Source organism: Neospora caninum, chromosome VIII (genome assembly GCF_000208865.1).
Source record: "Neospora caninum Liverpool complete genome, chromosome VIII".
Taxonomy (NCBI): Eukaryota; Apicomplexa; class Conoidasida; order Eucoccidiorida; family Sarcocystidae; genus Neospora; species Neospora caninum.
The window spans coordinates 3,069,643-3,206,724 of record NC_018395.1 but is presented as its reverse complement, the minus strand read 5'-3'; the positions used below and the strand labels follow the sequence as shown (position 1 = coordinate 3,206,724).

Sequence of the window (137,082 nt, the reverse complement as noted above, 5' to 3'; positions counted from 1 at the left end):
TAACTGGGTCAAAACGGGGGACCTTTGTGTAGGTGAAGTTGCCTGTCCCTCTGGAGACCTCGTTTCCGATCGGCAATTCGAGAGGTGGGATCAATTGCGGGGAGAGGGTCTGTGTTCCAAGTTCTTCCTTCGGGCTGCGTGCCTTCGCTGCGTCCGTGTTTTCATCCTCCTTCCCCCCCCCCCCCCCCCCCCCCGCGCGCGCGCGCGATTCTTCGGTTCCACGTTATGCGCGTGCTCCTGCTCAGAGTCGCGGCGGAACGGACTCCGAGTCGTACGGATCCCTTTCTCTCGGGCATCTGGACACAATCGAGCCGGCCATTGACGCAACGGTGCAAGAACTGGAAGACATCGACGACCGCTACGAAGAGGCGGCGTCGTCCTCGGGCGAGGAGGGCGAGGAGGGAGGTCTTTCGGAGTCGGAGGCGCGCATGAAGAATGTCGACTGGGACGTGGACGCGGAGGAGGCCCCAGACCGGTCGCCCGCGAGGGTCAGGCTCGCGCTCAGCGACGAAGAGAGCTGCGAGGAGAAGGCGCGAAAGGACGACTCGGCGCCTTCCTCCAGAGGGGTATCGCCGAGCCCTGAGCGCACCGAGAAGGCCGCTTCCAGTGCGGAGGCGGCGAAGAACGAAGTGCACCATGCGACGGGGAAGAAGGGCGAGGGGAAAGTGAAGGCGACGGTCCGGATTGTGGACGACGTAGTTCAAGTCGAAGACGTGGACCAGGCGTCGAGCCCAAGTCGCGTCAGCTTCGCCGGCGAGAAGAAAAAGGCTGCGGGCGAGGGCATGAAGAAGTCTGCGTTGAAGAAGAGAAGCGAAAGCCCCGAAGGCATCGAAGAGGCAGGCGCCGAGCTCGCTCGCGGCGTGTCCGTGGCGAAGCCCTCGCCGAAATCCGCGCTGAAGAACCCGAAGAAGAAAGTGTCAAAGAAAAAGATCGGGAAGTCAAAGCCCTCGACCGAAGTTTCGGAGAAAGTCGACAAGGCGGACGGCGAGGCCAGCGCGGCGTCGGAAGGCCTCGTCGACGAAGGCGAGGAAGACTTTGACGATTCCGAGGAGAAGGAACAGCTGAAGGAAGACAAAATGAAGATGGAGGGAAAGGTCGTGCGCTTGCGGAGCGAAAAGAAAGTGCTGCTCGAAAAGCTGAAGAAGGCAAAGGCTCTCGGTCTCGAGGCCGTCTCCAGACTGACGTTGTAAGTTGGCGAGAAGCCCCAGCGGGAGACAGGGCGGAGAGTTCGAGACGAAGAGTGGTCGCTGTTGCAGCGAGTTGGGTCTTCCGGTCCTAGATAGTAGTTGTTTGGTTTCCTTAACTTCCTCGTCCATCTGCCTTTACGGGCTCGCTTGCAGGCGGTAAAAGCGAAAAAAAACGATGCGTTGTTTACATTTGGTCCCTCGTCTTTTCTGCTCTTGCGTGGAATCGCGATTCGCGGGCCCGAACCGTCGCTCTCTCTCCATTCTCGCGTGTCACGGTCCTGTCCCTCTTGCCGCGCAGCCGCTTCAAGACGGAGCACGAGTCCGTGAAGAAACTGCAGCAGCGCGTCCAGGACCTCAACCTCCAAGCGCGGTACAGCTCGGCGATCCTCAACAAGTTGGGTCTCTCCGTTCTTTTCACCGCGAGCGTGCCGGCGGTCGAAAACCGCCCCAACATGAAGCTGCAAAGCTCTTCTGCGTCGTTGCCGGAGATCGACGACGACGAACAGCTGACTGACGCGCAAAAGAAGCTGTTCGAACGCACCACGCGATTCGCGGATTTCATCAAGGCCTTCCAAGAGCAAGGCATGCTGCCCGCGGATAAGATGGCGGCGGCCGGGAGAGGATTCTCAGGAGAACTCGCAGCTGACTACTTCGACTTCAGTTCCTCTTCGGACGCCTTCAAAGGCCTCATGTTCCCCGACATCGATCAAGTCAAGCCCCTCGCCTACGCGATGATCAACGACGTCCTTGCGTAAGTCGCGAAGCGGCAGTCGCCACCGCTGCTCGACAGCAATGCATGCACCTGAAACGGAGAACACCCCTCCGTACCTCTCAGGGGTCTCTCTATGTATCAAACATATGTATGTATATATGTGTATATATATGTATGTATATGTATATATATGTATATATATGTATATATATGTATATATATGTATGCATGTTTGTGGGGTTGGTGTGAGTCTTTTGCGCCAGTCAATCCGAGGTCTGCCTCGTTGGTCAGCCAGAATGCAGGCAGCGAGACGCAGGAGGGGTTCCCCCGTGGAGACCCTGGGCATATAGAGATCTGCGCATCTCGCGTCAGGAACGACAGTTGAAACGCTGCGTCACGAGGGATAGCTCCGGAGTCTTTGAGTGCGGCCTGCTCGAAACTTCTCGGCGGTTGTTTGTTTGGAAACCAAAGAAGAACGGGGAGGGGAAAACCGAAATACGACGCTGACTTGCCGTTGATCAGCACGTGCGAGCTTGCATCGGACTGCAGATGATGACTCGGTGGAAGCAATCGTGAGGGAGAAGCTGGTAACTCAAAACACACTTACGGGCCGACGTCAACGGGGCTCCTTGAACGGTCTGCCAGTATTGCCTCGAACTAAATCGGTCCCTGGAGTCGTATCCAGGGTGTGATAACACGTGTGCTGACGGCAAACACAAACTACAGAGTGGAACTAGAACTACGCAGACGAGCAGTCTCTCCCGCAGTGCTCATGCATGCAAGTTCTCGTTGTTCCCACTCTGCTTATCGGCCTTTTCTTGGGTTGTCTACTTTTTCCTGCTGGCTTGCCGCAGGCGTTTGATGGTCATGCAAGCCCAGGCCTCTCGAGGCCTCGTGGACGACGACACGGCGGTGGCTGAACACAGTCGACTTCTTGAGAACACTTTAAGCATCATGCGGGGGGAAGGGATTCCCACTGCGCGCAGCGTACGTCACCTCCGTTCTCCTCTTTCGTGGCTGTTTGCGGAAACGCCTCAAGGGTTCCACCACGTGGAGGATTCCACACTTTGTTATGCTTGAATATTTTTCGTGTCCATTGTCTGTTGTTCAGTCGATATTCGATCTGTTTACGTGCTTCTAGATGTGCGCGCTCTTCGGTCCTCCCATCCTCGTCCCTGTCTTGGACACTTGCGTAGACCCCAGCACTTGTCCACATACACTCATAGGGCGTGCAGATGCGTCGTCCTGCGCAGACAGATGCCTCGTGACTATGCCTTTTCACATCTCCGTGGAAACGCCCCCACAAGCCTGAAAAGCACTCAAACAGGTGCCTGGCTGGAATATGCCACGCGCTGCGTTTTTCTTCCGCCACGTCTGCGCTGTCTCGTTCCGGTGGTTCTTCAGACCCCCTCGGAACACGCCGAAGACAAACAGACACTGGAGCAGGTCGAGGAAGTTCTGGGGCTCGTCCCGAGCGCCAAGGTGCCCAGAGAGGACGGCGCGCCGGTCCTTGAGAGTAAAATCAGCGAGGCGGACGAAGTCGAGCTGCAGGTGAGAACCCGCGCTTCTCGCGCCCCGTGAGCCGGTGTTCAACGTCTTGACGAACGACAGCTGACAGTCCCCACGTAAACCTTTCTCTCGACGTTTTTGCGTCTTGCGTAAGAAAAGGCGTCACCGTCTCCCGGCGGGCATGCGCGTGCGCGCCCAACGCACATCTGCGAGGATGTGTGTCGCAGCTCCTGTCTCCGATGCTGGCCGCGCGGGGTGGGGGGGGGGGGTGGTCGTGGGAGGAGCGCGGACGGTAGCACACATGGTTTTGTTTTCGGTTGTTCCTGTCTTGGTAGACCAATGAGGAGAAAAGGCAGAGAATCGCGGAGAGTGTCCTGTCCTTGTTGACACCATGGGAGCAAAACATGCTCGCGATGCTGTACGAGCAGCAGGAGATGCGCCGGGCGCTCGGCGAGTTGAGAGACCACTTCTTCAACAAACTGAGGGAAATGCAGCTGCGATTCAAACGGGCCATGGTGAGACGCTTTTTCTTTTCTTTCCGCGCGTCATCTGTCCTAGGGAAGGACCCGCGTCGTCCCGACACCGAGGCGAGGGGCTGAGCGGTTGTTGAAGCGGCAAGTTGCACGCAGCGAGAGACACGCGCGTGAAACGCGCCTCGCAGGCAGATTGCCAGGCCGCTTCGAGAAGTGACACAGAATCTTCAGTACTTTGGTGGGGACGTCTAATAGGCAGCTGTTCTTTGTAAACACTTGAAGGAAGTGTCCACTAGTAATCCGCCGCTTGAAAGTCCTCACCGCCGCGCTGCCGCTGTATTCATGAAGTAGCTGTAAAACGCATGCCTAAGCGGGGAAAAGCGTTTCGCGGCAGGCCTTGACAGCGGGGCAGAGAAGTGCAGACCCTCGAGAGAGTTGTTCCTCGCGTCCGCTGCCTGTACAGCTGGAGAGGGTGGAGTTCTCGGACCACTGCGAACGCCTGCTGGGGGCGTTGATGGACTTCAAGGCGGAGCTCCAGCGTCGCCAGGAGAAGAAGACCGTCGAGGAAGACACGAACGCGAAATTCGGGAAGTTGATGAGCAAGATCGAAGAAATCTCGATCCAACTCTCTGAGCGGAACGTGGACTACCGCCTTCTCACCAGTAAGGGTCGTAGTGTGGAGTCGTATCTGCCATGGCGAAAACGCTTACGACGTCGAACCCCGCGAGAGGCAGTCGGCGGCAGAGCGGCACAGTCAGCAAGCGTCTATTTGGGAGGTTTCCCAGTGTGACCGACGCCCGTGAGAGGCGTGTGAAGCGTGTGGGCGATTAGGAGGTTTTTCGCCGAGAGGGAGAAGCGCGAAAGGGACCGCGCATGCAGACTTTTAGAGGTGTGATGATGCGAGAGACGCGCGTGTTTGCCTCTGGAATCCACACCGCTCCTCAGGCGAATACAAGGAGTTGATGAAGCGAAACGATTCCCTGAGGAATCTGGTGGACAAGCTGAAGGTGGAGAAAGCCACGCTGCTTTTGGCACCCCAGTCCCTCCCGCATTTCGAGGAAATTAACTCGTCGACTGCGGATTCGGTAATCTCGCCGAGTCTATCCTGTGGTCTCTCTTTCGCTCTCGGATGGCCTGCTCGGTTCAACGGGGTTTGTACATACGCTCATGTGTGTGTGAAGTCACCGATCACCGGCGGCGACGGGTGTCGGCTACTGAGCGCTTCGAGATGAGGATGTGCTGAGCCGGCTCACCGCCTGCGTTTTGCTTTTCAGTCGCTGCGCCACGCGTGTGTGGAATCCCGCACGGAAAACCTTGAAATGATCCGTCGGTTGGGCTTTTCCGCGCGCGCACGTCCTTCCTCTCTGATCTCATGCACGCGGGAGCTCCGGCGCGTGTGTGGCGGCCACTTGAGGTCCATTCTTGGCACGCTGTCTCTTCTTGTCCTCAAATAGACCCTGCGCTCCCTGGGCTACGACGTCTGCATTCTCCAACGCTACGGCTCTCGACTTTTGGTGGAGGTCGAGGAGGCTCGCGCGGCCGAAGCGGAGCTCCGCAAACTCAACGCCAAGCTGTACACCGAGCTCGCTGCGGCAAACGACTGCGTCAACGATCTCAAGACCCACATTAATCTCGCAAACACTGTGCACACGCGCACTGTCTCCGGTCTTAAGGTACGGCGTGGATACTCCCCACAGAGACGGTTTCCCATGTAAGCCTCCTCCGGCCTGCGGCGGCTTTTGCATTCGCGAACGGTAGTCTCAGCCCTCTCAGCCGTCACACACTGCTAGAACACGCACATCCGTCGGAGGAGTCAACGCCGCTTGAAAGACGTCGAGGCGCGCAGAATCCGTGCGGACTCCCCGCCACCACCGACGTAGGTCGTCAGGTACAGGTTTTTTTTTCATCTCTCTTGCCACATATCGATGGTTTCTACCTGCCGATTTAGAATGAGTCCGGACCCAGCACACTGTTGAGTGTCGGGATAAATTCAGGTGTTGAGGCGTGTGACTGCGCCTCCGATGTGGCAACAGAAGTCGGCTCTCTCTCTCTCTCTCTCTATATATATATATATATAAATAGGCTCTGCGTAGTAGTCAGGGTGTGCTGTCAGCAGCGCGGAGCTCCTAAAATCTGTGACGCCAGGACGTGGGCCGCCGCACGATCCACGTTCAGTTCTGAGCCGCTTTACAATGTGGAGAGACGACTGAGGCACCGGCAGCTGGGAGGGGGGACACTTGCCGCAAGCAGGACTCCCAGTTTAAACTCGTGTCTTGGCCACGATCCCCAGACCTAGGGTTCGGTGTTAGCGCGGCTTGGCGTGTGTGTCCGTTCGCTGCTCTTCAGACTCAGCTGGTCGATCTCCAAGACGAACTCACAGAGAAGAACGCGCACATCGACGAGCTTCAAGATGAGCTGGCGGCGCTTCGCGAGCGCGTGGCCGCGCTCGAGAGCGCCCAGCGGGGACCCGCGGAAGAGGCCGCGCAGCTTCAGTCCCAGCTTTCGTCGGGCTCCACCATCACCAAAGGTTCCAACTCGATGCAAGGCAAGGAGGCGGTGACATCCGACAAGGAAGAGGCGCGGTCGGCCAGCGACTCGGACGCGCACGGTCGAGACGAGAAGAAAAAGAAGGCGAAGAAAGGGGACGGAGCGAAGGCCAAAAGCAAGACGAAGGCAGCGGGCGGAAAGAAGACACGTAAGCCGGCAGCCCCAACGTCACTGCAGGTCGCGGCCGTGGGTCGCGCCGCGCCGGTCCTCGTGTGCGGCGCCCCTAGTTTCGCGTCCCGTCAGGGTTTCGCGTTCTTCCCCCGTTTCCCCCGCGAGTGGCAGCGTCTTCTCCCCGTCGCCGCAAAGTCCGTGACTCCTTTCTCCCGCTCCATTTCTCTCGCTCTGGGTCCTTGGCCCCTCGGCTTCTTCTCATTTCGCCCCATTCAGCCTTCCGCGTGTCTTCGCCGCGTGCGTGCCCCTTGCACAATTCCGTTCACATGCCCCGCGACCGTTCGCGCCGCGGAGCGTGGCCCCCGTGCCTCCGCGACTTTGCCTCCTGTCCACCTGCTCGCGTTCCGTTTTTTCCATGCGCTGTGTGGTTTCCCCGCCTCTTTCTGCCTCCCAGGAACCGCCAGCGCCTCACCCAGCCGCTCGGCGACCGCTGCACGGTCTGCCTCGAGTCGCCAAGCCTCTCCGGCCGCGCGCGGTCGAGTCGGCAACCCCGCGCCTGCTGCGCCGACGCCGGCGACTGCCAAGACCGCGAAGGCTCGCCCGGCAGGCACGCGGGCCGTGCCGGGGACGCTGACTGCCAAGAAGGCTGCGAGTCCGGCTTCGCCGTCGCATGTGGACAGGGACAGTGGGGCGAGGGCGGAGCCTGCGAAACCCAAGGCGGCGGAGAAACCTGCCGTGGCAGCCCCTGTGAGTGCGCCTTCGTCGCCGGCGAACGTGAAGGCGCCGCCAAGTCCGGCAGCGCCTGCGCCCGCCCCGCAAACCCAGGCGGCCGAGCCGGTTCCGCCCGCACCTGTCGTCACCGTCGCGAAGGCGCCTGCGTTCACGGGAGATCCCAGAGACAAAGGGTTTGGCAACATGGCCGCGGCGTTGGTGAGACGACGCCCCGCCGCTTCCTAAAGCCCGGCAAAAGTCGAAAAGACTCTGAAGAGGAAGTCGTGGGGATGCACCGAGGAACGGCCGCGACGCAGGGGCTGCGTCCTGGTCGAGGAGACCCAGACGGAGGGGACGAGGAGCCCCGGAAAACCACTGGATTGTCGTGTGCAGAGTTAACTCGTCAGTCCAACCAAATAAGGGGTGATGACCGGCCGAATGTACGGCGTTTTGTTTTTGGAGGAAATGGGGATCGAACCCTTGCGCGGAGCAAATTATAGGGATGCACTCTATCCTAGGTGCAGTGTACGTACACCGCGCGGAGAGGGAATGCGCCGATGGTTCCGGGGTGCAATATATCTTGCCGGTAACCAGGCGCGCGGGGGCGGTGACTTTTTTCCCGAATTTTTGCCGGCTAGTGTGTAGATACGCCGTTTCTCGCGGTTCTGGGGTTCGCTGGTACATGACGCAAAGTGTAAATCCCAAAGCGAGGTGTGAGGTGCTCGAAAGAAAAGGTCCCGTCCCCCGAAAAAAGGACGCGAAAGAGAAGTTTGGAAGAGGTCACAGTTTCTTTTTGCCTACCTGCTGAAACGTAACGCGGTGAGTACCAGCTCCGGCCGCGTCTCTCTACCTTTCCACAATGCAGCAGACCCACAGTGGCGAAGTGCGAGGGAAGAGCCGTCGGAGGGAAGGCACGCGTCGATCCCAGTGGAAGATCCAGTGCGCTGCCTCGGGCATTGAAGTCAACGCACACCCGAACTCCCTCAGCTGAGTGCATTGGGCAGTTCTCTGCTTGTTGCATGGTTCCTGTTTCGTCGCTGTAGTAGCGCACATCGCTGCCTGAACCATTCACCCTTTCTGACCTGTGTGTCGAGGTGCGTTTGCCTGTTTTTCGATGCGGCTTTTGGTCCCTCTCGGCCTTCTGTGTAGGGACTGAAATGCGGAAGCCGTGCGTCCTGTGTGATACGCTTGTATCAGGTATCAATAGTTTTTGCACTCGCTTTTTCTGCGACTTCCCTCTCTGCGTCGGCAGAGCACGGAAGACGGGCTGCATGTGTGTAGCCCTGGCTACGTTGGACTGTGTGTGCGATTTTCGTGTGTGATTGTCGTTCTGTCTCGCGTGCGGAACAACGCGGGCATCTAGGTGAAATGCCCATGTTTTCGTTCGCTGAATGCGGAATGGATGCGCCATTGTTGCTCCGTTGTCTTCGTCCACATCTGCCCGGACAGCGGTTCCCTTGAACGCGATCTGTCAGCAACAGATTCCTTTTCTTTTTAAGTTTTCGCGCCTCACCAGCTGGAAACGCGTCCTGACCCGCTGCAGGTGGTGTCAAACACTCATGCACCTGCCTGAAACCTGGTAGATGTGCATAGCGGAACAGCTCGACTTCTGCCATGAGAAATCGCATCCTGCGAAATCGGGCCTGCTCCTACTCGCAAAAAACTCAACGGCAGATTGCACTGGAACGATCCTGCGTACAGTCTGACATCTTACGAGTGATAACAGTAATCCATATATTCCCCCTCGAACGTAACCGGTGCGGAATACCCTAAATGTAGTAGAATATTGAAATCCAACACTTCCAGCTGCCAGAACGCGTACGCTCGTGAGCCTCACCCGAGGCGGGAAACCAGCTCACTGCGTTAAGCCGCCTTCGCCCCCTCGAGCAACTGCTTGCGCCTCTGTTGAGAACAGAGCGAGCCGGAGGAGTGTCGCGGTTGCCACATTTGCGGCAAAGTTTAGGGCACGCGATGCCACCAGAGAGAAGGACAGAGGCCCGCGTTTGTTGCTTGCTTCCGCTCCCGCGGCTGTTTCCCCCGCCACTCTTCGCCCGGCGTCTGCCGCAGTGAAAGGATGCAGAGTCGGGGTGTCTAAACAGAGGAAATGCAAAGACCGAGAAAACGCACATGAGAACCTCCCGTCCCCGGTGTCCCTTCGCAGCGCGATGCTGGACAGAGCATTTTTTCTCTTCCTCTCCGCTTGCTGTCCTTCCCTTTGCATCGCCTTGTCTCCGCCTCTTCTCCATCGCCAGCGGATCGTGTGTTCTTGGATTTTCAGATTTCCAGGCTCCTCGTCGAACCTGTCAGCCTCTCTGCTCAGAGACAACGGCGTCGTGAGTCTTCTGCGAACTATCGCCTAGCTGCAAACATCAACCCAACACACCAGAGAAACGGCCGCATGCAAAATGTCACGTTGCAGGAGACAGAATGTCTGCGGATTTCGGGCTGGGATCCACCCGCGATTCCCGAACGCGGCTCTCGACAGCGCAGAACCGCCCACTGTTCGGGTCGGGAGACGACGACAGAAAAGGGAGGCAGCCAAGAGGAAGAAACGCCGTCGTACGCGAAAGAAGTCGGGTCATGGCCTTTCCCCTTTTGCTCGCTTCTTCGACTCCGAGGCGCCGTCCCCACACACGCAGTGGCTGCTGCTACAGTGAGCCTCTCCCCTTGGCCTCGGCAAACAAGACGCATTCGCTCTGTGTCGAAACCGGTTTCATTTTCAGCACTTTTTGCCTCTGGCGAACCTTGTCGAGAAGAGCAAAGTGCGGGCGCAGCAAACGAGAGCCAGACGGTTCTTCTGCAACTCGCTGGAGAAGCGTCTCTCCCAGAGTCTGTCCATCCTGAGCAGAGAGATGAAGAAAAAGGTCAAAAGTCGGAAAGATGAATCGGCACTCGTCGCAAGTCCGTCTGTCCGGAGTCGCCCAACCACTTTCGTAGTCTCACTCCTGTCCATTTTCCTCTCCGTTTCTTTCCTACACCCCGCCTTGCGCTCGACGCCCCAGTACCTTGCCGCTGCTTCTCCAGTCCCTTCGTCCTCATTTTCTTCCACGCTTGTTCTGTTCAAACGCTAGTACATGGATATACATATACATATATATATATATATACATATATATACACATATATATAAACATATATATAAATAGCTAGAGAGACACACTCATCTTAGGTTCACCAGCAGAGGCTGGCGTTCGTAGGCGGTGTCTCCCAGACTCACGAGGAAGAGCTGCAGTTTCATTTTCTGGAAATCAGTCAAGCTGCCACTCCCTGCGCTCTGCGGTAGAGACACCGTGGAAAACAGCGCGTCAGGAAGACAGCAGTTTAACCACGGCGGCGCGCAGTCCGTTGCGTGCACACGGAGAATGCACACAATCAAAAACAAAGGGTTTAGTAGATACGCAGCCTTGTACGCGTGTGAACGCGTTCGCGCGGAGTGCGACGAAAGGGCCGCCAAGAAGATCAGTGCTGTGGCCGGAATGCTACGCTCCAGAGCTATTCCGAGGTGCGTGAACATGCAGACGTACCCCAAACAAATCTACTTCCAGGCAAACAAAAACACATGCACCGTGCAGCTGGCTGTTCATGTTACATCAGGTTTTTAGACCTCTCTGTGTGTTCAAATATAAATATATATATATATATATATATAAAGAGAACTTGCTTAACCCTCCACATGAGTGAAGACCCCTTTCGCTGAGGATGCTGGCCATAAGTAGGTTTCTTTGTGTATGAATGGTTCGTCGGCACGCGGTCGTGTTCTACTACAGACACAGTCGTTTTCTGCGCCTCGCGATGCGACAGCATGAAGACAGGTGCCTAGATACACACATACAGAGGTATTCACAGAGAGAGAGACGCAACCACAGAGATGGCAGCATGCGTGCACTGTGAGACGCCCAGCTCTCGGCTGCCTTTCCCTCGGTTTGCGTTACCTTGTGCGCACTCGCGCTGCTGCGCTGGAGTCTTTGAAGAGCGCTCTCCTTTTGTTCTTCTGTATGCAGAAGCTGCTCAACTTCTTCTGCCCACAGCGAACTGACCGTCACGGCGACGCGTCGGAGGATACTCCGCCCTACGTCCTGTTCAAACACGGAGAACATGCACGCCATATTACCTTTTATCTGCCTTGTTCTGTGCTGTTGGAATTTAGCGTCCTCGACACAGAAAACACTGTTCAACACAAGCGTCGAGCGTTTCGTAGATACAGCTACGTAGGCATTTACATAGCTTTGAATGTGCGCTTTATACAAGCTCGAATCCATGAAAGGCACACAAACAACCAATGGCTACAGACCAGCAATGGTAAGCACGCTACTTGTCCGTTGTGCATACCATCCGGCGACCCATGTGATGATGCGGGCGGATATCGTCACATGTTGAAGTGTATTAATTCATATATGTCTACACATATTTATATATATAGATATAGATATTTGTCGATATATGTATACACGAGGCGCCTGTCCCCAGCTGCGGCCTGAACGTACACATACATCCCCACAGTGGTCCCTCGTTGTGTCCTTGAATGTGTGGGCACACAGTCCGACGTGGATGCCCGAATATGCGCATATGCATACAGATCTATCGACATATCTGCCTGTCTACATCGCATATAATATGTATATATATACATATATATGTTGCATATCTTAGATTGGATCATGGGCGTGGTTTGAAGGGGACAGGCCGTCTTCGCATCGCGTGCGGAATGTGCCGAAGAGCGCACGCCGCGTGTCAGGTTCCCCCTCAGCTTCACCGAAGGCAAATCTTACACCAGGCACCACGGCGTCGACCGATGCACGGAAGAGGAGGAGAGGCTGCAGCACCCGATCCACATAAGGCGACGCACTCCGTGGCGCCTGAAGAAACAGAGTGACACAGGAGGCAAGAAACCGGAAGAATGGCGAGACGCAGTCGAGGAGCCCAGACCGAGCAGAGAAGACGGCGGGTTTAGGGACTTCAACCAGTACGCGTGGCGGAGGACACGTACATGTGTGGATCTACATGAATGCAAACACATGTACACCCATTTTGTCAAGTGCTACATACACACTCAGTGCCCGTTCCCCCCAACAGGGTACACACATTCATACAAATATATATATATATATATATATATATATATATATATGAGGGGACGTGCGAATGCTCAGTGCATCCATCACTCGATAGGGAAGATCCCAGACGCCAGACGACACCGTTGTGGCAAACTGTTCACCGTGGAGTACCATCTGAGCGGATCAGGCAAGAGGGCGGTTTCCCCTTGGCGCGAGCGGTGATGCACGTTTTGCAGGCGCAGTCCGGTTTCGACACCGAGCAGGCTTACTCGGCCCAAGGCGTCGCCTGAAGTCCTCCGCACCTGGAGAGGCGTAGGCTGAACTCACTTGTTTCTGCGTCATTCGGTACGCCGCCGGAATGCTTCGAAGAGGTAGGAGACTGCCTTTGCAGATCATCTGCACGTGCGACAAAATCTGTTGTTCCTGCAAACCGCGACACAGTGTCCGTGAAGCACCAGGCAGCGCCTCCACACTCAAGAATGAGAATGCGACAGAGCCGCAGAAAAAAATCCCAGCTTGAAGAGACACAGTTCGAGAAGCAAATGATGGCTACATACATTACACTGTAGGTGAAGATCTTAGACACTTGTGCATGCGTGCACACGATACAGAACCAAGCAGGCGATTGCATGTGCCTAGGGGAAAGACGTCAACGCATGTCCGCACACTCGTTTCCGCACACCTCTCCGTAGAGAGATACAGAGAGAAGGTCGGCCGCGCAGTCGCGACATGCGGAAGACCGCGAAACCTACAGATCGTCGTCCATTTACTCTGGCGATGCATGCGGAGAACCCTTGCCTTTGCTTCCCAGGAAGGCTCATGCGTCTCCTCGCATGCAGAGATTTGTTTCGCTCTCACCAGTCGCGCACGTGCAGTCGACAGTGTGTCAACCCCACACTGGAAAATGTCCCACAGCGTGGCCATCAGGGCGTTGCCTTCTTCAATCTTCCCTCGCTCTTCCTCTTTGCGCCGCGGACAGGCGACCAACCGCGACGCAGTCGCCTCTTCAGCACGAACGCAGAGACAGCACTGCCCCACAGGCAGCGAAGCCTCGACGCCTCGGTGTACCTCCCATAGGGCGGCCTGAGCACACGAAAAGACCAAAAAATGCAAGGGAAGAAGAGATTGCACGAAGTCGCGTGCGGTGCTTGGAAAACGACAAATTCACTATCTCTCTCTCTATCTCTCTCTCTATCTCTCTCTCTATCTCTCTATCTATCTCTCTATCTATCTCTCTCTCTCTCTCTCTATCTATCTATCTATCTATCTATCTATCTATCTATCTATCTATCTATCTATCTATCTATATCTATATCTATCTATATCTATCTATCTATTTATCTATCTATGCCGCTGTGTCTCGCCGTTTCTCGACCAGTTTCTACGCACTGTGATCTAGTTTGGGCGGTGGGTCCGGAGTAGAGAGAAAGCACGGTTTCCGCAAAGCATGGCTGCGTCGAACACCTCTGTTAGTCGCCACGCACTCGACCTTCAGGTAAGACTGCCACCATGCAGCCCCAGCAGAGACCGCCTCCCCGCATCGCGCAAGAGCCGCGGATCTACCACCAGAGCGTCTCGACCACCGGCGGGCAGTGGCGCTGGGTAGCAGCTGAATTGAGTTTTTCTCTCGCACCTGAAACACGGGGCCGAGCCGCAGCTCCAGATTCGCCGGCGCCTCCTGCGTTTCAGGGAGGGGAGGAAAATCGAGACGCACGCGCCGAGGCGAGACAGGAGCCGGACCCACGGAGGACGAAGCGGATGAAGACAGCGAGGACTCCGAGCAAGCGAGAACTAGCGTCGGAGGCTCCGGCGACGGACGAATCGATTGCCATAACGCCAGCACATCAGCGATGAGCAGCAGAGCGCGCGTCCATACCGCCGACGAGGGCGCAGAACCTCCGCGGGAGACTTCCAAACCCTCAGGCGTTGCCGATCCTGAACAGACAGAGCAGGCGCCGAAGGCAAAAGTCACCCCCTCGGAGCAGCGGGCGTCCGAAGGAACGAACGCACGGAAAGCTCCACATAAATACATATTCATACATATACAATAGGAGATAACCGCGACTGTAGAGGCGCACCAACGATCTCCTTGTAAACATATACATATAGATAGATAGATAGTACATGCGATGCCGTAGAGATACAGAGAGGTACATGCGTACACCCACAAACACACACACACACAGATGCAGAGAGGTAGAGGCGGAGCAGGAAACGCCGCAGGAGTTACAGATGTGAGCGCGAAGATGCGGATTCCAGTGGAAGGAGCATACTCTATGATTCGGTATGTGGACTGCGTCGACCGTTTCTGTGGCGGACGCCGTGCGGCGAAGGGGAGTGTGGGTGGCCCCTAGGCTTCACACGAGCGTGCTACTGCGCGTTCGCTTGTGCGTCTTCTCGACGCAGCGACAGAAACGCGCACGGCTTGTTTCTGTGTAACCGCCGGAACGACGAAGCTGCTGCGTTCTTTAACAGGTCCGAACCGAGAACAGAGGCATACGCCTGTGCATGCTGACCTGCTGAGAGGCCGGAATGGGTGGTTTGCTGGCCTGGCGTGGCGCTGCCGTCGCCTCGTGCGATGGAAGGCAGTCCGCGCGCAAACGCCGAAAGCGAAGCCACGAAGAAGGCGAGCGACTGCGGCAAAAACTGCGAAGCAAAGAGACGCGATGCGCGCTGCATGTCCACGAGAGACGCAAACTGAAGCGCCGACGCATCCTCAGGCGAGGCAGGAGACCCCGCACAGGCTCCCGACGGCAGCGCCGATGGACCCGAGGACAGCCGCGAACCGTCGTCGGCGAGAGCGGGCGGAGACTGGCAGGCAGGGGGACGATCCACGTTGAATCGGCAACGGAGGAGACGCAGGAGCAGCACGGTGGAGGGAAACCAGAAAACCTGAGACGGGAAAACGCAGGTCCAGAAGAAGGCAACGGGGTAGGTAGAGAAGAACCGTTCTCGATGAAAGCTAATGCGTTCAGTTTTGCATTCTGTGAAACGTCCGTCGGTCGCCTTCCGAAATGTGTCAGAGACGATTCGACTGCGGAACGGTTTGCCTGCCGCGATGTGGCCCTGTGATTCCACACGCGCGGGCCCCCACCGGCAAAACTCGCTGATTTCCATCGCCTGTGTGCATCAGTCTCAAAACAGCCCTTTTCCACCCGTCTTCCTCTACTCGAACCCCTGGTTAGGTGTGACGGTTTTCTCTTTCCCTTAGGTTTCCTCGACTCGCGTGATCCCCACGGATCTCCCACGTTCCCACAACCACATGTACGCGTGCGTCGCTGTTCTTCCGCGCGCCGTCTCCGTGTTCCCCTCGCATCTTGTTTGCGGGACGGAGCGGCGAGGGCCCGCCGGCCGTCGGTGACAAAGAAGCGCCCTCGATGCATGCGGGCGAGACGACAGTCGCCGGATACCTGGTCTCGGTAGGGAATCTTTTTGTAGCCGGCGAGGCCGCCTCGCGGGTCGGCGTCGCCTGCTTTGCGCTTCTCGTCGGCTCGTTGATCTTCGCGAAGCTGGCTCTGGAGGAGTTCGAGGTGCTGGCCTTCGAAGATTGTCGCCCAGAGAAGGAGAGACGACCGCCTGGCTGAAAAGGCCTTGACAGCGGGCAACCGCTGGAACCTCGCGCGCTCGCAAGGGGCCATCAGTGCCTCCAGAGACGAGAAGAAACTGAGGGACAGGAGCGGGGCAAAAACGCGGGAAGGCGCGATGTGGAACGCGAGTTGACAGCCACAGACGAGGGAAGGAAGTCTCGGTCGACACCTTTTCAAGAGAGGCAGAAACAAAAATGTGAACGGTTCCTCCACAGCCAACGAAGCCGAGTTCTCTGAGGAACGCGGGGCGCACCAGAGCCGAACGGTAACGAGGCGCACGCTGGACCACAGACAGGGAGGATTTCACTGACTCTCGAGACACGAACACGCCTGGGGAACAAACCCAGGACACCACGGTACAGGCAGGACATGACCACGGCGCTGGAGTGCAAGCAAAGCCGAAACATACCGAGTCGTATGCATGCATTCAGATCTGCACTAGAGCTGCATATCCACACGTACCAAACGCGTGGCGAAACCGTTTGTGGTTCACACGCGCCTTACTCGAGCGTATCGACGTAGACTGAGAGGCACACGTCCTTGAACGCGGGTTTGAAGAGGCGGCTGAAAGTTGTCTCAATGGCCTACGCAGGAAAGGCAGAGAACGTGGGGATGTGTGGGAGAGGCCAACGGTGCAGGGAAGGACGGCCTAGAGACACGAACGGCGGCAGGCCGAGGAGCGAAACGCCAGAAAAAGCAGACGCCACCTGGCGATATACCCAAGGAGAATGGCACCCAGAGAAAGCAAAGCCCGAGTGGTGGCGAAACCAAAAGAGCTCCTGATGACCTGTCCCCATGCCCGCCCGGCTCGTCGTCAGCGAGGCTCTGTGCTGGGGTCGCATATCTGCTGCGCTCTCCCCACCCCTCCCTGCTTCGACTGTCTCTGCCTTTTCTCTGGGTTCACTTCCGACCTGTCGCCTTCACCAGACGCGTCTCTCTCTGGCTGGGCCTGGCTGCTGGCCGTTTCCACTGTAACCTCGAACTATTCTGCCTCTCGCTGCGCGCTGCCATTTCCGCCTCCCGCACGTGCGCCTCTCTCTCTCTCTGTTGCCCCCGTCGGTGGACCCTGTGTGCGCCTACCTGGAGAACGTGGACTGCGAGGACATCGGAAAGCAGCCACAGCTTGTCCGGCTTTGTCCGTGTCGCGTCGGCCTCTTGGTCCTTCGCTCTGTCTCCGTTTGTTTCCTCGCTCTCGGATGCTTCCCCGGCTTCTTCAGGCTCCCGCGTCTCGCAGCAACAGCAGCAGGCTGTCTCCCTGGCGTTCTCTCCGCAGTATGGAGCGAGGTCGTCTCCTTTGCGGCGAGCTTCCAGCTGGGCCTTGGGGGCTTTCGTCGCAGGCGGGCCAGATCGGACTCGCGGAGGAAACGCCGAGTCGACGAGCGCCGCGCAAGGCCGCTGCGCGTGCCTGCGATGCGTGAGCCTCCCGGCCAGCCAGAGAAAGACATCGGGCGGCGCCACGAGGGTCGCGGCGAGCGCCCGGAGGAACGCTCGATACGCCTGAGACAAGACACAGGAGCCACATCGGGAGGCCAACCACGAAAGGTAGGGCAGCGAAAACGGCACTGCAGGGAACAAATGAAGGAAGGAAACAGAGGCCGGGACAGCCGTGCATGCACAAAAGCCAGCAAGCGCCCAGCGGGGTCAGCAAGGGGACCGCGATCGTGAGGCGAAGGGTGAATGGAATGGGGACATGTCGAGGAGAGAGGCCGGAAACGGAGCGAGCAGACGAATCCGCAGCGCAGACAAGCCGGTGCTTGAAATCCGACGCCCACGAGAAGGAACCCATCACACGCGAGTCCGTATCCCTCGTTCGGCTCCTCACTTGCGCTTCCCGCCTGCCTGGGGCTGCGTCGGCAACTGGGCGGCGGTCGCCAGAAGGGCCGCGGAGCTGCTGCGACGCCGCGAGAGCGTCGGCGACCAAGGCGTCGACGAAGAACTGGCGAAACAGATCTTCAACTGAAGTCAGCAGTGAACCCAGACAAACACGAAGGCGCCGACCCTTGTCGAACAATGTAGACACGCGCGCCGGGGTGCATGCAGGAACTGTCATCTCGTGCACCAAGGCAGCTGTGTGAAAACGGCACAGATCCGCCGACAAGCGTCCCCACATGTATACGTGTTTTTGCATATATATATATATATATATATATATATATATATATATGTACCCATGCATTCGACAGATACATGCCGGTGTAAACATGTCTCTTTCGCCCTGATGCTAAGGGTCTGGGTAAGCATCCTGAGTGCGTCAGGGTAACTCGGAACGCCACTTTGCGAGGTTCGGCGCCTCGCGCTTCTTCAGTCGACAAAGCAGATGCACAGCGCTGCGGACTCACCGCCTGCGTCAGGCACGAACGCGAAAAGATCAAAGAGGCAACACAGCCACGAAGCCAGCCGGGGACAAACAGCCTCCCCCCTTCTTTGTCGCCAGGGCCACGCTCATGACTGGGTTTCTGGCGAAGGCAGGAGTCGCAAAGAGACGCAACGGCGCCCGAGAATCTCCACTTTTCCATTTGAAGTTCTTTCTGCCGCTCCGTGAGTGGATATCTTGTGCTTCTGCTCCTCTTGTCTCACCTTGTTCCCTCGCTGCCGTTGTCGAATCGACTCCTGTCCCCTCCAGGAGAGGTCTGACGAGGTGCTCGAGAGCGAGGCACCATTCTTCTTCAATGTGGGATTGACCGTGCAACAGAGCGGCGACCCTTGCCGACCGTGCGTCTTCCGCCTGCGCACCGCTCCCCGTCGCGTTTCCGGATCCGCCTGGGGGAAACGAAACACCGCGAGGGCTTCCACAGGCCTCTTCCGACTTGCTGAGAAGCTTTCGCGCCTCAATCGCCGACAGGCAAAGCGACCGGAGCAAATCGCGGAGTTCCCGCAGAAGGCGCGCATGCATGGCAGTCCGCAGCCGCTGCACGGCCCTCGCGAGGTCGGCGAGGCCGACAGGCAGCGCAAAGGACGGACCTGCATCGCCTTCCGCGGAGTCGCTTCTCTCGCCTGGCGCCTCGGGCGGATCGCAAAAGTCTTCGCTGCCCAGGGCTGCGGGCTCGAGAGCCTCAGACGGCCCGCGCCCTCCAGAAGGCAACGAGGCCAGCGGCGCGTCAGCCGACGAACTCGGTGCTGGGGACTCGGCGGACCGCAGCAGATGGCGCATGCGCGATTCGACCGCCTCCAGGCAGATCCACGTTTCGCCTTCTCCGGGGCAGCTCAAACCTTCAGGCGAGGCTGCCGAATCCTGCGACGGTGAATCCTTGCGCGTCTCGTTGAAGAAGGGCAAAGCGCCGAGAAGGCACTCCTCGAGTCTTTTCAGTTCTCGAGCGGCCGTTTCGAGACCTACGAAACGCCTCAGCAGGCCGTCGCGCATAGGGAGAAGCGGCAGCGGCTGTTCCCGCCGCCACGCGCTCAGACACGCGTCGCCGTCAAAGAAAGAGTTCGCGCCTTCTTCGCCCGACGCCTGCGCCGCCTGTGCCGCCTGCGTCGCCACGCGCGCCCGCTCGGACGCCGCGAGAGCAAGGTCTCCTGCGGCAGCCTCGCCTTCCCCGTGGGTGTCTCCGGAACTGAGGCTCGGCGCCTCCTCCAGAGTCTGCCTCAGGCGTTCGACCGAATCGAAGAAACGGCCTCGAGCTGCCGCGATCTCCCGTCGCTTGCCCGCCTCTGCTGTCTCCTCTTTGCCGGCGTCTCGCGACGCGGCACGCGCCCTTGTCTCCGAGGCAGCCAAGGCCGGGAGCGCGTCGGACGCCGAGGGCGACTCCGCGGTCCCTCCACTGTGGAGCGCCTTCGAAAAACCACCATTTGGGCAGCTAGAGGAACCGAGAAGCGAACGCAAGTCCGCTGCGGTGACACGGAAACTGCGGTACGCCTGACTAACGAGTCGCAGATGTCTTCTTCTGCTGAGCGCCCGCTGCTTCTGCTGGAGAAGAAACTGGAGCGAGGCCCGCTGGGCGTTGAGTTGGGCGAAAAGCGTCTGGGCGCGAAGCTTGTACTCGGAGAGGGGGGTCAGTAGCGGGCGGAGCTCGCCGTCGGCGTCTTCCAACTCAGAGGCAATCGAGGATATCTCCGCGTAGTTCGTCTGAAGGTACGTCAGAAGCTGCTCTTGCAGCGACGAACACGAGGATGCCAGCGAGGAATGCAGCGCCTGAAGAGAGCAATGTCTGATCGCACAACCACAGGAAGCACAGAAAGCCCATCCCAGCTTGGATTATTCCTGGCGATGTCGCTCTCTCTGGCCAGACGCAGTCCCCATTTCGGTGGACGGCTTATCTCCGGATACAGCGGAGCAGCGATCCTGAAACCCGCCGCGCCCTGCCCAAAGTCACCTCAGGTGTGAAGAAAGACAACGAAACAACGGCCCCCGAGAGAGACGACGAAGGCCCTGCCTGTCTCGTGAAAAAGAGTAAAGACAGCACTGGCAGCGCCGAGAGAACAGAGGCGACACTCGCGACGAATCGGCTGCATACTTGCGTCTCTCGAGAACGTAGGCAAGGGGATTGGCCGCGTGGGGCTGGTCCGTCAACGGAAGGCCATTGGCGGGAGTTGCCTTGTTTGTGCTTCGCGTCTCTGCACCATTTTCCGTTCTTCCACTGCTACCTTGAACTCCTGGTCTCTCGCTGTCGTGTGTCTCCTCTGGAAATGCAAGTGTTTGCTTCTTCTCTTGCGGCCCTCGCTCAACACCGGAGAACGGCGCAGGCTCGACTTCGTTTATTCGCGCCATGGCCACTCTCGTGTCACCGAGTTACAGGAGTAGCCGCTCAGGGAATCGCCATCTACGCGTTTCTGTCGATTCCGCAAAGGCGTGTTTCAGCGGTGCGGCCGACTTTGAAAGCGACACGGAGACGCCAGAAGAGGTCGGGCGGCTCACACGCAAAAAAAACACCCGAAAACAACGCGGCCGTTTCATGAGAGAAACGGCGAGAAAGTCGTAGAGCAGGTGAGGTGTCTCCCTCCCTGCATATTTACGTGGCAAACAACGAAAGCGGGAGTCGCAACTTGTCAGTCTCCACTCTTCGGCCTCGTCGCAAAAGGTGTTTACAGTCAGGAGCGACTCGCGGCGGGTCACCAGCTGGCGAAGCCGAGCGCTCCAGTCACACTACACCCCGAGGAAGGAAACGGCGGGAAAGAGCGACAAAAACTCGGTGTACAAGCAGAGGAGGCAGGCGCTGGGGACGGGAGTGACGGCGGGATGGAGGGCTGGACAGAGGAAAACCACGGACGCATGCAAAAAAGACGCGGAGAAGGGTCGGAGTTGTACAAGAGCAGAGCGCCGGAAACAGACCGTGGCGACAAATGAGAGTGGACAGCTTGTGGTGGCAAAAATGGGGTGCTTCTGAGCCGAGACAAACGCCAGGAACAGAGTTTCAGGCGACGTTGGGAGTGTGCGTGCGTGGTCCTCTTCTTGGACCGTTTTTTCCCCGCGTCTTCTCCGGTGGCCAGCAGCCACCAAGCGGATTCGTGGTGTGGACCGGCTCGGGAAGAGGCCGATGTGTATCAAAATTCGACACCGGTGAGACGACTTGTCACACAAAGCGAAAGCGGGGCCGGTCTTGGAAGCAAGCAAGACAAAAACGCACCGAGGAAACCAAGACAGTCCCTGTGCAAGGGTGTGCGTCAAAGGAGCAGCGACCGGAGACGACAGTTCTACAGCAAAGTGGAGACGAGGAGCTGGAGACGACGACTAGCGAAGACGCTGAGAGGAGGAAAACGAGGAAAACAAACACAAGGCAAGGAGGGAAGGATGGCCGAAGAGAAAAAGAAGGGAAAGGTGTAGCTAGACATTCCGCGAGGCGCAACCGGCGGAGTCAGTCCCTCTCTGGAAGACGAGAGGAGGCAGCCTCCTCCGAGAAGTGTGTCGCGAAAAGAGTTGGACTCCCCCTGGTTGGATGTGGCTGAACGAGGCAAGATGAGAAACCCGAAAAGCTAAAAAGCCGCTTCCAGTACTTGAAGGCATCTGCTCGATTTGGTAAGCTCATCGATTCCAGGCAGTTCCGGGAATTTCCTGCATGTGCAGGTACTGCTGTGCATGCGCACACCGTTGCTATTCACACACGCTGCTGATGCTGCCGCTCCTTCACTTAGTCAAAGTTGTGACTGGTCCGGAACGCCAGTTTGCTGGAAAGAAGAACCCGTCCCCTACAGCGCTTCATCAGCTATAAAAAGGTTGCCGAAGCAACAAGCCATCGCCCACCGGCAACGGCGTCGCGCGGTGGACGAGCGCTATAGGGTTGTCTTAGCAGCTGCAGCGTGACTACCACAAAGACATGCCGCCCATCGCCTCAGTGGCAACAGTTTCTGTCCCGAAAAGCAACCAACTTGCATTCTTTTGAGCTGCGCTGTAGGGCTGCTTCACCACTGACTTGGACGTTTCATTGGATTCCCGTCGTTCCGTGGCGTCGTAGACCAGTCGACTGCCCAGAGCCGCAGAGGCTCAGATCTTTGTGGGCGACAACTTTGGAAGAGCTTTCTGTTAGGCGGTACGAGACGGATGAATGAGTGCTTTCGTCTGAGAAGAATGCGCTTCCTTATGAAAGTCGTTGCGTACTGTGGAGCGCCGCTCTTAACCGTGTGCCTACTCTTGCGGATAGTAAAATAGTCGAGTATCTTGTGTATAGATATACCGACAAGTTGTCGACACGGGGAACGGACGGCGAAACGCAGGCAACGTTCTCACTAGGGAATAAGTGGCAAGCACGTCCCGGCCGAAAGCTTTTCTATAAGCGCTCGTATGAACCAGGAGCCCGCCACTCCCACAGACCAACCAAGAAACAAGTCTCCCCCGCGGGCTGAATATCCAGAGGAGAACATCAGCAGGGTTGTCTGCACAGCAGAAATTCTGTGGGCATGTAAACAGTGGCTTACCAGCAATGACAAGCCTCGTAACCGTCTTGCGCAGTAAGTTGAAACTGAATGTGTCGTCTCGCCGTATGGACAGATTTTCTTTGGGTTATCGCTGGCCGCCACTTTCGTTTCAACAGGCACGCCAGGCTTCCTGCCCATCCAGAGGAGTAGCATCCTTTATGAGGTTGTCGACAACAACCTGGTGCTGAGACCAGCAAGGGGAGGATGTCGGTTCTGTGGTCATCGTTCGTCAGAAAAAAGTGCCAAGCAGGCCCAATCACACACAAGAGCTCAGCGCCCGATCTCGGACCTCTCCTGCCAGGGGCCGCGCTGAAGAGGCAAACAAGCGCTTCTGCTGCTGCGTGGAGTTTCCTGTAGCGAGACAGCGTCCTGCCGCTTGCTGTAACACGAAACCTTCCACAATGGAGGCTCAACACATCCGCGACTCCGATCGTGTGAGACGCAGTTTGCTTCTCGAGACCAGCTAACCGCCAGCAGTTGCAGCCAGCAAAATCGCCTGGCAACGGCCTCTTCGCTCCCATCACCCGGAGCTGAATGTGCACTTTCCCCCATTCGATAGGAATTTCCCGGCTTATTACCTTGCCGGTACGCTGAATCGCAACAACGTTACGGGAATAGTCAACTGGACGGGAACAATGGTCAACAAGAGGGGAACAAGGCAGTGAAAACTCCAGTTGAACGCGAGAAGCTCAGAGCTGCAACGTTTTTTCTGGATCGCAGTTCATGGACGCAAATATGGTCCCTGACTTGGTGCTTTCTCTCAGCACAGGACACACGCTATGTGGCACTTTCTTTCAATACACTGCTCGGAGGCGAAGCACCGGTTCCAAGCCTACAGGCCATCGCTCCCTTATTGCTCAGGTACTTTTGACCAATCTGAACTGTCGATCGATGAAGCCAGAGGCACTCGGTGGACCTCCAAAAGGGTAACAAGGGGGGCGCCAAGCAGGTGAAGTGACACTGTGTGTCTTCCTCGATCATTTCCACGGAGTTCCCCAAGAAAAAGCAATTTCAAAGGCGCAGGCATACTGTCCCAAACGAGATGGGACTGCAACCGGTGACCCCTGGCCTGTTCCCTGCTTCCGTTTGTGACGATTCTTTTGGCCCACACATCTGCTTCTGATCTGTCGCTAGTGGTTAGACGGATTCTGTCCGTGTTTACGAGTTTGTCGTGCCCGTGAATTTCGAGAAGGCAAGCTTGCCAAAGCCCCCGAAACCGTACCAGGACTGCTGTAGACTGTTTCTGCGCCCGCGACTCCTCGAGCGGATTGGGTGGCTGTCAAGCTGGCGCGTCACGGCGGGGGGAAAGAGTTTCCCTCCACACGTGAGTCGCCTCGCCGCTGCGAAGTAAAACTGGACGAAAACGAAGGACTCTTCCTCGATTACAAAATCTCGACTCAGATTTTCGGTACCCCTCTTCTAACCGGACACCCGCAGGAAAGCACCCGGTCGCGCAGCCGGCCGGGGCAACAGCATGTGACTCTCGCTGAGCGGCGCAGCTCTGCGCGCACACTCCCCGTGGGAGGCCGTTGAAACGATTCTTTTGAGCGTGGCGGTTCGCAGGAGAAAGACGCGAACCTTGTGTTACATTGCGTCCTTGCTTTTGCAGAAAAAAAAACCGGCGAATGCCACGTCCTGCGGAAGAACTTGAAAGCTTTCCGCCCCTGTCCGGCGCGGAGCCCCGACTACGTGGGCCCCCCCAAAACAGATTGGGACAAGAGGCTGAAGCCGACGAGAGAAAGGCAGAGAGACTCTTCCGAGATAGTTGTTTTCACGAATTTCGTTCGTATACGCGGTTCCACAGCCCAGTCCAGCTCTCTCAAATGAGGAAAACAGCCAAGCCCGCGAGTCCCGGTGTCCTGAGCCATGCCACACTCCTTGCCGCCCACAGTGCTTGTGTACAGAAACCCAGAGTGCGTCGAGGCGGTTCGCGCGCACGGGCGAAACCCCCTCCGGACACCCCAACCGGACGACGTGTGTCGCGTGTCCTGTCACGCTTGCTCAAGTCCGACACTTCTCGCCTGCGGGTGAACGGCCGCTCATGCTGAAGGTCTCCGATTTCATCTCTTGTACTCAGTGAGAGAGGCCGCGCTACAAGAAAAACAACACGTGATGGCCTGGCACCCATCTCCGTGAAGTCTCGCAGCCGGTCTCGACAGCCACACTCGGACCCAGCCCTGTACACGGAACATGAGGTACAGTGTGCATGTACGATTGTCTGATGTGGTATGCTTTGCTCCGCCTGCGTTCAACTGCTTATCCACGAGGATTCGAACGAGATTCCGTGAAACTGAAACAGTCTAACGTTTTTCAGTGTGCTGCGGTCGGAATGGCCGTTGCACTATTCGCAGCTGGACCAAAGTATATATTGGCCAGGGAAAAGTTGACACGTGCCTCGCATCTCCTCTTTTCCTCGTCCAGGACGGCAGGCCGGGAAATTTCCTTCTTCGCAAAGCGCTTTTTGCCGAATTTGCCGTCCGATATCTCGCCTCGCTTTTGAGACAGGCAGCTTTCAGGTGAATTTCCCCAACCACTGGTCATCCTCGACGCCTGCTCCTTGACCCACGTGCGCGCTTTACACGCTGAGACACGCGATCTTCCAGAGTGTGACGATGGAGAACCAGCACCGGCGAATTCCTTCCTTTGCCTTCCCTTTCCCTGGGACAATCACGCAGAAGTATAGGGCTGCTGCAGCGTTTTAACGCCTAGGACGTGCTCGAATTTGCGCAAGCGGGATGGGTCTCCCGCTGGTACCGTTATAGGCCGGGAAGAACGCTGGAACTTCAAGCGGTCGCAGTTGCGTCTGTGTGCACACCAAACCATAAGTCGGATCAGAGCCCGCCTTTCCTTCGTGGCGTCCAATATTTGTCAAGAGTCCATGCATTCTCTGCAGTCTCGGATTCAAGACAAAGAGCGCCGTCCCTCTCTCGCCTTCAATGGCAGGGAAGGGCGCGTTTGTTTTCGCGTGTGTCTTTCCTTCGAAGCCGAAGAGAGCGAGGTCTGACGAACTTTTCTCTGTCAGAAACTCGGGTGAGGAAAACCCCTCTCCAGGAACTGGCACGCGTTGTGAAACTGCGTGCATCAGGATGAAGGTTTGTCCTCTCATGCCTTCTCCCCGTCAAGGGGAACAGAATTTGCACAGGATCTCAGGGCCGCCGGATATCTCCGCTCTTCCCTTTGCGGGAGACTCTTGCCGAGCCGTTCCTTCTCCACTTCGCTGCAGCCAGTCGGCTACTCCCGCAGCAGCAGCGACCGGCAAGGAGATTGACGCTGACTGCAGCTGGAGGAACCCGCGCTCTGCAAACGCCTCGTGCGTCGACGAAGGGAAGGCGAAGAGAAGGAGAGTCGCGTCACCGCGCGCCAAAGAGGACGAAAGGGACGGCCCGACTGGGGAAGAAACAGCCAACGAGGGACGGCACGCAAAGACCGACCAGGGAAAGGCGTCTGCTGCTCAAGACCGGGTCAACCGACGCAGACACGGAAGCACCAGTCCTGCGCGGACACGAAGCGCGTCTCGTGCTTTGGCAGCGAAGAAACACGAATCGGCTGAGGACCCGAGGTGTGCAAAGACGCACGTTGATGGCCGGGGCCTTTCTCCACCTTCTCGAGTCCCCCGTCGCTCTCCTCACTCAGAAGAAAGGAGGCTCTCGCCTCCCAAGAGTAGAGGTCCACACGGAGCACGAGACGCTGCATCTTCGATCTCGGGCACGGTCGAGGGATGTGCGCTTCCAGCTGCGGTGCGACGTCCTCCCTCTTCACCGTCTTCGCCTTCTCTCCCTCCCTGTGATACCATCGCCCAACCGCCCCTTTTGTCCTGCGGCGGACTGACGCTTAGCGCCGCCGCCTCTCCCCGCCTTTCTTGCTCGACGGGACCGGACGAACAAGCGAGGGCTGCGGGCCCTCGGCGAGCGCTTCGCTGCGAGCCCCGCTGCCGCCGGCCGTGTCCTTCTTCTGTGTCCCCGCCGTCTCCATCTTCTCCCGACCCCAGTTCAAGATCCACACGCCTACGGCAGTCGACGCAGAAAGTGTGCGCGGGCTCGCGCCTCCACAGGCGCCACGCAGGCAGCCCTGAGACTGTCACACATCCACTGCCGGCGTCCTCGCACGCGGACGATGCACCAAGGCGGCCGTTCGGTGCTGTGCGCCCTCAAGTGTTGTCGCGGCGCATCTCAGCTTTGGGCACAGACTCAGAGACACCTGGCGAGCTCCCCTCTGCTGGGCGATGTGCCCATGAGGAGACCGGGAATCCCACAAACAGGCCGGCGTCGGAAAGGGCGCCGGGGAAGCCTGGTGCCTCGACGCGCCCTTCCTCTGCTCCTGCGTCTCTCGGGACGGGGCCAGGACACAGTCCTGCTGGGCTGTCTTGCTCTTCAACTCCGTCCTCGCCATGTACACAGTCGTCCTCGGACGGGTGCACAGTTGTCGTCGCACGACTCGGCACATTCCCAGGAGAGGACGGCGACGCCTCCACGTCTTGCGCGCCGACGGACGCGGTGGCGATGCATGCGGCGAAGCCTGAATCTGCACCATCTGCCTCGGCGTGGATCTCTCCTCGCCTGCGAGCCGCTGCGTCATTGGCGGCGTCCCGGTCTTCCCCTTTGTCTTCCTTGGCCTCAGTCGCTCCTGCCGAGTCGCCGCGTTCAGCGGCCAAGCTCCCCGACTCTGCGCAGGCGGACGGAAAGATACCGCCGGCCGGCGTCGGCGCTCGCACGCGCTCCTCCCGTCTCCAGCCAGCCGTCGCCTCCGGGTCCTGCATCCGACCTCGCGACGCCAAGTCGGATGCGACGTGGCCTTCACAGCGCCCGAGCGGGACACCGGCGACCGCCTCGGCCGCCTCTGCGGCGCATGCGCCTTCGTCGGCTGCTGACGAAGCAGTCAAGACAAACAACGGTCGCTGGTTACGGGCTGCGTGCCGGCGCCCGTCCGTCGCCTCGGCCGCATCCGCGCCCTCGGCGGGTTCTTCGCCCCCGCCGTGTCGTCTTCCGGAGAAGATTTTGCGTCAAGCGCTGCTGCGCTGTGCGATCTTCTTCTCCTCGCTCGAACTCCTCCCGTGCTGCTGCGCCCTCCCCCTCCATCCGCTCGTGCACCCTGTCGAGGTGACGAACTTGTCGCGCCTGCGCAGCCTGATTGAACTGAGCAGCGCCAGTGGGTGCCAGTCGCTTCCCCCGGGGAAGACGCGCAGCGAGCGAAAACGGACTTCAGCCGCGCCCTCCAAGTTTTCCGCATCGCCCGCGTCCCGCATGCCTCGATCGTCTGCTGTGCCGCAGCCTTCGCGGCCTCCCCACGACCCCGCCGGGCTGGACAGAAGCTGGCCTTCTCTGCCTTTGGGTGAGGCGACGCCGCACGCGCCATCGCAGCCGGATGTTCACTCCCCCCCGTCTGCTCCTGTCTCTCCGTCTCTGCTCCGTTCGTGCGCAGCCTCTGACATCTCGGCGCCTTCTCAATCGTCTCCTGTTTCTCCGTCGCTTCTGCGTGGCTGTTCGCCGCCCGGCGCCACTTTGCTTGGAGCGGACTCTCTGCCCCTCGCATCGTCCACTGGGTTGCCTTCTTCGTTGTGTCCCTCCCCACCCTCCCCTGCGTCGGTCGGCGTCCCGCCTTCTTCGTCTTCCTGTTCGTCTCTCTCGCGTCCTGGCCCGTCGGCGGCATCTGCCCTGGGGCCCAGCGCTGCTGGCGCGGCTTCGCGTCCCTCGGCGGCCCCCACGGCGGAGCCGGAGGCCGAGCCTGACTGCATGCACGCAGCAGAAGGAACCGAACAGGACGCGCGGCGCTCCTCTGCGAGAGCCACGCATCTCCGCCGCGAACAGGCGGGAGAGACGGTCCGTAACGCAGGAGACTCAGAAGGAAAGAGAAGCAGCCTGTCCCCTGCGTCGGCGTCTCGCGCGGACGCTGGACCGGCCGTTCCGGCAGAGAAGGGGACAGCAGAGGGAGATCCGGGAGGCAAAGGGACAGTCGAAACCGTCCCGGCCGTTGGCGGGAGTCGACCGCAGTTGCGAGAATCGGAAATCTCGGAGTTCCCAGGGACAGGAAAAGAAGAAGTGCAAAATCAAGCGAAGAATGGAGAGGCCGCAAGCGAGAGTGCGCTCACGATCCGCCGAGAGGGGCTGCGAGGGCGTGATGGGCGCCAAGGGACAGCGGCGGACGGTGCCCAGCGCCCGGGAGAGACGCCCAGGAGACGCGGGACGGGCTCGGACGAGGGGAGCGGGAGACAGGCGGCAGGAACGGAGAGACTGTGCGCAGGGCAAGCTCTCCTGAAAACGGAAAACGGAGGCGCACGCAGCGTGTGCGGCTCCAAACAAGGCGGAGAACGGAGCAAGCTGTCGCCTCTGACCCTGGACGAGGACGCGCCTGAGAGAGACTCGCAGGAGAAACGCGAGTCCAACCAGGAGATCAACGGTGCGGGTCCGGGATGTTCGCGGCCAGTCCACGAAAAGCTGGAGGACCCGAAAGCAGCGGCGGAGGCAAAGCGGAGAGTCTCCGAGACCGCGCTGAGCAGCGGAGCGCAGGCGCCGTGTGAAGGGGAACGTGTCCGTGCGTGCCCCACAAAGGACGAGACTCTTGAGGCGCGCGAAAAAGGCGAGGTGGGGGAACACACCGCGGGCTTCTTGAAAGAGGCGAAGAGTGAGGCCTCGAAGATGGGTGGCGTCGGCTGGCCTGTTTTCCACGGCGGCGAGACGCAACGACCCGAGACGAACCTGGCTGAAACTGCCCGCTTCAGTAGGGATGCGAACGCCGCTGAGAGGAAGAAAGAGGAGGGTTTGTCGCCGGCGGCTGAGACGCAGAGAACAAGGAACCCGGAGGCCGGGGCAAACGGCAGCACTGGCACCGAGCAGCCGATGCCAGGCAAAACAGAGAGGAACGCGGAATGTGCGCTGCGGTCTGTGAAGTCTGAAAAGGCGGGCACGAGCGGCGACGCGCAGCCGACCGGGAGAGCGTGTCCAGCGAGGAACGCAGCGCCACTGAGCGAACCGGCTGTTGCCTTTCCGCGCACCGAAACGGTAGCGGAGCTGGAGAAGGAGGACGGGAAGGGGCGAAGGCAGGGCGAAGCACTTGGAGACTGTCCAGCTGGCTTGACAAGAGCAACTGCGCCGCGCAGCCGTCGGCAGCGCGTTCTGACTCTGCGATCAAAGACCCCGAAGGAGAAGCCTGAGGTGCCAGACTCGAAGCGCAGTAGGACCGGCAAACTGGAGAAAGAGACAGTCCTTTCCGCGCCGTCGATCTCCAATGCCATCGACCTTTTCGACGACGGGAGCGGCGTCGGGAGGCAGCGCACGCTTCATTGGCTGCGCCGCTGCCTGCGCAACGAGATGATCGCTCCGGGCGTCGAGGGCTTCTTTATCTATCTGAGACGCTTTTCGTCATCTGCGGCCTCGCCGACCTCGCCGGCCGCGCCGTCTTCGTCGTCTTTCCACTTTGTGGCAGGAGCGCGACTGGAGATGATCCAGGACGGTGACGCTTCGCTCTCCTGGCTGTTCCTGCCTCGGGGGCTAAGCAAGGAATCGGAAGAAGAACTGCTGCTCCCGTTCTTTGTCTACGTTATCTGCATCTATCTTCTGTCGATGCCGTATCGCGTTCGCCAAGGCGCCGACATCCTCAGCCCCCTGCTCCGCCCGCTCCATGCTGCGCAGTGGCGACGGACGCTGAAACGCGGAGGCGAGGCGGAGCCCCTGGGCGCGGCCCGAAGCGTGGAGAGGAGCGGGGCGAGCGCAACCGCCGATGCAGAGGGACGCGAAACGCCGGGGAAAAGAAGGACCGCCTCGCCGACAGAGGCTGAGCCCGCCGCGAAACCGGGCGAATCAGAAGCCGCAAACAAGCGGCAGAGAGAGCAGACACGTCAAGAAGAAACCCTAGGAGAGCACGGAGGGAAAGGCTCGAGGGAGGACGAAGCGGCGGCGCGGAACGCGTTTCTCGCTTCGCTTCCTGAGGGGACATGTCTCCCGCTTGCCGTGTACGAAACCATTGAGGAGCAGGATGCAGCTCTGGCGAGTCGCGAGGCTCGGATGGCGCCCCGCCTCAACAGAGAGGGAAGCAGTGTCCCTCCCAGAGACAGTGCCCCCGTCGCCAGTCGCACGGATTCTCCGTTTCTGTCTTCTTCCCCTGCTACCTTGGCTCTTTCTCTTCCCTCTGCCTCGCGCGCGGCTCACCTGGGGCACGATAGGGCCCTGCCGTCCCCTGTCTCCGCTTCTGTCTCTTCCTCAGCGTCTCGCTTCTGCACTGCCGGGTCCCTCCCCCCCTCGCCGACTTTGCCTCCCGGCCCTGCGCCTCTGGCGCCCGCGTGCGCGCCGCACGAGCAAGACGTCTCCGCCGCTGCGCGCTCGGTTGTTCCGGAGGTTCGCCCGCCGAATCTCTACTGCCGCCTGATGATTGATTGCGGAGACTTGCTGCTCTGTCCCCGTCCCCTTCTGCGTCTGCTTCTTGACAAAATGCCCTTTGCTCGTGGGGCACACCCGCACCGCGAGCCGGACAATTCCGAGCCGCCGGAAGTCGTTCGCGCGCAGCAGGAGGTGGCCCTGTACGCATGCAATCTGTTGCCTGCGCGGGCGGTAACGCGGCGAATCCGCGACCTCCGCGTGGCGGCGGCGGCGCTGTGTATCAACATCAAAAAGGCGAAGTGCGTCGGAAGAAGGCCGAAACGGTTGCCTTCCTCTTCCGCTTCGCGAGCACGAAAGAGCAGGGGATCGAGAGGCGGAGGAACCCGCCGGAAGGGGTACCTGCGGGCGGGGGAAAGCGAAGACGACGAGGACGCAAACGTCGTCGAGGAAACCGCGCAGGTTCTGTCGGCCTCAGTGCGCGACGGGGGCGTCTTTCACAGTGACGTTGTCGCATGCCAGCAGTGCTGCTGCCAAATGCAACAGGCTTGGCCGCTACGGTTCTTCATCTTCCACGCCTTAGAACTCGTTCTGAACATCCTCCCGCAGCTGCTCGCGCCGTTGCCCGCCAACCACAACGCACCTCATTCGGCACCCCGCACTGCTTCAACGCCCTCGTCCCCGTCAGCTGCTGAGCCGTTTGCTTCCGCCTTCGCGTCCTATGCTTCGGCTTCCACCTGGCCGTCGTCTGCGCCTTCTTCCGCGCCTTCTTCCTCGCCTTCGTCCGCATCTTCTGCCTGTCTTCACCTGCCTTTCTATCCGTCGCACCGTCTCCAAGAGGAGCTAAACCGTCTCCTAGGGTCGCGAAGGACGGGATTACAGTCTCCCTTCCCTTCTTCAGGAGGGCTGCGCAGAGGCAAAGACACAGGGAAGCCAGATGGAACGCAAGTGGAGACGTGCGGGGCTTCGACAGGCCGTGCGCACTCCTATTCTGCGCACCATCAACTGCAGCAACAGTTGAACGAAAGGCTGTGGGCGGGTGCAAAAGTCGAGACATTTGCCTCACCCTTTTTTGACTAGAGACGTGACTTACGGATGGCGAAAGGGTGCCTCAGGAAACGCGTGTCCGTACAGCTATTCGCACATACATTGAATGATAGTGATACCGAGATACATATTGAGATAGAGAGCGAGATAGAGCGCGAGACAGATAGTGAGGTGGGTCGTGAGATAGTTCCATACCGATATAGAGAGCGAGATAGATAGTGAGGTAGATAGTGAGGTAATTCGATAGCGAGATAGATAGTGAGAAAGATAGGTAGATGGTGTTTTCGGTGTAACTTAGATAGTGAGGTAATTCGATAGCGAGATAGATAGTGAGAAAAATAGGTAGATGGTATTTTCGATGTAACTTGTGGTCTCGGTAGCCTGTTGTATTGCAAACCGAGATTCGTGTGAACAGGTGGATCGTGGTGGGAAGCTGTCTTCGCCCGCTGTTGCGTCAGCATGCGCACAGAAGTGCAGGCATGTGCGAGTCATGTATAGACATATCTTCTACTTACGTTTAAATGGTTCTAGTAACCCTGGTCCGTCGTCTGCATGGGACGCAGGCACTGAGGAGCGGGACGGGGGGAATGGAAGATGCACAGAAAAGGAAAAGCGGCGCACTCACGCCCCGTCGTCCATTGGCAGAGCGCACTGCGCGAGAGCTGGACAGAAGTGAGGCATGTAACCGGGAGCAGACGAAACCGAGGGAAGACAGATTTTGTGTGGGGATTGGACGCAGGGGAAGCTCGAGGAGGACGGTCTCCGGTGTCTGTTCGCGTCCCGCGCGTCTCACGGCGGTTGCGACCTGTAGGAGACTTGCGTGCTGCTAGAGGCGGCCGGATTCGTGTGGCGAGTGTCGGGCAGTCCACAGCGCGGAGACAGAAAGAAGGCGCCGCTCGCTCTGTCTTTTTCTGGCAACAAAGCAGGAGGCGAGGGCACACCGTGAGACAAATGTGCAAAGCATCTTCTCGGCAGTGGAGAGGGCGACCGACAGACTTTGTAAAACACACATGTCTCTGAGTAACCCCGTCGCTGGTTCTACGGAAATCAAACCCAGAGTAAACACATGCAACGGCCCTCGCCGCTGGGCGTCCACGCGTGCGTCCCTAAACAATGTGTCGCGTCTCCGCCACGTCCACTTCGCCGTCTCCGCGTTTCTCGCAAAACGGCAGACGCTTTTTTTGTTGGCGGGACACCCGGTCGATCGCGTTTTCCGCGGGCGTTTCCCACCTCAAAACGACTGCCTCCGGCAATCGCCGTGTGCCAAGACATTTCCGTCCGTGTCCTTCTGCGTGCTCGAGGCGCTGCACACGGAGCCGACAGAATCTTCTGCCTTACCCGCTTCGGGGTTTCCAGGCGACCTTCATTTTCTTGGTCAAATTCAGATCTGTCTTGGAGTATTGCAAAGTACAGATTCTCGGAACGCCAACGGCGGGTTTGCCCACTTCAAGAAGACGACAGCATCTCTGTGCATGCGGCTGCTTCCGCCTCTGCTCGCACCCTTCTGAGATCGAGGCCTGACTCGTTAATCCTACACTGTGGGCGAAACCGCTACGTCGCAGCTACATTGATATTTACATACGTACATATATATATATATATATATGTATACATATGTATTAATATATGTTATATATATATATATATATATATATATGTATATCAAACCGTATGTACAAGCTGTGGACAGCTGTCCGTGTCTTGAACAGCGTCGCCAGCGGCTTTCCATCTGTTCTTTCCTTGCATGCTACGGTTGGCGGGAGCATCTAGAGGTTTGCTCCGCACACTCCGAGGCTTGGAAACACAGATTAGCATTAGGCGTGACCACACCCAGCCTACGGCAAAGCGAAGTCTCCCAGACAAAAATCAGCGAGGCCACAACGACCGAAGCCTTGACAAGGAGCAAGGACAGAAGTGCACCTAGAAAGGGACACGGAGTCCCGGATTCGTGAGTTCGGCTACACGTCCCCGTTCAATCCATGCCCTCCATGCACGCTCGGCATCGAGAGTTTCGTCTTGCGCGTTTTCTTGTTCTCTCCAGCTCGCCGCCTCGTCCTCTTCGTGTTTGGTGTCTTGCGAAGGGCGCGGCGGCAGGAGCATCACGACGCGGGAAAATCTCTGCCGGCATACACGTATGAATGGACTGCGCTCCACACCACAGAGACGAACACACGAAAGGCCTTCCTCGTTCTCTCCCTCGTCCCGGCTTTCTCCCTCGTTCTCTCCCTCGTCCCGGCTTTCTCCCTCGTTCTCTCCCTCGTCCCGGCTTTCTCCCTCGTTCCGGCTCTCGCCTCTCGCTGCTTTGGTCGCCTCGCCATTTTGAAAGCGCGTGCCCCGTCTCGCTTCGTCTCTGACGGAAGTTGGTCCATCTGCTCTCGCGAGTCCTCGGTCTTTCCGTCTGTTCAGTCTATCCCCACTGCTCTGGGAAGGAAGCTTGTCTTTTGTCGTGTCTGCGCGAGTCCCGTCGTCGGCCTCGTCACGCCTGGCCGCATCTGCTTGGCCCTGGTCATCTCGGATTCGCAGCGCCGCTCCCGCGTTTCCCGCGTCGGATTCAGATTCTTTTTTTTTCGCGGAACCTGCACGGGCCGCGCGCCGTGTTGACGCTTCGCGTTTCCCGTGGTGCACGCTGCAGCATGCAGAGCAACAGGACGTGGGAAGAAACTCAAGCACGAAAACCAAGGCTCGCTTCAGGCGCGGCCGCACAGACGCCGGAGCGGTGCCGGCCAAAGAGACAGAGCCCCCAGCCTCCGACGAAGGCTCAACTGCAGGAAGTGAGCTCGACGAGACCGTAACGAGCAGCGAGAGAAAGAACGCCCACGTGTTGACTGTTGTGAAGGTGAGCGAGGCAAGCGGGAACGTCGAAGGCTCCAGAAAAACCGTGGAGACGAGACGGGCAGGAGCGGACTCACACGCGAGAGGCTGACACCGGGGCAGGCTGTGTCCCTCCTGCGCAGTCGAAGCCGATCCGCTCGCCGTCAGGCCTCCAGGAGGCCCGCGCTCCGAAGACAAGGGCAGCCAAGAGGCGGCCGAGGACACGCGAGGCGGCGACGCCAGAAGCGCGGAGGGCGAGAGGAAGAAGAAGCAGGAAGGCCGCGAAGAAGGCTCGAGGAGCGGCAGACAACAAAGGAGACTCAGCAGTTGTGCGCCAGGGCCCGTTTTGTGAGGCGGCCGAGAGTTTCCGCGAGAGGCGCCGAGATTCGTGGAGGATGACGCCCAAGAGACGGACGCGTTGAAGAGGCCGGACGAGCCGCCTCCCACATGTTGATCCGCTGTGGAAACATACTTGACGTGGAGACGAGACAGAATCCGCAGCGCGGCAGAGGAGAGCGAGATGTCCTTTTCGCAAAAGGCAGGAGGGGGGAGATTTGCGTGCCTCCCCTCAGGGTTTCGAGTTATCTGGTGTTCCGTTCTAGGAGCCTGCAGCGCAGTGTTCGTCCCAGGCAGCCCCCGTCGCCGGCCGGCAGCACAGGTCTCCGAGAACGCCGAAACATCCGTCGACTGGTCGGCGAGAACCCGCGAGGACGGAGCGCAAGTGGGGTCGACGTTGGCAGGCAGAGACGAAGAGGAATCAGAAGAGAAAGGAGGGGAGGGAATCAAAGAGGAGACAGACGAGTCCGAAGCCGATGTGGCGTGGGAAGCAGCAGGCGATGAAGATGAACGAGAGGCAAGGAAAGAAGACGCGCAGGAGGGGGACTCTCTGGCGGCCGACGAAGAAGGCGAGACAGACCGGGGCAACCGCGAGGCTGATGAAGACGAAGAAGGGAGCGACGAACTCGCACGGAAACTGCAGCCTCGCCCTCGGCCCGTGTACGGTTCTCTCTCTCGCCCCCGCCCACAGTGCGGAGGGAGGATGAAACGCTCTAACGGGGGGTGGTCAACGAGGAGGTTCTGTGCGCAGAAAAGGATGGCATCTTCTTCCCCAGCTTTCCCTGCTTGTTCCGCCTCCCCGCTCGCCCGCGGGTCTCGTCTCTCCTGTCCCGTGCCTTCTGCCGTGCCTCCCCCGTGGTTTCTCTCGCTGCTTTTCGATCGGCCGTCGCCCACTTCACCTCGCTCTGGGAGTCGCCTCAGTTCTCGCCGACTCAGGTAGGCAAAGGCCATCCGGAAACTCAACGTCGCCGCACACTCCGTTGAGAACCACGGTTGCTCCGGCCGCCGAGCAGGCGCATAGCCCGACGAAGGACAGGAGGAACGACGTGCCCCGTACGACACAGGAACGCATGCGAGGCAAAGCGGGACGAGGATGACTGTGGTGTACGGCTCTCCACAGGGGATTGCCGGCAGAACGAGCTCCGGGATTTTCGCCCGCTTTCGCTGTCTCCAGTCTCCCTTCTGCGTCGCCCTTTGCATTTGTCGCTTCCTCCCACCCACGGGCTGTGTGTCCGTTTCCTCTCGAAGGCTCTCTTCGCACAAAGGCGCGTCACGCACGTGCCCGCGGCTCTCGTCGTGCTCGTCGTCGCTGCTTGCTGCGTCTCTCAACGGAGACGGCAGGTCGTCCCCGGAGGATTCGCTGACAGGCCTGGCAGGCGTACAGATCCCCTCACCGGGGTGCGGCGAGACAGGCGTCGTGTTGGAGACTGCGGGAACAGAAGAGAGCGTCGGAAACGTCCAGAGCTCGGAGACTTCGAACGCGGGATAGTACACGCACTGCCGGTGGCCCTGCGACACGGAAGACCCGGATTCGTCACTCAGATGGCCAGCGCCTGTTTTGTCTGTGTTCTGCGGAATGCGTCGGGGAGCAGAAAAGACCCCGCCTTCCCCATCGTTCGCCATTCCTCGCCGGTGGTTCGAACGGCGGTCATCGCAGACTAAAAGCACCTGCCGCACACGAGAGAAAACGCGACAGCCGACAAGAGAGGCGAGAGAGGCCAGAGCGCACGCAAAAAGGCGCGCGGAGGCGTTGGCGAAATGCCAAGAAAAACTCGGGCTGATCGCGACTGGGAAACGACGCGCTTACTCGTTCGTGACGGCCCGGGAAGCCCACCACCTGTATGGCTGATTGCCTCGCTGGCGGGGCCGCGTGCGTCTTGACGGTTCTCTTCTTTTTGAGAACCGACACCGCGGGATGTGTGCACAAAGTGGATCAGCCGCGACCCGCACAGATTGCTCGTGGAAGCATGTGTGTCCGGCCAGCAGTCGACGAGCCGTTTGCCTCCTACGGGTCCCTTCGTTACCAACATTCGACTGGAGCTTGCGCGTCTCCTTCGGAAGGCGCATTTCGCGAGTGTCTGTGGGAGTTGCTTGTGTGTGCTTGGTCTGGTTCTCTACAAGCTTCCTTTCTGAGGGGCTGCCCTTTATGTTTCGCGAGAGCTATCCGAGGCGTCCCCGAGAGCCGCGTAGGCGCCAATCAAGTCTCGCAGGTTCGCTTCTGCCTCCCGAAAGGACTCCGCGGGCCCCGGCATGGCTCTTCGCCGACGCCCAGACGAGAACGGCGATAGGCAAGGTGAAGAGAAAGCGGAGGGGGAAGACCGGCCTGGCCTCAAACCCCTGCTGGCCCGTGTTGGACGAGAACAACGGCGCTGAGCGGCAGATGCGAGGACGGCTCCGCGCCGACGATGTGGAAGCGTCTGAGGGGTGCTGTCGCTCCTTCTTTCTACAGCCGATGAAGTCCCAGCTCTCCCCTTCTGCATGGTTTTCACGAGCAAAGAACGGAGTACCGCAGACTGGCCACTACCGGCGGCGGCGGGATTTTGGCGGATGCGGCGTAGCCAGTCGAGACGTCGACTTCCGCAGCCGGTTTCCTAGCTTTTCAAGAGAAACGCGAGCTCCAGGGTACGCACATTTACGCGTAACGGCGCGCCTGCGGCGGACGGCCACGCGCTCTCACTCCACAGAAATACAGTGTCTTGACGCTCCCTCCATCGCGTTTTCCCAGTTCAACAAGACGCGTGGCCGCCTGATGCGAAAACAAGCTATCGCGGAGGGAAGGGAATGCGGATATTTCGCCTACCAATACCGAAAACGAGTACTCAGATCGCAACCACCTCAAACGCGAACGCACCACGGATTTTCACGCGGCTTCGGGCCCCTGCGCAAAACTCGATTCGGCCCGGTCCTATACGGAGCGGCACGGGCACTGAATGGTGCCCCCAAAAACGCGGAAAACGAACGTTGGTGAATGCAACAAGCCGAACAGAGACGGGCAATACGTTCTGCCTCGAATGCTGCAAGGTGTCTGTCGGTAGTTTGCGCCTTGATTCTGGCTACCAACCGGCCGACGCCAAACACGGAGACGCGACAGGACGAGAACGCATGCAACCGACTGTCCCGACGCACAAACAACAGCGTTCGAAGCGGGAAGTGAGGTGTTTCTGCTTTTGTTCCCACGAAATGTTTTTTTCTCGATCCAGTTACATTGCCTGTGTGTTCGTGAAAAGGTTTACAATCTTCTGGGAGAGGGATTCACCAGTCCAGCTGCTGGCTTCGACACAGCTCGCCGGGGAGGGAGAGAGTCGTGGACACAGCTATCGAGTTCGTTTTTTCTTGATGTTGAGAAAAGAGGAGCTATGCTGCCCAGTTCCCTTTCCCATTCTGGACGGCCTGTATCACGTTAGGTCGTAGCTTGCTCTTCTTCCGTTCTTTTTCTCTCACCTACTTTCCTATGAAAGGCGACCTCAGCAGTGTGGTCTGTGAACGTTGTTGCTGGAAATGGGCGAGAGCCGCGTTGCGAACCCCTGTCTGGTCATCCGGAGCTAAGACTCTGAATAGATAGATTTATCCTTCTCGTGTGCTCGTCACCACGAGTCCCGGCTTCTTCTGGTTCCTAACGGCGCGTCAAGGTTTTTCGAAGGTACTAGATCCACAACGCTTCCGCTGGCCAAACGCCGCGGTTCGTTTTCTTTGTCGACGGTGTTTTCCCTAGAGACGCTTGCACCAGCGGCCGTTACGATTTCTCGCTCTGTCGTGTTGTACGTTCATCGTGGCGTCTCTTCAGCTTTCCCGGGGGCGAACAGCGGTGGAAACGGCGCCAGGAGCGTGAGGCGTTCGCGTCGGCAAACCGAAAAAGAGTTCCACTTCTTTTCAAACGTTGCGCACGGTGGTTCTCGGCCATATCCACACACAGAGGACGGACAGTGAGATGCAGCGCGCAAGCCAGGGACCGCTTTCGGGAAATTCGGTCGGCGGCTCGTGAGGCGTTTTTTTGCTCCGTCGCGCTGGCAGCTGATATGGATTCCAGCAGGCGCCATGCCTGGTGAGCAGCGGTCGGCGAGGGAACCTACGAGCAACCCTTTGGAGCGAAGATGACAAAGGAGAAAGACAACCATTACGTCACTCTCGGTAAGGGTCAAGTTTATGCCCGCGGTTGCGCAGAAACCAGACCAGAGGCGTTTCACAGGCGCCGCCGCAAACCGCTGCTTAACCCGCGACACGAAAATGGCATGGTGGCCTGCTAGGTGGACAGACACTGCGTGCTCGAGGACGCGACGCGTTCCAGTTGTGGCAAACTGTGCAGGATGTGTGTGTGTCGGCTGCAGGCGTCTCTCGAACCGCGCCCGCCAGCACCATCAGGGCGGCGTACCTTCGCCTGGCCAAGCAGTATCATCCTGACCTTAACGTCAGCGCTTCCAGCACTGACAAGTTCAAGCGGATTCAGGAGGCGTATGCAGTTCTGCGCGATGCGGAGAAGCGCGCCGACTACGACGCCTCTCTCCCGCGACCGGCCGCAGGTACAGAGGGGTACTCTGCCGGACGGAGACACGCCTTCCGCGGCCCCGAGTGGCGAGGCGAGCGGGAGTTCGACGAGCATTTCAGAGCGCAAGTGGAACGGATCCAACGAGAAAGGGAACAGGCGCTAAAGGATATGGAAGTAAGACGCACCCCGGACGACGGCTGGACGCAGGAAGGCAGCCGCAGCAACCGTTGGTTGTGCAGAGGAACCGGGCAGACGGCGTCGGCGTTTCGCATGCAGATGGGCTCTCCTGTCAAGGATAGCGTGTGGAACGTGCACCGACTTGGGGGGGGGGGGCCATGTGGAGCGGCCGAGGTCCGTTTTCGCGGTCTCCGCCGAGATGGACGCCAACGCTCGATACCCCCGCAACACAAAAGGAACACCCGCCGCGTGTGCGCGGTATATCTTCCACGTGACGAGGGTGAGAGCGGAGATGCTGACAGGGCTCGCCACGTCGTCTCGTGTGCCCGCCGGTGCCTGGCGGTGTTTCCGACCGCGGGCTGGTCGTTCCTTCGGTTTCCCTTTGTCTTTCCCTGCAGAAGCAACGGACCCGATACGGATTCACTTCGTCATTTGCCGGCTTCCGCGCGTCGAGGTCTCAAACGCCTGGAGGCGGCACGCCCCCGCCCGGCTTCTCTCCGCTTCCGCATGCTCTCCTTCGCACCCTTCCGCTGCTGCTGCTCCCCTGCCTGCTCGTCTACGGGGTGTATCGACAGGCCAAGTGAGAGACCCGCAAGGAGCGTTCACCGATTGCATTCAAGAACCGGGGTTCGTTCACCTAGCCGAAACCCGATATCCACTCCATGGGAGTATAACGATGATGCTGCGACCAAGCAAAATCCATGGGAGAAGAAGCTTGTCAGTCGCGCGCTCAGCGGCGACAAAAACGGCGATGCTTCACCCCATGCGTTTTTGGTCTGCGGCTGCCGCGGCCTCCACACGGTTCTTTGCACGTGTTTCCTGGTTGCGGGCAAAGGGTTCATGTCGGTCCCCTCGGCTCGACAGAAGTCGTCGGGAGCTTGTGCGTGGCGCGCGCGTCTCTCCGTTGCCTGAACAGGCGACGTTTTTGGTCCGACCGCGTGTCCTTCTGCCCAAGGCGCCGAGTGTGCTGGTGCGCATGTGGGTTTCCCTCACCAGGTACCGGCGTGATAATTACGCGCCGGCCCACTCCCCGAGTCCCATACTCTACGACGAACTAGGTAGGCCTGCTTCACGCGATGCCGCCCAGCAGCTTGCAGGGATCGTGTGTCGGCGTTGATAAACTTTGGCCATGCGCGTGCCAGCAGCAACGGGATGACAGGTGCCCATGCTTGGCCACAGGCGTCTGCAAAAGGTCCGGAAACTCAGGCTGGTGAGAGCAGTTTTAAATCGTGGTTGTGAAACAGGAGCGCGGGCACCCATTGTGCGTTCTTGTCGCACAGCGGCCCTAGGGACTGTCGCGGGTTCCGTTGACTTCTCGCTCGCCCTGGGAGGAGAGTGGCAAGGCCTCTGAAAACTCTCGAGTGCCTGTTCCCGGGGCGCCCGGGCGAGCAACCCGGCGGCGTCCGCCGCACTGGTCGGGTCCCTAGGGAGACATTTCGGGAAGTGCGTCGCGCACAGCAAAGCAAGAGGTCGGCAGGCGGTTTTCCCTTTAAGGCGAAAGGGAGATGTTCGCTCCATTAGCCGACTCCGAACTGGCGTGGGTGCTCCGCGACGAGATTCGCTTCGTAGCGGGCGCGGTCTGGGCTGTTGAGAGTGTCTCCGGGGTGACGCTGCGTGCACCGCCAGACTCCATACGTCTCTTGGACGTCGCCATCCACCTTGCGCTCGCGAGCGATTGGTTCATGCGTGCGATCGTCAGACGTCGAAATGCGAACCTAAACGTGTGGCGGTCCGTACGGCTGTCGCTTTGCTCAGGTCGAGCGTTCATGACCGATTCGAAAGGCCGGCAGTACCGGTGAGTTAACGCCGCGGTGTTTCTCGCGGGGGGACCTGCGCCGTGATGCCACAGGCACGTAGGCTTCCGTTTGGATACCACAGACCACAGACATTCTTTAGAATCTAGTGCAGCTGCCGAAAAAACAAAAAGCTGTGCCTCCTCTGGAAAGCCACGCTGTCCCTGCTAAGGTAGGGGGTGCCTGACACAACGCCATCTCCTGGCTAGCTTGGGATAGGCAAACGTGAAATTCCTGTGGACAACACTCTGGAGAACATGTGGAGTATTTGCTCTCGCCGCGTCTCGAACCCGTGCAAGTCGGGCGTTGCTGTGCATGCGAGGAAAACGTTATGCTGCCACACGTTTCGCCTCCCAGTTACAGTGGGAAGTTGTGTGTGTGCGGTTGCCTGTTTGCAGTGTCATGGAATTCGACGTCCGGGATAGGAGGTCGGGGGGTTTTTAAGTCTCGCGATGCGCTGCCGCCGCGTTCACCTTTTGCGAAGGGCGTTAACTCCCAAGCGTTTGTCGAGCACAAAGAGGAGCGGGCACCTCCGTTTCCGCTTCCTGTCGAGAGAGCGTCTCTGGCGGAGGAAAGAAAGAAACACTTTCTTGGCAGGAGACGAGGGCGCTACCGTGCCGGTGACGATGTCATTTGCGACTCTCAGATATCTCTTTGGCGGCACTTCGTGGGTTTCACGGTGTCCCTTCCGAGCAGGCGATATCGCATGTGTTTCCTTCGCCAACGGTGCACGACCTCTGCGCCGTCCAGGCGTTTGTGTACGAAAGACTACTTTGTTCATGAACCCTCATAGGCGCCACGCCTTCCAGCTGCAGTCAGGCCGCGATCGGGGTGAACGTTTTTGTCTCGAAAGTTCAAGGCCTCAGGCTGGCGGGCCAAGGCAAGGGCGACCCGCCACGTGTCCGCGTCTGCGCGGGATCTTTGCACACACTCTCGCCCGCTTTTGACAAACCACGGGAACTGGAAAACCGGTACACCTAGCGATCCTTCAATGCAGAAGCACATTAGACGCGGGGGACCGGGGGAGTAGCCGAAGGGAAGCTGGGGTTTGTATTTTCAGCTAGGAAGTGAACCGCCTCTTCCAGATAGGCCTGGAGAGGTTCGGAGAGAACGGCGAGATCTCGAGCACGCAGTTGCCTGCCAAGAAGCCCACACGAACAGATACGTGCACGCGGTGAAAACACAGTTCCACGCAGTCACCGGGGACACCGTGGACTCAACGATCCGCGTGCCGAGGCTGCGCCGTAAATCAAACTTGCCATTTCTGTTTCGTTGCAATTTCTGTCTTTGTCCGAGTAGAGCTGGTGTGAGAGCCGCAGCCGTCGAACGGCTTCCACGGCAGTTCTCGTTTTACATCGAAACGACAACAGACAGGCGCGGAACCGCCGCGCGAGCACACGCGCGCACCTCGTGAAGCTGAACGGCAGCGCAGAGGCCACGCCCGAGCAGTGGTGTGCAGTCCTGTGTGTACGCGGATCCTTTCTGGGCCAGCTTCCCTCCTTGCTCCGGCTTACCGCAGATATTCACCGCTTCTGTCAAACTGCCGAAGCGCGCATGCAGCGACCGTCTTTACGGCCAATGCAGGCGTCATATCCGCACGCGAATGCACCGGCGTTGCGGCACGTGCCTGGGGATCCCCCTGGTCGCACGCTCCTGCCGTCTGAACAGCTCTGGCACTTTCATTTCTCTCCACTTCTTGCCTCAAAGTCTCTCGCGCTTTTCGCGCCTCAGCCCCCCCGGCCTTCTTGCCTTCTTCCTCTCGCAGGAACCGTTCGGCAGCCGTGGCAGTAATCAAGGCCTGGCGGTGCGCTGAACTGTACAACCAGAACTCCGCCTGCGGAGAGGACCAAAAGTGGGACACGGCGCGCAGAGATTCAATGAGAACCGGGCGTGGACGCGATGGCCGCGCGCGCGTGCGCGACGCGTCCGAACGCGCGGCACCACTAGAAGCAAAGCGTCTACGTTCTTCTTACCTGAATCTGGAGAAACCCCGCCCAGTCTCTCACTCCAAGAGAGCCCATCATCTGTCGCACAACGGCCCACGTCGTCGCGTCTTCTTCGTCTTTCTCCAGTTCTCTGAGAGACTTCTCCTCTCTGAGGCTCGAGATGCCGCTGACACGTCCATCGTGACGTCGACCAGCCGAAGGTATGCAGCCATCCGGGAGACAGAAGCCTGAGGACATTTCGTCAACAGGCACCCCTCAGCGAACCCGAAGTGTGCAAAAACAGCCACGCGGTCTTGAATGCGCGGCGGGAACGCAGGGGGTACCGCAGATGAGGCTAGACGCCAGACATGCATGTCGCTCGCGCGGGGTCGGGAGCGCGCCGCGCGTCCAGATGAAAAGGGATTCACGGTCGGCCACACAACCGCCGCCAGCGAAGGCCGCGTATTTCCTTTACGTTTCATCGGACACGCTCTGAAGCCAGAAAGGAGCGAAATCAGTGCCCGTGAGTTATTTATCCCGTACAACCCGTGTACTCTACGTGCCTACCCATATAGAGAGGTGACATCAGCCACAGTGACTCGGACATTCTGAAGATCCACAAGACTGGTGACTAGAGGCACAGCACCACGGGGAGTCTCGCGTCCCGTGCAGCACACGGCCATGAACAAACACAGAACGAAGCAGCACTCACAGAGCTTGTGGGTGTGTAGCGACGATCCACGCGTTTCCACCCAGCACTATGTGGACAAATGTGCACTTTTTTGCGCAGGTGAATGCATTCCACTGAAGAAATACGCGCATTAGACGAACCCACAACTACATGCCAGCGTGGTGGGTACCAGCAGAAGAGCAGTCATATATATATATATATACATATATACATATATATATATATAGAGAGAGAGAGAGAGGGAGAGGAGTCAGCAAGGACAGGCCTTACGACTATCTGCCGGATCACCAGGGAAGAATAAGTCTTCTTCATCATCCAAGAGAGAGTCATCATAATCCAGCAACAGTGCGTCTCGGTCCATTTCCTTGTCCAGGAAGTCGTCAGCAGAAAGCAGTCCTAGACTGTCGAAAAGGTCATCGGCATAGTCGCTTGCTCTGTGTTTCAAGTACGCCTGACGCATCCAGGAATACTCTTTCTCCGAATCCATGAAGATGGCCGCTCCTTCTGCCACGCGTCGCCTTCCTCTTCGATTCTTGAAGGCACTAGCTCCCGCGGCGCGGGACACTGCTCCTCGGGTTTGTCTGAGTGTGCGCTGTCCGCCTTCTTCATTGTCGTCGAAAAGACGCTTCGCCGCAACTGTTTTCTTCGTCCCGGGCACTCCTCGCCTTCTTGCCAGCCGGCTCGCTGTTGTTCGCGCTGCCAAATTCTGAAGCTTTTTCCCAGACGAGGCCGTACGCGGGCGATCCCAGGCTGCTGCCGGGATTCCCACCGCTTCGCCGGCCTTCTCCGGTGTATGAGCAGGCGGTCCCGTGCCCAGTTGCTCATGATTGCGTGTCTCGAACCCTACAGACTCGTACGCCCCGTTCCTTCCTTCAGCTTCCAGCTGACTGAGCAGAATGCCTGTGCCTCGTGCTTTCAGAAGTGAGCCTTCTTGCGAGACGCGGCATCTTGACACGCTCAATTTCATTCCGACCCCTTTCGGCTTCCAGTCCCGAGTCGGCGTCATCAGGCTGACGGGCTCGGCATCGCTGCTCGCGTCGCTCCATGCTGATTCATCTCCCGAGGCATCCGTTCCTTCTTGTGGCTGAGCACTAGACGTAATCGGGACAGGCAACTCCTCGCGCTTCGATGACACGAGGAGGCGACCCGGGGCCACGCGCTCCTGCGATCTTGGGCTGTCCCCCGAATTCAGATGCAGAACGCCTCCGCGTCCTCTTCCTCCGTCCAACGGGTTCATGTCGTCAGGCTCCGCCACGAAAACGAGTTCGGGCGTCACAGTATGTGACCCCGCAAGCATCTGGGCAGGAACGGCGTCATCGTCCCTTGTTCGTGTCTCCATTTTCCTGAGGTATCTTCTCTGTGTCACTCGCTTCCCTCCACCAGAGGTCGCAGACGCGCATGAGCGCTTCAAAAAAACATAACACGTGACCGGAGCGCTATGATATGCCTCCCCTGGTACACCGTGTACCGGCAACGCTGGTGTTACAAGAACAGCTAGGCAGGCAAACGCGTGCAACTGGGGATCTGTCCCCTCTTGAGTGCAGCCGATGATAAACCCAAGCGCAGAGAGGACGCAGTGCTTCGATCACATTCCTGAAAAAGCCCCACAAAACGCTCTTCTAGGACAGTGGCAGCAAGGCGCTCGTGCGCGTGGCTGCCGTCGCTACACCCACCGTAACACTTTCGGAAGAAGTATCCCTCAACAAAACAAATTCGTCTTCCGTCTACAAGTGCTTCTCGTGGTCGAAAGGAAAATTGAGAAATTCAGCCAGTCAATGCAGGAATTTTTTGTGGGGAAGCGTCCTATCGATATTCAGGCGCTTCGGTCACCACGCCGTGCTGATGACGACTCGTGGCGCTCTGTATGTCAATGCGTATGTGGAATTCCACGGAAAAGAAAGCAGATTCGTGAACATGGACTCAAACGTATGCAGACGGGAACGGGAAACACACCAGACTGCCAGGGAGAAGCAAGCGAAAAAACGAGATCCTAAAGCATGCAGAAATGCCTTCGGAGCCTCAGGGGCTGCCACATACACTGACGGCGGCCCACACACGAATGAGAGGGCATTCAGCGAGTTTCTTCACACAGCATACCGTGTAATTCAGAAAGCTTGCAGATAATGTCGTTTAATTCTTTCATCTGGTTAATCACGCGCGCCACTAGGAAACGGCAGACGGCGCCACGAAAAGTTGACTCGACATGGGACACAGATATCGCGAGGAAAAACAATTGTCCGCCAGGGCAAACAGAGAAAGGAAATCTGGAGGAGCGTGGGCTAATATCTGGCAGCTCTCTCCAGCACAGAAAGAGAAGAAAGTTTCGAGAGATCAAGAATTATGTCGGACATGGTTGCATTACGTGTTCTTTGGCCGTCATGGACGAGTATCTGACAGCGTTGAGTGTCCCTCGCACGCCGCTCCAGCCCGCGGGAGACGCGACTTCGAGGCGGGCTGTTGACGCCGGGCCGCTCTCCCCAAGTGGCCCGAGAAAAAAACGAGCAGGACGACACAGATGTGCGTTGTGCGTACGAACGCTTCCCTTTTACAAGCCAGAACTGAAGATGTATCTTCAGGAATGTCCTTTTGGACTGGCAAAGTATGCCCATTCGTTCCCAGCAAAGAGAACCCGGCCCGTGCCATCGCGCGAGGCGACCGACGGAGAAAGCTCCTCTCGCGACCTGAACCGAGGCAGGCCTCTTTGTATGGCTGCCCCAAGCCCCAGTCTTATTCACTAGAATCTTCTCACAGATCTGGTGGCGGATTCCTGAGGGACACTCTTTGAAAGGCGACTTGCAGGCAGGACGGATCCCCACGCCTGCACCAGGTGGAAAAACCAGCACGGAGACCTTGATTGTAAAAGCATGAGACCTCACACAAGCAAGGCACTTTGCGTAAACGGGATGACAGCTATGGCAGTGACCTCGAAACTGTCGTGTGTTTGTGTGTTTGTGCCTCCTGGTACGAAGCTGTATCTTGCCATGGGCGTACGGCCCGACTGCGGGGTTTGCACGCCCTGTCTCTGGGAAACGATCGTTGTGCAGATACCCAGAAGGCGATGCATCGCTTATTTCCATTGGGCGTCGGCACGTACTGCTTCTCTGGACCCGGTGGATCATTCGGGCCCCTGACGTACGGCGTGAAATCTGTTTACGCCAGCGGTGGGCTCCAGTGATTAGTTCGCTTCACAGCATGCCACTGCACACAGTGCGACTAGCACGTGCGGACTCACGACAAATTAATGCAGATGACCACGCAGCTACAAGAAATAGCGCAATCCCTTGCCCCGCTAGCTTGCATCAAAGAGCAGCTTGTCAGACGTGATCTCGTCAGATGTTTTTGGAACGGGATCTTTTAAGCCAGATTCTCGGGGTAGCCTCTCCAAGTGGATCCGCAGTAAGCGTCGTGACTTGCACATCCGCCACTCCCCTTGTGGAAGTGTTACTTGAGCGACTAACAAGACATGGCCCGCCTCTATCTCGCAGTGATTGACTGGAACCACTTCATGGAACGGAACTGGCGATCTCCGAGTTGGCCGTTAAATTCGAGTCCGTACCTTTGGGATTGAAGTATCGATTGCCACAAGAATCATCTGGTCATCTGCGGAGATGCTGCCTTTCACCTGCAGGCAATTCCTGTAAATCCTAGTGGGAACACTGTCCGCAAACAGAGTGCTTCCGTTACCAAACATATTCATGGTAGCCTGCTATTGCTGTCCCACCCAGCAAAGCCTCGCCAATCTCAGTGGTCTCCGGAGAATCCTGTGAAGCTCTGTAATTAACACCCAGCCAATAAGTATGTTGCCGCAACAGGATTCGAGACATGTGTTCAAACATACCCACGCCAGATCTCTGCCCGAGGTCTCAGTGACACTCTCGGTCCAGTTTCAGTGTGTTGGAGCTACCCCCACCTAATCTGCTTGGTCTGTAGCGGAATGCTTCTACTTCTCGACAGTCTCGCCCTTCGGCCTCTACGCGGTCCCAGAGGCCGTTCTGAAAGAAAGACACAGCGATACAATGAACGACCTAAGGTGTTCCTGCTCTTGTGTGTGAGCGCTGAAGCAGACCGTACCACTACTCAGGAGGAAAAACAGAGCGAGTATTTTGTGGTATATTCGCTCTTGCCCGTTCGCGCTTGTCAAGGGACTTTCCGGTTTTGGTGCTACCTCCAAGCACATTCGCATCGTCCGTTGCGCCACATGCTGTAATGCTACTATAAACGTATCACGGCGTTTGATGTCCTGTCGGTCGGACGTGACCACCCACATTCAGCCCCGCAGGACCCCACTTTGCGAAAGAAGTCCTTCCACGTGCTGAGATGCGCGTTTCCGCGGTTTTTCCGCCTGACTGAAACGTAAGTGGGTCTTCTGTAGGTCTGGTGCTGACACAGTGGGGCAACCAAAACATGAGAGGAAGGCCCCCGTCCTGGAGGCGGTCCCTCAGGTGACAATGCGCAGCCGGCAACGATAGGGTCCGACTCACATGGGGGCACCGCAGTCTTGTGCAGCTTGCAGTTTCCCAGGGACGCACTCACTATTACCCTATGCCTCCCACCAGCGACAGCGGCGCCACCCCCTGCTGCTGTTCGACGCCCGGTTTCGCGAATAACCTTTTAATTGTGGTTTATCCAAAAGACTCGTACCTCACCACGCTAGGTCGACGCTGTGATATCGAATGCCAGGCCTCCACGGAACATCACAGAAAAACCTTCCGGACAGCAGTGGTGCATATAGTGAGGGCGTGTGAACAAAGGGTGTTGAGTTGGTTGTTTGCTGTCGACAACAGGAACTAACGCGATATTCCATTTCCTAGTACCAGTCGTGAACTTGTTTGGTCTTGTCCAAAGTGCGCAGGGAGCGAACTCGATGCAACGAACTCCACAAGCACTACTACATGTATATAAAGCGACACGTACATCACAACTTTCGATCGGTTTGGGTAAACTTTTTCCCGTTGCCCTGTTCCCTGTACATACAGAGCACCAGCATTCCAAAACATTTCCAGGCGTCCTCGACAGCGGAGCGGATTTTCATGGACCGGTGCAAGCAAATGTGCGTTCCTCCGAGGAAATGCTCTTGTCCACACCGTTCCCTCGTATTTTCACTAGTGTTCCACTAGAACAGTGAAGTAGACTCACAGTCGCCAGAAGAGGAAATCAAGGATTCCACTTAATGTAGGTGACTTCGCTGACCCCTGCAAAAAAAACGCAGACCTGTTGATCAATTCTGTCATACGGCCATCACCGGCTGGCCGTTCAGGGGCACCGCTGTTTCAGCATGGAGGGTGGATGATGGCCTCTTCCCCGAGGAAGGAAGCCGAGTCTTTCCCAGTCCATTTGAAGTCAAGGACTTTTCACACGCTTGTCTGCTTTTCTTCGTGTTTCTTTGGCGTGTTTGCTACGCGTGGAACTGAAATTCGGCGCTTTTCTGCCATGAGTGCCATGGCAAAACTCTGGGACGGCCGTGCTAGCCACCATCGGAGACGTCTCCCTGCACACCCGGAGCGGGTCAGCAAATTTCATGTTTTGGCGTGGGCCGGGGTGGAGGGGTTGCGCGAGTGTGGTACTTGAGGGCTGCGTACTGTGCGGGAGAACGCGAAGAAGGCGCCATCCTAAAAAGACTGGGCGTCCGACGGAACGGAGCGACGAGCACACCAGGCGTTTTCAGCGGGGCCACGCATGACTCTCTGGTGTTGGGGTCAGCGTAATGCCACTCTGAGCCGCCCTCCACGATTGTCCCTCCCACCAGGTAGAGGGGCGGAGGGGGAAGGAGGGCCGCCGTGTGTGTCACGCGTGAAATGGGTGTTGATTTTTGGAAAGGATGTGGTGTGGGTGCTCTGTTGACTCCCGTCGCGAACAAAAAATTGGAGGTCGCGTGGTTTCTCACCCCCGGTGAGAGGAGGGCGACAAGGTGGAGGGGTTCCACTGTTCGTATGGGAGGTACAGAGTGGTAGAGCGAGAAGTGCCGAGATGAGGTACGGAAGCTGTTGCTCTGAGATGTTACGCCACACGTCGTCAGAGTCTTATTGAATTTCCCAGCGTAAAGACCGGAATAGAATGACTAGCGATGCGGGAAATACACAGGATTCGGGGGGTGAGGTGATTCATTTTCCCGCAGTGCTACGACTCTGTGCACGTGTTCCCAACACCTGCCATTGTTCCGTGGCCTCTTCCAGCTTCCGCTTATTAAATTCGTAGGTTTGCACTTTTTTCAAGGCAGCCCGGTTGCTGGGGGTTCTACCCTCCGAACGCCGTTGCGCCCTGCCGATCCTGTCGGGACAGTTTCCTTTTTCCGGTGGGAAAAATCCAAAGTCATTTGGATTTTTTCTCTTTTTCCGTGTTGACTCAACCGTTTGTCGGGTTGGAAACGTACCGTCCCTGCTCGGTCCTCTACACGACAGTGTCCATTCTCCCTCCTCCCTCCCTGTTTATCGCTGTGGCTCTGACGAGGGAGGCTGATGACTTGCGCATTTGGCACCCTTCAGAAATTTCGGTCGTTCCGCTCCACGCCAAGACAAACGTTACTTGCCGGTGTTCTTCAACATCCTGTCAATTTTGTTTCTGCTCGGGACTGGAGCCGTTTGAGGCGTGCTGTCGGAATGACCGTTTCCGCGTCCCGTATCTGCGCGAACGCGGAAACTGCCCGAATGTATTTTTGCTGTTTCGTTTCGTGATGTGTGCGGACGCGGTCCTACGTTTTCTACGTCGGGAATACTCGCGACCATAGTGCCGAAGAAGCCGCTCCATATAACCGGGTGGTCCTAGTCGTGTGCTTTGTCTTAGATGTCGAATGGTTGAGTTTCACTCTCCTGGTCATACAGAGAGCCGCCAGCAAACGGGGGCTGCAGACCCTGAATTGAGAGTTTTTTCTTGTTTTGAATGAAGGGGAACACCGCCAGAAACGTTGTGACCCGCGGCATACCTTCTCTGTAGTCGAGCACGGAGCCCGTGGGTTGTTTTTTAAATCCCGCTTCTCTGAGGCTAAACCGAAACCGCTCCGAGAGGACTCGACTTGGGGTGACACAGGGAGAACGCCCGTAGCTCACACCACGTTTTCGCACACGTGGGCGTGTACTGGGAGGTGAAGCCCGCTCGGAGGTGCACAACCAAGGATGTGTGTCTATTTGTGCTTCAGTTCATTTTGTGATGGAAAGGCCTTCTCTCTAGGCTTCCTGTCGAACGTAGACGAACCTCTTTTTAAGCGGCGCTTTCGTGTCCGATATCTGCCGTGAGGCCCCGTGTCCTTACATCGCCGAACCGGAAGACAGGAGGGTGACCTTCTCTCCACGCCGGACCAGATGTGCCCGCCGCTTTGACCGTGAGGCATTCGTTTACACTGCCCCGCGAGTAGGACCCGTGAGGACACAACACTTCGCTCAATCTTCGGTTGGTCGCCTCCGCTGCTCTTCTTTCGGCCGCTCGCTGTGTGCGAGCTCTCGTGAGCATCATCTGTGTTTTCTCATGTCTTCTCCCAGCTAAAAAGTGAACAACCCCTTCAATCTGTGGCTTCTACCATGGCCTCTTGCGGGCCGGCCGCCGAGGAAGGCGGCTCACCAAGCCTTCCCCGGGACGCTTCGTCGGACCACCGACTTTTTCGATCGTTTTTGGAGTCAGGATTTGTCGTGCCTAGCACTGGGCGAGCCTGTTCTGTCTCGCTTGCGGCGAGGACGGCGAAGAGTGCTGTCTCCGGCGCTGTCTTGGGCACCCTGGCGTCAGCACAGGGTTTTGCACCCATCCCCACGCAACCGTGCATGCTGCATGCGGAGTGCAAGGACGACAGCGGCCTGTTGACGCCTGTGAACGCTTCCGACATTACCACGCCTTCCTCGTGCTCGACTTCCTGCACGACAAGTCCAGACGCCTCCCCGTCTGCGGCAACCTCCTCGGGGGGAACCAATGGCAGTGCCTTCACTGCTGCGGCCATCAACTGCGCCGCTGCAGCGGCAGCAGCCCCAACAGATTCTTCTGTCAGCAGTCCGTCTCGCATCGACCGCTCTGTACCTCTCGGAGTCGGCCCAGCTGATGGCTCAACGAGGGACGGCCTCGCGGCCTTCCTTTCCCAAAAGGAGCAGTGGTTCCAACTTCTCGTCAGAAACGCTGGGCGCGTGTCGAATCGTCTGGATCGTGCGGCAGTTTTGGGGGACTTGAAGGGCGAGGTCGACCAGCCCCGCGGTTCGGACAGCGGCGTGCCTATCCCGAGCAAAGAGACAGTCGACGCGTTCTCGGCCTTCGGGCCTCTCGGCGTTCAGGGGACTCTGCTTCCCCGCGGGGTAGCCGGCGGATGTCCTCCTGGTGCAAAGGCAGATCCCAGTGCTGGAGCAGGGGGTGAGGGCGACGCTCTCGGGGCCGGAGTCCGGCCGAACGCGGCAACCGAGCTAGCCGCCCTCTCCAGTTTCCTGCAGACCCAGACGGGCGGTCTGGCGGCGGCGGACGAGAAGCGCCGGGAAGAAGCTGCGATGTTGCTTCTTTTCCAGCAGCTTCAAAAGCAGCAGCTAGCGAGACAGACTCTTCCCAGCGCTGGAGCCCAAACGAGCACTGCGGCCTGGACACCTCACTTTGCCGCTCTCCCGCGTGGTGCGGTTCCGCAGCCACAACACCCCGCCCTTCTGCCGTACGGTCAACCTGCGACAGAACCCACAAAGGCAACGCCCAGTGTACGGACAGACGCCCCTCTCATTGTCCAAGCTGCAGCTGCGCTCGATGCGTCCACCCCCGCCACAGGGCGAGTCTGCCAAGCGGGGCAGGTGAAGCGAGCGGGCGCAGGAATCGGCAGAGGACTGGGAAGGACGGCGAGTGAAGCTGTCGCTGGGGCTCCGCGGAATTCGCAAGAGAAAGGCCAGGCTGGTGCGGGCGAGAAACCGAGGACGGTGTTTATTGGGAACAACAAAGCGTCTTACCATCCTGACAAACAAGTAAGCGATGAGTCTTGGTGCTCGACGGCCTTCCCTGTGTAGAGCGCGGAGCACGTCTGGGACAGAAAAGGAGTTGTTTCTGGATATGGGACGCTTCGAGGGATACGTCGGGCACGAGACACCGAGGGGCGCTGTCGGGGTGACCCACACATTGCCTCTGTTTGAGGACACGGAGAGGACAGCGAACTGAGAGGGGAAGTGAGACATGAGAGCAGCCGTGGGCGGTCCGACTGCTGCCGCGAGCTCGCGTCCAACCGTTCAGCATCAGTGCACGTGAGAGACAACCGAATTGCCTCCCGCATTTCGGGGCGTGCGTCCAGGAGGCGCTTTGTTTCAACGCTCGAGAGACTGACGGGCTCGCCGGCATCATTGAGCTTCTGTCTTTTATGCCTCTTTATGGTGCAGGAGTGGAGAACACGGTACTACCAGGATGGGCGGCGGTGCATGCGGACGTATTCCGCGAAATACTATGGCTACGACAAGGCAAAGTGTCTTGCAGAGTGTTTCATTCGTTTTGTCCAGGTTCGTCCCATTGCGCCGACAGTCGAGCGCCTGTCCCATGTGGCGTGTCGCCTGTGCATCTTCCAGGACATGGCTGTTGGAGGCTCGTCCACACGGAAGCGTGGTGCCAATCGTGCAGGGTTCTGCGATCTCGGACGTCTTCGCTCCATGTCGTGAAACGCTCCCTTACGCTGCTGTTCTGCGTGGTGATGGCGGGGTTCTGTCAAACCATGTTGCAGTGGCACCCGTCGCTTCCCCGTGTCGTTTCGCCAGTGTCTCCGCGTCGTTCAGAACCCTGGGGGCTGTAGGTCCGCTTGCAGTCTAGTTTTGAGCAAGGACCCGGCGTGTTGGCGTCGCACACAAACGTGTCACTCCGGTGTATACGTGCGAGAAGAGTAGGGGCGCCCGCTCTCAGTCTGTGGACGTGTTTGCCTCCTTGTTTTTTTCTTAGACCTACGGTGCACTTCCTAGCCAACAAACGCTTCTGCTCGCAGCCGAGCGTCTCCAGCAGCAGCAGGCATTGGCGCAGTCTGGCGACAAAGCTGCGGGAGGTGACTCATGTGTCGGCGGGGCCTCCGCCAAGCCGTCTGCAGAGACCCTACCCGTGTCTGGGTCGCGACAAGCTGGAGGAGACGGCGCTGCCGCCGCGTCCGTCTCTGGGCGGCTTCCTGCCCAGGAGCAGCCTACGCCGGCACCAGTGTCGAGTTTCCCCTTTGCACCCGCCCTTCCTCAGGCGCCGTGTCCCCTAGCTTCACAGTCGTCGCTTCCCATTCCCGCGGGTACGCAAACTCCGGGGACTGCGGCGGCCGTGCGCCCGTCGCGCGCCTCGCCGCATGGCCTCGTTCCGGGAAGACGCAAACCTGCTCGTGACGTGAAGGGCTGTGCTGTAGCCGTGGCGGCGCACGGGAAAGTGGACGAGACGCGTGTGTCGCGGCGCGCGGGAGTCAAGCGAAGGCGAGACAGCGCCGGCGGGGCTGCAGACGAATCGGCCGCGGCGCTCTTCGCGTCACAGCTGGGTCCCCTTGGCGGTGATGGCCGCGCCCCCAAGCTGGTCGCACAGAGCCGAAGCCCGAGACGTCTCGACTCAGTCGACGCGAGACTGCAAGACGAAGGATTAGCCTTGACAAGCAGTGATGCGCGGTACCCCGAGTCCATCGCGAAGGCTGTCGGCCCCGCCTGCGTCGAGGCGAGTGCGCTTGGCAGCGGCCGTCGCGGGTCTCACGACGACGCATTCCCATCTCCCGTGGCTGAAATGCAGAGAAGGGTAAGCGCGCCACCGGCGCATTCTGGACGCGCGCGGAGTCAAGACAGTTTAGCCGACACACACGTTCGAGCATGCTTCAGCGAGAACTCGAAACGTCGATTCTCGATCCCGCTCTCTCCGCGGTTGGCGAACGTGAGCCAACGAGTGGAAATGCGTAGTTTTTCCGCCGTTCTTTTTTCCGTTGACGAACGCGCATCAAATTGTACTGGGTCACGTCTCCAGTGATCGCTTGTCAGGAGTGCGGCGGTTGGATGCGCTGTTTCTGTGCCCCACGCGAGTCCTCCGGGGTTCACAGTTGGAGGCCCGAGAGTACGTATGGACGCCGTGTGTTTCTTCGTCGTGCGTTTGCTGCCTGCAGCTTCCCTGGAGTCTCCTCCGCACGTTTTTTCCTGCTGTCGCTTCCCCGTCGGCCAACCCTTCCGGCGCGTCTTTGCAGGCCGGGGACGGTGTGAGTGCGCCAGCAGCGGCCCCGGATCACCTTGAGCTTTCGCGCGCCTCCACTCCTAGGTCTTCGTCCGTGTCGCCTGCCTCTCTTGCGAACGCGCTTGCAGCGGCTGCGGGCTCGAAAGGTGGAAAGACAGTGAAGTTTAGTGAGAGCGAAGACGGCGGCCAATCACCTCGGGAGCGGAAAACTGGCGGAGATCTGGAGGCGGCGACTGCCGAGGCTGGGAGGGAATCTCGAGGCGTGAAACGGGCTGGCAAAAGATCAGACGGAAGACCGGCCGCGAGTAGCGCGCATGGTCCACATGTGGCTGCGGGGAAAGCGGCGCGGAGTGACTCGAAAGCAAATTTGAAGAGCCCTCAGGAAACGGCGTGTGGCAAGGCGCCCTACGCGCTCGAGGTCCCAGAAGATGGGGGCATAGCGGAGGGCGCGGAAGTTGGGCTTTTCTCGAAAACTGCAGACGTGTCGACGGTCGAGTCCGCGCTGGACGAAGACAGGACGGCGTCTCTCTTGCAGGCCTTCTTTGACGGTTGCGTTTCGGAATCGCTCTTGGGCGGCGTGCCTCTGGGACACAGTGCAGCTGCGAATGATTTTGAGCAAGACGAGTCGCGCGCGAAAACTCACAGCGCGTGTGACGCCCAGGGGAACCACGGCGGGAATGCGGGCGAGCGGCAGTCGACTCTCAGTTCCTTGATAGAGCCAGATGCAACGTCTTCTGCGTCATCCCTCCATCTGGTTTCGACAGCTGGGTCATGCGTACCTGCCGCTTCGACTTCGTCGCTTCTGGTCCCTGTTTCTGGCGAAACGACCTTTACGCAGGAAGCGCGCGAGACCGCACAGCTCCTCCGCGACGTCCTTTCCCGCACCGACTTCCAACCGACGGCTTTGGGCCACGCGAGCACCGATGCGGCTAGCCGCAGCGCCTTTTTTGGCTTGATCGGTGCCGTCCCCCAAGACCTGCATGCAATGGTCTCGGTCAGTCGGGAACTTCAAGGGCAGTCTCAGGACAACTTTGCTCTTCCTGGCTCGCTGGCCAGGCAAGGCCTCCACGACCACGCACACCTGTGGGGCGCTTTCGGAGCGTTCGGAAACTCCGCCGAGGCAGCCGAGCGCGCAGCAGGTGGAAGCGTGTGTACCGGCAGAAGTGACGCACTTCCGTCTTCTCTGGGAAACCGACTGGAGGGTAGGGACTGTGGGGATCAGCCTGCGGCTGCTGGAACCGTGCAGAACCTCGCGAGTTGGTATGGCATTGAATCCCTGTTCAGATCTCTGGGCGTCGGAGCAGGGGATGGCCTAGACGCGCAGAAGGTAGCGCACTTGCTCCAGGAAGGAGAGAAGCTTGTTGACTTGCACGATGCGAGTCTGAGGACAGTGTCGACTCTCCCCGGCGCACTGCTGGACGCCCTCTCTGACTTTTTCTCGGTTCATCGTCTGAGCGAGGCGGACGCCGAGAACGCGGATCGCCAGGCGTCGGAGACGCAGCAGAGGCAGGTGGCCAGCGCTGTCTCTCCCACGGCAGACGGCGCGTCTGAGCCAGGTGGGGAAGTCGGCGAGAGTGCGTTGCACGCACGCGGGAGCGAGGCTGTGCCTGACGCGTTGGCGGCGCGAGACAACCGGCCGAAACGAGACTTCCCGCTGACGCTGTCTTGCGCCGAGGCCGTCGGCGGTCGCTTGATGAACTCGCACGTGGCGTCGCTGACCCGGATCGCGTGCGCCACTGAGGCCCCGCTTTTCTCTGCCTTCAGCTCGGCTTTGGCAGCTCTTAACGCGCCGCTGCAGCGGCCGTTGGACAGTGGCTCCGCGGACGTCGTCGCGCGCCGTGCTGCGAACGGTTCCCCAGCCGCGCTGGCTTCGCCTTCATCGGCCCGCACTTTGTCTCAGGCCCTCGCGGCCATCCACACCCTCTCGCTACGGACGTTGCGCGCAGCGACGGAAGCGGCGCAAGCTGCCGTCGCCGCAGCCCGAGCCGAGCAAGAAGCATCTACGCAAGGTCTCGAGAGAAGCGCGGAGCGAGAAGACGCCCGTGAGGCGCGTCTCAGCAGTGGCGCAGGAGCGGCGGGGCCCGAGGGATCCGTGCCTAGCCAGTCGAGTGGGGCGGGGAGCGTTGCGCCTCCCGGTCTGGGCGAGTCCGACGATGGGAGTTGCAGCACAAGCGATAGCAGCAGCCGTTTGAACGATTCAGTTCTGCTTTCGGGGAATCCTTTGCCTGCTGCGTCGAGAGACTCTCAGTCTGTTTGCGTGGACAAACTGGACGACAGCAGTCCCCGTTCGGACGCGGAGAGGAGGACGGATGTCCCGGTTTCTCCCACGAATTCCCAGGGCGCAGCGTCGCATCTTGCGTCGGAGAAAAGCGACTCCGAGGGACGGAATGGCGCGTCTCTTGGACCCGCAGAAGACGCGCAGCGTCGCGCGGCCTTGGTGGCGCATCTTCGGCGCATGCGGCACGAGAAGGAGGGTCTGGCGAAACACCTGCTCGAGAAGTTCTGGGCGCTCCGCAAGCTTCAGGACCAGGTGAAGGAGCGCGTCCGCAGAGACGCCGACCAGCTGAGGGCGCGAGAACGTCATGAGGCGACGACACGGGTGGGCACGTGTGCGGCGCTGGCGCAGCAGCTTTTCAGGGACAACGTTGAACTTTTTTCGATGATTCTGAGTGGCGTGGACGCCCAGCGAAAGGCGTGTCGAGTGCAGCAAGGTCAGGGCGACGTCTGCCGTCGTGCTGGCTCTGAAGAGCGCAGCAGGGGAAACGAAGAACTCCTGAGCCTCAAGAATGGTTCGGGACTGGCTACGCCCCCCGCCGGACAAGACGCGGCGAGCAGGGACGCGCAGGGGTGGTGCCCGGCGGACGAGGCTGCTGCGAGAGCGTCTCGACTTCCAGGGACTGGACAGGAGGACTTGTCTCGCGTCCGTCCTGTCTCTGGTATCTCTGCAAGTACTCTTCAAAGGGAAGAATCTCAGACAACTGACGTCCTCAGGGGAGAGGTGAATCGCGCGACCCTGTCACTTTGCTCCCGCGAAGCCTCCGCAGGGGTTTGTGCATCTCACGTGGGGCCCTCGCCGGGTTCCTCTGAGACGCTGCCAACATCCGAGCAGTCTGGGGAGTCAAGAGACGGCGAGGCCGCCAAGACAGGGACAGTTCCGGAGTCACGACCTGGCTTCGGTACACAACGGGAAGGCGCCTCTGACGAGGGGGAGGACGCGAAGGAGCTGTGTTTGCGCGAGGCTCTCCAGTGTCTCCAGGATCTTTGTGGGGGACTCCGGTCGCGACAGGACGCGGTTGCAGCGTTTGCAAACACGTGCCACTCACTTTTCGCGCTTCAGCGACAAATGCTGCATCAGCAGTACGCCGCATTGGTGGAACGCGACGTGGAGGTCGAGCCCGAGTGGCAGAGCGAGTCGAGCGGTCGCCAAGCATTTGCCGAGGAAACTAACGAGCGGACTCCGAGTGCGCGTGGCGAGCTCGGAGAAGCTAGACTCCCGACTGACCGCGCGGAGGGTGAACGGGCAGGCAAGGGATCGAAAACGGAGTCGCCGCTCGACGCAAAGAGTGGGCGTGAGGATACCGTAGCTCGTGAAGCTGACGCGTCTCCCAGAGAGGGCGTTTCGACTTCGGGAGAAAGTGGACAGAAGTTCGCAGACTGGCTAGACGATTCAGCCGAAAGTGCGGAACCATCCTTGGGGGTGGCGTCTGCCGACAGCGCACCGACTCTGTCTTCAATGGACACACACTCTGGCGTCGGGGGACAGCATGCAGGCACAAGTGAAGACGAAATGAAGAGGCACGGCTCCGACGTGGGATTGTCGTCCGCGAGGCGGGTAAGCGTCTCGCTTCTTCGGTGCTCTTCTGATGAAACGCCCAGCGCGGTGGCAGATCGGACTGACGTCGAACCGCTTGCAGGTTCCCGTGTCCCTCCAGCGGCGATGGGCTGTAAGATCTTTTCGTCAGCAGAGAGCGTGACCAAGGACGGCCAAGGCAGCGAAAAAACAGACTGTGCTGCATGCGGCCCTCAACCGGTTTCGGTCCCTTCCGAAGCGTTGTCTTCCGGTGGGTTCCCAGAGCCGCGGATCGCGCTCGAGGCGAGTCCAGCAGCCGCCGTAGGGCTCCATGAGTTGCTTCAGGGTGCGCGCGCTTGGCCCTCAACAGAGAACAAGTGGATCCTCCTCCAAAGCCTGCCGTGTCTGGCTTCGACCGATTCGCTGTCTCAGAGCGTTGCACACACCATGTGTAGAGAAGGGAAGCGCCTCGTGGAAGACGAGACTGCGAAGGGCCGCATCTTGAGTAAACTTGCACTGAGTCGGTCGGCAAGCATGACCGCGGCTGGGAAAGAGGAATGTGCGAGCAAAGAGACAGCGGCGTTCCTGCTGAGTTTACAGACAGAAAACGTCCCGTCGATGCCCGAAATCAGCACGTTTTTGCACCTGAAAGGGAATGGCCCGCCTTCTCAGGGTCTCGGAGAAAGTGTTTCTGACGTTTGAAAATTGCAGAGATCGCTTCGCGGCTCTCGAAAACGGGAAAAGGCGTACCGCGGTTTTTGCGAATTCGCGCAGGTCACACGCAAGACAATGCATGAAAATGACGTGTAAACTGCGTACTTTTGGGGAGACTGCTGTCGACGCCGGCGAAAGCCGGTGTGTCTGCTCATGCATGTTTTAAACAAGTGATGTTGAGATACGATTCTGTCAGAAAAACGAGGCGGCGCACGCCCGCCGTCCCGTTTAGGGGTTGCGCGACAACGAAGAGAAGTCGGTCGGTCTCTGGTGGTCGGGGAACACGGCTCTTCGAACAGCCTGGCTTCGTCAGGCTGTGTTGTCGACGGACCAGGAAAGCGCCATATGTGACTCGGCCCCTTGTGGTATCCTCTCTTCTGTTTCCGTGCCCGGCATTTGTAGTCTCAGAATTCGGTGAAGGATGCGTCGTCGATTAGGAGTGCCTCCAGGAATTTATCCCGTGGACGGCAGTCATCGGCGAATGTTGTGGCTTTCTGTCGAGCCTTCCATATCGTTTTTAGTGGTGTGGAGTATCGCCGGTGGTTGCGTTCTCTTGGCTGAGTGTGGAGGGAACTCTACGCAGAGTTGTGTGTGTGCATACACACGTATGCATGCATATTCTGTGTATGTGCAGTCGCGGATATATAGATACGTATATAGTTGTATGCAATATGCATTGCTCCAGAGACTTTGATGAGGATGCAGGGCGACCTTTCGTTTGATGGGGACAGTTCAACTGGTATTTTTGTTTAAGGTACTCTACGTGTGGCGGTAGATAGTTCGTGTTTCACTCGGACCCGAGAAATTATGTCTGGGCGAGTTGGTTTCATTTTCGTGACGGACACTTCCACTTGGCGTTTGTTCGCTGGCAACGTTGGGGCGCATTACCGGTGACACGTGCGAGTGTACATGCAGACGCCTCACTATGTATAGCCGCATGTTTTGCTAAATGTTTTGTTGCTTCGTTTGCCACCGTTCCACGAGCCACACGCGATTACGTGTTCTGATTTTTTTCTGGTACTGCGACAGAAACAAGGCGTGCTCGTTCCGTCCTCTTCCTCACTTTGCCCGTGCGAGGTTTTGATATTTTTCGCCTTCTGCATGTGGGGGGCGTTTCCGAAGACGTGAGTGGTAGGACGCGACGCCAAGTGCTCACCCTGCAAGGTGTGAAACCGCATCAGTGTGTCGTTGACGAAGACACGGTACCTCGCTGTCTCTACCGTGTCGGTTGCCGTCAAGGAGCAAGATTAACTCTCCTTGGGAGCAAACGAGGTTCTCAGGCGCCTTCGTGGTTGTGATACGTAATTTACGTGCATCTGACGCCATTATTGTCAAATTATCGCTCTGTACGTTACTAGCCAGTTCTACCTACGAGTTCTATCGAACCCCCAAACGGACAACGCTGCCGTGCAACTCCGCCCGTCTTGATTGATCATGCCTTCGCTTCGCGAGATAGCTCTAGCAGGCGAGGCCGCACTACAGGCTCTTGCAGCAACGCCACCAACTTCAGGTTCCTTAGTCCTCGTCCCGTGAATTTTGCTCTTCTGGATCCGCCACTGTGGAGCAACGGGGTTCCACGAACCTGTAAGCGTGCTGCAACATAGTGCAGGCCCTCAAACATCCTTCACAGCTCTATCAGAAAACCAAACGTCGCCTTATGCCGACCTCCATCCGCATGTTAGCTGTCCCTCAGACTGCCTCGGATATGGTGACTAGGTGGGCACAGGCAAGTGGTATGTAGATTCGCACGCGGATGTTTCCTGCTTGTCTGGATGTACCGTACGTAGTTGTACGTTAACAGAGCGGCGCGCGCACAGGCGCTGTAGGTGCATGAGTGCAAAAGATATTTGCGCATCAAGGAGACTTGAGATGCCTAGATGAGTCGGTGTTTTTTTCGCTTTCTTCCGTCTGGGTCTGAGCAACCTCGGCTGCGTACGGAGCTCAGGCGGGATCGCGCGACGTCGAGCTCGGAATGGACGGTTTGTAGCTTTTCCTATTCGATTGCCTCCCTTCTCGTCCCCTGTTAGCGTTGGGTGCGAATTTCAGAAAAAGTGCAGTTGTCGTTTTTGTACTTTTTTGTGCCGTTGAGCGAGGTTGCCCTCGCTGGAGCAGCCCGAGTCAGCCCAAGAGATGTCGGTAGAGATGTTCTACTCGTCGCCGACCCTGTGGTGACTGCGCAAGGGAGGCGTCGGCGCACCCGTCAACGGGCGTACGCTTGCACGTTTTTGTGGGGCTTCGGCGCGTCAGAAACAGGCATCCCTTACGGTTGGCGAATCGTTTCGTGAACCTATCACACCAGCAACCGACCTGAGCAGTAGTGAAGCGAGGCTTCAAATCAGCCATCCCACGCTTCGTTCGTGTAGCTAACTGCGTGGCGGCACCTTGTTGATTCCTTTGTGAACCGCACTACACATTCGCGTACGGCGCAGCTACCCGAGCCAGCAACAGATACGCAACGGAATCCAAATCCGGCGCCGGCTTGGAATCGTCCGCACGCGGATTCACGCCCCAGGCTTCTCCGAAACCCTCAGAAACGGCGTACGCGGCGGCGCCCTCCACTTTCGGCGCCGGCTCTCCTTTAGGAACATCTTTCCTCTGCGCGTGCGCGGTTTCGTCTCTGTTCCAACCACCTACACCGCCGCGAGCGACGCCTCCTTCTGCAGGAAACTTCTCCCCGAGCCGGCCCCGTCGCAACCGTGCACCGCGCTCCGAGTCGCGTGCGGAAACGACGCCCCTGTCCACGCCTTCGTCCGCAGGGGCTGTTCTGGGGCCGCCTGGCGTTGCGGGGCCGCCTGGCGTTGCGGGGCCGCCTGGCGTTGCGGGGCTTTCAAGGCGGTCACTGGCAGGCGACCTCTCTGCTGCTTGCTCGCGACGCCGCAGCTGAACAGCTGATTTCAGGCGGCAAATGTAACGGCGATCCAAACCGCTCTGCTCGAGTGTCTCCTTGTCAACCAGGATTACCCGATTCCTTCCCATCGCACACACTGTGTCGCTCTCGTCCTCGCGGCCCCGCTTTCGTTCGCGGCGGCCGGTAGAGAAGTAACCCCCCAGCGCTGGCCTCGTCATTTCCGAACTGGACTCCTGTCCCGGTGGTCCTGGCGTGCCTGTCTCAGTTCGAAGTCGCGAGAAACGTCGTGAGTCGCCCGGGAATTCCGGCTTGAGTCGTTCCGCGTCACGGCAGCGGTTTCGAGACTGCGCAAACTTCTCAGGGCGCGTGAACTTCACCTCAGGTTCAAGAATATCCATGAGATGCTGCGTCGGTGTAAACTGCGACAGCCAACCAGGTTGCAGATGTTCTTCTGCACAAAGGATGAACAACGGAACTTTCCCGTATCCAGCTAGGGCGGCCGACAGAGCCTTCGAGTCTGCGTCGACAACTCGTTCCGCTCCGCAGGACTGGAAGCCCCTGCGGTCCCTCAATGTCGAGTCGGCGCTCGGCGTGTCCTCGCACGGGCGGCGATCCTCGTCGACGCCACGCGATGTCCGGGCGCTGGGGTACGGTTTCGGGAGCTGGTCTTCACCTGGCTTCCTCTGCGTTGCAGCACGTCTCTCCACCGTCTCGAAGCAGTCCGCGAAGCCTCGCCGGGCCTCCTTCGAGACCACAGCTTCGAAGAACTCGTCGGTGGTGTAGAAAGATGGCATGACTTGTGACGGACGGAAAACTGTCTTTTCGAGTAGCTTCGCCAAATAGTGAGCGGAAAGCAACGAGGGTCGGCAGGCGCAGCCGGGTCGGCACATGGAGCAGCTGCTGTCCCCCTGCTCGTCGTCAGTTTCGTAGATCGGCTGGGAATACGCACCTCGCAGAACAGACGGCAGTCGCCGCCGACCATTGACTCCGATGTCCTGGCTCGCAGCGTGACTGGGATTCTGTTGAACGCCCTTCATGACCTCAAGGCCCCGCACCTGACGCCTGCCGTCTGTTCCAAGCGATCGCCGCGGTTTCGTTCCCCACGCGGTCGGCGTTCTCTCCGTTTTGCTATCCACGATAAAGTCCTTCGTGCTTCGAAAGGTCCGAGTTTCCTCCACACTGTGCACTCTGGATGTCTTTTCGAAGTGCGCTGGAATTCCACGCATCCTTCTGGCCAAATGGCCACTGAGGAAGGAGCAATCGGGACGATACGGAAGCGGGGAAGGCTCTCCGAGACTCGGGGCTTTGCAGCCGCATCCCACGTAAGCTGAGTACCTCTGCAGCAGGCTCCGATCCCTGTCGAATAACGAAGGTTGACTTTGGCAAAACGCTGTCGCGCAGCTGCACTTCCGGCACCCAGGCGGAGCATCGCTCGCTACCCGGCAGAGTTCCTTCTCGGCGCCAAAAAGGCGGATACCCAAACAGGTACCCCGTCTCGCGCCGCCTGTTTGGAAGTTCGTCACCGGAGGACCGGAGGGCGCGGAAAACGCTGACTGCGGAAACGGTCTGTTCCATCTTTCCAGTTCGATGCATCTTCCAACGGGTACGCCGGTTCCACTGTCCCCTACACGTAGACGCCCTCTGGTTGGCCTCTCCGTGTTTGGTGGTTGCATGGTTGCCGCTGGCAACAAGAGCTTTCTTCAAGTTCCTCTTTCGCACGCCCCAGCGCGGGCACCGTTAAGGAGTGAGACCAGCCGGAAGGCTGCTGCCGCATCCCTTCACCCGGTTGTTTGAAAAGGGAACCTGGAGGTCCAGCGTCCAGAACAGTGTGCACCGCGCCCTTCCTCGCCCCCCAGCCCACCTCCGTCGTTCGCTCGTGGCGGAAGGTCCCGCAGCACGCGTCAGGTCGGGGTGCCTACGAGACCATGAAGAGACAGGACACTTAACCGAATCTGCGGTACAGGGAAGAACTCCGTCTCGGCTGTCCAACACGACTTGTCTCTCGTTGTTCATGCGCTCCCTCTTGGCACGACGATCCTTTGCTTTACAGTTGGTATTTGCCTCGAGTCTGCGCACCTCTCCCTGATGACGCTGTGCACGAGTGCTCTTTTTGCAGCGCGCCTGCAGAATACCAGCGAGCTCAGGCTTCTCTTGGTTGGACCGGTTCTGCTTGGGTTCGCGTGAATCGGCCTTCGCACGGGTCAGAGAGTGCTCGTGGAAACGCTCATGCAGCAGAAGCCGCACCCCCCTTTAGAAGCACTGAGACACCGCTTGGTTCGCTCCGGCCCCAATCCGGACATAGCCAACATGATCTGGTTGTTCGGGAACAACTCCGTTCCGCCGATACCCAGTTACAGAGCTTTCTTGATCAGTAGAGGTTCATGGCCGCCAGCTCGGAACGAGGAAGCGAAGGTGGCCAGACGGTCCCACTGGTTCTTCGAAGAGGAGGAAAGAGAACTGGATACGATCCATGTGCGCACTCTCAATGCATGGAGAAGAAGATGACGCCGGCGCAGGCGACGGCGTAGCGCGGCTGTCGAGCTCCTGAAGTTCTGACAAATTTGTCAGAAGCATCAAGGAAGAGCCTGCGCGATGTCTGGATTACCCCTGGATAGTGAGGAACGGCACCCAACATCCTCCGACATACTAGAGAAACGACATCGAAGCGAGCAGTTCGGGGGAAATTCATAGCGGGACTGAACATGAGCGTGTTTTGTACGCCGCGACTCCTGACGTCGTGTTTCATGCTGCAGCTTCTTGAGAGCTCCTAGCAACCAGAAAAAAAACCAGAAACGAGGAAAAGCGCCAAGTGTCACACTTGGTGTCGCGTCGGCACAGATTTCCTCGGAAAAAGCAGAGCCGGTAGCCGCGAGAACCGGAGCCGTGTCACCTCGCGGGAAAAAAACTGCTTCAACGCTACATTTTCCTGTGCAGATGCATCGACAGTCTCAAGTACGCTTGTCTGTTGGTTTGAAAAGAGTTCTGACGACGGCTGGCTGTGGCGCAGCGTTAACAGCTGAGGTCACCGGCGCCGAGGCGCAGCAAGTACGGCGCAGATCGCCTCTTGAACATTCAATTAGCAAAGAGCATGCAATTTGCAACAAGCCAACGCGCAGAAGGTAACGGATAACCAGCAGTTTCGTGCATGACATGCGGTCTTGAAGACAAAAACTGCAGAAAAGTCTACTGGGACAGGCACGGGATAGTGACACCGCCGCAGTTCCCCTCCGCAGGATACACACTGTAGATATTCCCTGTGACCCGCAAAACGTCCCAATCCAAACAAGCAGAACACGCATTCTCCGAGTAAAGGAAGAAAAAGAAGCGGCGCGGCAAATGGAATGTGGGCGTATGATTCCGTTCAGAGCAAGGCTTCGTGCTACTGCGAGTTTTGGGGGCGATGTTCGTGCATGCTCCTCAGAGTGGGTGACAGCCAAGCTGCTCCTCGTAGCGTAGAGCTGCGAAGAATAACATTGACCGTTTCTGGATTCTCCACTGTACGAATATTTTGCTGAAATGGCGGTGTTTTTTGCACGGGTCGATTAATTCCCCTACGCTTCCCTTAACGACTATTCTTCTTTATGATACCGGCGACAGGACCGTGTGTGCATGCGATGTGTCTGTGAGACGCAGCCCGAAAGTGTACACGTTCGAAACCCCAGCAACAACGCTAATGGGTTTGTGGGGAAAAAGTGGCAAAAATATACGACAGGTAAAGAATTTCGCATGATTTTCTCCCGTTTTTTCTCCTCTCAGTGGTCGTCTGTCATTCCCAAATTGCTACGGACCATTTTATGTAAGGCCGCTACTCAAGAATAGATTGCCCAGACCACGGCTGTACCAAAGAAGCACCAAACGTCCCTATACTCTCCTGGTGCTTGTTGTGGACGTTCACCGTGAGTGTGCCCAAGCAGGCTATTTGCAAAAAAAACAACAAAGGTCGGTTAGTGCGTCTTTTCTATCCACCCCGAAGCAAGTAACCTGCACGGTGTACCTTGCGCTCAAGGCTGACGGAGCTCTTACCAGTGTGCTATTCATTGTTTGGAATAAACTGCACGGGAGTTCTGTACAGAGGCTGATCTTCCCGGGGCGAAGACATTAACGATAGCAAAAAGCAGAGATATGACCATGATTCGAGCATGCTGACGCATACGGGACCCAAGATGACTCATGCACACCATGGTCGCGGCATCACGAACCGTCGGATTGAACTAGCAGGAAAGTGATGAGACAGCGTCGGCACACAGCTAACAAGGTGTTTCTGCAATCCTAACCTGTAACCGGGCGGATCTCACTACAGTCTTGTGGAGTCAGCTGTTCCACTATTAGGATCCCGTGGACAACTTGAATAGATAGGTCTGGTGATCGGCAGGAGTAGCACTTTTATTTCTATGAGCGTCTTCTATGCATTTGAAGTCCAAAATCTGCGTGTCACGTCCATCGGCTTCCATATATCTAGGCTAGTGCCTCAAATGTCATATGTAGGATTCCAACAGGCATAGTATCAGTCGTGATGTTGTGGATGTCGACATCCGACCACGCTCGCGCACATGCACTGCCAAGTGTGTTCGTAATTAGCAGTTGCATCTATTTCCGGCAGCTCCAAGGGTGAAATGGGTTTCTTGCCATTCCGACGACACTATTTCCATTTCAGTTTAATGGGAGCCAGCCCGGATTCGACAACGTTGAACGCCACTGCTGTTGGAAAGAGTGAAAAAGTCTAGGTATTGTCGCTCTATGGAAACGGCATCTGCTGGAGACGATGTGGTTCACTTACGAAACAGGAATCAATGTGTTCAAATAGAGCCTGGAGCGAACAACAGTATCGTCAATCCCCGATCGGCATACTTCCTGCGAGCGGTAGGTGTTTCATTAGAAGTGAAACGGGCAGAGGTCCTCCGTAACAACTGCTCGCCAGTGAATTTTTGCTGCGAAAAAAGGGATTCGGAAAGCACGAACGGGTGGGAATAAATAGCGTCGGCAAAACCAAATACACGCAAAGACGAATCCGATTTTACGAACAGTTGGAAGAATCGGCCTTTTATCTGGACAGGGAGATGGCAATTGTTTTTTTGAACGCACAATACAGGTGTGCTGATTGAATGGTTTGCTAGTGATGCTGAGGTTCGTAGACGTGGGTAGGGAAGGCAGAGTAAGGAGTCCGACAGATCGCCCAGGAACAGTATAGCTGCCTTGCAAGCGATCGGCTACCCCATTAGCATTTAAAGACTGCCACTATTTAGGATTCCATTCCTGTATCAGTACTACATTAATGGAATTAATCCCTTCTTTTGTGAACGCCAAGAAAGTCCGTGCACCGGGGCAGGTCGGCGAGATATCTCACCACTGCGTATGGCCGTGTTCTCACGTTTTGCTCTCGCCGAAGCAGAAGCAGGCGGAGCAAAATGTTCCAAGGTACTCTTGGCGGTTCCTTTCTGGTTTTCTCTTTCTTAAGGGAACTTTGGGGAAGAAACAGAGCAAACTCTGTGAGCCGACGTTCCCGGACACCCGGAGTGGTTGGGATCGTTCTTCGCCGCTTGGTCCCTGCTTCCAAGGTGAACTCCTCTATTCAAAACACAACTTCGAGATTTCTGGGGGTCATGCGCAGAGGTGCTTTCCCATGAAGCAAAAGTCAGTGACTTACATGATGAGTTGGAGAAGACTGAGACACTTGCTATACCTGAAAACCGCGGACTTGAGCAGGGATTCCTCTGTATCCTCTTCTCGATCGCAGCTAGTTGGCAGAACTCCAAGGCAAACGAGTGACCGAATAGGCCGTCCGAAAGCCCCAGCGCAGCAGAATGAGGCCATTTGTCGAAAGCGACTCATCTGGTTGATGACTACAACGTTCTTTACAATCGATGAGGATAAAAGAGCAATGAAAGAGCACCAGGCTCGAGATGCCGGATCGCGGGTCCGCGAGCGGACGCGTTTGAAGTAGGCATGCAAAATCCGCAGTATCGCAGTTACTTTTCACAAGGCAGCGCCGCGGCGGCCGGGCATTTGCCATTTTCCTGCTTTTGTCTCTAAATTAAACATGTACGTCACTCCGGTTACGACACATTGGCCGTAGGATGTATTCTTTTTCTCAGGTCCCTCTCTCTTCTGTTAAAGTCGACGTGGTGTCTTCCCTCCAATCCCGTCGGGGTTGTGTTCGTGCTGGTGGTTATGTTTTGAGTATCGAGCCGGTTCTTCGCAGGTCAACCTCTCCCTTTGGAAAATCACGGTCTTCTCGCTACATTTCCCTTTGCGTTTTGCATCGTGCCATGCGTTAACGGGTCTTTCACCAGGAGCCGCCATCTTGGCTGTCTGCACAGACGCAACGGAGCACACGTGTTGTGTCGTCGAGGACGAGCCCGGTCTTGCGCGAAATTACAGGGGTTGTATAAGTACCTCTTGCGTGATTTGCGTCAAGTTTGTCGCCACCACACACTTAAATCTTTTCGTGCGTGATGGACAGTCACTCGGGGCGGGCCAGGAACCCGCTAGATGAGCAGCGGGGTACGCTCGTGCCAGTGGCGCTGCCCGAAACAACAGAAGACCATGCGCGTGTCTCCGAATTCATGTCTTCGTTCGAAGTTCTACCCGCGGTGGAGACTCGCCAGTGTCGGTCAGCAACACATTCCAGTAGAGAAGCGGGCGCTAGCGGGGATTGGTCGCTGCACTATGCCCACGATTCGCCCCCGCACCAACCTATTTTGCTCGCTTTGCCGGGAGAGTGCGGGCTTCTCTCGCTGCCTCCCTGTGATGGCGCGACTCCTTCCTTGGGTGGCGGCGCTCAAGAGGGCCTCCGCTGTCCGTCTGGAGAACTCCGTCTTTCAACGCCGGTATCCACAGATACGGCGTTAACGAACAACTATGAGATCGTCTTGTACAAGAACCGGAATATCGTCCTGTTCAACCCGCACACCAACAGGGCCGGGGCGAGAGCCATCACAGCGGCAGAAGAAAGAGCACTCAGCCTCAAGTAAGGGCCTTTCCTCTCACTTCTGTGTCGTTCCAACTGCTCCGCGTTCTTGTGTCACTCGCGCAGCCGGCACGGGAAATTGGCGTTGTTCATGCTATTTTGGCCGTGTTTCCCACACATTTTGGGACGGAAGGGGGTTTCCGACCTCATGTGTTTAGGCTACACGAAACACCTCCCTCCCCGTTGTTGTGTCTCAGCACCGGTATGCTGGCTCGGCGTTCTTTCGACCTCACCTCCGTCCCAACACAGGCGGAACTCCAGTCTCTATCGGGACTGTTTATCCAGCAGCATACAGCCAAATGTTGCACGGAACCAGGATCCACGCTGCCGTTAGTTGTTCCCACTATGTGCGCTGATCCCGTTGCTGTTCTCTTTTCGGCGACGCCATGTGCTCAGCGACCTGACAGTCCCCTCTATATCCTGTTGCAACGTTTTTGGTGAGAACACCCATACTCTGTTCGAATGTTTCTCAGAGGATTTGGACTGCACGGCTCGCCGCAAAACCGTGAACGATTGCTGGGACGTTCAGGTGGCCGGTGCCCTGTTCATTCGTGGTCTCTGCAACGATTGATGCTGTGTTCTCTCGCGGCTGTGTGGGTTGACTGCAGTCCGATGGGCCGGTGTCCCCTCTGTGGGCAAACTGCTGACATGAAGCAGTTTTCCTTTGAAGCTCGAACGTACTTTCAGATCCTTCAGCATCTCTTCAGACGTCTTAGGAGGCAACAAAGCTCAGCAGCGTCGCCGAGACGGTACAGCCGGTTTGCCTCTGAGCCGTCTGAGATCCCTTCTTCGTCTCTGTCGTCTGTCGTGCTTGACACGTCGGATGTTTCCTCACCGCCCACGACAGCCCTTCTGTCTTACAACACCTCTTCAGAGGCACCAGACAGTCCTTCCCGCTATACCAGTGAATCTCGCTCATCGTCGTCAACGTCAACAGTCAACACACTTTTCCAAACACGGAGACAGAGTGGAGAGGCCTCTCCGAGTGGTCTACACAATGCCGACCCGACGAGGCAACACCGCACTGCCGCGGGGGAGAGCACGTATGCTGCGGGATACTCAAGTAGTTCGTCTTCAACGGACTTCGAAGCCGACGGTGACTCTCCTGAACTTAGGCAAGCCAATCCTGCCACGCGCGATGAGGCTCAATCCCCGTTCTTCTCTTTCGCAGCGTGTCAGCCTCCAGGAGCGGAATCGATACCCTCCACCCGGGTTAGTGCGTCCAGGCTCTGGAATCGCTCCTTTCGGTATAGCGTAGTGCGCTACCGTTGTGGATTTTTTTAGAATTCCATTCCTATGGGGTGTTTGCGGGGGCAGTGGACATATGGGGGGGGGGGGGGGTTGCCGGGGCGTTGGACATCTGGGGAGTTTGCGGGGGAGCTGAAGGGGGAGGTGGGCAAGAAGCGTGCTCTAGCCACATGTCGCAAACGTTTCTCAGTCAGCATGTTTTTTTGACAGCACCAGTGTCGATATGGACGATGTGTTCGCGCATTATCTTGCAGAACATTCCCGTGGAACTTTTGATCACCGGCTACTACAACCGTTTCTTCATTGAAAAGCGAAAACTGGGGAGCGGGAGCTATGGCCAGGTGTACCTCTGCACACATATCCTTGACGAGCTCACGCTTGGCGAGTACGCCGTCAAGAAGCTTCCTGTCGGAGACGACAAGCACTGGCTGGCAAAGGTAAGCCACGAGAAGCTCAGTTTTTCCCTGCCGTGGTGAGCGCGCGCGGATCTAGAGAGGTTGTACAGTCCGAAACAGTCTGCCGTGGGTCTATGTCAGACGGACAGTCAAGCGGACTTCGTGTCCCGATTGCCAGTCTGTTCTTTGTCAGTAAAAAGCGTTTACTGCCCTGGTGAAAGTTATGTACAGAATCTTTCCAGACAAGCACTTTGAACAGATTCAAATTCGAGGTCATCAGTGTCAGCGCTAACGAGATCTTGCTGAGACGCCATCGTGCCATCCGCAGTGTAGTGCTGACACTGACCCTACATGAATCACTACTACCGACTGTGTGGGTTGCTGAATAGTGATTCTAGCCTACGGGACGCCGACGCAACCGTGTGCTGAAGCAAGGTTGATGCGCATCGTCCCCGCGAGCACCGCAGCGTTTTGGCTAAAATACGTAACACATTTGCGAATGCTTGCCTCCTTGTCCCGCGCGTGCGCCGCTTGCAGATGCTTCAAGAAGTTAAAATCAGGGAAAAGCTCCATCATCCGAACATTGTGGATTACAAGCACTCGTGGCTGGAGGTGAGTTCCTTTTTGGAGTCACGACGTTGTACACGCTGCTGTGAGGGAGACAACAGACAGACGTCGCGCCAGTTTTCCATAGGCACTTCGTTCTGGGCTTTTTGCTTGCGAACGCTGTCCACGTGAGCAAGACGGAACTCATCACAAACGAACACGTGTCAATTTGCAGCTCTCCATGCGAAAATTGGAAATGCGTATAACGCTGCGTGTGGCATCCCCTGCAGATGCATCGGTCAAACCCCATGTGCCCTTGGGTTCCTTGGCTTTTCGTCCTCATGGAATACTGTAACGGCGGTAAGCAGGAGGTGACTCTTGATATGTGTGGCTAGCGAGGGCCAGTTTGGTCATCATGTTGAGTGTGCGCCATCGAAAGTACGTATAGTGGGTAAAGTCGTGCGACCGTGTTCTGCGGAACTTCCGACAGCCGCGCCTGCGAAAAATGTGTAGGCATGTTATATTCGTGTGTTCTTTGCGCAGATAGTCTAGAAAACCTGATCTGGGACCGCGGGGTGGAGAATCCACCATCACGTTACCTGACGGACGATCAGATCTGGAAATTGTTCTTTGATATCCTTTTTGGCCTCCAACATCTCCACCACAGCGCCATCTTGTACAGAGACATGAAGCCACCGAATGTACTTCTGCAGCACTCAGTTGAGCGCATGACAGGCAAACTACAGTGCCGAGCTCAGCTATCCGACTTTGGCACGGCAGAACTCCTGGGAGAGAGGATTTTCCGTGCCGACCGAAACGGATTCACGGGGACGATCGAATTCACGGCCCCGGAGCTGCTCGAGACTGATGAACGGGTGAGTATGGGCAGGTGGTCTTGACACCTGTTGCTGGTTCAAATACCTATCCTTGTTCGTACAGGGATGGCAGAGCAACCGTGGGGACTGTCCGTTGTGGTTTTGCGTTGCAGGGCCTCTTCAGCCCGAATTATGACATGAAGTCAGATATGTGGAGCCTTGGGATGATTCTTTACGCGATGTGCTACGCGCGCGTCCCGTACACAGACAAAGAGCCATCCAGCTGCCGCCGATTGATCCTTGGACACACGCGTTTATCATTTCCTCAACACCCTCCACGGTGAGAACATCACAGATCGAGGAACAGAGTGAGCTGGCACGGAGCTGATTGGGCGATCCTCAGGGAACTCTGGAACGTCCTGGATGCTAGACGTTTCTCAAAAAAGTGTCGCTGCACGTTCATTACTCTTGCTTGCAGAGACCCCATTTTCAAGCTGCTTATCGGAGCCTTAACGGCAAAGGTGAGGGTACCACAGTGAAGGCACACTCCCGAGATAAATATTTTCCCGTACGACTCCGTATGGCGGTTTTTGCCTTATGCATCTGAGTACGTGCTGCAGGACAGCGCCAATCGACCTTCAACGGATGACATTATTGACGACGTCCGCGTCCGCCGAATTCTAAATGACCGAGAACGACTCGACAGAGCAACGGAAGAGATAGTGAATCTTTTACAAAAGAAGAACACTCCGACTGATCCCTTGGCGCCGGTAAGCTGGCAAGGCTTGAATGACGTACGATCAGTGTGAGACGCTCATCGTATTGTGTACGAGCGCGGGGGTGCTTATTTTTCATATGTGGTTGCGTTATTATTCAGAGTCAACAGGCGTCGAGGACGACTATGAGGCGGTCTGGGACAAATCAGCCAGGTGTTCGCTCCGACTGGAACAGAGAACACGATTCGCGTTCGGAGTGCGCAATAGTATCTCACTCTGTGTCGCCTCTAGTTCCACTGCCTGCGCCTAGGCCGACAACCGGCAACAGCGCTGAAGGTCAAGGACAACAGCTTGCTTGCAGAGTCGGTGCTGGCGCGACTGCATTTCCCCTTAACACTTTACGATAGGTTTGTATGGACACTGAATGCGAGATTTTTGCCGTGTCCGGAGTTACCGCCTAGCCTTGTCGTTTTACCCCTGGCGTGCATTGGAACCGGTACAACCACATATGACACGGTGTCTAAAATTCCCTGCGCGGTTCACTGTGTGTATTGGTTCCCCGGCCATACTGAAGAACATGTTACCCAAAATAGTTTTTCCGTAGTCACAACTCGTGAGTGTTCCGCGGATGAGAAAGGTTGCGAGGCAGGCGCTGTCACGAATTACATGTCCATCTCCCGACACCTACTGATTATAACGTGACGAACACGTCCCACAGACTGATTAAAATACCCATCAGGCTAGCATCAAATAAAATGGCAGATTAGCTCCAGTGCAATTACAGCGAAGTGTCGACAGTTCGTAAGTCCCACATTTTACGCTTTATTCGCGCCCGTGGAGTCACATCATTTGGTGCCGGTATCAACCTGGTTCCAAGAAGCTGTTCTTAGGAGACGCATCCTCTGCGTTCGAGCTGGAGGTGCACGGTTAACGATTATGCCCATGGTTGTTATCTTTCACACGGTTTCTACTCCTAGTGGGAAACGTGGATTAACTAAGAAAACGGACATTCCTCTTCCTAAAATTTCTCTTCTGATTCACCCTCTTCAGTCTCATCTTCGACATCCTCTTCCTCTTCCGGCTCTTCTGCTTTCCGCTGCGGCTTCGGGGAAACCAGTTGTTGTGCCGTCTCCTATACAGCGTAATGCTTCAACAGATATGAGGCTCCAAACAACAGCAGACTCTCACTTGTAATTTGTCGGCAGCACGTGATAGTCTGGATATCACCCCTCCAGCTTCGGTGCCTTCATCAGCCTTTTTCACGTACTCGGCCGCGTTGATTGTCACGTGTTTCCCTGTAGAATCAAGCTGACTTCATCTAAAACCAACGTCCTCAGTTTGGAAGGCTTACCCACTGGCTGTTCCTTGCCGTTGACCTGGATCGCATTGATAAGACGTTATGCTTTGTATTTTCGACCCGGCGGTTTCTGCTTACTTCGACATGCATCTCTCTGTTCTCATCCATGCTAACCTTGACATTAACTCTTGCTGCTTTTGGCTTCTTTGCTGGTGGCTAAGGTAACCAGTGGACTAAGGGTTTCCCTTTTCCTAGATGTTAAGTATTATCGTACCGGTGGTGGAGGAGGAATAAGCTTCTCTTTCTTTGCTTCTGCACGGGCAATAACGTGTTGGCGTGTTTCGCTCCGTGTAACCCCTTGGGACATACCAGCGACAGCCGTTTTAATGCTTGGCAGCGTTCCTATGACCACAAACTGAGGTGGTATACTTCCCGAAACGTAGGCATGTCTTCTAACCTTTGATCCCCATATTTCGGCAGAACCAGGCCTCCGTCATGGCTGCCACCGGTATGAGGAACGTTCGAGGTGTTGAACGGCATCGTCTCACCGTCAATCCAGCTGTCACGCCCTATTCTTGAAGATGCGCACAGAACTTGCTCAGTTCCTCTATATTTGAATGAGAAACCTGTTGCCTTGTCAATGTGACCTGAATAACATCTATATCAATGGTTCCTTACAATTGACTGAATCAGCAACTGCCTGGATTGGCAAATCCACGCCCTCCCAGAAAAACGTCCTACATATCGGTACGGTACTGACACATTCTATACAAATACAGTCACTGTCACTTACGCTTTCACTGCCTTCTTGTAATGAACCGTGAAGGCGGTGCCCGTTATTCGACCCATCGTCTCGCTGCATCCCGTGCGACTGAGAGTAGCGTGATGGAAATGGAAAATGGCCAGCTAAAAGCCTACTCTCCAATGTAGTTCAAAAGCTCAGAAGGCTGCTCGGAAAGTAGGACATTCCCGTACGAGCCATAGCTGCACTGGCGCTTACCTGAGGTACAAATTTGACAGGGCCGACTTTCAAAATATCGCACTCTGTTAAGCAATCATCCATCGGCTCTCAAAGGCATCAGCGGTTTTCTGGTTGAATCAAGGTCAGTCACCTGCAGTTGGGGCCTCTGAAGGCTTCTCGGCCTCAACCTTTACAGCTTCTATTAGACGCTTGACTTCGCGTGCTTCAGCTGCAAGGTAAGTGTGATAGCCGCTGCCGAGGACTATAGGCATTCAAGGCCGTTTACCGTCCAGCAATTCCGCTTGTCGCTCCGTCATATCCGCTTGAGTTCGATCGAAGCTGCAAAGCAGTATTATCTTATCTGGGGTGACGATCTCAAACGCCAACTCTTACGCAGCCTCAGCAGAACTTTCCTCGCTTTCTCTCTGCCTCTCGCGATCTGTAGACGGTACGACTGCAGCCTGTGCTCCTGATTGCAAGTTATCAAGCACTTGTGTTCATCTTACACTATAACAAGAGGCTCACTATCAGCTGCAGCACGAAGTTGCTCGGCCACTTTTCTTTTCTTCTGCGCGGCGAGAAGCAGATGATCATATCTATCCGTGTTCAGGATCTGCGGATGATGATGGGGAGGGTGTGGTGTGGGATCGAGCACAGTGGTAAATTTCTGTCTTTTTTTTCTTCTACACAAAGCACATACCTCAAACTGAGCTCGAAGGTCATCATCGGCATCAATGGCTGCGTCAGGAACTGCACTGTGAGACTCAGTATCTCCTGTCTGAAGGAATCGTCCGAGAATATCTCCTTCTATCTAAACATTGGGGACGACATTTGAAAACACATAGTTCACGTATTCAAGTGGCGGTGACTCACGTTTGGAGCGGCGGCGTCGTCTCGCGAACCTAGGCCGAAGAGACGTGAAATTGCTCCAGCTAGCTGAAGGTCGCCAAGGGCAACAACGGGGGTTGATACCCTGAACACGGATGTCGCCGCAACAAAGAATACACATCCCTTCATTATGTTTAACAACGTATGTATGGGCATAAGGAAACCGCCTAAATAAAGCTGCTGTTTCTAATACGATGTGCAGGTAGCGCGCTGACTAACAAGTGTACATACGTTTTGGGTAAGTGGCCTCCAAGCTGCTTCCTTTGATGGTAGTATTTATGAACTCTCAGTATACCTTTTCCGACATTCATTTTTTTTCAGATAGGGAAGAGCTATTGCCTGTTGTGTTCTCTTCGACTACGTAAGTCGGTAATATGAGATATCAAAAACAACATCTGCGGTATCCCGTTTCCTAGAGCTCCCAATTCGTGTGCCAGAGAGTGGTCACGCGAGGCAGTGTGCGTTACACGATCAAACTACGGAGAAATGCCTCTTGGAACACCGTTTAGGCGTTGTCAGCTGATTGGTTTGGATTCCTGTATATGTAGAGACGACGACACCCTTGAATATTTTGCGCGTGAGTATGGCAAAAAACAGCTATATGTCACTGTGTTGCATCGTCCATCCGTAATGTCCTTTTGCTCTTTCATCGTGCGAGTGCAACGCATTTGCCTGTGTCTCAAATGAGATTATTTGGTCCGGAAGGTGCTCACCTCCCAGCAGGGGCACCATTTCTTCATTTGTGTAGCCGCTTACACCTCTTTTCAATTGTGCGAACAAGGAAATTGATGCCACAAAATGGCTCTGCAATAAAACATGCTACAGCAGCAACATCGTCTGGGTCACAGTGAGAGCTGAAAAGTGATTGCTCCTGCTCAAAAGATGATTCATGGGACTGACTGAAGGACCGTTACTCTTGGACCATGGTGATACAATAGTATGCTGTAAGACTGTTCAGGGTGCACAGGGCTGCTGTCGTGCTCATTGTTGTACGAATGTAGAGTGAGGGCTGCGACGAATATATGGGAAAACCCGAATGCTAGCTTATAAAGTCACTACGCATGATGCAGGGAATAAACTTGACAACCAAAGCCAGGCCATTTGTTACCGCAGTCGACAGCTCCCGCAGCCGGCCCGCCGATCACAAAGTGACTGCATCTGGTGGTTTCCGGATCTGCCAAGCCCGTGCCAGATCTGCAAACTGGTGTCGACTCGGCTTCGCCGTCCTCACTAGATGCACACAACCTTCCAAGTCGCATAACAACTCAGTAGAGTTTCCCATAAAACCGACATCCTACCGGTAGAAAAAGCTTAAGCGTTGATTTGAGTTGCTGATACCTTCAACAGCACCAGTAGCTACATGGCGGTCGGAGGTTCACCACGCACTATTTGCTTTGCTCATAACCTCAATCCGTGGCGAAGACAGCACGAATGCTATTGTGACAATATCTCTTCATGCCCAGTAAGCGACAACTCTTTGCGGCTCATATTTACGGTTGACGCTTTATATGTCATACTCCTTTTCGCAGTTCAGCTCCTAATCCGAACGACGCCGTGGACCGCCCGAAGCTCTCGAATGTGTGCTCAGTAGATCTGCATGCCAACAACGCAGGAGAATGATGCTTCTCGATGTTCTAGTAGCATTCAGATTGAATTTTATGGGCTCCTAGCCAAGTAAACGTGAGACGTAAAACACAGATAGTGCCCTCTCGACGGATGTGCGCCGCAAACCGATTTTCTTGTCGTCCAAGACAAACGGCTAGTGGGCGGCCGCTACATGCAGGAAAAAGCCCCCTTGTGCTCCGACACATGCTCAAAGCTGTCGACGGATTGTTGGCATGAACCCGTTCGACGCAGTTTCAGTGTCGCACACCTTTTCGTTTTCTCTCCTGTGGCAGTCCTGGAGTTGTTGTTCAGAAGCCGTGTCATACGTTTTACTCTGTTCCGTGTGAACTAACCGCGAGTTCGGACGTGCCAGATGTCGAACGCCGCCCGAGATGGAAAATTGTCTTCGACTGCCGCAAGATGGAACCGTGCAGCTGGCTCCAAGCCACAGGGATTTTTGAACAGTCGACAACCCCCAGATCTTGTGCCTTCAACTTCCGCCTCTGATAATGGCAGGCGCCGTCCAACAGGTCTTGGTACCAGCACGTGCCCCGTCTACGGGAGTCCCGTTGGCAGCGCGTCTCCTCAACTAAACCGGAAACCAGGAGCAACACGGCTATCACAAAAGGAGGGCATTTCCAACAATCCTGTTCGCGTTTCCAGGAGATGCTCCTTGCCTCTTTCAAGGGAGGATGCGTCATTAACAACTTCCCGCGGGTTGCCCGGTTCTTGTGCAGCCACCGCGTTCACTAAACTCAAAAGAGAACCGCAGCAGAAACGTGCCTGCATTTCAAGCCACAAAAAAATCCAGGTGAGTTCAAAGCTCTTCCCGTATACCCTCACAGTATGAACATGTGCACCCCTCCGAGAGCATTGTGTTACACCCCGGCTCTGCTTCGCAGAAAGCTTGTTGTTTTGCGGGCGGACAGGTCACCTCGGATCCTCTCCACCACACCAGATTCTGCATTGGTGTCTAAACCATACAGTGCTCCATCAAGGCTGACTAAGCACCTCATACAGGGCTCACAATTGCATATACAATACACATTAGCCTGTCGTGCTCCCAAACCTCTGGACATTTTCAGGGAGTGGCAAGTACGTCGCAAGCTGCAGTAACCATTCTGCAGGATGGCATACAGCGGTACGGCCCCTCTGCAGGGAGCGAGCATATGCTACGAGCTGAACTCGCGGCAGCCGAAGAAGCTATCAGAACAGGTACTAAGCAGCTTATCGCCCCTTGTATTCGCCCCCCCCCCTCGCCCACCTCACACCTCAGCGCCAAGCTCAAGACTCTCCCGCCTTATACAGTATTAGTCATCAGTTTTCGAATCCCGAATCCCCTTTGTAGTTCTGCGCAACAATCTTCGTAGCAGCAGCCCATGCGTAGCTGATCTCTTTCCCCCCATCCTCTTGACGTGCATCCTATCGTTTGAACCTGTTGTGGGCTCTTGAACTGTTCACGCTTAGGGCTGTATTCCGTCTGGCGTAACGAGTATGTGATTGACAAGACGAAGTACGGGAGACCGTATCGCACTGACAACGGATTGGATATCACGGATTACCACGAATGCTTCAGGATTTGCTCCTCAAGTCGCTGTTTCTGTGGTCACTCATATAAAGCTCATCGCCTACCACTTCCCATCGTGGCACGACAAGAAAATGGGGCGCATCGTACGAGGCCTGCAATTCCTCGATTTCCACCTTCTTGTTCCGAGTGCCACTGCTCAGAATATAGGTTCATACCTGGTGAGGATGCCAAAATATCAGCCTGAAGGGTCAGGGTGTCGGAGAAGGCCGCCACGGCGCTGGAGATGACTCTACTTTTGACACCAGAGGAGAAAATACTGAACAAGCTCTGTCTCGCCGTTTTTTTGTCGCTTACACTGGTCCATCTTAATGCACTACGCACCAGCTCACGGAGTAGCACGGGTGCGTTGGCAGTCGAGGCAATTGGCTGACACTGAGGCAGGGCGATGTGTGCACTTGGCATAGACAAGAAAATGTGACGCCTGTTTCGTGTCTTTTTCCACTGAACAGATCACCCGGATGCCATCGCCGAACCCTGGCTCTCACGAAGAGCTGGATTCGAGGCCAGCGCGTGGGCAGCGAAATGCCAGTGCAAGCACACACATCTGACACATGATGTGAATCCCCCTCATCGATGTAGAGAAAGAGGGTGTGGCTGCTCAGGCTACACGTCAGCATGGGAATGCCTCATCTGCGACGGTGAGCCAAGCGGCTCCTTCAATCATCCGGTGCACAGCGGTCAAGGATGCTTCATGTGCGCCCGATAGCTTATTCAGGAATATCGATCCGGTTTACGTTCGGGGAGATCACTGTGCTTGTGTGCCCCGCCATCTCACTGGGCAGGAGTCCGTACATGGCCCATTGCTCATCTATTTGGCGACAGCTTCACATTTGTGAATCTTTGCTTGGAGTCGTCGACTTCTACTATAGATAGGGACAACGGCTGCTCCCCTCACCGTGAGCCACAATGCAGATCAAGTTCAAACGTCTTCACAGGCGACCTTTCTTTGCCGTCCTGAAAGCGGGCGACATGCCCCGTCACCTACCATCTGCATGGTTATTCTGTGAGCGGTGTTCGCATTTATCTCGCACAGGCAAATGGCAAGACCATGTGACCATCGTAGAGACAGCCGCTGAGAGGAGCGCAGCGAACCGTGCGGTTGGCCCAGACTTCATGCCTTTGAACGAGATGCCGGAGCTGCAAGAGCGTTTTTCCGAAATGAGGCTGGCAGATCGCAGTGCCCTTCCTTCGGAGCAGACAAATAAGGGAACCGCCCAGATTGTGTCTCGCCTGACACCAGACGAATGAATGGACATCCACGGATATTTTGGTCATAAAAAACCCTAGGGAGAGTAGTCCGGTTTTTGCTGTGCTTTGCTGGAGATGCGTTGTCTCCTGGCCACTGGGATAACAGTTTCTATTGGCGGGGTGAGAAAAACGGAGCCAGGGTAGCGCGAAATCTATTCGCTACGGGGGGCAACAACAGGTACAGGAAACCAAAAGAGGTGGCGACTCAATGATCGTGGACCTGGATTCCACCAATCGTGACACGGAGGGAACAACCAGCATCCGCTGCCACTTGTACCTTCTCTTGAAATCCGTTTTTTGTCAAATGCGTAGCCGTGTACCAAATGTGGAGCCGGACGATGAGACGAGCGTCATATGGTTTCTTTTTTGACTGGGGCAGTCATAACCTTCACGGATTTGCTGCGCTCCGACTACATCAACAGGGATTGTGCCCTATTTTGTGCTGACCATAAAACGATGATACACAACACATTTTAGCACCGTCGGATTCGTGTGGGATCTGACCTGTCGGCGCAATCATCTCCACACAAGTGAGGACGTCCGGCATAGTGAGACCTTTCTCGAATACAATGCCCTCCCAGTTCGCGAAAATTTTCGAGGTAAGAACCGAACTGCACGAGGGTATCATCTCCGTCGACAGGGTCACCTCGATATGTGTGAAATCTGCCAGTCCTGTTCTTTATTCACTGAAGAAGGTAATTGAGTGTCACTTTCACGACGACGGCTCTCCGGGTACTCCTGCAATACTGAACCAGGCTGAAAACGCGTCCTGGCAGACCGACGTTGGGGGTTTTCACAGTAATCGACTGTCATTGCGGCACTTTGTATCCACTTCGCCGCGCTAAAAGGGGGATGGCTTGGAAAAAGTGCTGCGCTGCCCGGTACCGTGCATGAAAGCTCCACGGAGCTTTTGTGTCCCCCGCTGCTCGTGCAATAGGAAAAGAAATTTTTTCTGAGAAAAAGTATCGAAGGAAGGCTAGAGTTTCAGGAAAAGAAGTACGTTGCAGCTGTGATACTATGTAGTTGTTTTCTCCATGCTGGAAGGTGTCCAGCCTGCTGCCTGTTGGGACCTCCGAAACTGTTTTGCAATCCTAAGTGAACAAGGAGGGGGCGTTCATACTTGATGACCTCTACAAGGTCCCGGAGGGGCAGTGATGGTTCTAACAGTGTGGTTTGTCTACTGGAGGCCCCCACGGCTAGCCCATTCCCTGTCAGATTGACACTGACACATGGCTGCCCTCTCAAATCCGTCATTACTCAAAGGAATATGTCATAGTGGAATTCGAAAGAACTGGAGAATAAATGAAGCATTCTGGCTATAACAGCTTTTACGAGTGCGAAGCAGGAACGGGATCTGAATGTTACACATGATGGTGGCTTCATTTATAGGGATCCGCAGTTGCGGAAATAGATTGACAAGAAAGATAGATCTCTCTCTGTTTTACCGTGGCCTCTTCAGTCTTCTGCCTGCATATTGTCTCCTCCGAAAAGGCGTCTGGTATCCGTTTTCTCTGTGGCTTGTGTGTAACACGGCACCTTTCTTTTACGACAATCATCCATAACAGGTATTTCCACACTCTTTAGCCGCGGTCGTCTAGCATCTTGAACAACAGCTGTGACTGACTGTAGGGAAAACATGTCACCTAAGGGCACTTCTGCAATATCGTTATTACATACTCGCTATTATTTTTTTCCGGCTGCGAGGTCACGCTAAGGTATGTATCAGGATCCAAATGAAGACCTTCGCTTTTTACTGGGTAGGCGATGCTGCGCGGCTGCACGCGCGGTCTGACGAAGGAGACAGGGGGGCATGCATTTTCAGCGGTAAGGTCGGACTGAGCGGAGACGGATCTTGCCCCATGAGTATTTTTCGTAGGGATTCGAGCGTTCTTCCAGCACTGGTAGTTACTCAAGCTATGTTCTGCCATTTTCCGACACAAAGGGTTACATTCTAAGGGAGAACATGGTACGTGCTGCTGAAGAGAAAACTGGATTCAATGTAACCAGAACTACTGTTGCGGCACCGTCAGTCCTGAAATGTGCTTTGCGCATTTTGGCTGTGCATGTTATTTCACTGGTGCGACTTGATGTTTCTGACCTACAAATATCCCTCTCAGTGGCGCCTTCTGACAAACTGCCGCTTGCATTTTCAGGCATTTACCTGCGCTTCCAAGTCGAAGAATTATACGCAGGGTGTGTGCAGCACATCTTTCGTTTCGTGTTGTCTTGTACCAGTTGTACGCTCTGCTGTTCGTGACCGGTCTTGCGCTGGTTCCCCGTGTTTCCCGTACGAGACCGTAATCGTCCATCATTAGAGGCGGCGGTGTTTTATGACAGCCACGCTTGTTTGTGTGGCTAATCTGCGAGCCACGAACGATTTTGTGGCTTCATTTTCTTCGCGGAAGGACAAGGACAAAATGACTATCCCGCATCCTTCATGTGTGCCCGCTTCTCAGTGACGGCACATTTCCACAGCAGGATGGCCCTTAGTGTGCAGTTCAGAAGGCGCAACATATATATAGGGGCTCTAGGACTTCTGTCGGTATTGGCCATCTCCCTTGTATGCAACAATGGATGTTGCCAGCCGTATGCACTCGCGATGGGTTTGTTGACACCAAGACCGGCATCAGACAGTCCCCACCACGATGGCACCTACACCGGCCCCATATTATTCTACGCAGCGAAATTGCGCAGCGGACAGGGGACAACTTCACGGAGAGCGAGAGAAGACAAGAGGGGCCTTTCGCAGGTCGTCGTGCGCCATTTCGCGCTTTCATTCCCCGGGCCGCCTTCTGCTAAAGTTTCTTTATCTCCTGGCGCCCGGCATCACAGTGTGCCTGTTTGTGTCACGTCCACTACTCAGTCAAGCTGTCGCTTTTTCGCCAATACCTCGATACTGCTCACCTGAGGTCGCAAGCGTACTGGGTTGTCGTCCTCTGGCTCCTACATTTCCCGCCACTTTAAAGTCCGTTCACAGATGGCAACGCTGGAGATTTCCTTCATTAGGCTCTTTCCAAATTGCTGGAGATCAGAGAGGTTCAGGGGGACCGGCATGTTTCCTAACTCCGAATTCCGTACCGTCGTTTTTGGGGAGAAAGAGGTCTTACTCTACACGCGTTCACGCGTCTTTCCTTGGTCGTAGGAGATTGAAAGTTCGGCAGCCCGAGCAAATTGACACAGCTCTCCGGCGAGGAGTCCCGTTACGGTGAGTTGGTAGCTTTTCTCGCTCCTCACAGACTTGTGGCGTGGCACCCCTTTTGCCCAGTTCCGAAAAACCTCTTGTTCGCCCCCGCACACGAGTATACTTTTTTTTTACGGAAACATGGCACCGAAAAAGGCAAGCCTTCCTCATCCGGACTTCATCCCGGATTTGCAGTAGATATAGCAGTGTGAGAAAGTGAGCGTCTTGTACGGGTAGTGCGAGTATCGCACCGGTGGGAACTGCGTATGAGCGCTGCGCTTGACGTGTTTGCGACCAAGGAATCAGATTCCATTTCGTCTCTCCCTAGATATCGAACGGACTCCCATATCTCCTTATCGCGTCTGAAAGACAGAAACTGTGTAGAATCCCCGGTGAAGCTGTCCCCGTGTGATGTGGCTTCAGCTCACTTGATGTGAGTGGAGATCTTCGCCCCCCGACGTACGATTTTAATCCCATGTTAGTCTTGCAGTTCGCGAACCTGCTCGACAGCGTCATCTCGTCTCCAGCTGCGGCTCCTTCACGGGAGGACCGGACCGCTTTTCTAAGAGTGCTGTCGGAAGCAAGTGGAAGCGACAGTGGCACAGCGATCTTGGCAGTAGCAAAGAAATATAAGGAATTGACGGATTTCTTGCTGGAGGCGGTCCATCCTGTACTGCTGAGCATGTATAAAAGAAAACTCAGTGGCTCCAGAGCAGGGCTGTACAAGGATTCGCACCACCGTTTAGCTCTTGCCATAGAGGGAGGCGCCATGAGAGGCTGTGTCACCGCCGGCATGGCCGTGGCATTACATCACATGGGATATGCAGATACATTCGATGCTGTGTTCGGCTCCTCCGCTGGAAGCCTAATTGGTGCTTACTTCATTTCTCGACAACTACCGTATGAAGGAGCACAAATTTACTATGATTGGCTGCCTTTCATGGGCAAGAAATTCCTCGATCTCAAGCGAATAGGCCGTGGACTTGGACTGGGCTTCCTGTTAGACGGTGATATTATCGATTTCCTCCTCAATAAGCTTGGCAAACCCCTTCTAAACCTGGATATACTACTGAAGGACATAGTGCAGCAAAAGCAACCACTGGACTGGGACAAATTCAAGGCGAATGATTCCTGGCAACCGCTTAAGGTATGGCAATGCAAGCATCTGAAATCTGTATGGTACAAGTTGGTGACAAAAAGACGGCGGGTTTCTTATAAACATTGTGGTCGGCTGGTTTCCCATAACGGTGGGAGTTATCAAGTGCTCTGCAACAGAGTGTAGTGCGCGAAACAGGAGGGGAAACATGATTGTGTGGTACAATATACCGGTGATTTGCTTGGGCCGACACGCGTAACCTTCACAATCTTTCGATCGAACACAGGATCAGCAGTATATCTGTGGTGAATGCGTTTTGGATCAAAAGTCCCACATTAAATGACGCATATTTGCTCCAGTTCGGATGAAGTGCTGACGAGGTACAATGACAATTACCCTGAAGCATACACGTGCTTCCTCCCGTGGGAAGATGCAGCTGCTGTCCACCAGGACTGCTGGAGCCTGATGGAGGCAAGGATGTGAGATGTCCCGTTTGTTGTGTTTTCTCTGCAGGTCGTCACCTCAGGATTGTGTAGCCAGCGAGCTATCATCCTCGACAGTCTCCACGGAAACATCCGCGATCTGCAGTCTTTAATGGCGTGTGTGCGTGCGTCGATGTTGTTGCCCGGGTTGGCAGGCCCGGTGGTACACTTGCCCGTCTATCCGGAGTCGAGCAATCTAACTCCGCACTACCTTCCTCTGATTACACCGTCAGCGCTTCCCCGCTTTGCGCCACAACCACCATGCGGATTTGTCTCAGAGCCCCTCGCGGACGCTCTTCTGTACGAACCTGTCCCTTTCCGGAGTGCCATAGCCGAAGGATACGATCAGGTTCTTGTGCTGCGGAGCAGGCCTGACGGAAAGCGCGTGGGACGATTAGGAGGAATCGAGGCTGCGGTAGGCCAGATCAATGATGTATGGGGACGAAAGTGCGCCAGTGATTTTGGTGTGGCGCGTAGCGGGGTCGGCCTGCCGAAACGCAGTGGATGTACTCTGCTGAGTGGACGCACAGTATAACACGTTAATGTTATCTTTTCTGTCAGGACAGAGAGGGTCCTCTTCACCGGTCCTATTCAAGCATGACAGCGTGGCATGTACGAAGACATGCATCAATGAAAAGCTCGCGTGAGGACTCACGGAAAAGACGATGCTGTCGGCCATTCTTATTGTCTGTTCAATGCAGGTGGAAAATCGTCTCGCGCGTCGATTCTTTGCTGGAAAGCACAAGCTGCGGCATGTATACGAATACATGAAGCAACGGAAACATCGTATTCGGTACATGAAGGATATGCTGATGCTGAACGATGCAACGAACAACCGACGCAGACTAAAGGTTGCTGGTCAGGACGGAGTCGAAAAGGAGGGGCACGCTTTTGCTGTTGCCTTGGACCCTTCCACAGCTGAGATTGCCCGGATTTCCATGACGCGGAAACAAATTTTGGAGGGCGTCAGGGCAGGCTTCGCTCGCTTGTACGACGTGATTGTCCCCGACCCACAGAAGAGGGGCCGAGGCTACGAGGAGGCATTGAAGGTAAGGAAATTTCAGAGAATCCCACGTTTGTAACGTCTGTAAGCCGATGGATGGTCGGGTCACTTGGCCATAAAGTGTCGATTGCTGATCGGGAGTGGTTTCCGCGAAGGTGTATTAGTTCGAGTGTCTGTGGCCGTTGCCGTATGTGCCCTGTAGGTATTTCCTTCGAATCTCCCCGGCGTTACTGAGGCTTTCACGCCATCCACATCATCTGTCTCTTCATTTCCGTTGATGCCACCGCTCTTCGACGCTTCAGCTGAGAGCGCGAGCGATCCGAAGGCGCTCGCGGACTATGTTACCCGAGCGGCAGCCACAGAGCGGGAGCGACGGGAAATTCTCTCACACGAAGTGAACTCCTAGTTGTTCCCATTTTACATTTACTGGCTATGAGGGTGAGAGTGAGGAACGACCCTCAAAGCATACCACTGCATACGCAGTGACTGTGTATGCATGCACCGTTGTGTACAGTAATATAAAAGTAACGTAACGGTGAAGAGTGCATGTGTATGCTTACATCGACCATTTTCTAGAGACGAGCCAGGGTCCAGTCATCAATATGGCCTCCAATCTGTCTCTCAGGAGGGTGGGCAGTGCAGCGTAGGAAGCGTGAGTAAAAACGGAGTCATACGAATAGTTTATCTCGTCTCGGTATACTACGTCGATCAATGCGGACACGAGGGCACGCACCTCACCGGCGACAAGCAGCAATGCCACCCAGAGAAAGTCGAAGTGATACAAGCCAACTCTGCAGGTGAAGTGATAGTCGGATCACAAAGCGGTTCACAACATTCTTTCTGTACGAAAGTCAGACTTCGAAGCGGTGTGAGGCGCCCACGACGAGCCCAGGCGCATTCTACCATGTGTCAGTGATGTGCCGTGCAGAGAGTCAACGACGAAACAAAGTTTCTACCGTCAGTTTGGTTCTGGCATCCAGCCGGAATGACAAGCGGTCATACAGTACCAGTTGGCAAGGCTCGCCCAGCAGACAAGGGAGGAGCTTCGCTGCCCACTAGTCTGAACCGGAGAGAACAAAAGCACAGCAAAACAAAGAACACCAGTCGTGCACCCGACAGTAGAGCGTATCCGGAGAATATGTAGTTATACCGTTGAGAAGTTTCATACGTCCGAGCTTCCTAAATGGGGCAAGAAGCGGATATGTTCTACTTTGTAGGGATTGTTGTCACTAGCAGACAACTCCTTGGTTGATCGCCCAGTAACATACGAGGCTTGGTTCCGCTGCGGGTGCAATACTCTGTAGTCTGGCTGTCAGCCGACGACCACCCTGATTCTCACTGTTCCCCTGACAACTACACCTTCACTGGCGGTTTGCGCCGGTCCTCTCATGCCGAATGGCAGGCTGTCCCTCACGGGAGAAATGGACATCCAGCACCAATACTACGAATCGGTGTATTCCTCCTGTCTAGGGTTCTATCATAAAGGGTTGGTACATCTGTCTGACGATCGGTATGTTCAAGTGAGAACATTCTGCAGAGTCGTTGAATCATGCAAGCAGAGAAGCTGGTTTCAGATTATAGCGAATGCCTTTTCGGCGCCGAGAGGGGGTTGCCAGCACCGCAGACGTCGGTGATAGTCAGCGTTCCAACTGAGAAAAATGTCGCAGTACGCGTCAGACCAACGTTCAGCATGGGCAGGTGATGCTTATCATAGTCACAGGCCAAAAGGCAACTTTTTGGCCCCAACTTGGCGAGCCAATTCGACGCTGTTGCCGCGTAGAGAGCAGATTCATCTGATGTAGACTTATAGACAAACCAAACTGCTGGTGTTTCAGAAACTGCCACCACTGTGTAGCCCTACTGAAGAATGCGCCGATTTGCGTTTTTCAAGGGAGGTAATTTTGCATTTGTGTTGCATTCGGCGACTTGGGTCTTCTGGGCAGGAAAGAGTTGTTAAGGCGCACCCAACAATGAACCGACTAACCACTCTCTCTGGCCAATTTTCTCATCTAAACGACAACCCGTCGAGGTGAGGAAACGGACTGGATGTGTTTTGTGCTAGACCACTCGAGCCATGGCTATCTGTTCACCAGTATCGGCGATACCAGACCCGAGCCGAATAGATGGGGGATCGGCCTCGCAGTGGTTTTGGGGCGAAACTGTGTGGGGGAGAAATAATCTTGGTCATTGCTGGGAGTTCTTTTTCCTCGCCGAGAGGAAATTTATTCCTTTGACTGGTGTACTGCCTCTCCCTCATACCAGGGTTGCTCCTGGAAATTCAGATGACGTTGTTATCTGCGCGGCTCTGCGGACGGCGATTACCAAGGCCAAGAGAGGTGGTACGCGTCTGTTTCGCAGATGTTGGCAGTTCTGTGTGTTTTCAGCTATAAAAACAGAGGAAATTCAAATAAGCGTACAGCGTACAGGGCATGGATCTACTGAACGGCCTCCACTGCTGACACAAGCGAGTTATTTTCGTCTGTGTTCTAAACAGGTTTCAAAGATACATATCCGGAAGACCTTCTGGCAAATCTTTTGGTGGCGTTACTGAAGAAGACAAAAATTGACCCAAGCAGAATCCAAGACGTTTGCATTGGTAAGGGGTTCTTCGAAAAGCAACAGCCGGGCTCCTGGGGGGCGCGATGCACAGTCGTCCCTTGCCTAAAACCACAATAAAATGTGTGCCCTCAGCGTTTCTAGTTCTTTTTAGCCACCACGCGTTCCATCTACTGGCATGGACATATATTTTCATACTTATGTAAGGTCACGTGCGCGATTTCAAGCGTCTGCAGATGTGCACATATATGCATATTTATGAGGTGGTACGGTTACATTCAGTCTGGTCCTCAACCTCTCTGTAAATCACCCGCCGACCATGACAAGCAAATAGCCGGATGGGCTTTCTAGCGCAAGATTGCTTCCCGGATTCGCGTTTTTCCTTGCAGGCAATGTCTTGCAGCCTGGCGCGGGGGCCCTGGGAAGTCGGATTGGGATGCTTATGGGAGGGCTACCAGTATCTGTCCCGGTGAATGTCGTCAATCGACAATGCAGCAGCGGCCTGCAAGCTGTTGCCAACATCGTTGGTACGTTGCTGTGCAAGGAAGTATTTTTAGAGAGCGTTGCGTACATCATGCCGCATCAGCTGAACCGAACACGAACGTCCAGTGAGTTGGCATTTTGAGAGGGTCTATGGGATTCTACTCCACGTGTGCGCGCGGAAATGCGCGTTGTGTTCTCAGCGGCAATTAAGAGTGGCTTCATCGATGTTGGTATCGGCGGCGGCGTCGAGTCCATGTCTCAGTTTGATATGATGAGGACGCTCAACCCCGAAAAGCTATCGGAGAAAGTTTTCGAAGATGAACAGGGACGCAACTGCCTCATCCCCATGGGGCTCACCTCGGAAGTAAGGGGTGCATTCCGTGGGATTACATGTTGCTGGACTTACAATTTTGCACTTCATGACTGTGTTTCTATCTGCTTGCAGACGTTTCCGTGGTCCCCAGCTGTTCATGCGGCATGATGTTAGTAGCATATACATCTGAAAATGTATATTTGTGGAGAGACATGCCTTCGGTCTGTACATCTCAATCCCGACCCTTCCCGTTTGTGCTTGGAGCTTTTTCCATACCCTGTGTCGTTCACTATATTGGTTTTTATGGACATTTTGTGCTCTTTTCAGAATGTCGCTGAGAAGTATGGCATCAGTCGTGAGGCCCAGGATCAGCTGGCGAAGGAGTCCCATGACAAATGTGTGAAGGCTCAGGAGCAAGGACTTTTCAAAGAAGAAATTGTTCCTCTTAATGTGAAGGTGGGCTTCCACAGTTAATCTCCTACATGTCAAGGTTGGAGGACTACACATACACAGACAGCATGCTGGGTACCGTAGGCATCATCTCTGTACAAAGGAAACAACGATCTTCCAGATTGTTGGTCTTTCCACTTTGCTTTTCGTGTCTCATCATTCTGCGCAATTGCCGAATGCACATGTGTGTATATCCAAAAACCTATATAAACGTATTTGCATTTGTAGAAATGCAGGTGCGTTGGAAGCATTATCTGCTCGTCTGTATATATATATATATGAAGCAGACTCATCTATGTCTGTAACTATGCGTGAGAATATCCTACTGGATTGCTCAGGTGAAGGACGCCGATGGAGTGGAGAAGGAGATAATAGTTGACCGCGACGATGGGGCACGCAAAGCCACGACGGTTGCGAACCTTGCTAAACTGAAACCTGCATTCCAGGCGAACGGAACAACTACAGCCGGTAATTATGGTTCTGCATGAAACACTGTTGCCGCCAGGCCGTTTATGAAAAAACTCGTGGGTTAGTACTCTCAGTTATGTGTTATGGTGTCTGCCTGACTGCTACAGGGAACAGCAGCCAAGTCTCTGATGGAGCCGCCTTGGTCCTTCTGGCCAGACGATCGGCAGCAGAGAAACTTCGGCTTCCCATTTTAGCCAGGTTTGTAGCTTTCACGGTCGTTGGAGTGCCCCCAGATATTATGGGAATCGGTCCGGCAGTTGCGATTCCGGCTGTCTTAGGTAAGGAGCCCACGACTACGAACATGATACAACAGACATTTGGAATATATTACTCTGTTAGTTCCTCGGTTCCGGAGCAGTGCCTTTGTTCATTGGCACCTGTTGAAATGCTATCGCATCTCCCATTGATGGTGAACAAACGCGAGGCCGCGCAGTGTTCAGAACGGCTTTGGTGACTTCGGTTCTAGGTTTCCGTCTTCCGATGTGTTCTTGCATCTTAGAACAAGCAAACTTGTCCATGGACGACATCGACATTTTTGAGCTCAACGAGGCATTTGCGTCGCAAGCGGTGTACTGCGTGAAAAAGCTCAATATCCCGAAAGAGAAATTAAACCCGAAAGGCAAGCCTCTCACCAGCTGCACTCCAGACAGTTTCCTTATGTTGGGGAGGGGGGGCATCAAGTGCTGCAACGAAGATGTGGTATTATTCTACATAAATAAAAGGGAAGCCATTAACCACTTTCAATCGGATTGATTGTAGTTCCTGATATCTTCCGTGGCGGCCTCATACAAGGCCCCAAAATGACTCGTATGCAGTCTTCATCTTGGGAAGGTGACGTGTGCCCTGTCTTTCCCACCCGTTTCTTTTATGACGGTAGGTGGATTCAACCGGCCTATGTATAGTTAGATCATTTTACCATGACTCAGAGGACCGAACCAATGCTTTCCTGAGAACTCGTGCGCCTTTCTCCCCTCGGTCGGCGTGTGGCTAGCACTCCATGTCTACAGATATATGTATATCTGTTTATCTACTTCTTTTCGCTAATTACCAATGTCTCCTCATGTGTCTCTCTCTGCTAGACTGTTTTCCGTTGTACAGGCGGGGGCATCGCTTTAGGCCATCCTTTAGGATGCACAGGCGCTCGACAAATCGCAACCCTGTTGCCGGAGCTCAGGAGGAGAAAGCTCCGTTATGGGGTTGTCTCCATGTGTGTGGGAACGGGGATGGGCGCAGCAGCTGTCATTGAAAACCTTGTTCGGTAATAGTAGAAACGCCGGGTGTGCGATTGCTCGCGTTATGGTCTAAACTGGTTCTGCGAGGTCAATGCCGAGTAGTTACATGTCGGGTCTCGAAACAAAAAAAAACGTGCCGCTGTCCTTCACCTTTCAGTCGTGTGACAGTCTCCTTCACACCTAACTGAAAGCACAGTGTGTTCAGTTTGCCAGGTTCTCTTGCCATACTTTCTCTAGCAATCCCGCGAAGCTGTCACAAATCTTTTAAAGCAGAGACACGGGTCAGGCGAGCATGTATTCAAAAAAATTCCCGCGTGGGTGACACGTTGAACAGGGGCTAGCATACTGCGTTGCTGCAGTGACTGTGAGGGCACGTAGATGGCCACAGTTTCTTCTAAATTAATCGAGCCCCTGGATGCTTGGGTAGGTGGCGAGCGGAACGATGGGGACCCATTCGAGCGTTTCAGATGTTGATGCCTTTCAAAACCTCAGACAGATGAGTACACCTGGGCGACACCGCAAGCCTTTGGGGGGTCTGACAGAGTATCTTGTATCATGTATTTCGCCGGCTCACACACATGTGGCGTGTTTATTAAAAACGGATGTCAAAAGGTAGCGACATTCACATGACCTTCCTGGTGATCTTCCGGTATAAGACGACTAACAAGGATTCTCTTCCTTGGAACCAGGTACAGGCTCGGGCGCTAATTGCTTCTGCGAGTTGACAGATTCACTGCTCACGCTATTGTAGAGGGCAGCACCGATGGATTCGCTGTCGTCTCTGTAGTGTAGCTTTCCGTTGGAAGAGGAAGAATATCTTTTAGATTGAACGACTTTAGTAGGTCAAGGAGAGACTCACTCAGAGATTTCTCTGGTCGGACATTGTTTCCACCGCGTTGTAATCCGCGGTGGCGTCTTGACGAATTTTTTGATTTTAAACTGGCTCACAGCCCCATCCGAGCGCCCGTTCGGTTCAGCCGTTTGCTGTTGTAATAATGAACACTTTTCGTGGGGAGGACGGACGCTGCAAACTTCCTGGTATCGCCGGCAGCGTCCGAGTGAGTGTCCATAGGCAGCTTTCGTCAGTTTGACCCGCCATGTTTGCTTCGCCTCGGCCTTCCGAATGCTCTGCTGCGCTTCATATTTTCGAGCCAATTCTTGCACATGTTCAACACCGTAGATATTTTGTATGAGCGGAGCCACGCCCGGCTGCGCACGGTTCCTGTGACCGTACGAGAAGAATGGGTCGTTGCCAACAGGTCGCGTCGACACAGGCCGAGATGAGGTCTGAGGTCGTGCACGAAGAACCGGATTACTTCTTCTCCACGCTGAGACTTTTTTGGGCGTCGTGGCCCCACTCTGTAACGCTGCCTTATTTCGCTGTTGGAAATTTTGAGCGTCTTTGTGCGTCGCTGGCGGATGGTGTTCCATCCACCTCTGAAACACGGCCCTCACGTTGCCATCTTTACCCTGTAGAGCCTTGTATCCGAAGAAGTGATCCGTAGCAGGGAAACGTGGTGCGTGACACGCTTGCTTAGCCCTTCCAACTGGACTTCGTTGAACGAGGGGGTTGTGTGTCGTTACTGACGGATGACTGGCGACGAACGACACTTGTGATATCAAGTCAGGACATTGTGTGACGGGGAATGAGTTGGCCCACAAACGCGCGTGAGATTCAGGTCCCGCTTGTGTATGGGACGTAGCTGGCAAATGAAGGCCGGGTCCCGACAATGTGGGTTTCTGTGGCACGAAGAGTTCCCGTGGAGAGCCCCAATGCTGTCGCTTCGGAAGCCCTGGTCGGACCTGGTACTCAAACCTGGGGCCAGACAAATACATTGTATGATCGTGGAAAAGAGTAAACGTCTTTTGTGTGAGATACGCTTGTGGTTTTATTCAGCGACTGACGTCCCAGTCACCCGACCGGCCACGACGCTGTCTGTGAACCGAAAGGGGGAGCAACTGGGAAAATACTCGTGTGACGGTGCCTGATCCATACAACAGGTGGTAAGAGTTCCTTCGGCGTGCCCCGCACCACAGAACGAGCTGACGGCGGCAGAAGCTCGACTGCAATCATCATTGGGGAGGCTGTAAACGTTGCAGAATCAAGACAAGACAGATAACTCCCACTGGCGGGCATAATACAACGTACATTCGTATAAAAAGCCATGCGAAAGTCTCAAAGTCCGGGAAACGACGCCACCCCGTCGATTTTCAGAGCGAGAGTCCTCGGCTGACGGGTCATTCCCATCGTGGCAGTGGATGACGTACACTGACTTTGTTGTCTGTCGCGGCTTAAGGTTTCGCGGAGAAGGACAGCTCCTGCGTCGATTTCTGTGTCCTAGCTAACAGAATCCTGCGAGACAGCGAGCAATGGTTCGCGTCTCAGTGGTCTTAAAATCAGGCGGTTCACACAGATGTCAGCATGCAGCCAGTAATGAAGAGTACCCAGCACATGCAGGCTTGCTAATTTCACAAGGCACCCAACTCTGCAGTCTCTTCCTTTGAATACACCTCCTTCACTGAGAAAAGAATTGTAGTTTCAGACATGGACAGTAGTGTCCAAGACGTGGCCGCCCCCGGATTTAATGTACCGCCACTTGATCAGGCTCTGTTGACTCGTTGAAAGGAGCGCTGCGAGCCTGATGTTGGAAGCTTTCGTTCGCACTCCCTTGAAGCACTAATCTGCCCTCTCATTATTCCATACTCACCCCATCATAACAAAAACGGCGAATGTGCTTTGGGAAGGAGGGACCATTTATGCGGACTCCTTGAATTCCGATGAGCCTCTCTGACACTCGAAGGCATTCGGCAACGCCCCGAAGCGTCGTGTCAGTTTCATGGTCGAGCCAGGAAGCCTTCTGTGGCCGTGGCAAAAACGAAGTGCGTCTGAGCGTAGCGCGAGAACCTATGACAACAGATTAGCCCCTACTATTGCATACTATGACAAGCCCGCTAATTCTTGCTGTTCATCTCGGAAACATCCTGAGGTGTCAAGGCACACACATACTTTATCGGGGGCTGCGCTTTGCCGTCGAAGATCAGCTCCTCGATTGTGCGGCAGCACTTCCAGGGCAACCGGCACAAATGCGGATCCAGGAATTCACGAGATGTGCCGTTTTCCATTGCTTGACTCCGTCCAATCAGAACGAACATGCATGATCATCAAACACTTTCCGTTATATTTTAATGGGTGCGCAACCTGTGACGCAACAGCGGAACCAACGTTTCTGGCTGACCCACTTCGCTCTGTCTTGGCGCACAGCAACGTTCGAAGGCACATATGATCAAATACTAGTCCGTAGGTCTTCTTTAACTATAGAAACCTCAGGAGCCTCCTGCGAGTGGAAAATGCTAATCGTCAGCAATCAGTGAAAGACGGGAAAAGGGAGCGACAGGACGCCAGTGGCTGGAGAACGTGCCATGGAGGTGGTCAGTCATTGATCACGCTTTAATTTCCCTCAACGCCGGAATCATGGCAAGAGAAAACTTTGGTTTCCCTGAGAAGTTCGTCATCGAACTGGTTCGAAATCGCCGCCACGATATTTACAAGGAAATGCTACACACCTTAATTGGTAATGCATCGATAGAATTATCATACAGGCACGCAGCTAGTTATTGAGAGACACTCACAAGCCCACAACCATAATTCGTAATCTCAGTGGCTTGCGATGCAATCATAATTGTCATAGCTGAGAAGTATGTACGTGTATCAACTTCTAGATCGACAGTCATCATGTGATGTGCCCACACTAGGGAACGATACAAAAATCCTTTACTGGTTAGGTATCTATATGGCTAGTCATGCAACTAACACGAACAGTAGAGCTGTGGGCTGCCCTTGGTTGTGCTCTCCTATTTACTCTTGGTGGTACAACAGGAGTCCCCGGCAGGCCGGCGGGGCCTCGCTGGACGATGAATATTTTACAGACACCAGGCCGCGCCGTCGCCCAGTGTTTTATGGGCATCGTGTAATGCTGTGTCTGACCTACTTCTCCTGGTCTACCACTGAGTGAACGAGCACCTAACGGGCCACTTCGCACTATATTTTTGATCAGAGCACATAACCACGACGCCGTGTCTCGTCATGTTCAACACTTCCGGAACATCAGAAGCGACACTGGTATACACAAACCAGTGATCTAAAATACGCGTTCGTTTGGATTTAACGCAGCATCGGGAGTTGGAGCACGCACACTTCGTACAAAACGTATCAGCCGTACCACGTTGGAATGTGCGTCTTCGCGATAGTGCGGAGACGACCTCGTCGACTTGCACTGTATCGGGCGGGAGCATACGTGGGCATCGAAGTTGGTCAAACTCGAGAGCACAAATCGCGTGAACGTGCTAGATTATACTGTTGTTGGGTCTCCGCTTCTAAATAAAACAGCTTTCTACGTGAAAACGGGCTAATGGCCACGACAGTTGAGTCTGACCCCACAACATTATTCCGCTATCGGTAGCCGGTTTTCATCCACTGTGTGTGAGACTGTAGAGTGCTGCGCCAGAAAAAGGGTCAGTATTGCCGTGCACGTCCGGACCCCTGACCATCCGTTTCGTTCGTCTTTCGGGCAGAATCCAGCTTCCCTTCTATCCCAGATATCTTGCGTGTGACGCTACAAACGGTCCCTCGCATTGAAGCCACTATTCGGTTACAACGTTACACGCATTACTGCCGTCGCTGGCCGATTCGGACAAATATGCCATCGCTTCTCCAGATGCGGACATGCCCCGTCCCACCGCTGTGGATGGTCGACGATTACTGAGGGAAACAAAATTTGTCGTTCCCCAGCGTCTTCTGACTGCTTCGTCAGCCCCTTACAAACCGAGAATTCGAGTTAGTTACATGCGCTTACAGCGAAACATCACCCCTGCCACTGATTCTTTCCATTGCCCACTGCTTTCATGGAGATAGGTCAACAAAGCAAAACAGCCGTCCCGTTTCTGTGAGGGGCGCGTTTCGCCGACAGGCTCGCGCACAACGCATTTGCAGGTTGTTGCCAGTGGAAACGTCCGCCGCTCCCCCCCTGCAACCCCTCCGACGGGGGAAACACAAAACAGCCGTTATCGGCAGCGGCCACGACGAGAGAGGCAGGATGCTAAGACCGAGCGAGCAACGCCAGCCTCTTGTTGCGGGGATGCTTGCTTGACAACGTGACTAGACTCCCGCCCCTCCCACCCGAAGATTTGCGTCATCCTGCTCTCCTCCCCCCACGTGCGACGCCGGCGCTCTTCACGATGAACTGTTGTAGTCCACGGTGCTCAAAGCGCCACTAGAGAGGAAATGTGTGTAGATTGTGTAGTTGCACATTGTGTGTTGGCAACAAGAGGCTGCGGAAAAGAAACAAGAACGTTGTAAGAATCGCCTTTGCTTTCACAGAGAGCTTTTGCGCCGCGTTGCTTCCCCAAAAGAGTACACGGAGAAGCACCTACCGTCCGTCCTGTGCGATACCACACACCGTCCTACTCGTCGTTCACCATCCCCTGCTGCTGCGCGGGTGTGCTGTTCGGTACGAGTCATAGGGTTGTGTCCAAATCACCCGCCCCGCATTTCATCTTTTGGAGAGGAATGTCCGGTGCGGTGCAGCTCAGTCTGAAAACAGACTGAAAAGTCAGTGTTTTTTCTCCCAACTTTTTTTTCATCCCACTCCACCTTTTTCTTTTTTGTATCATCTTGTAGTCTCCTGTCTCTCCCCGCAGAAGAAAAAATGGCGGATTCTCCTGCTGTGGGTATCGACCTTGGCACCACCTACTCTTGCGTAGGTGTGTGGAAGAACGATGCCGTGGAAATTATCGCCAATGACCAGGGGAACAGGACGACCCCGTCCTACGTTGCGTTTACTGACACGGAGAGACTTGTCGGTGATGCTGCCAAGAACCAAGTGGCACGCAACCCGGAAAACACTATTTTCGATGCCAAGCGCCTGATCGGTCGCAAGTTTGATGACCCGTCCGTGCAGTCGGACATGAAGCATTGGCCATTCAAGGTCATTGCTGGTCCGGGAGACAAGCCGCTGATTGAAGTTACTTACCAGGGGGAGAAAAAGACGTTCCACCCGGAAGAGGTTTCAGCCATGGTGTTGGGCAAAATGAAGGAAATCGCGGAAGCGTACTTGGGGAAGGATGTCAAGGAAGCCGTCATTACGGTGCCCGCCTACTTCAACGACTCGCAGCGTCAGGCGACCAAGGATGCTGGTACTATTGCAGGCCTCAGTGTCCTGCGTATCATCAACGAGCCTACCGCGGCTGCCATCGCGTACGGTCTGGACAAGAAAGGCTGCGGAGAGATGAACGTCCTCATCTTCGACATGGGTGGCGGTACTTTCGATGTGTCGTTGCTGACAATTGAAGACGGTATCTTTGAAGTGAAGGCAACAGCAGGAGACACTCACCTTGGTGGAGAAGATTTCGATAACCGCCTGGTGGATTTCTGCGTCCAGGACTTCAAGCGCAAGAACCGCGGCAAGGATATCAGCACCAACAGCCGCGCCCTTCGCCGCCTGCGTACCCAATGCGAGCGCACCAAGAGAACTCTCTCCAGCAGCACTCAGGCAACCATCGAAATCGATTCTCTCTTCGAAGGCATTGACTACTCTGTGTCCATCTCTCGTGCACGCTTCGAGGAGCTTTGCATGGATTACTTCCGCAACTCCCTGCTGCCAGTCGAAAAGGTCCTGAAGGATTCTGGCATTGACAAGCGCTCGGTCAGCGAGGTTGTGTTGGTTGGCGGGTCGACCCGTATTCCCAAGATCCAGCAGCTCATCACCGACTTCTTCAACGGAAAGGAGCCCTGCAGGTCCATCAACCCCGACGAGGCGGTTGCGTATGGCGCCGCTGTTCAGGCAGCTATTTTGAAGGGAGTTACCAGCTCCCAAGTGCAAGACTTGCTTCTTCTCGATGTTGCCCCCCTCTCCCTCGGACTGGAGACTGCTGGTGGTGTCATGACGAAGTTGATCGAGAGAAACACGACCATCCCCACCAAGAAGTCGCAGACCTTCACCACCTACGCCGATAACCAGCCAGGAGTGTTGATTCAGGTGTACGAAGGTGAGCGTGCGATGACAAAGGACAACAATCTCCTTGGCAAGTTCCATTTGGATGGTATCCCACCTGCGCCACGCGGTGTTCCCCAGATCGAAGTTACCTTCGATATTGATGCCAACGGTATCATGAACGTCACAGCCCAAGATAAATCCACAGGCAAGAGCAACCAAATTACCATCACGAACGACAAAGGCCGTCTTAGCGCGTCCGAAATTGACCGTATGGTGCAAGAAGCCGAGAAGTACAAGGCCGAGGATGAGCAGAACAGGCATCGTGTGGAAGCAAAGAACGGTTTGGAGAACTATTGCTACCACATGAGACAGACCTTGGACGACGAAAAGCTTAAGGATAAAATCTCCGCTGAAGACAGGGAGACCGCAAACAAAGCCATCCAGGACGCGCTTGACTGGTTGGATAAGAACCAACTTGCAGAGAAAGAGGAGTTTGAGGCCAAGCAGAAGGAAGTCGAATCGGTGTGCACGCCTATTATCACGAAGTTGTACCAGGCAGGGGCAGCAGCAGGCGGTATGCCTGGTGGCATGCCTGGAGGCATGGGCGGCATGCCTGGAGGCATGGGTGGTATGCCTGGAGGCATGGGCGGCATGCCCGGTGGAATGCCCGGTGGAATGCCTGGAGGCATGGGAGGCTCTGGCGGCCCCACCGTGGAAGAAGTTGACTAAGAGAGGAAACCGGGGGGAAGTGAGCAGAAGCCCCGGGCAAGTCACATCGACAGTTTTTGGGTTCTTCGCATGAAGAAAGTAACAGGCGTTTGACTCTTTTCCTAGTAGTGGTGTAACGCGCATCCATCAACTCCAAGTGAAAGGGAGGCAGAGAGGATGGGGATTCCTGGTGTATATACACTGTGTGTATATATAACATCAATTTCGCATTGTTTTCGAAAGTATAGAAACATCAACTTTCTCACAAAGAAACTCAACTACCTATACGTGGACGAACGGCATGCTGCTAAGATTTTCCCGTGAACCTTTGGGGTTCTAATTCTCAATGCACATGATGTAGAGGAGGGTGTACAGTCTGCAGAGTAAGGAACGGTGGTGTCTGCCCCGTTCTTCTACCGTGGTGGCCAAATGTGCAGGTGCTACCGAATATCTAGGCGGTTGCTGGTACTCTACAGTTAGCGAAGCTACTGAAGTTTTTTTTTACACAGTCACCCAGAATGTCGAGAATTCACATGTGTATGAACCGGGTATTAGCAAACCACAGATAGCTGATCCTCCCGCTTACAGGCGTAAATGGATTGGGCTAGGAACGTACCTGTAGTACTGTGTCTTTCATGGTAAAACATGTGTGCTCGTCTCGTCTACGGTAAACTAGTATGCGCAAGGAGCGTATTCACTACGGTGTCATCGTCCATAGCATTAGCGGAGGTTGACAGGTCCAGGAGCAGCAGGACAGTTACAGCACTACAACGGTGTGCATACCGCGGCCGGCGGCGCCTACCGGGCCGCCAGCTACCCAAGTGTTCAATGCAAACGATCCGGAAATACGGTGTTCCACACAGCGAAGAACATGCCTTACGTATTATACAAACGATGGTGATGACACTTGTGGGAGGACCGCCTGGCGTTGCTAGAAAAAATTTTAGACGAATTCGAAGCCAGTGGTCTACTGTTCGACATGCGCGACAAGAACAAAAATGGGATCCATCTGATAATAAAGGTTCTATCATCCCCCTCGGTGCAACAGACAACACCTCTGGTTACGGCGGGGTTTGCTCATTGTGCTGCCTGCTGATGAGTTTCCCAACCACGAGGAAAACGAGCTTGTTTCAGGAGACGAAGTGTACGACGTAGAACGAATGCGGTATCAAAGGTGACAGTTAAACTTTTCCCCAAAAAGCGCATGGCGACCTTTACAAAAGAGCGCGGCGACCGCGCTCACAGCTTTGTGTTCTTAGGGAAGGCACCACACCTGTGTAGTTTCGGGGGAAACTAATCCACGTGCAGATGTCTCTGGTTTTTAGTAGGAACTCAAGTGCACTCACCTGAGGAGTATCCACAAGGTCGTCAGCCTTTCCATTCCCAAAATCGAGATATTTGTTCATGCTTGAACACATGTCACAAAGGTTGCACCAACCTCCTGTTTGCGGCCTAAAAACTGTGAGACGTCAGAGGGGGTCAAATATCTTTCAGAAGCACAGATCCGAACACGGTTTCTCTGTGCCTCGTCACTCATGACCACGTTCCTTGTCCTCTCACTGGCGACACCACCAGAGGTGGAATGCACTGCTTCTTCCCAATTCCTCGCTGCCAACTCATAACGATTCTCAGTAGACACCAGGAGGTTCCGAGACTTCGCACACTTCAAATAGCCAGGGTTGGTGGAGGCCTCTTCCTGGCGCTGATTTGACTTGTCGAGCCAAAGAGTCGAGCAAAATCGTTGGTTGACAGAGGGCTGCAACTCGTCGAGACATGTGCACCGTTTGGCACATGTTCGTCGTTCTTCCTTTAGCATCAGCCCCCTCTGTCTCGTCGGATTTGATAGCGGTCATTCACGTTAGGCCGGTACGTAGGCGCGAAATGCGGATTTAGCGGGCTGTTGCCTGGGAACCGCCATGTGCGTCTATGTTCTGGTTGGACGCCTTTCTCTCGATCCTGAGCTTCCTTCTCTAACTCTTTAAACTCCTCTGTTTTCTTGAAATCCTTCATTGCGCCTTCCAGCTTCTCCACGTAACGCATCCTACCAGCGTACGAAAAACGAGAGGGAAAACCCGATGTCTCACACAGAGTACTAAAGTCTTGAGAAATGATGGCACGCTTTATAGGGTCATCACTCATGTCGCATCATTTGATTTGTGCACACGAAGTGAGCAAAGTGCATCATAGATCCCAACAAAAACTGGTGACCCTTCGTGTTCGGACACGGCTACGAAGCAAAAAACAACTACGTACAAAACCGTATATATATATATATATATATATATATATATGCGTACGATACGGGTTTCTAAGTGCTCACATCTCGAGACGTAAATGAAAAACATGGATTTATCAAGATAAGCAGATATGTTCACGCGCACGTATCAGCGTGTGTATCTTTTGCAGTTACAAAATGCTCGAATTTTGGACTAGACGAGCCGTTTACCAATTTCCCGTCCAAATAGGTGATGAGGCCGGTTTCGCGGTTAGAAACACAATCTACGGATCCTAAGCGGAGACGTATACTCGGAACAAAAGCCAAGAGGGTACCCCTCACCTTGCGGAGCGGCATCTCCGCTGGTCTTCCGCCTTTCTCTCCTCAATCCGTCTGTCGACGAAGGCTACTGCACGCCTGAAAGCAAATACAGTGAGGAAATGCAGTTCGGAAGATAAACTGTGTCTGAATAATATGCACCACGTCTCACAAACAAGGAAACGTCCTGGAAAGCGTCTGACGAAAGGATTCTTGTTGTTTCGGAAAGGCACCTACTGATTGTCCCTGTGTCTCAGTGTGTGCACGGAATATGTAAATCGGCAACAGTAAACCCATCCGTTTACTGCGGTACACCGAACTAAGCTTCTTGGCCTGTACTTTGCTGGAAAAAAATGTTTGCTTGAAGGATCTTAAGGAACACACTGGAAAGCACGTTACGAAGGGGTTTGCCACATACGTCTCCTCATGCCAGTGCATTTCTGGAGCATGGTATCACGGACTCAATAAGCTGTACATTCTTTACAAGCACATATGTTCACACATGTACATAAACATGCTATCATTTTCATCGCGTCGCGGCAAGGGTAAGCCTTCTTGTTTCTTGATTCGGACGTACTTGCCAAGAAAACAGAGTAGAGCTGCGACGAGGGCGAGGACAATAACTGTCCAAATATGTTGTTCAAGAGGACCGCCGCCTTCACTGCTATCACCGGCAGATGCATTGTCTACTACCGAAGCATCGAATGTGTTCCCGTGTCCTGTTTCTTGTGTCTGTCCGATAAGGGGAGGTCTTGATCCGTCGTTTCGGGGAAACAAGGGCGTTTCAATGCCCCCAGGGGCATCCTCAGGCTCGTCCATTTTGCGTCACTGTGTGAAGATTCCCCCAAAACTGATGTCAAACATGCATTGTGATCCTCCGCGTATGCGACTAAACCACGCAAGACACCGCCCCTACGACTTGCAAGGTGTGAATTTGTAGCCACTGCTGCATTGGACCACAACTAAAGAGGGTGTAAACCCGCCTTCACGAAACAACAAAAAAGGCAGGGTTCGCCAAACAGGTACAAAAAACCCGTTGCCCCTGCCTGGATTCAACAAACAACTGTCACCGTATGAGATAAAAGCAGAAAAAAACTGGTGTGCAAAAGCCTGATTCCAAGCGAGAGGGGACAATTTAACGTGAGCAGAGGATTTAGTGTGTCAATGTTCAGAGGACACGAAGGAAGGAACCACTAATTTTGTCCGGAGTCCTCCAGACAGGACTATCAGACAGCCACAGAAAAGAAATATGTCAGGGAAGCGGCAGTGCCGCTTTTCAGGGCATTAAAAAATCTGGAGAGTCTAAAGCATGTTATTGACCGAGCTTCATTCCCAAACCAAAGGCCTGGGATCTGCATGCACCGGCCGGCAACGCTAAAATTTATGTCGAGGTTGTGGCGAGTCCATCTGGACCCGGAGAACCACGAAGATGATCCCGATATCGGACGGTGGCCCATTCAGGGTTTCTGATCCGTCCTGCTCACTTTGGACTAACCGCTTTTCATTAGAGAAAATAAATGGGACGCCGTCTGTCTCCCTCGAGAATGGCAAACAACTGTATACCGTCCCTGTTGTGGGTGAGCTATCTGCTAGATTCATCCCCCCTTCACAAGCAGCGTCCACCAAGGAAAAAGAACATGTGCCGAGAGGTGTCGGCTTGAGAGAGGAAATCCGTTGAGTGTGCACTTCCATTGATACATTCAAGGCTTTTCTGCATCCGGAAGTGGTTCACAAGAACAGCGATCTTCGTGGTGCTCTACGAACCTGGGGTCGTCGTGGAAGTCGGCGCTCTCTCTAGGGACTTTTTTCGGTAATTCTCTGTTGACCTCTTTCAAGAAGCAGCTCAGAACAATCCCTTCGGAGGGGGCCGGTGTGAACCACTTTCTGCCTTGTTTGTCAAAGAGAAGCGACTGTCTTCGAACAAACCCACAATGATTCCGAGACAGAGAAAAAGCAGGCTCACGATTTTGACACCAATCTGACACACTAGAACGAGGTTCCAGTGAAGAGTGTTGCACACATCCTCGGCACCAAACCCACCGCCCATTGCTGTTTGAAAAGTGCAATCGCATAGCAACGGACTAGCCGATGATTAGTGAGGCATGATTCTGTCGCTCTTTAGAGCCCACAACCGGTTGCACATGGCTGCAAATATTGCCATGATCAATAGTCGATTCGCGTGCCTATAATCAACAGCATGTGGTGTGCAAGTGGAATGGTTTCCATCCAGGAACGTCTTTTTAGAGACTTTAAAGATTTGCCTTTTTTACATTTGCAATTGCGAGGATCCACGCGCACCCGCTGTGGTGCTCGAAGCTGCGTCTGAGCAGGTTTCACTCACGGTCTAGCACGATGACGTCCATTAACATGCCCATCAAACATATGGGACCGACAACAAACATATTTCCAACTTCCTTGCACCATTGAAGGTCAAGTCGATGCCTTCTCAGTACGAAAACAAACAACACGTTTTGTGCTTTTGTTGGAGACTAAATTTCACCAGAATACGGACTCGTGCTAAGGGAGAAGACTGGACAGTTGTGTTCGCCCGCCCACAGTTAAGATAACACTCTCAAATTCCACATGACTCCATGAACGGAATCCGATGAGCTGAGCCATAATCGCGAAAATCTGTCCCAGCAGCAAAGTATCCTTCCTGGCACGAGGCGATTTTGCCGCCGAAGAAACATTTATGTATTAAGGGTTCCACGATGAAATCGTGCGACGGCTGCCTTCTATTGGCGTACGTTACAGTCGGTTCCAAGATTTACACCGCCTATGCTGAAACGTCACTAAAACAGGTGTGCCAAATTCGTGCACCGTTGGAGGAACGGTGACGAAAAAAATAGAGTAACAACAGTGTTTCCATGGCGGGTGGTATACCAGCTGACAAAAGCCGCTTGACATTCCCGTCTCGCGAAAAAGAGGGACGTTTCAGGATACACTTTGAAACATAAAAATTGAGGTTCTTTTCAGTAGTGACGGTCGATACGGCTCCGAGAGTTGAAACACACCCAGCAAAAAAGCCGCTCGTTCACCCGGAGAAGGGTGCCGACACTCGGCAATCGAGTCGTCGCGCTGGGAGAGGCCAGCAAAAGAAAACACCAGACCTTCATTGGTACACGGCAAACTGCCCCAAACCGAGAGCCGAGGTAGCCATTGCAGCAATTGACAGCTTCCCGTCCTGTCGGTAGCCTTGTCGTCGGACGCTCACACAAACGCAAAAGTAAATGGACACTACCGAGAGAGCCTGGCTTTCAGTGCGGCAGATAGACCAACGACGGGGGAGGCGGCCAGCAACACATACATACTTCTGCGTATGTGGGTCCGAAAATGTGTTCATCCCGGATGAAAACGCGATATTCACTAAGGTTTCGCAGTGCTTCAATTTCAACGTGTGCAACCCGATATAATTCTTCACAAACGTCGCTACTCTAAGATCAGTCCGGAGTGCTTCCGGCTGCAAAGAAGAGCTGGCCAGGAATGGTAACCAAGACTGCACACAATAGAGTCCCCTTGAGCGAAAAAAGACAACGTATCACCGTGTATGCCACTAAGTGGAGGGCCGCCGTACCCGCGCATGCTTGAAACGCACGACGAAGCAGGCGGTCAGTCTTCCTCTCGATCCAGTCGCTTCAGCGCGGCGCCTGCAGCCTAGCGCTCGCCGCTTACTGACCAGCAACAACGCCGAGGAGCGCGTCACTGTGTGAACGACTCAGCCTTGTCACCAGCAGCCAACTCTCCGTGACGAGCCATCCAACTTCGGTGGGCACGCAGCGAAGCCTCGTGGTTGGTTTTAAGTTGGTGACAAGCTCTGAAACGCACACGCCGATGGCACTAGAGAAGCCCCCAGATGGGTCGATCGATCTACGCAAACGATATGTACACATATGGACGCTTGCCGTACCCTCGATTGCGTATAAACACACTCTGCACGTATTTGTAAACATCCGTGCCTGTGCGTACACAGAGGGTATCAGGGATTACACTGGAACGCAGCAGCGTGCACGGATGTGGACAGCAGTTCAGAGGAGCTGATATGCGATTTCTTCCCATTTCTTCTTTCTGTAGAGGGCCATTGCACGTATGACGAGAGTGTGCCCCGCCGCACGGGACCGTATCGCAGACTCTCTCGCCCTCCTCGGAGAAGGCCTTTGCACCCTCCACTGCGGTGTCTACCATATACCCCATCGCACAGGCGTGTGCCGCTGAGCCGCTTGCTGGCGGCACGAGCGCGGCAGGCGAGCGGCGACACAGAAATCTGGATGGCGCCATCCTGAAGGACGTCACTACAAAGGAAACAAGGCATCTAAATGGGGACCGGAACGCGAAGCAGCGCATGAAGAGCAATGCCGCTTTCCTTCTAGAATGTCTCTCCCAGTTGCCAAAGGCCGTCCACCTACCGGCAGAGGGTCTGGACGTTCGTGAGATCGCAGAGGCCTCCACCCTGGTGGACGGGAATGATATGGTCTGCGTGCCAGGCGTTGCCGTCGACTGGTTCGCGAATAAGTAGCGCGCAGAGGGTCGGAAAAGCCCGGAACTGAGCGGTTCAGAGCGCGGAAGTCAGAAGACACGGAGGAAAACGGGAAGACCAATGAAGATCGAGTCCCCGCCGTCGCGGCGCTTGACGAAGCAACGTCCAGGGCGGCGTAGAAAGATCACTACCAAGAAAAAACACGCCTGTCTCGCACACCCTCCGTTGGCTACCGTCTCAGGTAGCGACAAAAAGCAACGCAGCCTACGACGTGCAACGCAGCGAAGGGCACCTCTCGACGCCGCATCGAGTAACTATTGACACGGAAGCGTTGGATGGCGACGCCAGTACGAGACCTACAGGTTCGTCCCTTTCAGGATAGCGCGCTACGTATCTTGTAGATCTTTCTCTCTCGGCAGAGCGTGCGAGAGCTGAGGATAGGCACATTTACCGACATGCACGCATGTGTTATCCTTTCGCGTCGTATGCCTAGTGCTTACTGCGGGAGCGAAGGAGCCGATGAACGCTCCGATTGTTGCAGCGTCTTGGCCCGCCGCTCGCATGGCCTTTACGCCCGCTAACAAGGCGACACAGTCGATGCCACAGCTGCAGCAGATTCCTCGATCCGATCGGAAGACCTACAAACACAGCCGCAGAGGCAAGCCTCCAGTTCGCATTGAGCGCTAACTCAGTCTTGAGCCTGGTTCCACTCTCCACCCTACTGGTGTATTCCCTACTTGGTCCGCATCCCGATCAGCCATTCCGAATCCATCAGAACGCGACGCGGCAGTCTCCCATCCTCTTCTGTCCAGACCCCGAGCTAGTGCGCCTTGCCCGCCTTCTTCAAACAACACTCTCGGCCTCCCTGCGACCTTCCTCTGGACCATTTCCAGTCACGTGCTCTCTGCGTTTTTTCTGCTTCTCTGCCGCACTGCGTCACTTCTGAAACACGCCATCCATGGCAGAGGTGCGGCTGCAGCTCTCATGGAAGCTCAGTTCTCCCCGTTTCTGCTGGAGGCTCACGAGCGCGCCTTGGTGGACAGTTGCACTCACCTGTCTACGCAGACTGTCAGCATTCTTGCGTGCAAAGAAGGCGGCCCTGCAATCTCCGCTACAGAACAAGTCGTTGTCACTGCACCGCACTTCCCACTCTTGACTGCACAGATCGGTCCACAGTGAAGCGTCGCTGCCATCGCCTTTCTTCGTTTCCGATAGGCCCAGACCAGAGCTGTCTGAGGCGCGCTCTTGGCATGGCTCGACGCCCTGCTTCTCGGCCCCACGCTCGCCGTGTCGAACAGCCTCTCCCGCAGCATCTGTTGCGTGTCGAGAAAAATGGCCTTGTACACGCGTTCCGACATTTCCTCGCTTTTCTATCTTGCAGCAAGACGCCTGCGAACCGTTTGCAGTCTGCGTGTCCCCTGGCCTCTGCTCGTCAACCGCGTGTGCTTCGTGTTTCGTGTCTTCGCCGCGTTTCGAAGCGCGCAAACCCTTCACCGTCTTCGGACGCACGGCCCGCGTGTTTGCTCGTGGAGCGTCGGCGTCTCCCCCTGCAGTCGCGTCGCTGCTGTAGCTATCCGTTTGTACCTCATTCTCGTCCCCGTTCGCTTTTCCATCTTCCCTGTCCTTAGGCGCGTCGCTGCCATCCGCATTGTCCGCTCCGGCTGGAGTAGGCGCTGCGTGAGACACCACACTTTCCTCCTTCGCTTTCGTCTTCCCTCCGCCAGTTTCCGCGGCTCGTTTGCACCACTTGCGTGTGGTACTCACTGCCACAAGAGGTTGGAAACACATGAGACAAAGAGGCTGCGGGGGCGAGGAGGAACAGGCGACTCGCTCAGGACGATCGCCTTCCGACGAATCGCGACTGCGGCCGACACAAGGACCTCTGGAGAAGCTGCTCGCCGGCGACTCGATCGGCGGCGGAGGTTGATTGACAGCGGGACGAGCCGGACGCAGAAGAACAGGTTGATAGTAGGTGACGGAAGAGCCTCCAAGGCGGCTGTAGGTGACCAGAGCCTTGACATAGGTAACGCGAGAGTCCGGTTCGTCTTTCGGGCATCGGCAATCCACCTGGCCGTGGTTTGCGTCGCCATCGCGCTCCGTCTCGCCGACAGCATCGTCCCCCGGTAAAGGCGAAGCAGGACAAGAAGCCGCCGCGGGTGCCAGAGCGGGACAGCGACGAGTCCGCTGCGCGCGGGCCACGCCGCTGCCTGAGCAGATGCGCGCGTCTTCATTCGTTTCACTAGAAGATGGAGACAAATCCGACGGCCGACCCATTCGCTCCGAGCTAGAACCCGACGTAGAATGGGAAGGCACGCCCTGAGAAAGCGCGGCGAAATCTTGCCGCGGAGGCTGCGGGAAGAAGCGCGACGTGGTGAGCTGAGAAGGAGGAAGTGCACCTTCAGACGCATTCTCCAACGCGCTCGACTGAACGTCCAGAAGACCGGATGGAACCGCCGTAACGTCGCGGCCCCGGCCCTTCCTCCGGCCAGTTCGGGCCGACAACGCCCTTCCGGGGCGGTCCTTCCACACGGCTTGATCGTCGTCGTCGTCCCGCACGGGCGCTCGCACGCCTGGTACGAAGCCCGCCGTGCGCTCGCTCTCGGCCTCGCCCCTACATTGAACTGATGAAGAGCCTGAGACTGCCATGCCGCTGCCCCGCGGTGTCGCGGGAAGGACCCAGTTCACAGAACGACCCTGGGAGTGCCGTCGATTGGCGTCGCGAGCATGCACGCCACGTTCCGTCCTTTCTTCGAAAACGGACTCCTCACGGGCCTCGTCCTCTTCGTCTTCGTCCCACCGCAGATCCGGACAGTGACCGGAATCTCTCGGCCCGCTGTCGCTCGTCTTCGCCAGCTTCGCCACAAGCCCCCAAGCGGTGTTATCCGTACCCTCCGTCCCGCGGTCTCCGAGCGTGTTGGGTTCTTCGGGCCTGGCCCCGCGTCCTTTCCGCCTTGTCAACGCACCTTCGGCCTCGTCCAGCGATGCAGCGAAGCCGCTTAGGATTTCACCACGACGTGCTCGTGCGGGTGCCAACGGTCCTGTCCTGGTGTCACTCCTCCCAGGTGCTCCGGTGGAGCCCGAATGAAAAGCTTCGTCTCGTAAATACACCTCTCCGCCTTTGTCCGCAATTTCCACGGCGTCCCCCTCTCGCGTCTCTGACCCTGCCTCATCTCCGCGCAGGCGCGGCTCCTTGCGCCCGACCCCTGCAGCCTTGCCGGCTCCACGCGCCGTGACGCGCACTACGCCTGGGGGCTCTCCAGGCCTCTCCCCTGTCGGCAGGTAGTACCGCGAGGGAACCAAGTAGTTGCTGCCGGCATTCGCGGGCCCCCAAACAGACGCCGCCAAGAACGGGTCGTTTCCATCGTGGGTTTCCCCCTCTCCCACGTGCCGCGAACTGCAGTGCTGCATGCACTGCATGCGCAGCATGGCTTCGAAGTAGACGCGGGGCGGGAGGTTCTGGAAGGACCGCGGGAGCTTGCGAGGCCAGTGTCTCGGGAGCAGTCTGGTCGCGTCTCTTATGGCTTCGTGCGGGACCGCCTCGCCGTGGAGATGCGCCCTGTGTGCCGGAAACGGGGAAGGAAGGCCGGAAGAGACAGTTGGAAGACAAGGCAAAGCATGGAGATCTGAAAGGGCTTCCAAGGCAGGAAGCCTCCGAGGGTCCGCTGCCGCATGAGTGTTGCCGGTTGTCGACGCCGCCGCAGAGGCTAGCCAGGTGTGTATGCCCAGAGGCGCATACACCTTGCGCAGTTTCCGTCGTTGGTAAGAAGTGAGGGAAAGGTACTCGGCGTAGAAACGGGCTGCACACTGCCGCAGCATGTCAGAGGCACGCTCGCCCTTCGCCCTCCTGGCGCCACTTTGTGCAGTGAGCACTAGGGCGCCTGACGAAGACGACGGTATCGACGTTTCACCGTAGGGCTCGGGGACTACGGCGTCGTCACAGTCGTCATACGCGACCGCTCGAGGGGCGGGGCCTGGCGCCTGCAGTTCCTCCGCGGGAAACGAGACGCCCAGAGGGACGACAGCGAGACAGGCCTCGTAAGCGAAGGAAAGACACCGTCTCTCATCCTCGGTCTCTGGACACGAGGGCCCCGCGGGCGAGGCAGGAACAGGAGCGAGGAATTCTGCGGCAGCGGGAGAAACGGAAGGCGAAGACAGAGAAAAGGACGGGTCTCCACACGGAGGGTTCGTCTTGCAGTCCCCTGCAGGCAAGGGGACCGGTTGCGCGGGCGACAGTGAACACGAAGAAACTTGCGAGCCGGAAGCGGAGCAGTCTGAAGCAGAATGGGACTGATGGACCAGGTGTGCGGGCGGTGACTGAACGCCGGACAAATTCGCCTTCTGTTTCCACTCTCGGAGTACATGCACACGCTTCGTGTAAGGCGAGACGATGAACCGTAAATCCTCCGACGACACGCGCCCCACACGCAGATCGTCCCCGTTCGCTGCTTCGCCCTTCAACAGAGTTCCTCTCGCGCCAGTCTCTGCAGTTCGCCCAGGACTCCTCAGCACAGTCTGTGTGTCTCTAGCCTCGGGATGAATCCCGCACTTCCCCTTTACGTCGCCGCTCCCATCGCATGTGTCAGCGGTAGGGCAGAGGCCGCGATGGCATCTTTCGTCGACCAACTTGGATTGAGAAAAGGACGTTAGGCCGTCTAAGCAATCAGGCGATGTGGACGGGTTCCCCATGTCTCGCTCGTCCTTCCTGTCATTCACCCCCTCCGCGGTTGTACTCCCAGGCAAGGCACTCGTCGTGGAGGCATCCCAGACCGGCAACGCCCCTCTCCAGGGGCGTCGGTTGCATGCGCTTTCCGACCCTTGCGCGTGGGGTCCCGTCGCGCTATCTCCGCTCTCTCCGTCTCTGCGTTCAGTTCCCCCCTGCCTTCCCGGGGTTTCTGTCTCTTCTGGGATCGTCTGCACAATCGCAGCTGGCTCTACTATCCGTCTCGCCTTGCCATCTCCGTTACCTCTCGAGTCTTGACTCCGTTCCGCGCCTTCTGCGTCAGTTCCGAGTCGCGTCTCTGCATCATCGCGACCAGACGCCTTCTGCTCGCATGCGCTTTCGCCTCGGCTCGACGTCCCTGCCCAGTCAGCCTCGCAGTGGATTTTGAGGGGAAAGGCGTCGCCCTCGACCGCGCGCGTCGGCCCGTCGACGACGTGGTGAATGGCGACTGCGCATGCAGAGTACCGTCGCCACGCCGAAACGTCGATGCGCTCACACTCGGCCAGGAGGCGCCGTTTCTCCCGCACCACTTCACGCCGGAAGAGCGGAAGCAAGGCGCTGAGGGGCACCGGCGTGAGGGAACCCGACTCGGCTCTGGACGCGACCGACGGGGACAACGATCGGAAGGCGCGGCAAGACGAGGACAGCGAGGCTGGATAAGACGTGGAAGCAGCCCCGGGCGACAACCCAGCAGAGGAGGGTGAGGGAGATGAGCAACTCGGCGCAGACGGACGGGAGGGCGCCTGCGGCCGTTTCCCATGCTTCCTATCCGCTACGGTGCACGGGCCTTTCGTCGTCTGCACTGGACCGCATGTCTCTGCCTCGGGTTCCTGTGACGGCCCCCCTCGTGAGGGCCGTTGTTCCACTTCGCAACCTTCCTGCGTGTCGCTGGCGAGTCTTCCCCACGTCGCCTGCTCAAGGCTCTCGTGTATCTCTGCATCGCTGGCGAACACCCGCCCGTCGTCGCCTTCAGCCGGCGTCTCGTCCCCCAGACAGTCTGCCGCTGCGTCGTCTCCGAGAAACTTGTTGATCAGAAAGAAAGTCGTCACCTGCCGCCTCTGGCCGCGCCGCTGAAGGCGGCCTTCGGCTTGAAGGAGCTCGTGCTGCTCGGGAAGCATCTCGACAAACACGCAGACGTTGGCGTTCGAGAGGTCGACCTGCAGCGACACGCGCGGAGAAGCCACCCGCATTCTGTCCCAGACACCTCGCCACATCCATGCGCCGCAATCAAACAAACACACACTCATCCAGTCACAAAACGCATAGACAAAGACAGATGTGCACACGTATATATGCATGCTTGCCAATATATACATATATATATATATATATATACATACATACATATATATATATATATATATATATATATATATATGTTCATATGTGGGTACATGTATTTGGAAAGATGCATACATGAGCAGCAATAGACCTCTTCGTCTGTATCCATGGATCGGTAGCGAGAGGGACGTGGGGGTATCTGGTCGGCGAGTAATCCGACGAAGACGCACAGACTGGTGCTTCGCAAAACACGATGAACGGCGCACAGAACGAGTCGTAGCAACGCACTGCGAAACGACTCCTTTGTCAACATTTCGATGCCCGGCAGCAGCTCTGGGTCCACGCGATACGCCGCAGTAGTCGATGATACATATGCGCATGTACATGCCTATATATATATATATATATATATGTATATATATATATATATGTATATATATATATATATATATATATGTATATATATATATATATATATGTATATATATATATATGTATATATAGACAGAGCGATAGATGGATATCCTGTTGGCGGTCCAGGAAATACAGCATGTTTGTGTGACTCCGAGCGTTCAGATTTTTTCTCAGGTTGCGCGTACACCGTGACTCGACGCTGTGACGGAGAGAAGGGCGATTTTGCATTGGGGCGACTTGTGAAAGGTTTCCCGTCTTTTGAACTTTTCTTCCTCTGTTACACTTCCGTCGATTCGGATGAAATCGAAGGCGGGTCCGCGTGTCCGCTCTCCACCCAGAGCCCCGGTCACATCTTCGCCTGGCCCTTCATGCGCGTCTCCTTCGTCCTTCAGCTTTGCTGCGCATCGGTCGCTCCAACTTCCGGATCGTCCGCGTCTGTGCGAGCGTTGCTGCACTGCCCGGAGACCTTGCTCGAGACAGTCCAGGACTCGGCGATGGTGAGCAAAGATAACGATTTTCGTCGAGCGCGACCCTGTGCATGCGGCAGATGGGACGCACACGACATCTAATGCATGCACGACCGCTGCAGAGCGAGGGGGACAACCCCAGGCGAGGGCCAGCTAGACAAAGCCGTAGGGCGAGGCACAAGCGAGAAGGGAGGCTGGCACCTGCGGGCAGGGACGGGTGAGACGGAGAACGGGTTTACGGCCACAGGGAACACACGCGCGGGAGACAGAGACTGTGCACAGGTCAGTGAAGCAGAAGCCTAACACTGTCTGTACGTCAGCGTTGAAAGCTTGTATCTGTCTGGTGTCTGAACTGTATCAAGTTGCAGGCGTGGAAGATACCATAGCCAGGGATCGGAGACGAGCCGAGGGGAGACACGCATGCAGAGCGAGTGGAGCGAAGGAGACAGGCGACGCCGTATCCTGCGGTGGCTACCAGATGTGAGTCAATGTGTCGGCCGTACCACCACCGTCGTTGCCATCTTCGTCGTCCTCGTCGGAGTCGTCTCCTGCGTCGTCTCTGAGGAATTTCTCGTGCAGCCACTGAAGCGCGCTCTCCACCTTCGACAGACCCACTCGCTCTGCTTCTGTCTTGACAGTCCAGCGGTCGATGTTGCCGCCAAGTGCATCTGTAATTTTCTCAACTGCATGGAGATATGCGGTTGATCGCGCGTCTTCCTGTTCTCGTCCGCCGAGCGCCGGGTATGTGTTCAGCGGTTCCAGATCCACGTCCGCCTTTTCCTGTGTTCTTGACGCGCCATCAACCGACGCGTCGTCTCCTGCAGCCCCACGCGTGTTTGTAGCGTGGCATACATCCGGTTGGCTGTCCCTCTCCGATTCCGCCTCGTCTGTTCGTACACCTACGCGCACCTCCCGCTCGTTCTGAGCTTTTTCTCGCCTCCGGGACGCGTTTCGCGGTATCGCTGCCTGTCGCCTTTTGCCTTCGACTGACTCGAGGCCTCGGTGTGTCGACACAGCGACTGCTGCAGTTTGTGCGTCAGCTGCCTGACTACCTTCCTCCTCTTGAGCACCGTTTTCGTCTTCTTCTCGCGCTTCCAGTTGTGCTTCCGCACCCGCGTTTCTGTCCCCCCTCACCTCTCGGCCAAGCCTGTCCTCCTCGTTCCGCCGTTGCTTTTTTCGGTCGCCGCGGGAGTCTCCCAGTCCTTCCGTCTTCCTTCGTTTCCCTGGCACACCCTCGTCCTTGCCCTCCTTCCTCGCTCGTCTAGCCGCATGCGCTTTCCTTCCCCTCACTTCCGTTTCCTCTTCGCCTGCGCGTCCGCCCTCCTCGCTGAGGCTCCTCTCGACTCCGCCACGTGGTCCCTTGCCGCACCCTGCATTCGTCCCTGTCTCGCGCTCCGCACTTCGCCGCTTCTCGCCCTTGGTTGCGCGTCGTCGCCCCAGGCCCAGCTCTGCTTCCGTCTGTCGCGCCAGCGCGCGCCTCGCCGATTTCTGCCGTTCCTCGCAGAGGTCCGCGACGCCTTGACAAAGCCACGAAAAGACTGGCCGACGCAGAACCGTGGCGAGCGCAATTGCATGCACCGCTCGGTTGTCTCCGGCGAGCTGCAGAGACTGGAGGATTCGAATGCATGGGGGTGGGACAGCCGGGCACCCGTCGTCTTGCGAACGCGTCTCGAGGCTCTTCATCTCCACGCGGTTTGCTTCTCTCTGCCAGAATACTCCGTCTTCGTCTTGCCTTCCCAGCACCTCCTGATCGGCGCCTCGTGACTCTGCAGCGAGTGCCTCGCCTTCGACTCCCTGACGCGCGTCCTTACCCTGGCTGGGGCCTCGCCAGTCTCCCTCCGAGGGCCCTCGCCCCTCCCCGTCCTCTCCCGTGCTGCGCTCTTCGTCGGGCTTCTCTCCGTTTTCGCCGCCGGTGCTTCCTCTCCGCTCGCCAACATCCCGGCGGGAACTCGCGGACGCTGGAGCTCCCCGGTGCCGCACCGCCGGCTCTGCGCTGCCTTGCGGGAGGCTCGACAAGGACGAAAGTCGCGCGGGTTGAGGAGCTTCGGGCCTACCGCGCGTCAGAGGCTGGGTCTGGGAGCCCAACTGCCTGCGGCGAATGAGCACTGCAGCTGTAAGAAGAAGATGAAGTTCCCAGCTCCGCGCCGAAATGCCGTAGCGCTTCCGACTCCCGTAGGTCAAGATCGACGTGCAGTACTCCTCTGCATGCAACGTGGACCGGGAAGGAAATGCAGGTCGAGAGCGGGCACTCGGCTCGGCGGCCAACGTGCAAGGGATCGAGGCAGGAGGCACTGCGAAACAGAACCACGTGGACGAAACGCATGGCAGCACCGCACGGACCACACAGACACTCCCCAGTGCGGGGCGTCGGTCGCCCTCTCTGGCCGCGATTGCTGGGCACCACAACTCGCTGCATAGACAGGGCTGATACCTGTCGCCACAGCCCCCTGCAGAGGCATCACGATGCATCGATAGTCCATGCAAAAACTGATTTATCGTTAAACAAAGCGGCTGCGTGACGTGGCCGTACACCGTTGGCTGCACGGTGGATTTGGAGCGACGAGACGCCTTGCGGAGACAGACGTCCAGCAGCGTTTTTGCTGTGCTTGCCGCTCCAGTGTAAAAGCCTCAGCCTCTGTCTTACCGCCAAACTGGATCCTGTCGGCTCGCAAAATATTTCCTTCGTGGGCATATCGTCGCGGCAGCTGCCGCTCCGCAGTCGCCTTTCTCCTTGCTGCCTCTCCCTCGTCACCATCCCTCAGGTGCATCAGGCCAGGCTGGGCACCAGCGGTCGACGCGCGATCAGGTCCGGGCCCCATCCCTCCGTCTCCAGGACCGCTCTCCCCGCCTTGTCCCCTCTCACCGCTCTCGGCACGTTCCCCTTGAGTTGCCCCTCTCTCCGGCGCCGTCGGCAGCTCCTGCGCACTCGCGTTGGGCTCCACAGGCGGCCGGAGAGGGTCCGAAAGGCTCGTCCAGCCGCCGGCTCGCCCACAGCCCTGGGAGGCCGCCGAAGGGTCCGCGGCGCGCCGGAAGCTCTCCCAGTCGGCCTTGACGCGGGCCTGTCTCTGTCGCCAGGCCTGGGGCTCCATGGGAGGCCGGAGCGCGTCGACCTGGCTGAACAGGTCGAACGGGTGTTTCACACTCGGCGTCCCGGTGAGCAGCACGGCGTAAGTCGCCGCTTTGATCAGCTGCAGCACGCGGCGAGTCATGTCCGCCTCGAGGCCAGAGACCGCTCCTGCGCTGGCTGGTGTGCGCAGTTTGTGGCTCTCGTCGACGATGACCATCTGGAAATTCATTTGACTGAGGAAGTCGGGAAGGCGGCGCGTCATCTCGTAGGAAGTCAGGACAATCCGCGGCGACGCGGTCAGTCCGTGTGGGGCGCTGGCGGAAACCGGAAACGCAGCTGACGACGGCGCCCAGCGAGGCGGCGAGGAAGACTGGGAAGAAGATAGAGAAGCGAGGGAAGCGAGAGACGGGGACGCGACCGCGAGATCAGACGACGCAGGCAACGCCGAGGAAGGTTTAAGGGCGGAGACAGAGTCGGCAGGGGAAACGAACGAAGGCGTGTCACAGGGAGGAGTTCCGGATACAGCGGGAAGCAGGGGACCGAGAGCGACAGAGTGAGAGCCAGCACAAAACGTGTGGGGGGCGGCTGCATGGAGAGCCGGTCGATCGTCGCTACCGAAGATGACGAGGAGCGAGGACGGAGGACAACTGAGGGAGGGTAGCCACCGCTCAATCGCCTCGGCCCACACGAGTCGGAGGGAGGCTGGGACCTGGAGGCACGGTTTGCAAAGGGAACAGAATCACTTGGAAACATGACACACAGCAAAGATACAGGCCCGCGCATGCACACAGGGGACAGCGCAGAGACGCAAACGCACATACACATCTTGTGCTAACGACGGCATCGCGGAACCCGTCCTCCGTAATGGAAACGCCTGAGGTCACCTCACCGAGTCAAGGACGAACTAAAGACGCATCCACGGTGCCTCTCAGTCAGGAACGACGGTTCACTGTCAGTTGTCATACGAGAGCTGGGTTAGACTGGTACACAGAAGTTACCACATCCTCCGTACAAATCCGGCCAGCTTTTTACAGCCACGCGTGCAGCTTCCTTGTCAGTATATGGACAGTCTATGTATATAAATATATATAAATATAAATATAAAAATATATATAATGTGTGCTTCGAAGTGAGCAGTTTCGCCTTACGACAATGAGGACGGGAAAGGCTCTGTAGATGCTAAGCAACGCGAGAGCCTGGAGCGTCTTGCCGAGTCCCATTTGGTCGCCAATCAGCACCCGCCCACTCCGTTGCAGAGCGAAAAGGACGCCCTCGAGTTGAAAGGGGAACAGCGATTTGCGTAGCAGAGGAGGCATGCGATGATTGGCGATTGCCAGAGCTGTCTGGGGACGGGGCGCACACAACGAAACGGAGGGGAGACCGGGAGCAGTGAATTCCACATCTCGCCGCCCTGTGAGTCGGTAAAGCCGCAGTCGGGTTTTCGGTCTGATACTTTCACACCGGATGAACCGCGAGACAGAAATACACTCGATTTACAGGTTGCAGGCCCAGCAGCCTGCACCACGCGCAACCAGGCCGCCCTTTGGCGAAGTTCGCAAGCTGCCTAGAGAGAACGAGGCTTCCCTGATCGACGGGCTGCAGCCGTGGAAGTCCTAATCGCGTTGCTCTCTAGTCACGTAACGCAGATCCCGATTCATGGACGAAACGTGTACGCCGATTCCCACAGTTGGACCCCGGCAGCCAGACTGACAAACCCAAGCCGACCGAGTCCTACTCAAGCCGCTTGGTGTCTAATGTAATTATTTACGATATATATATATATATATATATATATATGGATAAATACATACAAATATGGATAAATATAGAAATATGGATATATATATATATATATGCTTGTACGTATGTATGCCTTATGTATGCGTCCCAGTGTGTGCGTGAAAGAGTATGATTAAATTATTGTGCACTGGAATGTCTCCGGCGATGTCTGGGGAGAGGCTACGGATATCTACGTTCCTTCAAAGCGCAGCCAATGTACCTGGCGGTCCCCCAAGAAGAAGGCGTTTTCGCCTCGGCCTGTGCGATCGTAATACTCTCGAAAGAACCTGAGTGTGAGACCTGGAATTGGCGCAACGTGGCACCATTCGCTCGCGTGTTTGACGAGGCTAGTGAAGATCCACTCGTACGCCTCGAGCTGGAAGACGCAGCCGTCGACATATGGAAGGTCGTGGACATCTTCCTTCCCCGTCGCCTTCTCCGTTGCCTCCTCGCCGTCGTCTCCCTTCTCTCTCCTCGTCGCGTTCGTTCGCCAGGGGTCTGTGTCCTCGCCCAGTGTTTCCCCTGGCGACTCGCCACGGACCGCGACTGACTCCCCCCGCCGTCGAGCGCCTGCTTCTTCCTCTGCTTCCCCGTCCGCTGCGTGTTCACGACGTACGCCTCCACCTAGAAGGGGACTTGCAGGCGCGAGAGAGCCCACCGTCCAGTCCCAGCTTGGCAGGCCTTGTGTGGCGCATTCTTCTCCATCTGATCTTCGCGCGCCTCCCGGAAGGCTGGCGAGGAGCTCGCGCAGAAGGCCCTCGTCGCAACACGTGGTGGCACTGTCGAGCTCCTCCCTTCCGCTTTGTCTTCTCACTGCCGAGACATCCCCGCTGGGGCAATCTGAACCGCTGCGCGTCAGCAGGCGCCGGTCCTGGACAAACAGAGAACTCAACGAAACCGAAATGCATGCAGAGGGGCTTCCCCAAAGTTCGTCTCGCCCCACCCGCACGGCCCTCTCTCTCGACGCGTATGGATAGCACCCAAAGCGTCGCTCCCCCTTACGTCGCGCGGCAGACGAGCGACACAAAAAGACACTCGGCTGCATAGTGGGACACACGCCACCAGCGAGACAAGTGGAGTCGCACCCGCACACCGCGTCGGTACGTTCTGTCTGCCTTCCCCTCGCTTCCTCCTTCACCCATCTGTCCGCTCGGTCGCGGGCGGATCATCACCGTTGTGACTCACCGACGCGTGGGAGGAGCTCGTTGCGAGCCTCTGATGCGCCGCTTCGCCCGTCTGCTTCAGCCACGCCCCCGCGCGGCAAATAAAAGGCAAGAACGCCGACCAGGGCTCTCTGCGACTCTTCAGACGGTCGACGCGGGGCAGCCACGAGCGGGGCCACAGAAAGTCTGGAATGCGTTCGCGCGAAGGGCAGTCCCTGCTGCCTCTCTCCAAGCCCCGCGGCCGGTGAGGAGGTTGACCAGTTGGCCCTCCACTCTTCGCGCACACGCGGAAGTTGGTGTGTCTCTTCGCGTCGGCGTCGCTCTCAACGCCGTTGCTCGCCTGGCCGCTGGCGTCTTCTCCGTTCGGCCGCTCGCCGCCTGACCCCCAGCATGCGTCAGGAGCTTCCGCCGTCCCGTCTTGGCCTCCCACGCGCCACTGCATGCGTTGCGCTGCCTCGGCGGCTTCGCCTTCTCCTTTCCCGGCTCCAGCCCTCGCTTGTGCGCGCTGCGTCGCCCAGAACGCCGCGGTGGCACCACGGATGACTGCAGGCAAAGCCAGCCGGAGCAACTCCCCGACTTCAGGGTCGCCTTGTGCATGCACGCGAAAGGTCGTGCACGATTCCATTTCGCACGTCAAGGTCAGTTTCTGGTTCCTCTTCCTTTGCCCCGCGGGTTCGCCTGCTCGCCACAGCTCGACCTCGCGCCCCGACCGCTTCCCGCGACACGCGGGGAACCGCGAACAACCTAGGAAGGCGCCTGGTGTGACACACAAAGAGCAAAGGAAGGCGGAGAGCGAACGCAATCCGAGAGGATATATGAGCGGTGTATGCCTCGCTGTAAGCGCGTTGGGATCTCGAAACAGGGGGACGAAGGGCGGGGTGGGTGACCGGTGAGGCTGCTCGGCGTTATTGGCGAGAAGCAAGGCACCAAGTGGAACTGTGCGAGCCTGGGCTAGAGTTGAGAGAGTTGCATGCAGTGGCCCAACATGGCAAACAGGCGGAGGTCCCTGGGGTCGAGACGGAGGGTGGAGGACCGGCCTTCCAACCGAAAATGTGCCGAACATGCACGAACCTTGTTCATTTGCTCAGACAAATATACAGCATCAAACGCGGGTCGGCTCTGCTTCATATGGAGACGGCTTCGTCACTCTCCACCTCGTCCGAGCGAGAAACACAAACAACGAAAGACAGAGCATTCCACCAGCACAGCGACGGAAAGGGGGGGAAGGTGCGAACCACGGCAAGAGTCGGAGAGAGAGGCAGTGAAAGGAAAATAACGAGACGCCGAGAGAGGAACAAGGAGAGAATGAAGCAACAGAGAGAAAACGTCTCACCGTATCGGCCCGTGACGAATCGCATACCCTGGGATCCGCACACGGGGCATGCGAAGGCAGCCGCGACCTCGGCGGGACTCAGCGTCCTTCGTCTGTCGATCTCTTCCCAAAACGCCAAGACCGAATTCCTCTTTCGTTGGTCTGTAGGCGATGCGTTGTCCCCACGAGTGACGTCAGACGGCGACAAGGACGAGAGCTGTGAATGGCCCGAAGTGTGGGGAGACGTCGGTGGCGTAGCCACAGCGGGTCCCGGCGGGTCGGAAGAAGGCCGAGGCGAACGTGAAGCAGACGCCGAGGGAGAACGCCCGGCAGCAGAAACCCCGTGAGATGCCGAAACCGCATTGGGCTTCTCTGCCTTTCCTCGGACGCGTGCGCCCCCGCCGCGAAGCGCGGCTACTGCAGTCGCCGCCAGGACCGAGGGAAGAAGCATCGCGGGGGCGACGGCCTCACGGCGAGCTGTGCGCGGCCTCTTCGGTGTAGCCACATGCGACTGTGCGCCCAACTCGCCACGCTCTAAAGCAACCGAATCGTCTCCTCGAGACGCCTTGCCGCCAAAGCGCGTCTCCGAACCCCGGGTAGGCAATCGACTTTCGGATCTCTTCACTGGCGTCCCGCGAAGAGACGGCGGACGGCCCGCCTCGTCGCCTGCGTACGTGAACGCCGCAAACGGGTGAGAGGCCGCGAGCCTGCCTTCGCCCCCGCCACCCTGGAGCGGAGACACACACGAGGGAGAGTCCGAGAGAGACGTGGAACAGCCGTGAGACGCTGAGGCAGACGCAGCAGACGACGGCGACGAGGCGAGCGCTGACGAGGAAGCGAGTGGAGAAGAAGGCGAAACACAAGACAGAGGGCAAGACGATGAAGACAAAGGAAAGGACGGTGAGGAAGGAAGCGCGGGAGAAGGGCATGTGGGATTTTCAGAGGGTTTGAGGCTACCAGCGGAGCGGTCCGGAATCGCGTGTTCTGCGTCGAGTTCTTCTCTTCGCTGAAGTTGAAGAAGGCGCGACCGCCAGCTGTGCAGCACACGGGGCCTCCAGCCTCTCAGGTTATTGCTGCCGGTCTCGTGTGCGCATTTCTTTGGCTTTTTCGTGAGCCCACTGCCCACAGCCAGCGTCGGGTCAGCCTTTTCATCGTCTCGGTGTTCTTCGGGTTTCCGTTTTCTCTCTCTCCCTGTCCCTCGCCCGCCTCTCTTTGCCTTCTCACTGAGCTGTCTACCGCTCCTGGTTTCAGCCTGGTCGGCTCCATCCGCATTCTCTCTCTTCTTGAGACTTTCGGCCGCGTCGGCTCCTGCAACTTCTGTGTCATGTCGTCCCTGGGCCGTCGTTGTTTTCGAATTTGGTCTGCCTGCCTCTCCCTTCTTCCCTCCTCGTTTCGGGCCCTCCCGTCTCACCTTCGCAGCGGCCTTGTGTGTGCCATCTTCCCCTCCCCATCCTTTAACGGCGGACTGGGCGTCCCCAGAGGAGCCAGAAACTCGTTTTGTGTCTCCTCGAGTCTCTGCGCCTGGCTCGTTTTTTCGTATCTGCTCGGGGTCGTCGATCCCTGCATCCCCGGACTCTCTTGTTTTCACTTTTCTCATTTCTGCAGCTGACGCATGCATGCAAGGCAACGTGCCAACCTCGCGTCTCTCTGTGTCTCAGTGGAGTGGCCTTGCCAGGGGATGGACGGCCATTTTCCCGCGTGGCTGAAGACCGAGATGCCAAGAGCTAAAATCATGGATACGCGAACACGCAAAAAACTTACCTACGACTCATACGCAAAGATAAGCAAGCATCTACATATACGTACACATAAAAAACCATACGTATATGCATGTGTAATGTGGATAGAGGTTGAGGTAATCGTCAGTACCAGTCGATACTTTGGTCAACAATTCGAGGCGTAAAGAGAAGAAGACACCTGCAGAAAAACGGCAAGAGCCCATGGAAGGCGGATAAACATTTCCAAGGCTTAGATGTATAGCCTCATGCGTAGATAAAAAAGTATGCATATTCGAACACTATATATATATATATATATATATATATATAGTTGTTCATACATGTAGGAGGGAAAACGGTGGTTACGAATGGGAGAAATAGGGGAAGGAACAGCGGAATTTTTCTCCATTGAGGACCATACTATCTTATGGCAAGAAAGTGACAGATTCGTTTGGGGTGGACAGGGCAGTTTAAAGGCGCGTCGTCGTGGAAGGGCGCTCTACGCCGCAAAAAGTCGTTTCCTTTGGGGGGCGGAGCGCATCTGTGAGCAGGAGGAAAACAGGGAATTTGGTATCCAGGAGGCTTCTACCCAAGCTGCTTTACAAGAGGCAGGGTCAGATGCAACCAGCTGAAATAAACGGAGGAAGAAAATGAGGTCTACAAAGCATTTCGCAAGATCTCTCGAGCGTGTCCGGGCCGTGAAACCAGCCCGCGGCAAAGGTCACCGCATGATTGCTCGAGGCGGAGAGTTTGCGACAGAAGCGAGACGCCGGTATTCACAAAAAAAACACATCTCGGCAGAAGGAGTGGGACTGCTTTTGAGTCGTGGATACCGAAGCACCGATAAAAAGGCCGACGATCTGGCGACCCTGTCGGACGAATCGACGATTTCTGGAGAGTCGAGCTTCAACGCCAACCACGCAACAAGCTGGGGGGCATGCAAAACTGAAAAAAAGTCCCTTGCATGTCACACTGCGGCTTCTTGTATTTACTTTCTGCAGTGACACACAGTCTCGGAATCATCAAAGAAACACCAAAAATATCTCTCCTGGGGAAAAGAATCAACTTGGCACTCTCCCAGGTACCCCAGTTGCAGCTTGCTCCCTGAGTCGTGTATCCCGGTTCTGCAGATTGGTTGCGGTGAGACGGTCAGGCGTTGCGCGAGGCCCGCAATCCTTTCGACATAGAGACCGCAGAATCGTACAGACGGAAGTGTGTGAAAGAGGCAGTTTTTTGGATATTCGTGCACAAGTACTCCACACGGCAACGAAGCGGGTGCGTGACCGTGACACCGGGTTAAAAAAGACTGCCGTCTAAGTGAAAGTACATGCTGTCGCGGAGCCTTTTCTTTCAGACGATGGTTGCGAGAATGGCGCAAGACTACGCTTCTAGGCCGCTCAGAGGCAGAAGACCCCGGAAAAAGCAGAAAAGGGGTAAGACTCATTCAAGGCTACCAACACACAGCCTGTACCCCGGTTTACGATCCCTTGCTGCGCACCTCTTTCGATGAGCACCGAGGCAGGGCGATTTTATCGTTGCCAGTCTGAGGCGGAACGACATTCTCTGGTACACTGTTGTGTGAGTCTGCCACTGTGATCCGCCTTCGTTCCAGTCGCATCTCAACAGCGCTTTCAGTTCATGCATCTCTCACATCTAAACGGTAATTTCCCACGAAAAAGAAGAACAAGTCAGCATATAGGAGCAAACACGGCGGTTGGAATATAAATTTATTTACGCACATGCTTACAAAAAAACAGATTCGAAAACTTGTGGGCTCCCACCTCTGAGCCGGGCATTGTAGGCCATTTTCTGATGAGTGGAAATTCACACTACGAATATCGATGTCTATATACAAGGATACACGCAAATATCGGGGTAAGGGAAAATCAGCCACGCACGTGTGTCGCCTAGCCAAGCATCGAGTGTGGAATCCAAATTTGTGTTCATCGGAAAGAAGCTGTTAACAAAGTGAACATGGCAAACTGATCACCAGAAGATCGTGAGTCCCGTCTTTCTTTTGGGAGACCGGTGAGCTTCTCCGGGTCCTCAGCCGCTTTGGCCGAGGCTTACGACGGTGCGTCTCGCCAACGCCTGTTTGTCCCCGTAAGCAGCGGCTTCTTCATGCCTGCAAATTTTCGTTATCTTGCATACTAGAAGACTTCCGTCATGAGACGTCGGTTGGGACAAGAAGACATCGTGTAGCAGGTTTGATCCGGTAAACTCTGTATAGCAACGCCTTCTGGATCAAGTGAGGTGTCCTCTTTCCTGTTATAAGAAGACATCCTATGAGCGTCGACTTCACACCAGATATTGTATATGTAAGACTCCTTGTCAGGAAACAAGCTCCTTGCCACATTCGTGTAGAACGTCAGCTCACTCCACTAAATGCATCTTCGCTTATGTCAGGTACGGCATGTGGCGGCTGTAGGCGGAGCGCAGAGCTGCAGGTAAGTGTAGGTGCCATCCGTGGTCAGCAGAAACGGTGAACGGTCCGCTGAAGTTGATCTCAAATCTGAAAAAAAATGTGCACCGCAAGCCATGCATTGGTACACAAACGAAAAAGTGGAGAGCTTCGTCTACGTACATATATCTAGCTTAACGAAGGGACAGAGTGAATAAGAACCATGGTTGGAAAGGCCTGCAGCGAACGAGTGTTACTGCCATTCTCCTGGATGAAGAGCTCTATATAAGTTCATAGATCTACTTTTGTCCACATAGAGCGAATTCGAAAAAGTGACCCCATATTTGGGTTCGTTGCACGAGTAGAAGAGCTTGTATATCAAAACTTCACTGTTTTGTGTGAACAGTTGAATACAGTTCTCGTCCCGCCTCCCCTCGAGAAACTCGTATGTACGTTCCCAGATATCTAGCTGCACAAAATTCATAGACGTATTGTGCTCTTTCTGGCGATGGCGACTCTCACATCGTACCTGTACATTGAACTCTCACATCGATTTTCGGGCGAAGGAGGTGGGAGATGCCATTGTTTTTCTGTGGTCACCTGAATGACCTTCATCATGGCCTGCCTCACGGCCCTTTCTACGCAGCGTTGAGCTGCTCGTTCCTCTTGCAACATCCAGGAGGAAGACGAAAATCGTGAACACCGCTTTGTCTGCTTCCCTTTTCTTCCCGCATCCTGCTCCAAATGGGCCCTGTGGTTCAGGCGCGCACTCCACACATCCTCAGCGCCCGTTTCGTCATGAACGGCCTTCGACTGGGGGCGCTGATGCTCAATAACTTGCTGGTGTTCTTGTTCAGTTCCTCTTTCAATCAATATGTCACTTCTCGAAGAAAACCCAGGGCTCTGCACACGCAAATTATCTAGTGGTCTACTCAGCCATCGTGTTTCAGTTTTCAGCTTCAACTGCTTTTCCACGTTTTCGCTTTTCTGGAAAAAACAGGTCGAACTGCCATGGACTCTCTCCTCTACCTGGCGGCTCCACCGAGACTCAGCAGGTGAAGGAAAAAGGGGAGTGTCCAGGCCATAAACACGAGCATCTGCACGTCTCTCCTCCGCACCGACACTCCTGTTAGCACCGTTTCCAATAGATAGTTGTCCATGCATACCGTTGCTGGACTCCCCCCTTCGAACCCCCTTAATTACGCCTGCTGCATTAGCCCCTCCTACTGAATCGTCTACACCCATCAGTGAGCAGACAACACGGTGACTCTGGGTGAAAGATGCGGACAAAGGTAGAGAGCGGGAATACGAATAAGAAGGCGATACACGTTGCTCAAATTCTTGTGTCTCTACATGCGACAGCTCTCGGATATAATCCCCTGTCACGTTCACGGCTTCTTGCACCTCTCCTGTCCCCTTGCTGCTTTCAATGCTTGGTCCTGCCACTACGAACTGTTGCCGCCCTTTGTTTTCTTTGACGGCATCGTGTTCGTCAGACATGCCATGCGTCATGCGTAACCAAGAGTCTCGCATATCTTCCTGCTGACGAGCAGCCCGTAAGGTAGGTTGCCCATCAGAACAAAAGCCGAGAGAGGCTGGCTCTGTTGATCGCGAAGGCAAAGCGAAAAGCCGCAAACAGCCTGCTTCTGTCGAAGGCGACTGTCCTGGTAAACACAGACTGACTCCAGTGGTCGACGTCTCTCCTCCGCTCGAGACTGCAGAACCGGGAGGTGCACATACACCCGACGGAGCGTCCACTCCCCGTGAGTCAAGATCGGTTTGGCGGTCCGCTGGGACATGGTGGTCTGCGGCGCTAAAGCGAGAAGATTCTTCAGCAAGAGTCCCGTTTACTTGGCGTACAGTTGTAGAAACAGGAAGTCCGCTGACTCCGAGCTTCCACGTTTTTGGCAATTGAGAAGGAGAATCGAGATTCTCGTGGTGAAAGAGAGAGACGGAGAGAACCCACCTTTCAAAAAAGATCTTTTCATCGGCAGGCTGAAACAGCCCCAACACTCTCTCGCGCGAACGCAAGTGATAAAAAGAGACACAGAGCTGTGCAGTATTGCACGTCCCTCTCTCTAGCATTTCTGAGAATAACAGCAAACGACACAGCTAGAAGGAGATGGCGTGCTGAGGAACAACGACGTAGAATATATCTTGGAGAGTGGAACAGGGGCAAAGCAAAAAACCATGCCTGAGTGACAGATATAGCAGGAATGGGAGTGAGCATGATCTTACAGACGGTGGTTAAACGCATCACATAAACCACAGTCCAGTTTCAAATGTGTTCGTACGTGACCGTAGAGCACCGTAGCGGTTTTGCTTTTCGTGGGTACCGCGCTCGAGCTGCCTATCTCATAAACATGCAAAAATCAAAACACGTAGGCATGTGTATGTATGCAAGCGTACAATTGCCTCTGTATCTGGCCGGGGCTCTATCCCTCGAAGTCCTTGACTCGTTAACAGCTGTGCTACCCTCTTGTCTTACTTGTGAATCCAACGATTTTGGTTTCGAGTTCGCGTTCGGCTTCTTCATCCCCACATTTGAAAAACGCGACACTAAGGGGCTCCGCTGTCACGAGCTGAGGCGTATGTGCTCCACCGAATATTCCCGCACCGCAACCCAGTTGTCTGTGTGACAGTTCTGAATCCGACGAACTAAAAGGTCGGCCCTTCTGTCGACAAAAGAGGAGAGTATGAAGGATACACCGTAAACTGCACTTCACGTACGCCAGAGGGAGAGAGAGCGATGGCAAAATCACCTCTGCGCAATTGGCCTGCATAGTCGTTCTACACGAATACATAAAGGACGCTAACGCCTAGAAACAATATGCCAAAGAAACGGAAAAAGAATTAAACCGCTGAACCATCATGCGCGCGAGTCCACCGTCCGTTTTGTCTCTAGATCCACAAAAAACCTAGTGAAGGTTTCTGACGAGAGAACGACCATGGATTTCTTTGTCGACGACAACTGGAAAGACAAGCGAAAGCGATCGGCCCTTCCAATATGCGATTCGGCAGCATTTGGAAGGAAAATTGACAGTCACTGGATGCATACGGTCTTGTGCTATACGGGCACGCAGGGTGGTTCAGCTACGTATAGTACACGTGTTCACAGATATGTACATAACTGTTTCTAAAATACATAATCCTTGTAGCATTTCTATTTGTCCACCAGTGATATTGTTTAAATATGTAATATCAACCGATTGCTTGGGTACGCATAAAGACTCAGGAACTGACATAGGTAATATTGACAGAAAATTTTCACATATCAACTGTGATTACCACAAACGTTTGGGAGGTACATAGTTACGTGCCACAATGATGATTCGATAAGGCATCATTTCCGCAGTTCACTACAAAAAACACATAGTCCCGTCTCTTTCACATTGAGGGAGTGGCGCCCGCCAGCAAGCAAGGGACGACGGATAAAGGATGCCGTTCGCAAAAAGACATGTGAGACAAAAAGACGCCCGTTCGGAACGAAGCAACGGATTCATTGAGTGGGTTAATGTGGGCGTCTTGCTATTTCCTTTTCCAGGAATTACCAGCGCGGAGAACCGTTTTCGCTAGGCCGTCAATAAGCGAAAAGGTTGTAGCGTCGCCACAGACACACGGCGTCTCACGCAAAGTTTGAAGTCGCCCGTCCAGCGTTTAGCGCGTTTGAAGACATGTAAAAGTCGCGATTATTCTCGACCTCCCAGCACGATTACGTTCAATCAGGTTGATCACTTCACCTAGAGTAAGAGTTCGCCCGTACCTCCCCGTTTTCTTCTTTCTTCCGTTCAACTCTCCGCGCTCTAAAAGACATCCGCCGGCAATGCTGTATTAACTACCGACGCTCCTCGTGAGCCTCCAGTTTCAGGTCAAGAAAGCAAAGCGCATAAAATATAAAAGCCGCAGCCAAAGGTGAGGATATGAGTAGTGTAAGTAAACAGCGTCTCGGTACGGGTTCGTGGACGGTACAGAAGGAACACAAATGCCATTGCCGGATGGGCGGGTGAGACGGTAGAAAACCGCCGTAGACAAACGATAGACTTAAAACTGTATTTCCAACACCTGTGTCCCTGTGAATTGTGTGTCGGTCAGCAGAACCTGCAGAAGTTATCCCGCCGTAAGACAGACTCGAGGCGGTGGGGAAATTGTGAGTTACCTTCGCGATTGATTGATAGAAAATAGTATTATCAGTGATTCGGTTGCTCTGATACGTAGTTTACGTATTGGTTTGATGCAGTGAACGGGGGGTCGAGTAAAAGCTGCTGGGCTGTTGTGCTGTGGCAGAAAGCATTGACGGCGGGGGAGCAACATGTGCGCACTCAACTGTTGTCGTTAATGCCCCCAGTGGACATTCAAAAGGCTCGGTATCGTTGTTCGAGACACCTACGGCAGTGTAGCTGGGTCACTACGACTTCATAATTTAGACTTCGTGCGGAACGCGTGGAAGAGGGAATGCGCTGGGCGCCGCATTCTCTGTCTCTGCAGCCCATCGTGAAGGCCATAGGCGTTTAATGCCTAGCAACGCGTTTACACCCTCGGTGAACCTAATGAACGAGGCGCTGGCAGCAGCGTAAGACTCTGCTTTGTGCATGTTCCGCGATTTTTTGTTCTGACCTGGCGTCGCTTGGGGATGCATGTGCTGAGCACTGCACTCGCGTTCACTTGTACAAGCCGTTCGCTGAAGTTCTGTACCCAGAAAAATCGCTACCAGCAAAATATGTAGATCCGAGCCTGACGCGGCGACGAGACATAAAAGCCGTACGCGACCACCAACAGAGATTTAAATTAAAACTCTGTTTGAACCAACAAGTTTTAAATATCTTCATCTGTGCCTCATTCCCAATGTATATCTGTACCTATCTATTTACGAATGCAAACATGAATGCGCCAGATTCGAGAGGTAAAAGCAGGTGCTTTGTGCAAACGGAGGCTCGCCGTCTGGAGCCGCCGTCGTGCAAGGCGGTCGCTAAACAGAAATGCGCGGTGGTGCCGAATCTTGGGCAAACGTCTTGTAACGCCTCAATCGACGTTGATCGCGACACTCGCATCCTCCGAATCTTCGGGACTTCAGGTTCTCTGCTCAAACGCTTAGACGCCTGCTTCGAAACTGCCATTATGGAGCCCTCGCAAGCATCAATCATATTCATACTTAAAGAATGCATACGTATATATATATATACATACCAGATTGATAGTGTGGAGAGGAACAGGCTGCCCCAGGGATACGTTGTTTGTCGTTTGTCCTTCAGCGAGAGTTACGAAACCAAGACCATGTAGCCCTTGCCGTCTTCGCGGCGGATCATCCACTCGGTTTTGGACTTGTTCACCATTCGGACGGTCTCTAATTGCTGAAAAAACAAACCGGGGAAACCGTGGAACTAGGTAAAACGCAGTGGCTTGGATGTGTGTGAGCAGGTCATCTCGGCTTGGTCAATACGGTTAGGAATGAAACAAGAAAAAACGCAAAGTGAAGAGGAGAACCGCAACAAATGGATGATTGCCGAAAGGTCAACACACCCTGACTCTTTCTAACTCGGCTGTTCAATACGTTTATGCATATGGATATGATTGCATAAAGCTGGATACATGCGTTCATATATATATATATATATATATACGCGTATGCATGAGTATCCATATTACTGTCATCTGCCTATACATGACCATACATACCTATCTACATGAATTTACATGATCACGCATGTACATACATATCACTCTAGGTTTTTGTGCGCGGGATGACGTACGTAAGGGATGGACTGCCAGAAAATATTTTTGGGACAGGGAGGCAGCTGAATGACCTTCTGGGACTTGGCTGAAATGCCAAGAATTCCGCCAAAAAATCCAGAAGATGAACTCTGCGGTGAACAGACGCAAACACCAAAAATCGTTACACCCAAATGAAACTCTGGAGAGACAAACACTGAGTAGCAGCCATGTCCATGCCCATGATTCACCGCAGGACAAGAAAACCTGAGAAAAGACAAACCATTTGTGGCATAAAAATTTAGAAATTAGCGCACGTAAGCTCCTAAGCGTATACGTCAATAAGGGTGAGACACCGGTGTACATTCGGAGAAATATTGGAGCTCAAAGACACTCTGCAGATTGCACTGCAGTCCCATCCTCTAATCGCGCCTGCCACAATGTATCAGTAGTCAAATCCACGTATTCGCGCACGCATGTTTCCGAAGTAGGCATGCAAGTATAAACACACATAGACCTGCAAACGCGTGTGCATCCATATATGTTGCACGTGTCTACACCTCTACAGAAGTGGACCTACCTTCCCCCAACGCGATGCCAAAACGGTGCTCAGTTTGAATATCGACCACGGGTCCCAACGCAACCGTTTTCATATATATATATATATATATGCAGTTAGAGTATAACTGACAGTACACGAATACAAGTGAATGCATGCAACCAAACACAAAAACATATATACGTATATGTAAATAGAGGGAGGCCCATCAAGCGATGTGTTTGCTTTTCTGACTTGCATTCTGCATGCATAGGGTGGGGCCTACCTGCCAGAGGCGCATTGTGCAGTCGGCACTGGAGTAGGACGCGAGGAGCGATCCGTCGTCCGAGAAGGAGAGGCAATTGACCGCGCCGGTGTGGCCTTCGAGCACCTTCCACTTCGTCGCAGTGCGCAGGTCGTAGAGGATGATGAGCCCATCTGCGCAGCCGACAGCGAAGCGCTGTGTCTGTTGGTGAAAAGTTGCCATCGGGAAACAACGAACAAGGTGAAACAGAGCAGCTGTTGCTGCGTTCAACGCACGGCGGCGAAGATGAGGCTCTGCGGGGTCAAGACACCGGACGACAGCTTCCACGATGTCTGGGAGATGCTCCAGAGACAGCTCAGGGATCCGCGCGCTGAACTGGACGAGCGTCAGCAACGCCGCCGCCGTATATTCGGAGCCGAACTCAACCGTCCTGAGCACACATCCCCCAGACACATATCGAATGACGTAAAGAACCACAAACGCCTCCAGGGCTTCCGGAAACACACACACACACACACATAGGAACACGGTTTTGTCTCTCACGTTATACACGTGAATGCACAGATAATTATATATATATATATATATATATATATCTAGTATGTATGTATGGGCGACAGTTCATTTGATTTGTATACGTGTACATGGATCACGCTAGGATCATTTCCATACAAATGCGTGCATGTACATACAGGCGTATGCACGCACATGCAAACGCGTGAGCACGACGTATCGCTTTTGACGTTCAACTACGTATATGCTTTCCACCTCTAAACATCTTCGAATGAAGGCATATTGGGTAACGGTCGGTGGGGGTGGTAATCCCCCCCGGTTCTCTGAGCGGCGTGAAACCCCTAGAAGGATGCGTCTACAGCCGCCAGAAAGAAGGCGCTGTCTTGTCACGCACCCGGCAGCTCTGCCCAGAACTTTGACAAAGAGCGGGACGTTCGTGCGCGCGAGGCGGGTGAGAATGAGCGAACTGCATGCGCTCCACTGCGGCCGCAGCGTGAAGGCGAACATTGCAGCCATGAGTTGACAGAGAAGGAGCTCGTCGGGCAACAATGCCTCCGTGCCGGTTCCGTTGTTTGTGCTCAACTTGGCCGTGAGGCTTCGCGGAACGTAGTCGTCCAAGAGGGCCGAGATGGCGCGACTAAAGAGACAGGCACAGTCCCAGACAATCCCCAAACCCAGCGCAAAGAGCTCCATGAGCAGCTCAGCACGCACAGACTGCACTCCACCGCTAGAGTGGCTGCCGACGCCCGGCGACGAAGAATGCGAGACGAAGCCGCCGACAGACGCCGAAGGCCCTGAGGCGGCGAGCGGCAGGAGCGCCCCCAAGAACGTGCATGCTAGCTGGTGGCCCACGATAGTGCCAATGTTCAATCCTGCAACTGAAGGACCAACGCACAGGCAGAGAGGCAAGACGCGCGCTACGGGAGTGCTCCGCGACGCAGAGACACCAGGAAGAACCTAATTGCGGAAGTGGGCGAAGGCGCTTACAGCCACCCTCCAGAACATGGGAACGCAAACGCAAAGACGTGGAAAAAGTGTGAAACACAGACGCCACAATGCAGAGACAAAGGAGCAGGACGCAGCAACACTCAAGACCTACACATACACATACGTTGATGGGAATACGCATACAAATAAGGATGGAGACACAGACATCGACATACAGACACTGATGTATATATATATATATATATATATATATATATGAAATTGTGGGTTGCGTGCGCGAGAGAACGTCGACGTGCGGACTCGCGTTGACCGTTAGGAGGGAGATCGGGTCGCTCAGAGCAGCAAGATCTCCCGGCGCATGTTGTGCTGGTCGGCTGCCGTGACGCCACCCACTTTTGCAGAGTCCAGGACGTTCGTAGAGGATGATGGCGAGGAGAACAAGAGCCACTGCACTCTGCCCCGCGCAGTCGAGTTCCTCTGCAAGACTTGGAGGCAGCGCCGCGACGCCTGTTTCCTCCGCGCCCGGCGGCCCTTCGTTCTCAGCCGTCGCCTGCGCATGTGCACAGTTTCCGCCCAGGAACTGAAGGCAGACATCGACGAAGGGAAGGAGCTGCGTTTCCTCCATTGCGCATATCGTGCGCCTAAGCAGATGGCAGGCTCCGAAGTGGACATACACCGCAGCTCGACTGGCCGCGGCTGCCGAAGCAGCAGGGGAGTGGTGGGACGCGTGACAGGGAGAGGGACAGTTGTGGAGAAAACAGTGAGTTAAAAGCCAGAGAGAGGGCAGAGGCGCCGAAGGCAGAGAGGAGCCTGGATCGAGAGGAAATGGAGTCAGCGAAGTCGGGACTCTTCCTGCCGTCGCACCCTTTTCCCTTCCGGTCTCCGCTGCCAAGGCCAGGCGTTGGCGAGCGCGACCCTCTCGCGGGTCTTGCGTGTTTGACGCCTCCGCAGATGCTAGACGAAACTCAGAGCGCGCCGCGCCACCGGACGGGAGATGCCGGCAGGCCAGAGCCTCTGAGACGCCCCCGCCTCGAATCCCTGCCGCGCCGAAGCCAGCGCGGACGGGCCTGGGCACACCGGCAGACGACGTGGCAGGCGCCGCGCGGAAGAAGGAGAGACAGAAAGTGTCAGAGAAAGCCTGGATGAGAGCCGCGCGCGCCCCAACTGAAGGCGGGGGCGGCGTGAGCGTCGGAACCAGAGCAGCCGAGAGGAGGGCGAGAAACGCGAGCGATGTGCCTGCAGAGACGTGAGGGGAGGCCAGCGACGCGCCCGACAAACGCAGAAACTCGGCACACGGCGGCGAACTCAAAACGGTGTCCTTATAAAGGGCGAACCGGGGCAACGGCCACCCGCCGATCGCCAGAGGCAGCCGCCCTGCGCTCGGGATGAAGGCCACAGCAGGTTGCCGAGGCTCGGAGCTGCCAAACCCGGCCGAGCCTCGCTGCCGGAGGCCTTCGTCCCTCCCGCTCGCGCCTCCAGTCCCCGAAAGCCCGAAGCGCGGCCTCGACGAGAGGGGCCCAGGGCGCAGCCACACCGCCCGTTCCTCCTGCCTGAGAGAGAGGATAAGGCGGAAGAGGTGAGAGGCGTCAGCGTGAGCGTCGGAATCAGCAGCCCCGGACGAGGGGGGAGTCGACGGCGAAGACGCGAGAGACGAGAGCGACGAGAGAGAGGAGAAAGACGACGTGAGAGAAGAGAAGGTGGACGGTGGAGGCGAGGCGACAGGTCGAGACGAGGAGGCGTTCTCAGGCACGACCTTTGACCCTTCCTGCGCGCTCTCGGCGCCGTTCACGAGCGCCAAGGCGGAGATTCCTGGCCCGCCCCGACTCCCGCGTGCGTCGCGCGCATCACAGAAGCGCCGGACGTCCACCAGAGTTGGCCACGGCGCCGTCGCGACGCAGAGCGAGACGTGCACGAGTCGCTCGCGGCCGCGTATAAGCCGACGCGCGCCGTCCGCTCGCCCCTCGTCTCCCCAGTGCTCGCCATCTGCCAGCGCGATCAACTGCTGCTGCAAACTTATGAGCTGGTGGCGAATGGCGGCTTGCTGCGCCTGCAACTGACTGATGTGCTTGCCCAACGAGGAAACGTAAGAAGCACAAGAGGAAGCGGCGAGAGCTGAGGAGGCCGCTGCGTCTTGGTTGTCGGAAGCTGGATGCGTTTCCTGTTTTCCCGCTTCTGGTCCGTGCGTCTTTGGGAAATCCGGTTCGTCTGCGACGCTTTTGCTCGCTCCGTCCGCCTCGCGTTCCTGGCGCATCCGCGCCTCGAGCCGCTTCTGCTGCGACTGCAGCAGATGGAGATGGTGGTAGAGGACTTTCTGATGGTGCTGAATCTGGATCTGCAGTTGGCGAGCCGTAGTCCCGACTGCGCCGCCACTTTGCGTCTCGTCGAGAGCCTGGAGCAGCCGCGCCCTGGCGCCTTCGGCGGCTCGGCAGGCGGCGGCGGGGGAGCGCACGCAGGCGGAGAGGAAGGCGGAGGTCGAGGAGGCCAGAAAAAGGCCGAACACGTATCCGCCCGGTCGCCCCGAGAAGCCTCCCTGGCTGGGGTAGCCGAGCGCGCCGCGGGAGTCGCGCCTGCCGCCGAGGCCCATACCGCCGGTGGCATCGGGGGCCAAGAAGCTGGACGTGAGCGAAAGCGCGGTCGCCGAAGAGAAGCAGAAGGGGGACGCCGCCGACACCCGGAGCGCCCCTGCGCTCTTGCAGGCGATCGAGGGAAGTCCAGAGAGATCGAGAGCGTCGCAGGTCGAGGACACGAGGAGGTCGACGCAAGACAGAGTGCGTGGCCCTGAAGGGTGCTCCTCGCTTCCGCGGGTGCCGGAGAGCGCCAGTGGCTGAGACGGAGCAGATGGAGGAGTGAGCGAGATCAGCGACGCGGGTGGTCCAGCGGCGAGCAGCGCTTTGAGCGCCGCAGGCGACTTGCAAAGCCCAGGCAGCTTGTGAAGTCGCCAGAGGCGTTGCTGGATCGCCGAGGCAGCTGGACTCGCGGCTGGGCTGCAGCCGGCCTTCCTCAGTTGACTCCGCTGCTCCCGTTGAATGACGCACGCCGCAACAGCCGACATCGCGTCAGGAAAGGCAGGCCCGCGCGCAGCCTCGCTCGCCGCATGCAGCGTCCCCACGGCATCACGCTCCGCCAGGGCAGACGCAAAAAAAGTGAAACGCTCCACACACTTCCTCTCGACAGCGGCGGTTACACGCCTTGACGCCGTCAGGCCAGAACCCAAATTGGAAGACGAACTGGAGGCAGACCTGGGGAGCGAAGACGGCTCTCGGTGCTCGGTTTCCATTTTGCAGACTTCGTATCTCTGGGCTGCTCGTCGGTGAAGATGCAAGTTGTGCGGGAGCGACGGTTGGTGGCAACAGGGCGACGCGCCTTCGAGGCCGAGCCAGGGGCTGCCTGCGTTGGCCGCGAGGATTGAAGGACCCGGGACTCTCGCGTGCTTTTCCGCGGAGCGAAGGGCGTGTCTCACGTAGGAATCGTGCAGGAGGCCATGGATCAAGAGGAGAGGCAACGAGAACGAAATCGCGAGATCTGCCCCGATCACACCCGGAACGAGGGGCAAAGGCGACGGCGAGAGGAAGCCAAACAGTTCCTGAAGACCCGCGTCGACTGACGCGTTGACGCCGAAAGGCAAAAACGCAGAGCAGAGAGCGAGGGCGTGCGCGGCAAGCGGCGCGTCCACGCCCCTGGTGGATCCCGTCCCCGCGGGTCCTTTTGACCCGCCATCGGTCCCTAGACCCGAGGCCCGATCCGCGGGCGCCCCCGGCGAAGCCCCAGCAGGCAACGCCACTCTGGG

General features: G+C 56.0%; 19 protein-coding genes across 19 annotated transcripts in view; 9 read left to right on the top strand and 10 right to left on the bottom strand.

The window, feature by feature from the left end:
• NCLIV_034090 (putative kinesin heavy chain) overlaps window positions 1–7,496 on the top strand; it is a gene marked incomplete at both ends in the record, with an annotated part of 16,244 nt that extends 8,748 nt beyond the window's left edge. Inside the window, 9 exons of the mRNA XM_003883605.1 lie at window positions 246–1,186; window positions 1,486–1,938; window positions 2,754–2,886; window positions 3,304–3,450; window positions 3,744–3,923; window positions 4,345–4,543; window positions 4,827–4,966; window positions 5,336–5,554; window positions 6,228–7,496. Coding sequence (XP_003883654.1) covers window positions 246–1,186; window positions 1,486–1,938; window positions 2,754–2,886; window positions 3,304–3,450; window positions 3,744–3,923; window positions 4,345–4,543; window positions 4,827–4,966; window positions 5,336–5,554; window positions 6,228–7,496 — 3,681 coding nt within the window. The remainder of the gene's footprint in view (window positions 1–245; window positions 1,187–1,485; window positions 1,939–2,753; window positions 2,887–3,303; window positions 3,451–3,743; window positions 3,924–4,344; window positions 4,544–4,826; window positions 4,967–5,335; window positions 5,555–6,227) is intronic.
• A 2,057-nt stretch (window positions 7,497–9,553) lies between these two features.
• Window positions 9,554–20,599, bottom strand: NCLIV_034080 (conserved hypothetical protein; the record flags this gene model as incomplete). The annotated part of the gene is made up of 15 exons (XM_003883604.1): window positions 9,554–9,610; window positions 9,995–10,090; window positions 10,468–10,524; window positions 11,183–11,326; window positions 12,020–12,106; window positions 12,632–12,727; window positions 13,163–13,387; window positions 13,938–14,239; window positions 14,821–15,196; window positions 15,715–15,967; window positions 16,396–16,475; window positions 16,972–17,388; window positions 17,714–17,847; window positions 18,469–20,039; window positions 20,346–20,599. The coding sequence occupies 15 exons, from the start codon at window positions 20,597–20,599 to the stop codon at window positions 9,554–9,556; spliced, it is 4,149 nt and encodes a 1,382-aa protein (XP_003883653.1).
• A 5,227-nt stretch (window positions 20,600–25,826) lies between these two features.
• NCLIV_034070 (conserved hypothetical protein) lies at window positions 25,827–32,126 on the top strand (the record flags this gene model as incomplete). The annotated part of the gene is made up of 1 exon (XM_003883603.1): window positions 25,827–32,126. The coding sequence occupies one exon, from the start codon at window positions 25,827–25,829 to the stop codon at window positions 32,124–32,126; it is 6,300 nt and encodes a 2,099-aa protein (XP_003883652.1).
• A 1,887-nt stretch (window positions 32,127–34,013) lies between these two features.
• NCLIV_034060 (conserved hypothetical protein) lies at window positions 34,014–36,863 on the bottom strand (the record flags this gene model as incomplete). Its single annotated transcript, XM_003883602.1, has 1 exon — window positions 34,014–36,863. One exon carries the CDS (start codon window positions 36,861–36,863, stop codon window positions 34,014–34,016), a length of 2,850 nt encoding a protein of 949 aa, XP_003883651.1.
• A 2,468-nt stretch (window positions 36,864–39,331) lies between these two features.
• On the top strand, window positions 39,332–42,137 carry NCLIV_034050 (putative DnaJ domain-containing protein; the record flags this gene model as incomplete). Its single annotated transcript, XM_003883601.1, has 6 exons — window positions 39,332–39,368; window positions 39,566–39,897; window positions 40,299–40,480; window positions 40,897–40,958; window positions 41,656–41,695; window positions 42,092–42,137. 6 exons carry the CDS (start codon window positions 39,332–39,334, stop codon window positions 42,135–42,137), a joined length of 699 nt encoding a protein of 232 aa, XP_003883650.1.
• A 560-nt stretch (window positions 42,138–42,697) lies between these two features.
• Window positions 42,698–45,648, bottom strand: NCLIV_034040 (conserved hypothetical protein; the record flags this gene model as incomplete). The annotated part of the gene is made up of 4 exons (XM_003883600.1): window positions 42,698–42,830; window positions 43,208–43,527; window positions 43,667–43,866; window positions 44,580–45,648. 4 exons carry the CDS (start codon window positions 45,646–45,648, stop codon window positions 42,698–42,700), a joined length of 1,722 nt encoding a protein of 573 aa, XP_003883649.1.
• A 6,172-nt stretch (window positions 45,649–51,820) lies between these two features.
• NCLIV_034030 (uncharacterized protein) lies at window positions 51,821–59,898 on the top strand (the record flags this gene model as incomplete). Its single annotated transcript, XM_003883599.1, has 4 exons — window positions 51,821–53,218; window positions 53,624–53,740; window positions 54,171–54,983; window positions 55,342–59,898. 4 exons carry the CDS (start codon window positions 51,821–51,823, stop codon window positions 59,896–59,898), a joined length of 6,885 nt encoding a protein of 2,294 aa, XP_003883648.1.
• Window positions 59,899–62,316: 2,418 nt separating this feature from the next.
• On the bottom strand, window positions 62,317–63,795 carry NCLIV_034020 (conserved hypothetical protein; the record flags this gene model as incomplete). The annotated part of the gene is made up of 1 exon (XM_003883598.1): window positions 62,317–63,795. One exon carries the CDS (start codon window positions 63,793–63,795, stop codon window positions 62,317–62,319), a length of 1,479 nt encoding a protein of 492 aa, XP_003883647.1.
• Window positions 63,796–69,321: 5,526 nt separating this feature from the next.
• Window positions 69,322–73,852, top strand: NCLIV_034010 (putative Wee kinase; the record flags this gene model as incomplete). The annotated part of the gene is made up of 12 exons (XM_003883597.1): window positions 69,322–69,385; window positions 69,542–69,725; window positions 69,884–70,061; window positions 70,380–70,958; window positions 71,228–71,410; window positions 71,906–71,980; window positions 72,205–72,274; window positions 72,458–72,789; window positions 72,903–73,069; window positions 73,208–73,250; window positions 73,350–73,499; window positions 73,607–73,852. 12 exons carry the CDS (start codon window positions 69,322–69,324, stop codon window positions 73,850–73,852), a joined length of 2,271 nt encoding a protein of 756 aa, XP_003883646.1.
• A 1,994-nt stretch (window positions 73,853–75,846) lies between these two features.
• NCLIV_034000 (conserved hypothetical protein) lies at window positions 75,847–76,720 on the bottom strand (the record flags this gene model as incomplete). The annotated part of the gene is made up of 6 exons (XM_003883596.1): window positions 75,847–75,932; window positions 75,990–76,042; window positions 76,097–76,172; window positions 76,229–76,316; window positions 76,404–76,514; window positions 76,577–76,720. The coding sequence occupies 6 exons, from the start codon at window positions 76,718–76,720 to the stop codon at window positions 75,847–75,849; spliced, it is 558 nt and encodes a 185-aa protein (XP_003883645.1).
• Window positions 76,721–78,569: 1,849 nt separating this feature from the next.
• On the top strand, window positions 78,570–79,566 carry NCLIV_033990 (conserved hypothetical protein; the record flags this gene model as incomplete). The annotated part of the gene is made up of 2 exons (XM_003883595.1): window positions 78,570–79,007; window positions 79,282–79,566. The coding sequence occupies 2 exons, from the start codon at window positions 78,570–78,572 to the stop codon at window positions 79,564–79,566; spliced, it is 723 nt and encodes a 240-aa protein (XP_003883644.1).
• Window positions 79,567–84,688: 5,122 nt separating this feature from the next.
• On the top strand, window positions 84,689–87,200 carry NCLIV_033980 (conserved hypothetical protein; the record flags this gene model as incomplete). The annotated part of the gene is made up of 4 exons (XM_003883594.1): window positions 84,689–85,360; window positions 85,823–86,206; window positions 86,493–86,840; window positions 86,997–87,200. 4 exons carry the CDS (start codon window positions 84,689–84,691, stop codon window positions 87,198–87,200), a joined length of 1,608 nt encoding a protein of 535 aa, XP_003883643.1.
• Window positions 87,201–88,764: 1,564 nt separating this feature from the next.
• Window positions 88,765–91,817, top strand: NCLIV_033970 (Acetyl-CoA acetyltransferase,related; the record flags this gene model as incomplete). The annotated part of the gene is made up of 9 exons (XM_003883593.1): window positions 88,765–88,823; window positions 89,057–89,133; window positions 89,289–89,390; window positions 89,740–89,877; window positions 90,034–90,197; window positions 90,474–90,602; window positions 90,935–91,064; window positions 91,172–91,342; window positions 91,564–91,817. The coding sequence occupies 9 exons, from the start codon at window positions 88,765–88,767 to the stop codon at window positions 91,815–91,817; spliced, it is 1,224 nt and encodes a 407-aa protein (XP_003883642.1).
• Window positions 91,818–93,151: 1,334 nt separating this feature from the next.
• Window positions 93,152–94,132, bottom strand: NCLIV_033960 (conserved hypothetical protein; the record flags this gene model as incomplete). Its single annotated transcript, XM_003883592.1, has 1 exon — window positions 93,152–94,132. One exon carries the CDS (start codon window positions 94,130–94,132, stop codon window positions 93,152–93,154), a length of 981 nt encoding a protein of 326 aa, XP_003883641.1.
• Window positions 94,133–98,001: 3,869 nt separating this feature from the next.
• NCLIV_033950 (Heat shock protein 70, related) lies at window positions 98,002–100,017 on the top strand (the record flags this gene model as incomplete). Its single annotated transcript, XM_003883591.1, has 1 exon — window positions 98,002–100,017. The coding sequence occupies one exon, from the start codon at window positions 98,002–98,004 to the stop codon at window positions 100,015–100,017; it is 2,016 nt and encodes a 671-aa protein (XP_003883640.1).
• A 1,794-nt stretch (window positions 100,018–101,811) lies between these two features.
• Window positions 101,812–103,348, bottom strand: NCLIV_033940 (conserved hypothetical protein; the record flags this gene model as incomplete). Its single annotated transcript, XM_003883590.1, has 3 exons — window positions 101,812–102,037; window positions 102,554–102,628; window positions 103,107–103,348. 3 exons carry the CDS (start codon window positions 103,346–103,348, stop codon window positions 101,812–101,814), a joined length of 543 nt encoding a protein of 180 aa, XP_003883639.1.
• A 2,880-nt stretch (window positions 103,349–106,228) lies between these two features.
• On the bottom strand, window positions 106,229–122,657 carry NCLIV_033930 (conserved hypothetical protein; the record flags this gene model as incomplete). Its single annotated transcript, XM_003883589.1, has 12 exons — window positions 106,229–106,343; window positions 106,933–107,069; window positions 107,504–107,641; window positions 108,057–112,880; window positions 113,604–114,001; window positions 114,389–116,176; window positions 116,530–117,661; window positions 118,101–118,295; window positions 118,952–119,602; window positions 119,917–120,650; window positions 121,228–122,031; window positions 122,618–122,657. The coding sequence occupies 12 exons, from the start codon at window positions 122,655–122,657 to the stop codon at window positions 106,229–106,231; spliced, it is 10,956 nt and encodes a 3,651-aa protein (XP_003883638.1).
• A 2,664-nt stretch (window positions 122,658–125,321) lies between these two features.
• On the bottom strand, window positions 125,322–127,410 carry NCLIV_033920 (conserved hypothetical protein; the record flags this gene model as incomplete). Its single annotated transcript, XM_003883588.1, has 2 exons — window positions 125,322–125,436; window positions 125,855–127,410. The coding sequence occupies 2 exons, from the start codon at window positions 127,408–127,410 to the stop codon at window positions 125,322–125,324; spliced, it is 1,671 nt and encodes a 556-aa protein (XP_003883637.1).
• A 3,170-nt stretch (window positions 127,411–130,580) lies between these two features.
• Window positions 130,581–137,082, bottom strand: part of NCLIV_033910 (hypothetical protein) — a gene marked incomplete at both ends in the record, with an annotated part of 14,093 nt that continues 7,591 nt past the window's right edge. The window contains 5 exons of the mRNA XM_003883587.1: window positions 130,581–130,673; window positions 131,073–131,183; window positions 131,856–132,264; window positions 132,742–133,225; window positions 133,689–137,082. The exon at window positions 133,689–137,082 is cut by the window's right edge and continues 4,548 nt beyond it. Coding sequence (XP_003883636.1) covers window positions 130,581–130,673; window positions 131,073–131,183; window positions 131,856–132,264; window positions 132,742–133,225; window positions 133,689–137,082 — 4,491 coding nt within the window. The remainder of the gene's footprint in view (window positions 130,674–131,072; window positions 131,184–131,855; window positions 132,265–132,741; window positions 133,226–133,688) is intronic.